General features: G+C 47.2%; 4 protein-coding genes across 5 annotated transcripts; 1 reads left to right on the plus strand and 3 right to left on the minus strand.

Moving 5' to 3' along the window:
- Positions 1–16366: 16366 nt before the first annotated feature.
- On the minus strand, positions 16367–34609 carry Srp68 (signal recognition particle 68). Its single transcript, XM_077670023.1, has 10 exons — positions 34379–34609; positions 32244–32310; positions 30855–31110; positions 28846–28962; positions 26984–27196; positions 23842–24051; positions 21820–22035; positions 19842–20057; positions 19332–19457; positions 16367–16734 (listed from the first exon to the last, which is right to left on the minus strand). Exons 1-10 carry the CDS (start codon positions 34467–34469, stop codon positions 16504–16506), a joined length of 1743 nt encoding a protein of 580 aa, XP_077526149.1. The 5' UTR covers positions 34470–34609; the 3' UTR covers positions 16367–16503.
- Positions 34610–35168: 559 nt separating this feature from the next.
- Pgs1 (Phosphatidylglycerophosphate synthase 1) lies at positions 35169–64351 on the minus strand. Of its 2 annotated transcripts, none has more exons than XM_077670025.1 (11): positions 64265–64351; positions 63619–63747; positions 61777–61854; positions 59594–59770; positions 47526–47653; positions 43799–43980; positions 42546–42694; positions 41145–41297; positions 38837–39059; positions 37467–37549; positions 35169–36444 (listed from the first exon to the last, which is right to left on the minus strand). In XM_077670025.1, the coding sequence occupies exons 1-11, from the start codon at positions 64334–64336 to the stop codon at positions 36325–36327; spliced, it is 1494 nt and encodes a 497-aa protein (XP_077526151.1). In that variant the 5' UTR covers positions 64337–64351; the 3' UTR covers positions 35169–36324. The 2 variants fall into 2 exon arrangements, with proteins under 2 accessions (XP_077526151.1, XP_077526152.1); XM_077670026.1 differs by lacking the exon at positions 64265–64351 and adding an exon at positions 64023–64121.
- A 165-nt stretch (positions 64352–64516) lies between these two features.
- On the plus strand, positions 64517–77437 carry Dnalig3 (DNA ligase 3). The gene is made up of 3 exons (XM_077670024.1): positions 64517–66077; positions 70876–71280; positions 72533–77437. Exons 1-3 carry the CDS (start codon positions 64770–64772, stop codon positions 73565–73567), a joined length of 2748 nt encoding a protein of 915 aa, XP_077526150.1. The 5' UTR covers positions 64517–64769; the 3' UTR covers positions 73568–77437.
- Positions 77438–83406: 5969 nt separating this feature from the next.
- Positions 83407–112570, minus strand: LOC144137994 (dynein axonemal assembly factor 5-like). The gene is made up of 10 exons (XM_077670027.1): positions 111901–112570; positions 108523–108715; positions 107051–107124; positions 102156–102385; positions 99982–100179; positions 95741–95884; positions 89431–89599; positions 87365–87624; positions 85998–86310; positions 83407–84036 (listed from the first exon to the last, which is right to left on the minus strand). The coding sequence occupies exons 1-10, from the start codon at positions 112538–112540 to the stop codon at positions 83972–83974; spliced, it is 2286 nt and encodes a 761-aa protein (XP_077526153.1). The 5' UTR covers positions 112541–112570; the 3' UTR covers positions 83407–83971.
- Between the last annotated feature and the right edge of the window lie 2911 nt (positions 112571–115481).

Here is a 115481-nt window from a genome sequence, read left to right on the forward strand (position 1 = left end):
AACAACACCTACCGACCACATTACACCCGTTGCACCACTCAACCTATCCGATGAAGTTTTCAAAAATAAGTTATTTATAATGCCTCTTACACAACCGAATTCGAAACTACTGGTACAGTTAACCCTACAATGACACCCACAAGTCCCCATTGCCAGCTACACTCAAAACCAACTATAACGAACCCGGATAGAGCGAATTATGCTATATATCGAAGAAAAATAAATCAGTTACGGAAATACACGCGAAACATATTCCTTATAACGAACTTCACATCTGATATATCGAACTCGGTGTGGCTAGAATGGCCGCCAAAATGCATGGTCTCGGAGCGGCGATTGAGATGTTGATTGGCCGCGACCACTGAGCAAAGGCCGCGACTGAGACATTGCGCCTCGTATGGAGTGACATGACGCCCGGCACTTTCCGTAACTGTTTCCGACGCGCGGAACTCGCGACGGAACCCGCCCAGTCAGTGAGTCCGGACCAAGACGGCAGCTCGCCAACCTTCCCGATGCTGTGCCGAAAGGAGTGTCCTTCGAAGATTTCCTGAGTGTCGACGACGACGTTTCCGTCACTGTAAGCCCCTCGTACGCGGGCACCGTCAGCGGCACCGTCGTAATGCTAATGAAAAGCACCGAGGAAGTAGAGGATGTCGCGAGTGAAAGCCGTCCGACGCTTAACAAAGGGCTTTCGGCAGCCGATGTCCTCCGCCAATATTTCTTCGATATTGAAGGACACGGACTCGAACTGGTGCAAACAATGTCTCGTGTAAAGAATGTTGTGCTAGTTTACGCTGCCAAGCGAAAAGGAAAACAAAAATCACCCCCCCCCCCCCTTTTTTTTTTTTGAAGTAGGCAGTTCAGGCGTTAAGGCGGAAACTATAGCTTTATTATTCGCAATAAATCGATTGTTTTGTATATGGTAATGACATACTTTATTTTGTTCGTTTCTGCATGCGGGGATGGTAAGGGGATTCCCGTGTATTGCGAACTCGTAACAATAAACCCGTTGTAGGCGGGTTCGGCTATATCGAACTATTGGATATATCGAACTAATCGTGGCGCATATTGCAGTTCGCTATAACCGGGTTTGACTGTATTCATACCAGCAGATGTCAAACACCTCACCTGGTACCTCCCTAAATTCACGCTGTATATAAAGTGCAGGCATCCCACCTCAACACCCCTGCCGACTCATTTCTCCACAACCTCCCGCGCATTGAAAAGTGGTCTCAAACTTTCGACGTATACATTCGCTACAGCCTACTAAGCACTCCGATCCCTACACTTCATCTGCGGCTCGCCAAACGTCTACAATGAACCCCTGCCGATAATTCAGCCCCAACAATACGAACTCAACCTACATAATCCTCTCCCGTCTTCCCCACACGGCCTCCCTATTTGTGAATAAAGGTCTCACAACAACAGCAGCAACCACAACTAAACAAAATGGAGACAAAGAAAAAGGGACTGGCTTGTGCTTTCGGATCTCGGTTTCTAGAGGCGGAATTCTGATAGTTTTGACAATTTCATTTCTGTTTCAAAGTGTCCATTTAGGGCGAGCCCCGACAGGCTGAAAGCAGACTACCGGATGCCACGCAACTCAAGCAAAAGCAGGTCGTCAGTTTCTGTGTCTATCAAGAGGCCTCACAAGTAGAACCACGCCACGATTGAAATGACCGCTATATAAACATTTTCGAAACGGACACAACCGTGCGCCACAGATCCCATTCCAATACCCGGTCTCTATTTTTTACATGGACGGGGGGGTCGTGCGAACGGCGATTTCAAGGCGACGTGACGCCACGGCAAAGCTAGGGGACACCGTTCTTCTTGTACGTGCCGTCGTTAGTCTTTATCTACGATGCTTGGCGTATCGTAGACAACCAACGTAGTGGATGGTAGTGGCTCCTCTCGCTCGATTTGGCGCGAAAATCAAACAGACGCATTCGCGCATGCGCATACGCATCCGCTCCCATTGTCCCGTTCGCACGCAGCCGCTCCGCATGCCCGAGCGCTGGGTGGTACTGGTGTAAACTTTGTTGAAAAGGACGGCCAACGGGAGTAAGTTTCCCGTTCTTCAGACGGTCATCTTGAGGTTGGGATCCCTTGGACAGCTTTCGTCCGAAGAGAGGAATGACATGGACACCTGTTTGGCAGACTCTTGGTCGCGTGCTGAATTCGTCTTGACTAGCCAAGCCAGAGAAGCTACCAAACACTCGGTCACGCCTCAGCGTATACCCATTAATGCAGAAAACTCGCTAACTTTTCACAGCGAACATTTACAGCAATATCTGCAGAAGCTTGGCCAGAGGTAGGGCTCCCTTGCTCGACAAATGTTAAACTCCTACTGACTGAAACGCAAATCTTCATTAGGTATGTTGCTCGGGAAATTAAACGTTGCTCACTAATAAGCGGTCTCTCTCAGACAATGCGAGTCGATCCTGACCAAACCCCCAAGATGGCTTCCATGAGTGAAGGCGTGTAATCCCACTATCCATTTCCTTTATTCTCTTTATCCCTACGGGGGTTACGAACCGGAAGTTCATTATTATACAAAGTCAATCATGGCATACGGGACAGTTGTCATGTGTGGGACAGGTCAATCATGGCATACGGGACAGTTGTCATGTGTGGGACAGATGAAACCTACGGGACAAGTACGGGACGAGTTTGGCCCCGAACGCAAAATCATTTCATGCGGATAAAAAACGGTACTTCGCCAAATGTCCGGCCGGGAACAGGTACGTAGACTAGTGTTCTACTGCACGTATTTCAATAAGATTAGCTGGCTGTTGTCCGCTGGCATGACTCTCTCGACATGCTGCCGCATTGCTGCGCGAATTCCTGTCGTTCCAGTGTTAAAAACCTTTTCCAAGCTCCCATTCACTCTCTTACCTTCAAAGGTAGTATGGTCTTGAAAAACGGCTGTAACTCGTAACTAGAAGGTAAAGCTTGCCTTTACCTAATTAATACCGAGCTTGACTGCTCTGGCACTTCTACTCCTGTTAGAGTTAAATCTCGTTTCCGTCACTACCAGTTATAAATTCGAAAGAAAAAAAGTTGAAATGCAAATTTTCTAAAGAAGGTTGAAGTGTACCTGTCTCTTACATATATACAGCTATAATCCCACCAAGTTTAAAGATGCTGATTAACTCATAATTGTGCTGAACCGCATTATAAGAACAACCGTAATCGAGCACCTCACGCTCGCTTGGACCGCGGTAGGTACATAACTGCTAAAGACCTCATTAAATTTGTGTCTGTCGTCTGTCTTGTCACATGCCACAATACCCACTCAAACTCAGAATTTGATAACTACGAGCAACTAAATAACGGTTTCCAGGAGTCCCGGAAGACTTCATGCGTCCTGTAAACACATGTGCGTACATGACCGCGCCAACAGTAGCAGAAAATAAACCACGGAAGACGGGACAACTTTGTGGGGCGCTCGCATGCATTTAATGCATGTAAGGGCAGTGCAATACCACAGTTCCCGACACAGGGCGCCTCAGCTTCGACCGGGGTGACATCACGCAGTCCCTTTCCCGATGCCTTCCGCGCCGCGACGTCTTTCGGGCGGCCACGTCGTCTGCGACGAAGGACCCAAGATGGCGACGGCCACCGACGCTGTCGTCTGCTACGGCGAAGACCAAGGATGGCGGGCGCCGGCACACTCCCGCGTTCTTGCCCGGGTGGATGGAGGGGGGCATCGCGGCGGCGTCCCCGGCGTGGCTAATGGCTCCTGCCGCTGGAACCAGGCTTGACCGTGGTCAGGTAGGCCGTGATGCCGACCGTGACTACCAGCGTGAGGATGAGGAAGGCGCCAAGGAAGGCGGCTGCGCGGAACATGTAGTCCCGTTCGGCGTACTCCTCGCGCGGCACCCGAACAATCGGCCTGCCCCGGAGCCCTTTGTTCCGGCCGCCCAGCATGACGTCTGCGGCTGGTCGTTGCCCGGGGGTCCACGGTCCTCACGGGTCACAAGGTGGGAAGGTTCTCGGCCGCTTACGGGGGCAAGCTTCCTTTTTCCACCCGAGCCGTGACGTCGGCGGGTGTCCAAGCGCGAGGCGAGGGCTCGCTGTGGTGCAGATGGCGATGCGTACGCTGCTGGGAGAGCAAGAAAGACGAAAGTTGAGCAGAGCGCATGACCATGCATTGTCCTGGTCAATGTTCTTTTCAACGGGTTGATGATGATGACAATGAAGAAACTTTGTTTTGCCCAAACTGAGGGAGGGAAGGGGACGAAGGGGAGACGGTCCTTTTATGTCAGGTGGTGGCCAGGAACCCGTTAGCCCTAACGGTGTCTTTGGCCAGTTGGACAAGGCTGCGTGGAGTCACCTAGTCGGAGCTGCGGCAACACGGCGCTATTTTTATTTTATTTTTATTTACACATACCTCAAAGATTCCAAAGGGTGGGGTTTTACATGAGGGGTGGTAAAGCTAAAAAAATTACAGAACAGCCGAATAACAAACATTGCCTGTAATGTGTGTTGGGGGAAAACAGGCCTAAGATATGCTGCTGGATAGCTCATTTCGGATCCCATCTACACTGTTCTTCGTAAAAATCTGGATATAGACGGCTATACGCTGAAGGGTTATTAGGAAAGGAAAGGTGTTGGGAGTGCAATGGTCGCCACGCCACAGATTCGGTTCATTTCAAAGTTAAACCCACCTTTCAAGTGCCGGAATTAACCTCCAGTAATCCATGTTTCTCTGTCCTTTTGTTTCCCTCCGGCCTCGCGCACATTATGTGGAAATACCAAACGAAAACACGGAACAAGACCCCCTACCCTGCACAGACATCAAACATCTAGAGCACTGGGAAACCCTGCCGGGCGCCTCCGATTTCCTAACGCAGCTACGTCTTAATTGTACAGATGGACGAAGAAGCCACCGGGAACCAAGATCTGGCTGAAGCGGCAGATAGAGCCCAAGGCAAAGAGAGCCCAAGCTCTCTACTTCTGGGCGAATAAAGTTATCTCTCTCTCTCTCTCTCTCTCTCTCTCTCTCTTTGTTTTTTTAACACGGAAGTGTTTTATGCCGGGATACACCAAGATTCCACTGACGTCATATCCTCCATGTAACTGACGCCAGTACACCTTTGCCGAAGCGACCCGCCAGCAGGACGTCGCTCGCCAAGCACACCCACAAGACAGCCACCGACCCGCAAATCATGCTCAGCTGCAGATTTCGCAGCACATTTCACTTTCGTGTTTTACCTATTCCTATGACAGCGGAATCAACCACAAATTTTTTTCGTGTTTTCCTCGTTGTATTGTCTTTAAAAAACAGTAGTAGTATACCAACGGTCCGAATGCGGAAAATAGATGGGTAGACATGTAGTAATGATGTGGAGTCAATCATGATGTGCGCACGCCGTCAACGCGAATTCCTCGGATTGAAAGGTGGTCCCAGTTAATAAATGAAGACGCGAAGGAAGACGGTCTACTTGAGACGAGAAGCCATGGTCAAGGGCGATCTACCACAAGAGGACAAGCATGGAGGCTCCGCTCAAACAGGACGCGTCTGACCACTCGCAATGGAATAAATTTTGTTTTTATGAAGCACGTGTTAGAGTGTATCGAGACACATCGGAGATGATGCGAAATTTAGGAGAAAGCGCGTAACAATGAGGGCATCGTGAGGGGAGAGGAGGTGAAACACTTGCGATACATTTCAGGTTTGCGTGCTGAATTTGTGACAGAAGCGATCCCACAGGAGAGGGCACGAATACATCAGAAAAAAAAATCATGATTGCACCCCTCCGTCTAACGATGACGATGGTTGAACGCAATGGTTTCTCGTGATGGATTCTTTGGTTGGCCAATCCCACACTGTATGTGCTACTCTGAAGGTACGCACCACTTTTATTTTTTTTTTGCGAGAGTTTGCCTTACGGCATAACAGTCATATATACAACATTACATTGGTTTCACGCAGAAACGTCAACAGAGACCGGTACTGAGGGCCCCATATCCACCGCTGTAGATCAGGGGGTCTCCCAGGATGGAGCCCTGTGCACCGGAGGTGTTGCAGGCGAGAGGTTTGAAGGGCAGGGCAGGTCCATAGAAGGTGGCTCTTGTCTGCTTCAGACGCAGGGACCGTACAAAAGGGACAGGTGTCCGCAAACGGTGCGTGATAGCGGGCAGGCCAAGCGTGGGTCACTGCTGGGGATAATGCCACCCCAACTCGAAGCCTCCGCAGCAGGACCTCCTCCCAGCGAGCGAGCCCACTGGGGAGGTCGGTTCCACGCGGTGGAAGTAAAGCACGCGTGGCGCGGCGGAGGTTCTCCTTTTCCACCAGCAGTTCTTCTAGGGTGCATTCCGTAGGCCTAACAGGTCAATCGGTACCTGCTGCTTGGCGATTGGTTCGACCAGGTCGAAAGGAGAAATAGAATGGACGCCGGCTTCATAAGGCGAGGGACACAGCGGTTCGATTGGTTGGTTGGTTGGTTGGAACCAAAAATCAGTGATTCCGTCCACGGGAAGCGTTTTTTTTTCTTCACCCATGATCATTCATCATCATCGTCAGAGAAAGTTGGCTTCCCTGCAGGGCGCATTGGCCTACAACTGCATCAGTGAGGACATTCACTAGTGCTTCGCTTTAAAACGCCTGAACGAAATTCTTCTAATAAAAGCGGGCCGCTCTACTCTGCAGTTTTCTGGGCAATCCCGTGCAACGTGGGCAATGTACTATTTCGAGCAATATGAAAGGGAACACAGGAACAAACAGAAAACACCCTCAGACCCAGCTGTGAGTGATACGCAGCGGCCGCCGTCGGAAACAAAGTGGAAAGGGGGATGCTGTTCTAACCCAAGCAACCACGGACGTCCATCGGACGTCCGAAATACAGCCGAACATCCAATGCCCAGCTTGGACGGCCACTGTACGTCCATGTTTGGATGTACAGTTTCTGACATACAGCGAACATCCAGACACAGATGTACAAGTCCGAATGACATCCCCCAATGAAGTTACTACGACGCATCAAATACCGGCTTAAATTGAATATAAAATCAAAACCGAAAAACCTACGTTGCTTTTCAATTAAAAAGATTTTGTACGTCAACACCCTGACTTCCATATTGCAAGTTTCATCTGCACACTTCTAAAACTAGGACTAATTTTTTTTTACTTTTTTGAAGCAGCTCACCATCTCCGACGCTTATCTGTTTGGAGAAGGATATAACAATGGAGAACCGCTAAAGAATTGTGTGAAGCAAGTTCTCTGTGTTCATGTATGCCCATCTGCCCGGTGATTTGATTTTGATTGTAGGGTTTAACGCGCCGACGCAACGCAGGCGATGAGGCGCGCCGTAGTGGAGGGCTCCGGATTAATTTTGACCACCTGGGGATCTTTAACGTGCGCCGAAATCTCGTCCACACGGGCGTTTTTGCTTTTCGCCTCCATCAGAAAAGCGGCCGCCGCGGCCGGGAATCAAACCCGCGACCTCGTGCTCAGCAGCGCAACGCCTTAGCCACTGAGCCACCGCGGCGGGTCCCATCTGCCCGGTAGTGTGTTGGCCTCGTGCACTGGAGTATTGATTGTAGGAACTTCTCGTTATGCGATTCTGGAAGTTTTTACTGAACATCCAAAATACATCCGATTTCGGACGTCCGGCTGGACGTACGGAAGTGTTAAATCCGGATGTCCCACGGACGTACACCCTTTGTCAAAATTTTGTGGGCCGATCCTAAGCCTTCTCGACCACCAAGGATGCTAGAAAGCGGCTTTACCTTTCAATGTGGCAAAAATATTATAAGGCAGCAAGAATGAAAGGTGTTTTCTCTAGCTTTCCTGCATAAAAAGTTTCAGCCTAGCTCGAGACGTAAGCTTGTACATTGCAATTTTTCCAGCGTGCTCGTTTTCGACTTGGCCCATAAAATTTTGACAAAGACTGTACATTGTACGTCCATCGGCACTAAAACGGACGTCATACGGATGTCCGCTAGAGCCGGAATGGACGTACGGTGGCCGGCCGACGGACGTCCGGTGGTTGCTTGGGAACTCGCCTCTATTAATTAGAAAAGCAACTGCCACGGCTGCGCATTGAACTCACGTTCTCGATTGGGCTTATCAGCACGGTGTCAGCCCTATAAGATACCCTGGCGTGTCTTTTACGGTGGCTACCCGACACTATGGATTTACACCAGACATATACAATTATTATTATCATTATCAACGCAAGCCAACTTTCGTTAGAGATTACTGCACTGACCGACTTCTCGTGTGGGTGTATGCATTATCTGAAGAGTCATTGTCAATTCGTCAGTACCATCAACGTACTGCTAGTACAGCCCAAGACAGTCAAAGCACTGGCGCGACCGCCCTCGATCCCTCCATGGTAAAACCCGCTAGGCTGGCGATCTTATACAAAAAAAAAAAAAAAAAACGCTATTTCTCTACAGCACATTACATGCTGCAGAGCCGTCGCGTTCAGAGGCTTGGGGTGGCGGGTGGTCGTGCCGATAAGAGATCGCGGGCTATAGAAACAGCGCGGGGCCTCCTCGGTGGCACGAACAGGCGATGGGCTTGTTCTGATCGAGGCGCCCACGGGCCGACCCGGGCGAGTGCTTAGCAGTTCCTGCCGTGCGAGAGTGCCCGGAGGCCCCCAAAGCAGCGCCAAAACTGGTGGGCCGATATACGCGGCTTGGTCGCCGCCATTGTGCACGTGGTTGATGGCACAGCGCCGTTCCGCAGATCTGTACGTGTTTCCGCTGCAAAACGAGCTTCTGGAGTTGGTTTCCCCAAGGAAGACAGCTCCTCGGAAGGGGGAAACAGAGTGACCTGTCAAGAGCGCGGCAGTGTCTCCTGTCGTCGAGGCTGCGCCATGTCCGAAATAGGGGTAGCGCAGAGTATCTACGCGTATCTTCGTGATGCGTTGTTTGAGGCCTGAATTAGCGTCTCGACTGGGGCCAGTTGGTCATTCTGATATTAAACAACAGCGCAAAAAACAAGGACTAAGAAAGAAGCACAGACAAGCGCTGACAAACAACCTGAGCTCAGGCAGATGTCGGGGTTATCGATGGTGGCAATTCGGGGGCCACACTCGGCGGTTGGCTTGCGCAGGGCTGCAGAGGCGACACTGTACCAATAGCCAAAAAGGCGGCGCCCGCCATTGCCCTTAGCTGCGGAGCCTTCTGGCGGCGAAGTAGACATTCATATGGTTGAAACCCGCCGTTGTGTTGGACATGCGGAATGTTCTGAGCGGAGTCGGTTTACCGACCTCTGCGGCGTCCGTTAGCATGCATGCGCGCCCTACAGTGCTGCCGGTGGCAGGGCTCAAGCAGAGCAGAGTAGCAGGCTGCAGGGTAGTATGCTGCTTGCAAACACTGCATCCTCCATGGCAGCCGGGCTCGGCAGTGACGGCGCACGTATGCGCGTCATCGTCAAACTGAATTCCTTGCTTGTGCTTCAGAAGTAATTAAAGAACTGTAGGTGAGTTGGTCAGGGTGCATGGTGGAACGAAGCGCGAAAAGAAAACGGCAACCGGAAGGAACAAATACAAGACGGAGCGCTACAGCAACAGGTAGCGGGATCCGTCCTGTTGAATTTGCTCTTCCCGGTCGTTGTTTTCTTTTCGCGCTGCGTTTCACCATGTGCTTCAGGGTGACGGTCTCAACGTAAGGCAGCTGGCTTGAACCGGAGGAAGCCAAAGCTTCGGCAGGGACAGGGCTATCTCAGCCTGAATGTCTTCCTCGAAGAGCAGCACACTGCCATTGGAAATCGAGCTGTCGATCTGCAAGAAGCTGCGCGTCATCTGCACCGGGACATCTCAGAGTGCTGGGATTAGATGTTCCCGCTCAAAATGATATACAGTGCAGACCATTTATTACGTATTTATAGGGCAGGACCGGATATAATGCGGGTTTTCCTGGTCATCGGTAGGCCTCCCGTGTAAGCTTACCGCTTATAATGCGGCTGCCCGAAGGGCGCAATACGGTCGGTTTTTTCTTGTGGGTCTGCTGACCGACCGGCACAACTGGAACATCGTTTTAGGGTCACGAGAAAGAATAAAAAAAGACGAAATCAGCCATCCAACGCAGTGCGCGCTCCCTCTTTAACATGGAAATTAAAATAGTTTGCGTGATCAGTTTGCACGCAGAAGATAACCACAACTGTCCTTGCTCAACGTACCTCGGAACATATGCGATCCTCTTCCCGCCCCCCCACCCTTTCCCCACTCCTCCTCGCGCGGTAAGTTGTTTCTATTATAACGTTGTGCAGATATATAAGCAACCGCCCTTTTCCTTTTCGAGCATCTCGAGACGGCGAGCCACGATGCCGAAGGATTCTAGCTCTTACCTGGGCGCTGTCCCAATAAGCAACCGCTTTCAGCATCGCGAGCTGGGGCGTTCTTATCACGTCGTCCCGCGGCATCCGTTCGTAGACGCTACGAAACGTAGACGTGCTCCCTCAAAACACAAAGGAGTTAAAGCCGCGCTCGTGGTTTGTGAGACCGTGCAGCACCTTGTAAGGCCCTTCAGCAGTGGCTGATAGGGGGAAAAAAGATGAAAAAACTACCACCTCCCCTCGCGGGAACCCCTGTGTAGATGCGACGCATAGGGGGTTCATGTTGCAGCGTTGGACAGCGGAGGAACGATGGAGCGGAGCGGCGCAGGCACCGCGTTTTATAGCGTGCATAACGGTGAGGGGACGCGCCGGCGCCAGTGCGTCTGCCACGGCTATGACGCAACACAACCCAACACAATCCACTTTAATCCAATCCAATCGAATCCAATCCAATGCCCCTCGCGAGAGAGTGTTCGCTATCGGAGAGGAGAGGGGGTGAGCGGCGGAGAGCGCAGCTGGCGCGGCGAGGAGAATGGGGGAGGAGCGGACGCCGACGACGCCGGATGGAGGGACAAGGCGGGTGAATGAGATGCGGTCGCATCTAATAAATACCGCGCCGCTTTGAGTGGTGATAAACAAAGCGTGGTCGCACAGGTGAAAATATGTTTTTTTTCTATCTGTATTATTGAACCAGAAGTTTCCTCTAGCTAGAAATATTCAAGAAATAGCACAATTTCTAGCTAGAAATTCAGTTTCTAGTTTATTTTTAGCTGGATTAAGATTTACTTCCAGCTAGCATTTGTCAGTCCAGCTAGAAGAAAAAAACATTGCAAGCTGGAAATAATCGTCTCTAGCTAGACTAAGAATTTTTCTAGTTAGAAGCTGTCGATTCCAGCTAGAATCTAATAATCAAGTCAGAAATGGAGCCGGAAATTACGATTTCTTGCTAGAAATGCTCTTTCCATTTTCACGGGGGATTGAAAGGTAGATTGTGATGTGATTGGATCCCTGCATGTTTTGTTTATAGTGCGCGGTACCGCTTATAGTGCGGATCTTTCCGGCTCCCGCGACATACGTTACAAGTGGTCTACACTGTAGTCGCGTCGAGTGCGTGCATGTACGCATCGGTAGCTTAGGTCTGCAACCTTTCCTGCTCAAATGGCCGTTCTGTGTTTTCTGCCATGGACATCTTGGGTACTTTACGATGTCCTCCAGCCATTGGTTGCACTTGTGAAGAAAACATACCGTGCAATCCATTCTCACGTGGTACAGAGGCCCGATAGCGGGGCATTTCCCTTGGACAATATGTGTCTGTTCATTGGACAATATTTTTGGAATGTTTCGGGATGCAGTTCGTTTACAGCTGACTTCTGGTCGGCTGGTACCTTTAAGGATCGGTCCCCAATATGTCCAACCCCCTGGCGTTACATCCAGTGTGTACTTGAATTCGAGGAGTAACTTTACGATGCAAATGTGCGGATCTGATTTTGCCTGCTTCAGCATTTGTAATGTAAGTGTTCATTTGGGATGTCAATAATGTAAGTGGTCATTTGTGATGTCAATTTATGCTGAGGTACCGGGGGGTCGCAGCTGACTGTCTTCCTTTTTTAGGTCATTAACAAAGCCTGATCTCGGTGTTCTGCTGCTGTGGCTTTCTTGCAATGGACGGACCGAAATCCATTCCGCCTTTAGTCTTTATTTGGCTGACTATGCATGGGGCTTAAAGCTACACTATGGGCTGCGAGGCGCGCGCCGTAGTGGAGGGCGCCGGATTAAAGGCCCGGATCATTTTGTCTGCAGCCTTTCACGTCTCACTCAAAGTGGACCGCGTTAGCACGCGCAAGAACCCGCAGCAACCGGCTTCGCGAGCTCAGCGTCTGTGCTCCCCACTTCAGGTGCGAAAGCACGTGAACTGGTGAGCAGAACAGCCTGCGAGAGATCATGCCACGAACGCTGGGAAAGTTGTTCTTGAAGGTCGAGTTGACCGACGCCGGGTGCTCCTCACGAGGCATACGCTCACGTGCGCTTGGTACTTTTCCTGATTTTTTGCGAGCTCCTCACGTGGCGCAAACCTGGACGACGGCGGGCGCTTCTCACGAGGCGCACACTCACGTGCACACGGGCTGAGTTTTTTGGTAACGCTCGACGGCGTATCTAAAAGTCGGAAAAGCTCTGTCGTTAAAAACCACAGAGCCTTTTCTGAACATCGTGGTCTTCGTCAATATACAATCATTGACAGCATCTCGTCCCCAGCATTCTAAGTGCGTGCGTGTTACTGTGCAGCCTCGGTTTCGTTCTGTCCCAACCGACCATCCTACGCTGTAGTGTAGGATGGTCGGACACCTTACATTTTAGCTTGCATGGAGAGAAAGAGAAAGAGAGAGAGAGAGAGAGAGAGAGAGATGAAACGTTTATTATTAGGAAAAAAGGAGGTGGCGCGATTGTCTTAGGGGTGGTGCCCTCCTTCCAGGGCCCCAGACTCTTCTGCTCCTCTCCGGGCTCGAAGAATTAGGTCCTTCTGAATTCCGAAGTCGGAGCTGGCCAGAGCTGCCTCCCATAGCGCGACCGTATTTGTGGGGTTGTTTCCTGAAGGCCAGATGATATGGCAGACCCATGTTGCGTAAAATAAGTTGGAAGGGTTTCCGCATTTATTGCATGCGTCTGTGTGTGTTTGAGGGAACATTTTGGATAGCCGGTATTTGTTAGGATAAGTGTTCGTCTGGATTTGCCTCAGCGTTTGAGCTTCTGCGCCAGAGAGGTTCTTGTATGTTCCGTAATTGAGGTCAAGGAGTTCAAATTGCGGATTTTCCGTAATCCTGAAACTGTCCGTTTTTGCAATTATGAAAGTGCTTGGCAATACATTACCTTCAGGTTGTTCCGTAAACTAGAGGAATTTTTTTACAGTGGGCCGTCACCCTGAACCAAGGAATTCAATTGGAGGATGCTGATGTCACTTCACCACCGAGCTCAGCTGTAATGAAGGGTGCGGTGATAGTGAATACCATGGTTCTCTGCGAACGCACGGCCCTGTGGCCTGCCACAGTGCCCGATCCCTGTACCGCTGCAGCTCTCGGAACCATGCGCCCTGTGTGAAGTATACTCGATGACTCTGAGGTCGGTGAGCAGATGCCATCCAGACACCACTCAAGGCACAATGGCATGTTTGCATCTGGGAATGGCCACTTCACCAACTGAAGACTCGGCAGCTCCGAGCTATGATACGAAGGGCAATGGTGGCCGCCGGCTTTTCGACAGCGGTACCGGGGTTAGTACCACGTCTACAGCCCTGCACCAGCAAACCGACAAGTGAAGCTCCCGCAACGCCACTCAAACCGCCAGCCGCGCACCGTGAAGACACACACCGGAAACACTCTGCGCTACCTGTTAAGTTCGGGCTCCGCATGTAATTAATGAAGGCCACCGGTGGCCCATGTATTGGCATCGCCTCCGCTGGTAGCTACGATCCTGTGTCCCTTTCATGTAGCCGCACGGACGCCAGGTTTGGAGCCACGGAGAGCGTGTGTTGTGCCCGTCCTTTTGTGTGTCAAAGGACGGGGGTGCTTAGCCTGAGTACCTCTGTCGCGCCGGAGGTGGCTGGGTCATTCGGTATGACAAGCTGACGAGAAGCTGAATGACGGTGTGTCTTATAGTGTCGAAAAGGTGTGCAGTGTAAGTTTTTGAGAATTGGCGAAGCCAGCGTCGCGCGCTCTTCGTCGACGGGTCGTTCGCCTCGACGATGGTCGCCTGGGCTGGCAGCGTCTCTTCCCGTGGTCTGTTCAGGCGGGCGGCGGCGCCCCTTTAGTCTGGGAGGGGATTAGCAACGACTCCCTCTTTGTCCCGACGCGCGCGCAGACAAGGCGCCAAGGCGAGGACGCGGGAGGAGGTTAGCCGCGCGAAGACCGCTCCAAGCCGTCGGCTTGGCTTTTGAGCAGATGCCGCCCGCTGAACGTAATGGTGTGTCCATGTTAGGCCGCAGACGTCTGTATTTGCTTGTCGGGTGTAATAGCATGTGTGGGAAACGCACTATAAGTGTATAAGAGAGAGGGTTGGGTCACGTGACCGCAGGTGGGGTCATGTGTGTGATTGGCTGGTTCCTGTGGCCAATCAATGGTTTGCATTAATTGTTTTGAAAGGTTTTTCTCTCTTTCTTGAATGCCCCTTTTTTGGAGGCGGGGTTTTCGGTATCAAAACCAGAGTGTTGGGTTTGGTCCAGGGTCGATCGAGAGGGGATCTAGTTCAGTATAGATCTCGGCCGAACGGGCTGCTGCTGTCAGAGTGACAATGTAACCGTCACTCTGACCTGATGTAAACTTGGAGTAATGTAAATAGTGTAAATAAACCTAATATCCAGCAAGGAAGGCAGTCCTCATCCCTCACCCGCTCCAAGCATCGGTCGTCGGTCATCGGAGCGAGTCGAGATCACCTTCTCGGCTCGCGCATCAAAAGAACATCACTATTTCGTCTCTATCAGTTCACCAAGAAGATGGAGAGGCGAAATCTAACTCTACCCCCCTCTCGGACATGACACAGCCTCGACACCAGGAGGCATAGCCGCGCTCCTGTCGGGCGGCACGCTGTTTCCACCATCCTAGTAGCTGTCCCCCATTTATGACGCCCTCCAGCTTCAGCAGCCCTTTCAGCCACGGAAACGAGCCCAGTTCTGTGGCACGGCGGCGTGCCCTCGACCAATGGCGGTGGCCAAGATGCGTGATGGCCCACCAATTGCTGCGCTGCTTTGAGGGCCACCGTGCCCAAGCAACCACAGACGTCCATAGGACGTCCAGATTACAGTCGTACATCCATGTTTCGATGTACATTTTTGGACGTACAGTGGACATCCAGAAACGGATGCACAAGTCTGAATGACATCCACCTGTGGACGTACAAAGTTACTACAAAGCATCAAATAGTGGCGTAAATTGAATATAAAAGCAAAACCGAAAAAGCTACTTTGTTTTTCAATTAAAAAGATTTTGTAAATCAACACCCTGGCTTGTAAATTGCAAGTTTCATTAGTACATTTCTAAAGTTAAGCCTAATTTTTTCACTTTTTTGAAGCACCTCACCAACTCTAACGATAATCTCTTTGGGGAATATATAATTGATACCGTCAACGAAACAAGTGAAGCTAGTTCGCTGTGCTCATGTCTGCCCGGTGGTGCGTTGGTACTATTCGTTGTGGCACCATAAGCTTCTCGTTATGAGATTTTGAAAATTTTTACTGAACATCAAAAATAAAGCCAATTTCTGATAAATGACTGGACGTACCTAAGTGTTAAATACGGTCGTCCCACGGATGTACATGGTATGACGCCCGATAAGCTGGAATAGACGTTTGCTGGACGGCCAACGGACATCTGGTGGTTGCTTGGGCGGGTACTCAGACAGCCGAAACTGCTAAATATACCCACCCCTGTCGCCCTAAGGACATTCCAGGACAAAGCCCTGTGCTATTTCTACTTCTCCCGCAACTGTCCAGTCGGCATAACCACTCGTTAACGATGCACCGTTTAGAGCCCCTGAGCGAGACAGCCCACGTGCCGGCTGCCGTCAGGAAGAAGCGCCTTTTGAGACAGGGGTTGCCAGCTTTGCGGATTTTGCTATGGATCCGGCCCAGGTGAAAAGAAAATATTTTCTACTTGGATTATTAAACCAGGCAACGGCGTGCTGGCCTAACCTAGTGCACCGTAGCGGACGCAGCAACAGAATAATAATATAGAAACCCGTTGCGTATGGCACAACAACCCTTGTACACGTACGGGATCGCACGCGTGTTGCATGGTCACTCATCCCGACAAGAGTACAGCGCGCAGAGCGATTAAGTTCTCCAGCAACGAAGGGTGGGCGCGGTCGCTCCGCACTCTTCAATATACTGTGGTAAAGAGTTTCCGAGTGAAAATAAGAGCTACTAGAAAGATTTGACAGATGGCAAAAACAGTCCAGGCGCGCCAGCTTTGCGATATGGCGCAAATTTTTGAACGTACAATGGAGAACCTGCCGGTTCGTCCGTGACAGCGAACGGGTTAATTAATGCTGTTATGGCAGACAGCCAAAGTCCCCGAAAGCAACGCTGGGCTGCAAACGGCCAGGCCGACATTTTATTCAGCCACATTGCGTCCACATACACAGTGCAAATTGTTACAGAGTGCGGACAAAACAAAAAAGATTTCCCATACTCTGGGCGCATACTGAAAAGGGTGGCGCGTGCCTACTTCTTCCAACCGCCCAGCCACCCTTTGACGATGCCCGTCAATCCCTGGCCCTTCTTGGTGTCCGTGACGTCGTCCAGAGATGGGAACTGGACATGGTTGAGAGCCAGGTCGAAGAAGAGCGGCTTGCACGGGATCGGCTCGAAGGGCGGTGGGAAGGCGGCAATGCGCGGCTTCGAAGTGGTCAGGCTCTTGTCTTCCAGGTAGGTGTCAAGACGATCGATGAGCAGCTGGAATTGTGAACAGGAAGAGCATGGAGCAGTGATCAGCGATTCAAATACACTGACTTCTAAGAGGCCACGAAGACAAAATACAAGTCGGGTTCGTTACAAGGGCACATGGGTCTTTAGGTGAAAAAGTTTATTTTTACAGTTGTGATGACAAAAATTGGGGGCTATGCAGTTCTCCGTCCTGATTGTTGATTTAAAATTTTTTTGTGTATAAAACGAATACAGTTGAACCTCGTTATAAGAGACACTGATATAAGAGACAAATGGGTATAAGAGACACTATTCACCTACATGGTTGGCTGCCCTATCTTTCCCATTAAATCAACCTCTTTTATAACAGACATCGGATGTAGAAGATTGGTTATAAGGGACAAGTCATCCTTGAAGTTTAATCAATAATCTCGCTTGTAACAGACATTTTAACTTCGGATGCAGTGCCACCAGTCACTAATTGCAGTTGCTTCCATTGTGGAAACACGGGTGAACAACAGACGCCTGCAGTCGCTATTTATTATAACTTCAGCAAACACAAAGTGGTTCAGTCAGCTATGAAATGACAATGAGAAGCCCTGCCAATGGAAATGCAACTGACAGAAGTGGTTGAAGCTTACTGCCATCCATTGAATGGAGCGCGATCGCACATGCAGGCTCTCCCACACTGGCGTAGCTCCCAATTAAGAAGCACTGCAGATGTTGAGTCCTGCAAGCGTAATGAATAGCCTGAGCACACAGTGGAATAAGCTGTGCGCTCTGGCTATTCATCAGGCTTGTGAACTCAACATCTACGATTCATCTTCCACAAACAAGGAAAGGAAAAAAAGCTTGTAGAATCGGTTGTAAAAAACAGTGTAAATACAGTCATGAAGCAAACAAAGTTTCATAAATTCTTGGGCCAAACATTAATTAGAGTGAATCTTTTGAAACATGCTGTAGCGTTCTTTTGAGCTTATTTTAGTCATACAGTGCCCACATTGAACTAGGGTCTGTTTAGTAAGTGAAAACATAGTTCCCTGCTTATAAGAGACATCTCGTATAAGAGACAGAAACTGCTCCCCGGTACGTGTCTCTTATAAAGGGGTTCAACTGTACGTTAAAATTTATTTGAATTTTTATGTTTGATTTTTTGACAGCCTTTGTAAAAGAACTGCAATACCAGTGAACTGTGTCAAGTCAAGGAGTGCAATAAGACTAAAATTATCCTTCTGTCTGTTCTGTAGCAGAAGTTGCGACGACCGTTTGAAGTTTGGGCCTGGAAGGCAAAACTGGTTTTTCTAGTTCCCACATTCCAGGCCCAAACTTTGAATGGTCGCAACTTCTGCTACAGACCAGACAGAAGGATAATTTTCGTCTTATTGCACTCCTTAACTTGAGCACAGTTCACTGGTACTGCAGTTCTTTCACAAAGACTGTCAAAAAATCAAATATAAAAATCCAAATAAATTTTAACGTATTCGTTTTACACAAAAACAAATTTTTAATCTACAATCAGGACGAAAAATTGCATAAGTCCCCCAATTTTTGTCATCAGAACTGTAAGAATAAACCTTTTTATCAAAGACCCATGTGCCCCCTTAAAAAAACTGTGCTGTCTTGATAACAACGGTGCAGAGTTTATCGCAAACTTCTAAAAAATAACGGAGACATCAGGGAAAACAGTTAAGCGGTGAAGGCTTTCCAGCCACTTTTCGGCGATACCTCTATGTCGTCACAGAATCTTCACTAAATGCACTCCACGGCTAAACCAGAAATGTATCATTCTTCACTGACATTCTTGACGAATGCCTTTCTGGTACACATCAGGAAGTTGTGCACACTTTCCTGCGACAGTCGAATAAAAGTGGACTTTAAAAAAAAAAAAACAAAACAAAAAGTCAAAAGATGGGACTCTTTTGCCACCCCTGCCACATGCCTCTCCTGTCTCAGTCCACCTATTGTAGGTTTGCAGCGTTCAATTTTCCCGCATTTGCACTGCTGGCACTATCCGTCGGGACTGTTGGGACTTGGTGCTCGAGCCATGTGCTTGAGGCTGGGGCACCAGCCTTGTTAGTGCTTTGTGGTTAAAATACTGTTTTCAATGAGTTTGTTTTCTCAATTAGCTCTCGCAAAAAGTGATTTAATTAAAACAACACTGAAAATACTAGTTGTGCACATATGTTTGTCCTCAAATCGAGCTTTTGGCTGAACAATGTTGGCAAGTATGGAACACGGTGCAGCAAAACCCCGTTACTGGAGACACTGTCACAAGATACACTTGAATGAAAACTTTCGTTGGCTTCCCTATATTTGCATTGTTAGAAACTTCATGTACAAGAGACCTTGGTTACAAGAGACACATTTTCTGGATCCCTTGAGGGTCTCTTGTAACGAGTTTTTACTGGACTAGATTTGGTATATTTTAACGCTCTGTCGATATACACATCTCATTCTGCAATGCCTTCAAACTTTGGCTGCAAAACTGAATGAAGGGACAGACATCCAGACCAAAATTTTTGCGTCTGGGCAGCTGAAGAAACACTGCCGTCTTAAAAAAATAAAAACAAAAATAAAAAATAAAAAACCACCGGATCAAGAAAGGAAAAGGGGAGTCGTGTGCCCACCTCGACCTCCTTGTCCTCGGCCTTGTCGGGTGCCTCGGCGGTCGAGCCAAGGATGCTCTGGGCGTGCACCGAGTACTCCTGGCCCTCCAGGAGGCTGTCCAGGTCCTTCAGCGAGGTCACCGCTTCCTGCAGTGCCGTGACAGTGTTAATAGCCGGTCACCTCTGCCACTGGGCAATGCAGCAAAACGAATGAGTCCACGTTACGAAGCCGAATGCAGGCACATGCCACGAAATCCACCCTCCAACCTTGCCACCTGTCGCCCCCCTTTCTATACACCACATTTATCGATTGCACTGGAAAAGCAAACTGCTCACCGGTGTTGATACAAGCCAAGCCAATCCAATCCAGAACGGCAACTTGCCTCCGTCGCACAAACACCAACCCGTAACCTCGCCACCTGTTCTTTCTCACACTACATCCACCGGCCCATCAGTTCTAATTCAAGAACAAACAGTTTCCCACAGGTGCCACGACAAGCCAAGCCAAGCCAATCCAGCGCAGCCACTCGCCTCCGTCAGGTGCGAAGCTGCCGCGAGGGCCTGCTGCACGTAGTGGCGGCCCCTCCGGTACAGGGCCATGGTCTCGGGGTAGCGTCCAGCCGCGGCCAGTGCCTGGCCGATGTGGTGCACCCGGTGGGCCTTGTAGAGGAGCAGCTCCGCCTGGATTTGCTCCGCAAAGTCCGAGCCCTCCTCCACGCCCGGCAGCTGCAGCATCTCGCCCAGGCACTGCACGGCAGAGCAGGGGAAGCGTTTCCGTCAGCCGTGCTACGATACAACATCGATCAGACACGTACGGACGGCAACACACTTATCTATAGCATGTATTCACTGATAAGGCACGCATGCAGGCAACCATGCGAGTGCGCCGTCACTGGTTACGTTGGGCTCCGCGGGATGACGGTACCTGTCCGTGCTAAGCACATAATTTGTTGGACGTTTCAAACTCTACCCCCACCGAACGCAAAGTAACGCCTCGAGTCCAATGTGAGTGCGATTAATAACATCTCTGTTGACATCACCGTTGAGAATCGGGTTGCAACGAGGCAGACGACGCATGCCAGTGTTTTTCTTTCTTCGGCGCGCTGGTGCAGTCGCACAAGCCGCGCGATGTCCATGGCCGTTTCCAGTGTTGCCAAGCGAAGAAATTGATAGGTAAATTTTTCAATTAATACCGCCTATAACACATCGCACTTTCAGTCTTATCCTGCCTCGTCCGAGCAGGATTTCATGAAAACTACTGCAGCAATATGAAGTCCAAGCCCACCCCCTTGGTGTCCAACACGTTTGTAAAAAGTCTGTTTCGGAAGTTTTCAGATGTAACTAGCCAAAGTTGAACTTGCAGTTGTAGACAAGCATGTTGCGCACTGCATGGTACTTTTGGTTTTCCCTATCAAAAGGTTTTTTATAAAGTGATTGACGGCACATGTCCTCATCTCTTCTTGTCCTTTGTCCCCATTACAGAGCAGGAACATATATAGGAGGCAAAACAGCCCACTGCGGCAAGAATGAAGTCCAATGTGGACAACAAAGCTTCATAGCTGCGACAGCAAAGGAGAGGGCAGTGGCACACGATGCACAAAATTATAGCAGCCACAGTTCATTCCGCGGCTGCGGAGAAAAATGCCGATTGCTGCAGCCGCGCAGTTTCTTCTCCTGCGACCGATAATGCTGCATTACCTTGTGTGAAGCACTTGTGACGGTACCTGGCCGACCTAGAAAGTGTCGTTCCCCCTCCTGTCTTGTTCTAATCTGCACTATGTCCGCGTGCATCCTTTTTGCCCTTCGTCTTCAGTTGCGCCGTTTACTCCCCAGTCTACCAGTAACACGGCTCTTCCTCTGTCTTGGATTATGCGAGTATTTGAGCACTTTGAGTATTCGAACGAATATTGCCGTATTCGAATTCGCTTTGACCCAAATTTAAAATTTCCAATATTTCAAAGTATTCGGGGTGAACGAATATCAAAACAGTGCTCAAGTACTACGAGGTGTTTTGGTTTCGTTAGGCAAGCCGCAGTGCCATTGACATCAGGCCTACATCTTGACTACATGTAGAGCCAAGACAAGCTAAGCCACATTCAGAGCATTGTCGTAGCCATCTTATGCGCGCACGTTCGTCAAGGTTGTCAAGGCTCCCATTTTATTGTTTCAAACAATGAAATGGTAATGAAGCAATTTGTTTGGTTACCGTGCGGCACATGTGCAGTGAGCAGGTGTTTATGCACTCTGCGCTTGAATTTCAGTGGGCATCACTTGCTTCAACCAGTCAAGTGACATGGCCAATGCGTCCACGGGTGCCAACCTAATATAGAACTTTTTTATGAAGGTCCCGCCAGGCCCGGAAGCTCAGTGTCTCAGTGATAGGAATCTTAGTGACAGTTGACAACTATTCGAATCCGCTTCGAAAGTATTCAACCCCTTCGAATTCGCTTTGAATTAAAATATTTCCACTCGCACAAACCCGCCTCTGTCCCGTGCCTCTTGTTCTCACCTGCACGATGATCTCGTAGGGCCGTGCCAGGTCCTGGGGCTTGCGGGGCGCGCCCGCCTGGTTCTGCTGCAGCTGCTTGATGAGCAGCAGGTTGCGCTCCACGGTGGTGCGCTGCCGCAGGTACACCAGGTACGAGTGCAGCAGCTGCAGCGCCGACACAGGCGCACCCTTGGCCGGAGGGCCCCCGCCTTCTGCACGCAGGTCCTCACGCAGCAGCTGCGCTCCCGGAGGGGAACAGAAAGTGAGCCTCTAAACACGGCGACAGAACAGTGACCCCGACCAATGAGCTTAATTAAATAGTGAGTCTAAACACTGAGCCTGAACAGGTAAAGGCCCATTCACACTTGCGACGAAAGCGAGCGAAAGCGACAGGAATTCTGTCCCTTTGCCGCGCGGCGACAAAAATTGGTTCAGACCATTCAACAAAAATGCTCGTTGCGCGACAAAGCGACGTAATTCCCTTCGCTTTCGCTCGCTTTCGTCGCAACTGTGAACGGGCCTTAAGCCTCAACAGTGAGTGTGCACAGCAGGCCCGACCAGCGAGTCTGAACAATGGGCCTCAACCATGAGTATGAGCAGCGAGTTTAAACAGTGATCTTGACCAGTGAGTCTAAATAGCGAGCCTCAATGGTTCATATGAACAGTGAGCCTGAACAGTACGCCTCAGCAGTGAGTCTGCATCTGACCAGGCAGTTTAAACAGCCACCCTTAACAGCGAGTACGAACTAACAGTGATCTTACCCAGCGAGTCTGAACAATAAACACCAACATTCTGGCCAGTGAGTCTGAGCATGACCAGTCATTCTGACCAGTGAGCCTGAACAATGCGCCTAGACAGCGAGTGTGACCTGGAAGCCTGAACAGCAAGAGAAAGCCTCTACGGTAAGCCTCAACAGTGAGTCTGACCAACGAGTCTGAGCCTGACCAGCAAGCCGAACCAGAGTCTGAACAGTGAGCCTCAACAGTGAGCATGAACAGCAAGCCTGAACACGTACATACTTAGTTTTGATAACAGCACTAGGACAAGACACAGAGAAGGCGACAGTCTCGTGTCGCCTTCTCTGTGTCCTGTCCTAGCGCTGTTATCAAAACCTAACACTGAGTCTGAGCCTAAAACGATCTTGACCAGTGAATTTGAACAGTGAGCCTGACCACTGAGTTTGAGCCTGTAATACCCGGGTGCTACACACTGGTGTTTCCAACTTGCCAATGGTGGAGAGCAGCAGTCACTTGCACCATGTAGCAGTTTGCTTCGAACATATGCACCATTCTTCACCGTCTGTCCACTAAAACCACCCAGTTAATCGGCTCCATCGTGCCTTTCTCTCCTAGCCAATCAAATCCGAGTTAGAGCAATTCAGTTTTTTTTTTTTTCATCTCTTAGACAGGATTGTTTTTGCCACAAATGTGCTTAGTGCACGGCGATTTTGCACATCACTTTTTTTGAAGCTACTGTGATTGTTGTACCCTTTCTGCTAGTTTTGGCAGAAAGCCCACACCAAGCATTTCCGACCGGTGCTCTCCACTTTTAGCAAGAATTAACTATCCATTCCTAAAGAAAGTTGAGAGAAGTGCAAAACCTCAACTTGTGTTCAACCATTGCTGAAGGTGCGTCCAATCAATTGTGAAACCTTCAAAGACTAAAATTTCAAACTAAAAACGAAACCATACGTTAATTTTCGCGCACTAAGCAAACCCATCTACGAATGATCTAAATGTATACTGATATGTGGTTTATGAGAACAAGTGATACTATTGCTCTCCTTCTTCACGACTGATGCATGTCATTTTTCATCAACCGTTCATTTTTCGCTATTTTCGCGTAACCGTTTTTGACACAGTTCCATGGAAGCCTGGTCTCACTTTCAAAAGATCTCATCAGAGAGCGTTTTGGTTGATCAACAGGTCTATGGGAAAATGCACTAGTTTTTTGACCCCATCGGTGCCACTAAGGAAGCTGTCCCCCCCCTCCCCCGATCCCGAGATGCCAGCTATCCGTGCTCCTCCATTACATCACCTCACCTGCAGGGCGTCCTTGCAGTCGAAGAGCAGGCGCTCGTGCACGGCGATCTTGGCCTCCAGGTCGGGCGCCTGGGCCAACTCCCGGGGCGCCTCCTGGGCGGCCAGCAGCAGCAGGCGCACCTTCTCGTGCCGCACGGCCACCGTGCGCCCCAGCCACGTCACCTCCGACAGCGAGCTCGCCTGCTTCTCCCGCGCCTGCTCGATCAGGTGCTGCACCAGTCGGAAGGGCAACCGACCGGTCAGCGTACCATCCCGGGCACATTGGTGCTCCTTAATTACAAAAAATGTGGTCGATCCCTCTTCCATAGGAACTGGTTTTAAAAAACGAAAGTGAAATGTGCCTTCACCGGAGCAGTTGAATGTTTATTGTGCATCGATATGAACCGTTAGATGCATCAACGTTGGACGCTGGATTGCACGCGCTGGAACATTGCGTAAATCCGACTCAAACCACAGGCGCTTGCAAACCCTCTATGCGAGCAAAACCAAACGGGTCTTCGGCGAATCATTTGGTGAACACACGGTCTGCTGCAGCAAAAGGAGCAGCAGGCCGCGCCACGAGCAATACGGCGTTGTTACAAGCTTTAAGCTGTGCGTTCCCCGTACACGTAGGTGCTGGCATCGAGGCGCCAACAGTCGGCGCTAATTATCGTCACGATGCACTACTTTGCTTCGCCTCCCCTAGACGGCAGCAACGTCTGAAGGGAAGGTTACAAAGCGCGTTCGTCGTCCTACGTACGCGTCTGTTCATAGTGCAGTAGGGAGTGCGTTTCGTACCTCCTCTGGGGCGAAAGAGTTCGTGGCTTAAATCTTGGCGCAGCCGCGTCAATTGAAGTTTTCCTGACGACGTCATTTCCGTGACAGATATGACGTCAGTCAGATCTTGGTGGACCCAGGGATACACTCTCGTGTTAAAAATTGCTCAATGAAGGGGGGGACTTTCAACCACATTTTATTGCGCCAATGTGTGAAACACATATACACTACAGTTGAACCTCGATATAACGAACCTCGATTTAACGAAATTCGCGATATAACGAATTTTTGCAAGTTTTCTAACAAAATTTTGCTAAATGCATGTATTTTTGTCTCGATTTTACGAAGTAATTTTGTGCGGCGCTTTCAATTTAACGAAGTCACGGCACGAAAGGAAGAACGAAATTCCGGTCGAGGCACATTTTATTTTGCCTCTCAGGCCCTACATTGAAAAAATTCAGTACTCATATTGACTCTTGAAGGCTAAAATGAAAGAAAAGCGGTGAAATCTACGGTTAACAACAATTAAAAGCGAAGAACGAAGCTGCACAAACCACTAGCGGTCATAGACGGTTTAATAGTGCGGCCACTATTTTGACGTCTCCATCGTTGCGTACGCCAGCGCCCTCTATGCTTAGGCTACCGAAGCCTATTTCAAGCTTTTTTTTTTACGCGTCATTGCTCACGGTGCTGCTGCTCTAGGTTGTGCTCGCTGATAACCACATTAATATTTTGTTCGTGCATCGTTAGGTGAGTCTTGTAAGCAGCATGAGCACTCCAAGAGAAAGAAAAGTGTTCCAAACAAGAGCCTGAGGAAGTTCGGTGAAACTGACAGCCACCGAAGTGTGATGGATGCCATCGATGTTCTGCGGAGGCACGCAGGTGCACACGAATGTTTAAGACCTTGTTAAGCGCTGTCAGCATACGACTGTCACGTAAAGCCCGCCCTGGTCAAGAAACGCCAAGCACTGCTTACGGACTTCTTCACTACGGCTTGAACATCGAGTGCTGGTGGCAATAAATTGCTCTCTTTGAACGTGGTCATCTTCGTTTCACCAGCGTTCATTAGACAGCTGCGGTGCGGAGAAATCAGTTTCGTAAGGGCTCAGTGGGCATAAAAGTAATTGCTTAATCGAATTTGGCCGGAAGAATTTTAATGTAAGCTTTCCGCTTTCCGGAGCAAGTAAGCGCTGCTCCACACAGTGAAGCGGTACGCGTGTACTCCGCTCAACTCGCAATCATGGCTTTATCTCGAGTGTTGTGGTTGCATCACGCGCCCATACTGCAGACCCTTTGTACATGAAAAAAGTCTTTCGAAAGTTTCATAGCAGCCTTCCGCTGTTGGCCCGCCGTGCCTAAGCCTACCACTGAATGGACGAAAAGAGGCGTAACTTCGAACGAGCACCTCGGCGGGGTGAAGTTCACGGGACATGGACGCGGGCGCGGGTTCAATTGACTAACAGCGGCATTTAGTAGTGACCGAAATGAAAAAAAGAAAAAGTGGAAACCTAGTCTGCTATCATATTTAATGAGGCGTTGCGGAAAAAGCACCGGTTTTACGATGACACATGAACTACCGTCGGCTATCCGAATTCCATTGCCCAAGTGTTGAAACTCGTAATTCACACAATTTTCGCGGCCAGTTTTAGTACAAATTTCGCTTTAATTGGAGAGGTAACTACATAGCAGTTGTTGCCTGGCGAGGGCCAAAGTGTTAAAACCCCAATAACTGGTTAAATGAACTGTAAAATCGAAACCTCGATTTTACGAAATTCTCGATTTAACGAAATTTGCGGCCCCAAGTACGACTTCGTTATATCGAGGTTTAACTGTACTAGCAACTGCCTCAGCATCCGTAATTTCACACACAAGATGTGCCCTGCCACAGGGTACAATCATGCACTAGTCAAAAGATTCACAGCCACATTTTAGACAATGCGCAGCCAAGAAGCCGCAGTGCCAGATTTAACATTGTCGTGCTCAGGTAACCAGTTGTCCTGCCCAATTTGTTGTCTCTACCTTAGGTACACTATGCAGCGTACATACACTATGCTGTACACTATGCACTGTGTTTCTGTCCTCTCTTCGCCTTCCTTGCGAATTTTTTTTGTAGCCAAAAGGCCACTTAGAACTACTACTGCCACAACATTTTGTCTAGTGAGGAACACCAGAGCCGTACCCCCACAAGGTCCCAGAGGTCACCTGCTCTCCGACGTGCTGTGCAGGTCAGGGAGAATTGGGGCCGGCAGGCGGTCCCGGGGTCACAGACTCGAGCCACCAACACATTTCGTTTAGGTAATACCCCCGAAGGTCCTAGAGGTCACTAAGAACTGGTGCGTCACGGGTGAACGGAACGAAGGGAGGAACAAGAGAGGCGGAGACTCACGTCCAGCTCGGTGGCCATGGAGACGTTGCCCTGCACCCGCATCCGCTTGAGGTCCGAGATGGCCGTCTCGTCGCCGATGTTGTAGGCGCAGTAGCGGAGGCTCGGGCTCAGCTCATCCACGCGCTGCTGGTACAGGGCCCGCTGCCCCTCACCGAGGGCCTGGGCCAGCTTCTCGTAGATGGTCTGCGCCTTGTGGAAGCTCTCCATGGCCTCCTGCCCACGTAGTGGGGGAAAGGAAAAGCACAAGGGGACATTGTTTGTCACTCATCACGCTCAGTTCTGACCATCCTAGATCAAGTGCCATAGTCCAACCCTCATTTACAGCACACCAAAGTTCTCACTCACTCACTCCTATGCCGTGAATGCGGGTGCTTTTTGTATTATATTTCTTTGTTCACTTCATAGTGGTAGCCTGAAAGCCAGGCTTTAGGCAAGAGTGGGTACACAAACATACAATCTCAAAAATGCTATAACTGCTATATACAACGAAAAAAAAAATTAAAGGAGAAAGAAAAAACTGCACAAATAATTTTCATCTAGCTGGTTTGTTGATTTGTTTGCTTAGCATCAGGTAATTCCCCGGGGCTGACTGGACACTATTAGATGCGTATCTGTGCAGTCTTTTGGAAAGGTACGGAAGTCAACATGGAGTGCTTTCCAGTCATCTTCCGAGACCACAGAAGCTAGTGGTTACAGTGCTTCAAGAAAAGCCCTGTTTGTCATGTACCTACTATTGTACAGTTTGTACACTCAATTAAGCCTACCCTTAGCTTCACGAAAAAAAAAGCAAGGGATATTAAGAGCAGCTTAGGTGCTTGATGAAGTTGGAGCCGCAAAGTGCGTGACAAATTGCAGCTTGATAAAAATACACATTCGTGTGTATGCAATCCAGTGTTCAGCTACCGTATAAAGCGGAATATAGGTCGAGATTTTTTACCGAAAAATGTGCTGAAAAGTCACCCGTCGACCATATAGCGGTCACTGGCATAATTCTAGTTGTCATTTGGCAACAGGGAAGCCTATTGAGCCCATCCAAACCGCAAAAGCACCATCGCCACCACCATCAATTGGACGCCCCACCATTTTTGGTTTGTTGCTTCTCTCGCTGTCAGTGAAGGTGTGCGTACTATTTGGTCCTTGCTCGAAACGAGTTTAGGCGCTCGGTGCCAGTTCAAAGCAGCATTTAAACGAAAATTTGGAAGTTTTTGCGACGTGTCTGCCTTGCACCAGTTCGGGGCGCCCAAAAGAAGTGTACGCTACTGGCATTAGATGAAGTGGCAGCTCTTGGCATGCAACGCTCCGAAGACCTCGTTTCATGAGCACTGCTCTGTGCACCTGTGCTGCTGTACAGAGGGGCGACTTTTGTCCGCGTGCGTCATGTGACGTCTGTACGAATGGATACCCCAAGATGCTTGCTGGCTGCCTGCACAGACTGGCTTTCAGTACGGTTTGCAGACGAGTGCCCCATGCTTTGAGCTCGCTTCACGATGACATAGTCTCGTGAGTGTTTAAGAAGTGCTGCATAAGCAATCGTCGGGACTGCACCAAAGGCGACTTGCCGTGTGGGCGACAGCCAGGGAGAAGCAGTCGTCCGATGACATTTCAGACAACCCTAACGAGTGTCTGAAAGAAGGGACGAAAGAAGGTATAGCCTCAATAAACGATGTGTGCCAATTTTTTTTTGTTTGCATTTTTGGCTGCATTTTACGGTAATGTGCAAAGGTAATGCACACCCTTTTAAAGAGTGTGCAATCTTGTATTTCATATCAATTGTCTGTCCTGCCTACTATAATGCCCAACGGGCGAAGTAGATAAGTCAATAAATAAACAAATAAAGAGAGAGAGAATGAGGGGCCCCGTGCCTTCCATTGCTGCATCTCAGTGGAGAGCGTCCCCTCCAGGTAGGCGCAGTAGGCTTGGGCCTCCAGCTTGCAACGGGCGTCGCACCACACCGAAGAGGTGCACAGGGCTGCCAGGGCCTGCGTGGGAGGAAATGGCGAACGGAGGGATGAGGACACAGTACAAGGGCCATGCTGGACAGATAAACTAGGGCAGAGGTCTCTAAGCTCGCATCGGTCAGCAGGCCACAGTCAGGAAATTTAGCCCCGCAGGGGTTGGCACAGCAAAGAAGGTTAGAACAAAGTGGAGGATTATTTGATTGTAGGGTTTAACGCACCGAGATAATGCAGGCGATGAGGTGCGCCGTAGTGGAGGGCTACGGATTAATTTTGACCACCTGGGGATCTTTAACGTGCGCCGAAATGTCGCACACACGGGCCATCGCCTCCTGTATTTTTACAATGCCAGACCCCTCAGCCCGGACTGGCGAACCAAGCCCTCTCCTTCTACTCCGGCCACTCTCCCCCGATCTGTAGCCTTCCCAGCGCTTTATTCATGTGACCGGTTCATCCCGGTGCGACGCGTGGTGGAAAGCGGCAACGTTGGCAAAACGTGCTCCGCCGCAAGCCTGAGTTTTCTGACGCTGGCGGGGGCGCCCCCTCCTTCGGTGATCTCAAACATAGGTTGCCTTGGCAACCAGGCACAAGCCACTCTCGAAATTAGTTACAGTTGCGTGATCCCGGTTCAGCTCAGGGCCCCACCTTGCGAAATCTAGGCACTGCAGGTATAGGTACCAGTCACTCCCATTGGGAAGCGCGCGATGCGTTTGTCATTGTAAAAATACAGGAGGCGATGCACGGGCGTTTGTGCTTTTTGCCTTCATCAGAAAAGCGGCCGCCGCGGCTGGGAATCGAACCCGCGACCTCGTGCTCAGCAGCACAATGCCTTAAAACCACTAAGCCACCGTGGCGGGTAAAACAAACTGCAGGAGGAGGAGGGGAATAACACAATATCAGCTAACACTGCCATTTGAAAGAAACAAGTCCTTTCACACATTTTGTAAGTATGCCGGGTCATTTCTGAATGAAATTTGGTGTCAGGATTCAAGAAATATATCGCTATCAGGATGACTAAAATTTGAATGCTAATTTTGAAATGTGAGATATTTGTTCCACGGTGATGCTTCAACACACACACACACACACACAGAGAGAGAGAGAGAGAGAGAGAGAGAGAGAGAGAGAGAGAGAGAGAGAGAGAGAGAGAGAGAGAGAGAGAGAGAGAGAGAGAGAGAGAGAGAGAGAGAGAGAGAGAGAGAGAGAGAGAGAGAGAGACTCACGAGTAAGCTGGGTTTCAATCAAAAGGTCCTTGGGCCGCGTGTTTGAGGGGCCTGAACTAAAGGACTTCCCCTACTTAATGTTCAGCAAGAGCCACACTAGAAAGGTTTGTGCAGCGATTGTTGCCCACTTCACACTAGGAACTCGAGGCAAGTTAAAAAAAAAAAAAGCTGAACAGCAAATGTTCACAAAGCAATGCGGGGCAGTTGGAACGGCCTTCGGAGATTCGGAATCACAAGGTGTAAATATGACCACAAAGGCTTAGAGGGGTCCTGAAGACAAAATACGAGTTCGGTTCATTTTGAAGACTGACTTTTCCTGATAACAGTGATAGAAAATTTATGCAAACAAATAATCGAGACATTTAGAAAAGAACCAATGAAGCAGTGGCCACTTCCCAGCCTCTTCCTGGCGACTTTTCCATGACATTACAGAACCTTATTAGCGCGACTGGCTGCCGCCAGCCCAAGCCAGTGCCAAGAAACATGACTAAGCAGTTGAATTCTAACTTGCATTCTAACGTGCAGTTCACATACTCATTCTTTCAAATCAAACATTCTATTTTGTCTTCATGGCCCTTCTAAAGTACCAAGAGTACGATGTCCGACTCTGCAAATCACCAAGCAGAAGCTTGACCTGAAAGACTCAATGCGCCGCCAGTGAGCGAGTCGCCCCCCACCCGCCCACCCCCTCACCTGCGCGTGCTTGACGGCCTTGCGGAGTCGTCCGAAGAGGTGGAAGCGCTTGCGGGGCTCCGTGTTGGCCTCCTGGCGCAGCTGCATGGCGTGGGCCCAGGCGCGCTCGCACTGCACCAGCCCCAGCAGCAGGTAGCGCGGGTCCCCGCTGGCCAGCTGCTCCTCCGTCACCTCCCGCCCCTGGTACCGGTGCTTGGAGCCCTGCAGGAAGTGCAGCGACTTGCGCAGGCGGCGCAGGCGCCGGCTGCAGTAGCCCCTGCGGTGTGCAGAGGGGGACAGGCCAAAAAATGGTTTGAGAACCTGGCAGGGAGGGGAACGGCATGGTACCAAGGTTTGGATGGAGTGAAATTACTGGGTGGCTGTGCAAGAAAGTTTGGCCTACCTTCTCCTGAGAGGGGGGATAGGCCAAAACACTTTTGAACATGGCTGGGGGAGGAGCGGCACAGTACAAAGGTTTTGATGAAGTAGTCATCTGGGAGGCTCTACAAAATATTTGGCCTATTTGTGAGGAATAATTTGGCCTACCCTACCTGTAATAAGGAGGGGGATAGGCCATAAACCATCTGAACACAACAAGGTTCTCAAAAAATCATTTGAGGATATGGCAGGGAGGGGAACGGCACGGCCCCAAGGTTTGGATGAAGTGAAATGACTGGCTGGCTGCACAAAAAGTTTGGCAGACTTTTTCTTGAGAGTGGGATATGCCAAAACACTTTTGGACATGGTAGGGGGGAGTGGCATAGTACAAAGGTTTTAATGAAGTACAGTAAACTTGGAGGCTCTACAAAAAATGTGGCCTACCCTATCCCTGGCACGCAGTGGGACAGGCCACAAATCACCTCAAACTGGTAGAGGGGAGTGGCATAGTAAAAAGTTTAGATAACGTAAACCGACCCGGCGGCTACACAAAAAGTTTGGCCTATTAGTATGGAATTGTTTGGCTGAACTGCATGACGGAGAGGAGGATAGGCCAAAAACCATTTGAACATGACAGGGTTGGGAACATTATAATAAAGAAGGTTCATGTATTCACACAATCATTCAGCCTATCTCTCACTGCACCGCAGACAGGGATAGGCCAAACCACTCAAACATGCTGGGGTGATGGCAATAGTAAATGAAATGCGCAACTGGTTCAGCTACCAGCTGAAGTAGTCTGTGATAAAGGGGGTAGGCCAAATACCTACGGTGGTGAGGCAGCACAGCAAATGGATCAAAAAATGGAAATTGTCAAAAAGGAAAAGTAGAAAGAAAAGATCGTGCCACACTGTCAAAACTCAGTAGCTTACAATCCTGCCCTTAGCATTCACTAAAGATGCAAGGTAATATCAGAAACACAGAACACCAAGGACAAATATGGAGGGAAAAGGACGGTGGTGATGATGTTACCTGTAGCGCTGGTAGTCACCGTGCCTCAGCCCATGCTTCTGCTGGGCATCCTTAATGACCTGCAGGACTGGCAAGAAATGTTAAGGACAACTGAAACAAATTCTAGAAACGTCTCCACATCCTGCCCAAAGGCCACTCTGGGTTCCAAAAGCAGCACGTTAGGAATGTAACGATAATCCATGAAGGATCAAAGGTGAGTATGCAGATGGAGTGTTTTGTGGCAACAAACAGCTATATACCTGAAAAATGACATTAAGTGCTTAATGCATCAAGTGTTAATGCCATCAATTCGCTGCTACACGCAAAAATCTCATGCGATTCGCTCTAATGTCATTTTTTGTTTAAGGAATTCCGCACAACTCATTCGCCTTCACTAACGCCTTAATCTGCCTACTCTTGAACGCGATGAGCACCAAATGAAACCAACAAAACTCTCAGCACCAGAGTGTTGTCGTGGAAACGTAGCTGAACTTCGAAATAAGACGATTTTTTGTGCACTCTTGGTGGTGAAGTTTCGAAGAAGACGAAGTTCACTAAACAGCGGCAAAACGCAAAACATGTGTAATGCGTCGTGTTAAATTTGTCGGATTTGGCTACCCATGGCAGGCAACGGCAGCTGCTGAAGCCACTTTTAGAAACGGCTCACAACCTTTTTAAAAGAAAACACTATTTCCCATAAAGTTTTCTTTCACAAAGAACATTTATAACCCTTGTAAGACATCTTTCTCTACGTTGAAGACTTCCAAATAATTAGTGAATTTCTCTTTTGGGTGATGATCACCATCATGCCTAACACATTTTACGCCTTTGCGTTTTCGCATGTAGCACGGCCCACCTAATTAAACTCATTCGGTATCTTGAGGGCTTAAACACTTAATTTCATTTTTCGTGTACGTGTGACACGGGTATAACAAAAGCAGGTTAAACAAAGATATCTTCTGACATGCAACCAGTGGCTTTCAGAGCTGTTTCTAGCTTTCTTTCCAGCAATCCAGTGGCTTCTCGTCAATAGCATTTCATTACGCAGCTTTTCGTACAAACACCGTGTCACAGGTGCACGCAACTTTTGATGTTGGGAACCTCAACCGCAGGAACATTTGATATCCCAGCTGGCTGCATGTTCCATAGGTACGGCTGTCGTCCTTTCAACCAGGGTTTCAAAGCTACTTTGAAAGCAGCTGGGTACAAGCAGCGCAACTCCAGTAAAAAAAGAAACATTACAAGCAGCTGACTTGCGGGACAGAATTTGGCAAATCATAACGAAAAAAAAAAACGTATATCAGTGGTTTCTGAACCCTTCCTAATGAAAAAACCACACTATCAACACACCCGTAAAACTGCATGATATTAACACTTGAAAGCTTGAAAGGAAGGAGCGCCATTGACTGAGCAGTCAAGACTCCCGAAATAAGCTTCTTTAAACAAACCTGCTTACAGTGGCTTGTGCATTTTCCCTTCATTAAAATAAGGACCTGCCCGTAATTTGTCTACGCACTAAAATATTCCCTACTTTTTCAGGGAAGGAAGAAACCGGTTAACGAATAAAACATGCGACGAAGTAGTGACCAAAATGTGTCACTGCCACATTGTGGCATCGGGTGGGCTAACCACGCTAATTGGCAGACGCTCATTGCACCTAATACTGGTACGATGAGCTTTATAACAATATTTGACGTCTGTTTTTTTTTACAGTGATCCCAGAGCTGGAGCACCGTAACTAATACCCGTACCTTACGCGCAACGCACGAGACGAGTTTGTCAGGTTGGTTAACAGCTAGAACAGTTGAAAACCACCGGAGACGTTTCCGACTGCAGGCTTTAAGCTAGTCATGTCCATCACTGACAGTGCTTTAAGAACAACGCTTTCGAATAGCGGCCTTCACGAATCCGAAGCAATGCACCGGTAATTAATTACCTCGTCAACATATGGCGACCCAGCGTCCACCGAGAAAAGACCGGTTTGTCGGGTAAGTTTGTTATCCCACTTCCTACAACGCTTCGAAGTGAAACCATCCACCCTCGAGGTCCAACGAAGAAGCATTGTAGGCAGAAGCTTTTAATTTCGATCTGATAAGCGAACTTTTGCCACGTTGGGGTTTCTCCCGTCAGACCGGCAGCGCGACTTTCAAGGATACTTTCGAGGGTGAGGACCGTCTTTTGTGGTTCTTCTGTCGGCTTGGCGTCGCCGGCTTGGTCCCCCGTTGCTTTTTCCACTTCGGCGGGCATGATTTCGGATGTTTCAAAAACTTACAGCCTTTTGTATGTGTTGACAAAGTTCGGCGTTTGTAAGCACACGGCGATGAAGTAGCAGAAGTAGCACAACGTAGAGAGAGGGAGAGAGCGGAAGACAGCATGAGCACTTGCATCAACTACAGGAACGATGACGATAGGGCAGCAAGCAGGCTTGTGTTAGAGTAGTGGCAGTCGCCATCTGGCGTCTTAAAACAGGGCGACAGCTTTGCGCGTTCTGCGAATGACAAATGCGCTTAGAATTGTAATTTGACAATAATTTATTACAAGCGCCTTAACCGGAGCCACTAAATAAGCTACGCTTTAACCGGGGCCAGTCACAACGTGCGCCAAAAGAAACAAAAACAGATTGCTTCTGGTTAGCGATTTAAGCATTCTGCTGAAACATGCGACTGTTTATTACGCGGCGGCTTCATGTTAGCTGAATTTTGGTACAAAATATTTTGCCGCCGATACTCGTACTCCACTGACAATTTTTTTAGTCAAGAATTCCCAAGGTGTGGTTGCACAGGGCTTATGAAATTTTCACATCAGTACTCACGGTATTTTTCACTCGACCTTCCCAAACATGAATTGCTGGTTTCAAATCTTAATGCCACGGAAAAGGAGAACCACGTACCAATCCAACAGGTAGTCTGAGTCGTGAAGAGAATGAAGTCAACACAAAGACAAACATGCATATGCAGTATGTTTATTTCACTGTAGTTGTATTTGTATGTGCATACACATAAGAGGCACTATGGTTTTACATGTAGTTATGCTAGGCTGTACAATCTATGCTCATAGTCACGTTGCATAGTGGGAATATTGCTCAAATGTTCACGTAAGGCAGGCTTCAATTACAACTGCTGAAGACCCCCAACTGCATGCGGTGAGTTTGGAGAATAACAATTTTGGGAGGGAAGGGAAGTGGGGTAAAGAAGAAACATAACTTATGTTAAAACAGTTGTCGAAAGATGTACTAAAGGAAAATGCACGAAAAGTATATAAGTAATTTTTGAAGTCTATGCAACGCGACGTTCCGTAGGGGACAAACCAATTCGGACTGCTCAACACATCGACACTTTCACTCACAATCAAATATGTGATGTCTGCTGCGATGGACAGCTTTAAATGCTAACCTTTCTTGCATAAAACAATGGTAGCAGAAATCTTGAAACCCATTGCATACCATTAAGGGAGCGTTCTAGCCTTTATCAATGACTACATTGTGTTTTGAACTCGCTGTCAAAAACATTTGTCAGTAATTTTTTCATCACCCCCCAATGATTTCCAAACGCCTGTCTGTAACTTTCCTTGTCTTCAAATGAATTCAAACTGGTACATTTTTTCATCATCTCCTAATGACTTCAAACTGGTATACTGTTCCATCGTCCTCTTGATTGATTGGTTGATTTTAGGGTTTAACACGCCAACGCAACACAGGGGATGAGGCGCACCGTAGTGGAGGGCTCCGGATTAATTTTGACCACCTGGGGATCTTTCATGTGCACTGGAATCTCGTACACACGGGCGTTTCTGCTTTTCGTCTCCACCAGAAAAGCAGCTGCTGCGGCCGGGAATCGAACCCGTGTCCTCGTGCTCAGCAGCACAACGCCTTAGCCACTGAGCCACCGCGGCGGGTTTCCATCATCTTCTAATGATTTCCAATGGGTACGCTGCGGATTGAAAAATCAGAACCACCGCCTACTCTCAACTTCACTGAAGAATGAAATGGCACGTGGTATGTTGCTCCATGTGCAAAATGGTGGCGGCATATCCCACAGTTACATTAATACAACGCTGTCTAGAAAGTTGATGCCCTAGTGGTGCACTGGTGGTCCACTGGAATTCAGAAGAGTGGTCGCAACAGTGGTGTCAGGAGTCGCACCCAGAAGGGCACATGACGGCTTGGGTTCTGAAAAGTGGCCAGCGAGACAGGCGCTGCGAGCTCGTACAACCTCTGCTGCTCCTGTGGGGTAGGGAAAAATAAAATATAGTAAGGAATACAAATAACCCAGGAAAACGCTAAAAACAATTAATACAGTAAAATTTGTTCAAAACAAACTCCTGTGAAAGAAATATAACTGCACGTAATACAGCATTTAGAGCACCATTAGGTGGCCATGAGAGGTTTTACATTGTTACAAAGAAGTAAGCAATAAAGATGAATGCAACAGCATTGCAATGACTTTAGTGAAAAACTTAGTATTTCTCGCGGCACTCAAGTCAGGTTATGTGACTCGAAGGTAAAAGAAAGCCTGGCTAATCTATCTTAAACCATCTTAATCCCCATTATTCATCTTAATTTGCCTAAACCCATATTTATTCACCTCAATCCTGTCTTACCAATCATTAATAATTTCATTGTTAGTTAACTTTGGTATTAATCATCTCTTATATATGGCTGACATGCTTTGGTTCGCTTCCGGCCTTCTTGGGCCCCGGGGTATTTTTTGTACCAGGCTTTGTACCGTTGGTCTTGATGCCAAGGTCGTTCAAGGTCACCTTCAAATGATACACGAGCTTCTGCCTTAACAAAATGGACCTGTGAACGTTGCCTCGTGAAGAAGCGGTTGTCAGGTTTGTTGGAGGTTCTGACAGATGGTGTCACCTGTCTGAAAAAGTATTGTAATACCCCTGTCACACGGCAGATCTAATGACACTTAGAGCAAATGTCACTCGCTCTAAATGTCATTAATTTGGCGCTACATGAGAATACCGAGACACTTTTGAGGTGAATGACATTTAACTGAGGTTCGGGAGCTCATTCAGCAGCCAAACGAGTAGTCTCCACAGCAGTGGCGCGTCACACGACAAGATTTGCTGTGTGACAGGGGTATAACATTTACTTGCCTCTCAATCACATTGCATGACATCAGCCGTAAACCCAGTTAGCCCAGAGTATACCCAAGTCCAACCAGAAACTCTCAACGAAACATAGCGTAGTTGAATAAAAAGAAAAAAAAAAAACGCCGCAAGCATCTCTCTTACGTGGTTCAGCTGTCTCTGCAGTTTCTCGTTTGTCGTCACGATTGCCACCTGTGCCTCGAGGTCTTGGTGGACTGACCGGAAGCCTGCGCATTTGTGAGAGAGGCGACGGAGACCGTGTAGTGCAAAACGCACCCAAGAGAAAATTGTAGCTGGTCCCAGCCAGATTATGGTTAAAGTGCCAGTTAAAACTAACTGGTCCCAGCTGGGTCCAGCTAGAACCAACTAGACCCAACTGGGGATTTAACCATAAACACCCAGCGGGATTAGTGCGGAAAGTTGGGCAAGTCGGTACTGGGGTAACTGGGACATGTTTTCTAGTGCAAAAAAGACGGGAACTAAGAGAAGAATACAAATGGGACAAACGCTACCGTTTGTCCTGTCCGTATTCTTCTCTTAGTTCCCGTCCTTTCTGCACTAGAAAATATGTCCCAGTTAATCCAGTGGGACGTACCCAACTGGGGCATAAATAGACGTTCGGCAAAACTTGGCATAGCCTAGAATCATTTGGGTGGGATATACCCAACTTGGCTATGCACCGTGATGCTCTGCTAAACTTGGCGTGGCCTATAAACTTTTTTACAAATACTGTGCACATGCAGTGGGACGTACCAAACTGGGCCACAGATAGGCATCCCACAAAACTTCGTGTGGCCCACATACTTTTGGCAAAGACTGCACACCCAGGGGTACATTACCAACTGGACCACAAATGAACATCCTGCAAAACTTGGCGTGGCCTAAAAACTTTTGGCAGAGACTGCACACCCCGTGGAATGTACCCAACTAGGCCATAGATCTAGACAAACTTTCGGCAGAGACTGCACACCCAGTGCAGCGGGGCGTACCCAACTGGACCACAAATGAACATCCTGCAAAACTTGCCGTGGGCTAGAAACTTTTGGCAGAGACTGCACACCCAGTGGAATGTACCCAACTAGGCCGTTGATAGACAAATTTTTGGCAGAGACTGCGCACCCAGTGAAACGTACCCAGCTGGGCCACAAATAAACGTTCTGCACAAAACTTGGCGTGGCCTAGAAACTTTTGGCAGAGACTGCACACTGATTGGAACGTAGTCAACTGGGCCACAAATAAACATTCTGCACAAAACTTGCTGTGGCCTAGAAACTTTTGGCAGAAACTGCACACCCAGTGGAATGTACCCAACTAGGCCATAGGCAAACTTCTGGCGGAGACTGCACACCTAGTGGGACGTACCTAACTGGGCCACAAATAAGCATTCTGCACAAAACTTGGTGTGGCCTAGAAACTTTTGGCAAAGATTGTACACCCGGCTGGACGTGCTTAACTTGGCCACACGCATATGCGCACGCAGCAATCCTTCTAGAGACCTTAGAGAAAACCCTCACCGAAGTTGGGCGACCCCACGAGGGAGAGGCAGGGGAGCGGCTGGCCGTGTCTCCACAGCCAGAGGCCCTTGCCGTGGAAGGTCCAGTGGGGCCGCTCGTACTCCCCCACCTGCACGTGCTCTTGCTGCTTCGGCCCCACCCGCAGGAAGAACTGCCTCAGCAGGAGTGTGTACACTGTCGGGATGACCCCGCTGATGCCCTCCGCCCCGTAGAAGCCGTTCACCTGTTAAGGGGGATCACGGGAAATACACGACGACACAGCTGAGTCTGACAAGCTCTGACGAGCTCCTTCCCGTGCCCACAGTTTGTAAAAGTAGAAAACAGAATGAATTGAACTGAGTATGTGGCAAGACCAAAGACACTGAATTACATACCTGCTTTTCTAAATGCTCAAAGGGACACTGAAAGCAAAACTGAAGTTGGTTTAAAGGGGGATCACTGCTCTTAAAACAGCTTCCTTTTCATTTTTAAGTAAACTCTGTGAAACTTGTTAGCCTTGCTGCTTTTTTCCCCACTGATTTCAAATATGGCATTATTTTTTGAGTAAGTCAATCAGTTACCAAGATAGATTTGATTGATTGACTGATTGATTGATTGTAGGGTATAACGCGTCGACGCAGCACAGGCCATGAGGCGCGCCGTAGTGGGGGACTCCGGATTAATTTTGACCACCTGGGGATCTTTAACGTGCGCTGAAATCTCGTACACACGGGCGTTTTTGCTTTTTGCCTCCATCATAAAAGGGGCTGCTGCGGCTGGGAATCGAACCCGCATCCTTGTGCTCAGCAGCGCAATGCCTTAGCCACTGAGCCACTGTGGTGGGTGTTACCAAGGTAGAGATAATTAGCCATTTTTGGAGGAACAACAGACAAAACAGTGCTGGTCATTGAGCTGTAATCTTTATATTTTCCAATACTATGATCCCCGGTGAATACAATAAACGGAGCAGTTTTCTGATGCGTTGCTTGGAACTAATTTTACAGCTCATAAAACTTTGGTGCTTGAAATGGGCATCCGAAATGGTTCCTTGTCACTGGTGCCACCAAAGTTTAATAAGCTTACCACTTCCTCTGCCTCACCACCTATCTCAAAGCGCTCCCTCGATATCCTCCTCGACATATGATATCTCTCCTGAAAGGATGTCTTCCAAGCAATACAGCAGTGTTTAGCAGTGAAGTCGACGTTAAAGAAACTTTATGCACAGTGTTTCGTAGGGACGCATGTGGTCTTGAGGAGGTGTTTAATAAAATGACCTCATGCACTCATACTTTGACACTAGACTACTTATTATTGCCTCATAAAAAAAAATGTCTTCCCAACAAAGCATATGTGCCTCGCAGTGAAGCTAACTTTAACTAAAGCGACTTGATATAGATGGGGGTTTTTTGGTGGTGTGTAATAAAATCCCCTTCAGCCTTTTGACTCTGATATCAGGCTGCTTATGTAGCTCCTTAAAAAAGGTCATACAGTCGTGGGTGGTATAAGCTGGAACACTCTGCAGACAGTCGAAAGATACTGGTACAACGCTCATGCTGCAATGACGAGTTAATATGGTTACGATTGGTGTCCACTCCTCACTGTCTGGTTACCCTCCCTCACCTAGCTATTCTGCACCGTAATCTTGGGCAGGTCATACTGCGCAAACCTTTTGGTCGCACATCAATCACGCCCAGCTTTGACTGCTAAACAGTTAAAAAAAAAATTGGTGCAAGGCTGGAGAAGCAGCCGAACTGGGGCTACACGTAGCTTCTTGTGGTTTTGGTTCTGCTAGGACTTGCTAGGCTTCGCTACGTTTTGTCAAGTTTTATGATGTTCTTGCTAGGCTAGGCTAAGTGATGAGGGGTGAGGCCGAGTTAAGCCGGATTTCACACGGCCGTTCCGGTCAGTCGCTGTCAGCAGATCCCAGGGGAGGCTAGCTCATTCTGCGCCATTTTTTTTTTTGCGTTTTAGTAGCCCAAACAAAACTATCACCTTTAAAATGGTATTGTAAGGGATGCACATATGCACATGCTCCTTGTGCTCACTCAAGCAGGCGCGAAAGCTGGCTTCACTGCTACAACACCCTACGTGTGGTGGTGCACCCTTTACAGGTGGTGCAGTTCTTTCCTTGGTATTTTTTTCTGCTAACGCCACTGGATTAATCTCCAGCTTTTAAAGAGCTCCGCTGTTAAAGAGAAACCAAACACGACAAAACAGTCATTGGTTCCCACCAACTCCTTTACAGCTATTGTCAGCAACAGCCAACGTGGCACCCCAAATGTCTCGTCGCAACGACATACTAGCAAGACATGAGGCCATCCCACTTCACCTTGGGAGATGCGACGAGCAGGTCGAAACGTGACTTATGGTTGTTGAGGATGACGTTTGAGTACTGTTCAGTGAGGTTGAAGTAGCCCGTTGCGAGTCTCAGCGTCGATTCTGCCGGGGCTTGAGCGAGAAGCCGCTCCGTGACCTCTTGGTCCTGGGAAAGGAAGGCGGATGATGAAACAAGCATCCCCATTCATCATCATCATCACCACCAGCCTCTCTACACCCACTGCAAGGCAAGGGCCTCTCCCCTAAATCTCCACTTATCCCGGTCCTGTGCCAACTGCAACCAATTTACCCCCGCAAACTTGTTAATTTCACCTGCCCACCTAACTTTCTGCCGCCCCCTGCAACGTTTGCCTTCTCTATGGATCCCCTCTGTTTCCCTTAATGACCGACGGTTATCCTGCCTTCGCATTGCATGTCCTGCCCACGTCCATTTCTTCTTCTTAATTTCTACTCATATGTCCTGAATACACGTTTGTTCCCTCACCCACTCTGCTCTCTCGTCTCTTAACGTTACAACCATCTTCCGTTCCATTGCTCGCTGAGTCGTCCTCAGTTAAGTTGAACCATCTTAATGAGCCTCCAAGTTTCTGCTTCATAGGTGAATACGAGTAAGATGCAGCTGTCGTACATTTTCTTCTTCAGAGGCAATGGTAGGCTGCCATTCATTATCTGAGAATGCCCGTTGAATGCACTCCACCAAAATCCACATTCGACACAATCTACATCCAACATTACATGATCAAATAAGTTTTATACAGTTCACAAATGGAAGGCTTTGAAGGATTAAGATACAATCATAAAAGCCACGCATGACGAGCTGCCTAAAACCGCCCAAAACTGCTTTTCTTCCAATCTTTTTGAGGTGTGAAAATGCACCTAAATAAAAACCAAATTCCGCAGCTATATGTGCCCATTACAAATGTGGGTTACAAAAGATAAAATGAATATGGAATGAGCCAACTATAATGCTACAGAAGGGAAGACCTTCCTTCTCAGTTGACACATTCAAATCACATTCATACCTTGGAAACCAGCAGAAAGATTACCTGTATTCCCGTAATATAACTGCCGCTCAGGAAAAATTAAAGTAGAGCAACTCAAGCACATCCAACGTCTTATGATGAGAAGGATTTGTTCCGGCCATCAATATACATCGGCTCCTACCTTTGCAAAAAAAAAAAAAAAAAAAATTCCTTCTCTCAAGTGTCTAAGATTGCAGTTAGCTTCACACAAAATTATTTTTCGGTGGGGATTTCGTTAACTAATTAGCGAAATGCTTCCTCGACAAAATTTCGGGGACAAACATTTATTTGTTTCTATGACTGTGTGTCTCGTCGTTTTTAATTGTTGTGTACTGCGTCATCCGTTCTCCATTTGCGATGCACACACATACCTGGGTGATGCCCAGTGGAGCCATCTGGAGCAGAGGGAAGACCCAGGTGTCGGTGGCATTCTGCTTCGACGTGGGCGGTGCCTCCCCGCTAGGCCTGATGAGATCCGATAGTCGCTTGTTTGCCGCTGCCACAAACGCCTTCCTGTCCCCTGTGTGCAGACATTCGAAACATGGCCAGGGTGCTCACCCGGCAAAGAATGGAGAGCTGACAAAGACCGAGACTATCTGGGGCACAATGATGACTACAGGATAAATCACCACCACCATCGTCATCATCATCCCATCTACATCCACTGCAGGGCAAAGGCCTCTCCCACAGATTTCCAATTATCCCGGTCCTGTGCTAACTGCGACCAATTTATTCCAGCAAACTTCTTGATCTCATCTGCCCACCTAACTTTCTGCCGCCCCCTGCCAAGCTTGCCTTCTCTAGGGATCCACTCTGTTACCCTTAACGACCAACGGTTATGTTGCCTTCGCATTACATGTGCTGCCCACACCCATTTCTTCTCACTAATATGTCCTTCTACTAATGCCCTAATATGAGATAATAGGACAAAAATACAAATTCGTTATTTCCGTGTGCTCATTAGATTTGTGCCCTACACAATGTCAATACATTGCTCCGTAACCAACTAGCTCAACAGCACGTGTGAAATGCCCTTGAATATGGAGATGTCACTGACATCTGCGAAAGTGTAAGTTTGGTGTCGCCAAAGAGGTATTGAGCACATTAAAAAAAATTATGAATTTTTCTTCTGATGTGGTAGCCAGCTATAAAACTAGCAAAGCATAAACACGTTTCCCAATCTGTCAAAAAAATGTGTGTACACACTATTTTTGTGTGTGTGTGTGTGTGGCTATCGGAGCTTAAAAAAAAAAAAGAAGCATCCATTGCCTCTTTCACAAATACAGTAAAATTAAGAAATGAAGAAATTCGTGATCTAATTATGGCATCAATACGGCTAGACTCATATTCCTTACAGTGCACACAATATTAAACACACCCACTGACTAATATCTGCTTTCACTTTGCAGTAATTAACAGGATTTCATTTGGTGCGCAAAGAGCATGAGCTGTTTCAACGACCGCTTTCCCCCTCAATGACGTGTTTTCCCAAGTGGGTTCTTCAAAAATTTCACCAGAGAACAGTGCCAGCATTGCAGTCATCAAGCTGTGCTTGGAACAGCTGATGGTCACAGAATTTCTGAGTTGCCGACCGCTGCATACGATATGTACGATATGCACGTACCTCTGAAAGGATGGATGTTGAACCCTGGGTGGACGGTGACCGAGTTGTCACCTTGAAGTTGCAGTGAGAAAGAGGAAACCGTCTGGACGACGCGTTCGAAGTAGTTGGCCAATTGTGGGCAGTTCCGGAATACCACGTACCGGTCTTGCCGGTTCCTGAAGTACTGATCGCTAAGGTTAGCCCTGGTTGAGAGAAAAAGAAAATGCAAATCACTGTCAATGAAGGGTGTAACAAAATCCTAACTTTCACGCCTTGCACAATATAGCAGATACCATAGTACAGTTGAACCTGGTTATAAAAAACACATCATGATACAGTGAATTATCGACTATATAGCGGACTGAATACAAACTTTGGTTGGTCACACTTTATTTCAATGACACTACCTAATTCCTTTACAATGAAACTGAAACCATGAGAGCCACATGCGATATTGGATATAACGAAGAAATACTTCACCAAGAGTCTGACAAGCTACTTGGAAAAAAAAAACCCTGTCCAAAACTGCAGAACTGTAAAGGTCCTTTGTTCACAGACACTGTTGAAAACTTCATGCTGCTCAGTGCTGCGAGTAGCCACCAGATGAACATCACATCCTTCATCAAATAAATAAGGACGCAGGCCTGTTTTGTGAAGTGAACTTTGTTCTGTTGTGATTTCACGTACTCATGTTCCGGTTGATGTAGGTTGAAATACAACAAGGAAAAGGTAAGGGTTACCTTGCTTTTGGTGATTCGAGGCCTAAAAAATGCATTTCTGTATCCAGGATTTTTGCGCGAGCCAGATTGCCGATTCGTTATAGCCAATGTTCACCTCTACTGTTACAACGAATATTGGATATAACGAACTAATTTGCTGTCCCAATACTACTTCTTTATACGCCTCGAGATTCGCGATCGCTGCGCCGCCTGCCGCCGCTTGTCCGCGGCGTTTGCGGGATTAGCGCTGCGTGGCTGATAGGTGGTCATGCAGTGTTTTGGTTCTCTTTCGCTTCTCTTTGCCTTTCCGCGCACTAAACAACTTGTTATGGGGACGTATGTAAGCTAACTGCACGTTTAGCGCACTTAAAAAAAACAGCTGCGTCTTGGTATCGCTCTAACGCCACCAAAAGCTGCCCGGGGAGGCGGTTCTGCGCGCTTCTTGGCTGCTCTTGCGGGCGTCGGCGACGGCAGCAGCATATCACCGCGGTCACCTTCGAACACGTCAGCACAAGTGAATTCTATTTATTGTCGCCTCGTTTAGACCTGATATTGGCACTGTAAGAGCTTGGTTCGTTTTGCAGCGCAGATAACAAATGCGGCTTTGCTTCGAATATGCACGTCGTAGAAAAATATGTTTCGGGGATGTGATAACCCAATAGCTGACAAAAACTTGGGCCTTTTATGGGAGTATAAGCCACGCGAAAATGTTAAGTACACTCAAAGGCTGTGCATTGTCAGATATGTGCCCACTCATGCCTTATAGTAAGAACCAAGGTATATGTTAATGAAACACGGGAAAATGAATGGTCTGCAAGTCAGGAATGAATAGAATAGTCGTACGGGAATGAAAAAAAAACAAAAAACAAGTGCAGCCTCTGAAATCCTAAAGACGTTTGTTTGAGCAAGGTAGTATTCACCAGACCAACTACATGCGAAATGCACTATTTCGCTAGAAATGGGGGGGGGGGGGGGGGGTGAGGAGGAGGACGCTCAACTATCGTTGTTTACAAATGCGGAGCGAAATCAACGAATTAACGTTTTACTAATCACACGAACACACAAGCTGCGTGTTCACTTTTCGTTTGTCTTTCGCCTTCAACGAACGGCTGATCACTCGGCGCACGCATTTTTTGAAGAATACAGGGTAGGCAGTTCACAAGCGATACGAGGTGTCGTTGGAAGAGTTGATTGATTGATTTCAGGGTTCAACGCGCCGACGAAACGGAGACGATGAGGCACGCCGTAGTAGAGGGCTCCGGATTAATTTTGACCACCTGGAGATCCTTAACGTGCGCCGAAATCTCGTACACACGGCCTCGTTGGAAGAGTGTCGTATCTGATAAGAGTCTCTGATTTCGGTTTATGCTAGATGCTGCAGTCTCCCTGTATCATATGACGATGTTTCGAAAAAGAGTTTGGACACGGACGCGGATTACTCTATAAGCCCATCTTCGCGCTTCTGTGGAGGATAAATGTAACAGATGAATCTTTGCGAGCGCTCACCTCGGGACAAGACGACACATCATTAAATTTGTCGTCGTGTGCTGACTCCGGAGTGTAATGTTGCATTATCCATCGTACTTCTTTGGTACAATGTTTGTGAAATTTATGCCGCATTGGCTTGTTCATTGTACTGATCAATATCTGATATGTGATATTGGCAGGCGTAACTTGCGTGCTGTCAGGTATGAGTGCTCCGCTGGATTTTGTAAGTGCACAAAGTCGATTTACATCATAGTGTGTATGGCCGCTACATGACCATCGGAGGAAACACTGCTTACGGAGACACTGCCACTAAATTTCAGGGCAGCGGAATTGAAATCAGCTGCATGCAAATGCTGGCTTCGGGACGCCGGCCTGTGACACACGCCCGGCGCTCATATACATCTCACTAAGATCGCGTCATAAACGTTTATACTGTCGTGAACACACCACGCTTGCAAACAGAGTGCCTGCTCCACGTTATTCGGTATTTCGAACGCGGACAAACGGTAAATCGCTGTCTTGAAGGAGCCCCAAAAGCAACGGCGACAGAGGGGAGCGGGCCGGGGACTCCCGCGCTCGCTTTCGAAACGGGCCGCTAGGGGGATTTCAGTGGCGCCCCTACAGGCCGCGCTCGAGGCGTATAACCAGCTTCAACTGTATCCACTAGTGGACACTACTGCATAGTAGTTGATCTTTCCAACACAACTGTTTCAATCACCAATCATGCATTGTTCCTCAAACATCATCTGTCTTTGTACATGTGCATATATATATGTACTGCAGCCTTCTTGCTTTTTTTTACCCCGAGAATTGCTGCCATGTGTAGTGCGCATGCTTTTTGCACCACTTGTTTGCACAACTCTTGCATTTCTACACCTTTGCACCAGACACTATTTTTGTAACTACAGCAATTGTTTCTTCCATGCTGATTTCATTGACTGATTATGAGGTTTAGCGTGCCAACGCAACGCAGGCGATGATGCACACTGTAGTGGAGGGCTCCGGATTAATTTTGACCGCCTGGGGATTCTTTAACGTGCGCCGAAATCTCGAACACGCGCGCATTTCTGCTTTTACCCTCCATCAGAAAAGCAGCCACCGCGGTTGGGAATTGAACCCACGTTCCAGCCGAACAACAACAACAACAACAACAACAACAAAAAACAACTGGAGGTCTATTTGGACCTGCTGTAAACACAACTGGTTCATTTAAAACCAATTTCAAATGCAAATGGTTCCAATTGTCCGATTGGGCCTCAATTTTTTTTTTCTTCAGCTGGTGAACTTAGCAGCATAACAATACAGTAACTTTTGTTCCACACTACCTCTTCTGTTATTTTGTATTTACATTACGTTACGACATTGTATAGTTTTATACCACGTTGCTTCTGTTAAATTTGCGTTATTGCTTTTCTCAGTCCCCTTACTCAACGTCTCTATGGTAACCTGTAAAGTAATGTGAATAAATCAATAAAATAAATAGCGGCTGCCATAGTCTACGCTTATAATAATAGGTTAGCGGCAAGCCAGAGCAAACTCACCCACTCAAGATGAGCGTATCGTCGAAGAGGTACACTTTGAGGTGACTCAGTCCAAGGGTTTCGTTCCACCGTTCTGGAAGCAGCCACCGTACAAGGCCACGTAGTCGAGGACTGTGATACAGCGCCACCTGTAAATCAAATTCAAATAACGCTTTTTCAGTTTTGTTGCGCTAGAGCTACACCTGTGAGGTCCGTCGCAGCAGAGGGCCACACGTTAATTGCAGACCAGACTGTCAGCACGTGTGCAAAGTCTCAGGAGCATGAGCATTTTCACATTTTGCCTCCGGAAAAATAAAATAAAAATAAATAAAAAACGGTGACCTTGTGCTTAGTGGTCTTAAAGTGGTCATGCAGACAAAACACAAGTTTGGTTCATTCGAAAGATTGCCTCGTTAGAATTGTACTGACACCCCTTATAACGCAGACTTCGCCCAAATAAGCTATATAATCAGGAAAAAAAGGGAACGGCCATGTGACCCACCAGTCCAATCCCCGCAACAGAACCTATGATGTCATATGTGCTCAGTTGTGTGATTGGCTGAGGCCGGCAAAAGCAGACGCAAATTATTCAGGGCTTACGAGCTTTCTGAATGAGCCATTTGGGCCTAAATGTAATGCATACTCGTTTTACAGCAATAAGACTGGTGGGGTAAACAATGAAAGTTATGAAAATACCGTAAGCATATAGGTAAGTACCGGTGCACACTGCTATTGGTACTGGGCGCACTATGCTTGTTTTAGCTGCACAGTAGTCCACCATTTCGGAGTTGTAACAGAACGACACTGGCCTATTGGCGTAAACGACGTTGTCTTACGTGATCCCGTTTGTCAACCCCATACCCCATGTTTCACGAAACAATTAGTACTACTTTCTACCTGAACAAAAATACTTCAGGTGCAAATACGATCAAAAACAAAGCAACGGCGGACAACGGTCCCCGGCTCCGTACGGTAGCGCCATCTCGGAGGACTGATAAGCAAGGCTGCAGAGCCTAATGATGCACTGGAAGTTCGTTTGAATACCCGCCCCTGTGACCTCATCGCAGACGTCACGAAAACACACAATTTGGCGGGAGAATCAAAATTGTAACCTCAATTGATTAATTTCACAGTGAATACAGCATCGTTTGCTGCTGGACAAGCGCTGGGGGCACTATATAAAACAAACTTGTATTTTGCCTGCATGGGCCTTTTAAAGAGGTTGTGAAGACAAAATACAAGTTTTGGTTCATTGGAAACACTGCTTTATTGTCCTGATAACCTTGACACCAATTTTATCGCAAACTTCCGACAAACAACCGAGATATTGAGAGAAACAGATAAAGTAGTGACCACTCCAACACCACTCTCCATTTATTTTTTAATGACGTCACAGACTGTTGTTTGTGCCAGGGTGTCGAACCGGTATTTTTTCTGGTTCGGTTCGGGTTCGGGTTCAGGCCTTTCGGGTTCGGTTCGGGTTCAGTTCCGGCGCACCATTCTGTTCCGGTTCGAACCGGTTCGAACCGGTTCAAACGGGTTCGAACGGGTTCGGAGAAAAAAAAAAAGCAAGCGTGTTTTGTTCTGTTCATTTTTTGTGCTAGTGTTTTGTTTCCTTGTCAGGTTTCCTTGTCAAAAACGAAGCCATAATGTAGGTTTTTTTGTGCAAGTGTTTTGTTTTGGCCAAAAATAAGTAACCCTGCAACACTTTTTTCAACTTTGTTCGAAATCTTGAATGCTTGCAGAAAGTAGTCAACCAACACATCAGGGAGTCGGAAAGTCCCTCTTAGGAGTCGGAAAGTACTTAGATCAGGGAGTCGGAAAGTCCCTCAGACAAAAAGTACTGCTCTGTCCCCGTCAGATAACTTACAAACTTGCTTGAAATACTTTTCTTTCTTCCCCAGTCTTGGCGTTCTTCTACCGCTGGAATGACGTCATTACAGCGATGTAGCGGCTAATTGCCGGCTTTCCTTAAGTTGCGACATTAAAATGAAACCACAACAGCGAAGCAGAAACGGAAGGCGTATCTGCTGGGACGAGCAAATCCCGCACTGCTCCTCTGTGCTGGCAATAGCTATAACTTTTGCAGTGTTTCCAGATGCGAAGATAAGAGTGAGAGCGTTGATCTAAAGTGTTGAAGAGTTCCTTTAACTGTAAAATGTACTGCAAAATGTTTTCTATAGTAGGTCTACGATTACAACATTAACTGAAGCGAAATGAAAAATTCGCTCGGACACATAAGACTGCGTATTTGTATGAATTTGAAAGCCCCGCTTTTTATGGACGCAAGTTTATTTTTATTGATTTAGTTTCTTTCATTTTTATAATTTAATTTAATTTATTCTTGGATCATAACACTGCAGTTTTATACCCCGCAGTTGTTTTCTTGAGGAAGAAAATGACGGACGATTACGACACTCGCTAATGCGAAATTTGAGTGAAGCGCGAACTGTAGTCTTCTCGACGACGGCGCATAGATGCTGTGCCTCAGGAAGTGGTCGCGTCATCAGCTAATGCACGACGGCGCGCGGCATACTCTGTCGTTATCTCGTAAGGGGTCGCCACTGGGAAGCACGTCTCGCACGGTCACGGAATTACGCCTACCCCTTACACTTTCGTCATACTTGCAACCTCCGTTTTCCTGCCAGCTCTATCTTCGGTGGCGTCTTCCTTCTCTCGGTTACAACGAGTCCAACGCTGAGGGACTACGCGAAACCACAGGAGCGGGTGCTTAAGGGCTGCGCTTTAACGCATGGCTCTATGTAGCCGCTGTGCAGCCATGTGATCCACTCCCTTCGCCGACAAGTGACGGGCCGCACATCGTCTCCAAATAATGCGTTCTCGCCACAGTCTTCTGGAAGGCAAACAGGTAGCCTCCTGACCAGTGGGCAGCACACTGGTGCCTCCGACGCCTCCCCCTCAATGCATCTTCGCCAGAATCTTCTGGTAATGGGCAGCCTCCCTGCAGACTGCCTAATGCCCCGTCCTACTAAGCAGACGACCCGTCCGTCCACAATCGTTTTAACGCGTACCATTCTTTGCCCACAGCAAGGACCGTGTAACCCCCTTCATTTCCGCAAAAATACCGATTTCGCGGGAGTTCCACCTGTAATCGCTATAATAGACCCTATGTGAAATTGCTTGGTGATCTAGCAACACTGATGTAAACAAGACCGTCCGCCATATTGGTACGGGCGATGATAGCGAAGTCTCTTATTGTTTACTGTGGAAGAGTAGGTTACGGTGACGCGGTATGGCTCAAACTGGACTCCGTTTTCCGGGTCCCGACCACGGATTGTGGGCGAAGGACTCGTCTGCGCTGCCGACTGTGACTGAGGACTCATACCACTCGTGGTGCCGTGCCAAAGACCCATCCGAGCGGCAGCGGAGCAGGGCATGCCGCCTAGCCACCGAGCCGCATTGCTCGCCTTCATCGGTGCGGACAAACACGTGCGACTCGCAGTAAGTAAATCTTTGTTTTTTCCTTGACCCGAGTTAACCGGTATGAGCATTTGTATAGCACTTTGTTCACCGTTGTTTACCATGCAAATGTGTAGCGGGGACCCTGTTGCAGTAACCCTGAAAGAGGAAAGCGACAATCGCCAGACCGTGCCGCTAGTGGGTGGATTGAAACGGCGTACATAGAATTTACGGGATTATTTTTGGCGAAGATGTTTACGGAAAGGTTGCGGCCGTTTTCCGTGACGGTCGTCCGCCCGCGCGTTTGCCGCAAAGCATTCGTGCTTTGCGGCGAAGTCAACTACAAAAGTGCACATGCGCGTTGAATTTTCTGTTTTGTGTGTGTTTTCATTATTTATTGCGCATGTCCTGCCGCAAAAATCTGTTTGTGCGTCTGGCTTGTCCTTTTTTGGCAGTGGGGTGGTTGTGGTAGTTTCTAAAGCGCATGTTTTGAGTGTGCCCGAACAGATAATACCGTAAAACCTCGTTAGCTCGAACTCACTGAACTAAAATTTTTTTTTTAAATTCGATGGGTCATCGGTATAGCCCGAATGTTTACCTGTTTATCTAGAAAGTTTTTGAAAGTAATTTCCACATAATCATAATATTGCTTGCTTAAGTTATGACGAACACGAATATGCGGGTACTGGTATCATTACCCGCGGTGAGGTTTATAAATGTTAAACTTCCTTCTCTTGAAAGTACATTAACAAAGCATGCAGCGATACTTGCACGCTTGAACTTGAAAAACAATTTTGACATCATTGCTGTCATCATTGCTGACTTTCTGCTCTGTCCCTTTAGCATAAACTGTAGCGGACTAGTCCTGTTCTTCCCTGAGTGCTATTTACTGTTACTCTGTCTGTTCTTGCAGGTTGAGCCTTATCCATGTGGTCAGCAGCTGCTTTCGCTCCCAAAGAAAAATTGGCCGGCCCTATGTTGTGTGTCTCACCTCTGAGACGGACAGTAGGGAGATTGTGGAGGCAGCGTGCGAGTGCCCGGCGGGTTGCAGTAGAGCATGCAGTCACATCCTGGCGGCTGTGCACCTACTCTTCCTCTTGCAAGCCCAAGGTTTTAAAGAGGCGCCACCGGAGCTTGCGTGCACAGCTGCCACAACAGTGGGGACGTCTGAGACAGCAGGGCATCAAGCCAGCGAGTGTCCAAGACATTGACTGGAGAAGCCCGCAAGAAAATGGCCCCTCCCTTCCCTTGCCATTGCGTCTGTTCGGCGCACGTCGAGTGCAGGAGCAATGCGAGCAGCAATAAAGTGCCGTGCAAGCGCTTGGGAGAAAACTTGGTAGCCTTTGGAATGGGTTTTTTGCCTCAGTTTTGCTGGCCTCACCCCCCACGGTAACAGAAACAAGGACAAGGACTGGCATGGCACCTGGAGGGTCACCTATGAGCTACCAGCAAGCATTCAAGCCACATCACGCCGTGGTCATCTCACGAGCACGCAGAGGCTGGGCAACGTCGTGTTTACTAGACCGCTGCATGCAGGGGTGCGCGAATGCTTCCCTTTGTTCCATTTATATCCACAGTTTGCTATACTGCACGCGTTATAAATCAGCGAAGTATTTTAATCTACTGGGATTTTCACTGTGGATACAAAAAAAGCAAAAGCACTCAAGCTGATGCGCGGCAGACTGATGCAACCCTGGCCGTCTTTTTTTTATGTATACTTGAAAATTGCCTCAGCTACCTACATCAATGGCCACTATCATTACGTCGGAGGTAAGCATGCCGTATGTGATAAACTAGAGGAGTGAGTGTGTATTTTAGTCGCAAAATATTAGGCAGTAAATACATCGTGGCTGAAATGACAATGGGCAACAAGTTAACTTGACGTAAACAAACCTGTCAGCCCGGAAAATCGGGAACCAAGTGCAGAAACTCGAATTTTTCAACGTCAGATCATCATAAAACAGTGTACGCCACTTCCGCAACGACACGCGGCTAAATGCACCGAAAAGAAACTAACAACATACTCTAATACCGTGCGCGCCCGCCACAGAGGAAATTTTCAACCGCGCCGTGACGGCGTAGTGCGGCAAGAAAAGTTTACAGCCCTAGGTAAGATAAAGGCTCGTGTAGGGGCTAAGCGGTACCATTTAACAATGAAATGAAGCGGGCGTAGAGCCACAGGGACGAGTGAAGAAATAAAGTCTAATTTTGACAACGTGTGGTACTGTTTCCCCGCTCGAGCGCCTCTGTCAGTCATAAATAGGTGACTGACAGCGGACGCTCAGGCTTCATTTAGAATACAAAGGCTGAACCACGGAACTCCAACGCAGCTGTATTTTTCATCCGTACAGCGACTACGAAATCCCGCGCTTAGCGAACCAATGACAAATATTCGCTCCCAGCGCACCGCGCCCAGCGTGTCACAAAGGTTGCTCGCGCCGGCATAGTTCGCGTCAGAAAGTTCGTTCAAGAGCGTGGAACTTTACGTGCCTTTTCTCCATCTGGACCGGTATTTCCTCGTTGCGTGCACTGCCGCACGCAGCAATGCTCCGGCATTGTAGTCCATCACCAAGAGCGGTCAATGCCCGCCTTCCATGTTTTGCTACTTGGTTTCGGTTTCAAACGACCGTACCAAAATGGCGGATCTAGTTACCGGAGTCGACGTGAGATGGCGGGGCGCATTTTGCATAGGGTCTATAGCGTAAATGGAGATAACTGGTCGCACAAAATTTCTGAAAAACTAAAAAATAAAAAAAGTAATAACCGAAACTGGCAAACTGTGTGACACCCTGCATTTACACAATAATGACGATTATTAGAAATTTACACCTGTAATCGTTATATAGGGCAAATGGAGATAATTAGTCGAACAAAATTTATAAATGTAAAAAATAAAAAAATGTAAAATAATTGCGGAAACTGGCGAACCGTGTAACACCCTGCATTTCCGCAATAAGGCAGATTTCGCGAGTTACAAATGTAATCGTTATAATGGCGCAAATAGAAATAATTGGTCGAACAAAATTTTGAACAACTATAAAATAAGAAAAATATTAAGCAATTAAGGAAAATTGGAAACCGTATAACTGCCTGCATTTCTACAATAATGGATATTTCGCGAATATTATATTTGTAATTATAGCAGCGTCACTTGAGAGAATTGGTCGGACAGGATTTATAAAAACCAAAAAATTGGCTGTAGAAACTAACACTGAGGACAAGCGGCGTAGGAATGCTACGCATTAGTAGATAATTGTTTGAATTTCTGCAGAAATTTTTTTGTACCCTGGAGTGTCGCCATGGTACAGTATTTTGCGTCTCCGCCGCCTCCCCCCTCCGCCCGGGCGTCTCGTGGCGGGCCGCCCCTCGTCCCGAAATCACGCATCCTCGCAGAAATCGCCTGCCTGGCAGGCAGCCAGGCAGGCAGGTAGTTTACTGGCGAGCGGGAAGCCTTTTTGGCGCGCAGGAGAGCCTGAGCGCCCAACATCTTTTTTGGTTCTACCAAATGTCTAGGCACGCACGCGCGCATGCACCCCTGTTTCCGCACAATGAGGCAAATAATTTTGCCTTTAAATAAATTGATTGGTCTGCTACGCTTTTCATGTACCCCTTGTTTCAACGGCGCTTTAGCTTTAACACGAAATCATTAGCACTGCTAGAAGTCGAAAACAGTCCCGCGTCGGCGTCAACCTTCGACTGTCCAGCGTGGCTGGTGGCGTTTAAAGCGATTTCCTTCTGCTCATCTTTCGTATGCTAACGTACCAGTTAGAAAGAAAGAACTGCTTTAATGACTCATTGGACGCCGTGTACAGGATGGCATTAGATAGGGAATCACCGGAGATAGGAACTTACTACATGGCACTTCAGCGACAGGTGAGAGCGGTTGGGCTCTACGAAAGATAATAGCTGAGTGAAGTCACAAGCAGCAGTAAATATCCCTCGGAGAGAGAGGGAAAATGAACTTTAAATAAATCGAGGAAAAGTTTCAGATTTCAGAGAGGTGTCCTCATTCGAGGGGTAGAGTCGACAGTCGTTTTCATCAAGAGAAACTGATCTTCCAGGCCGGAGCTGGCCAAGGCTTTCTCCCAAATCTTTATGGAAACGTGTAGGTTGGATGGATCTAGGGTGGACTTGCCGCAGCCGCCTACTGTGTGTGTGAGGTTCCCAGGCTCCCCACGGAAGCGACGAAATGGAGAGAATTGTGTCCCGTCAAAGAGGTGAAGACTGGTGATGTGTGGGAAGGTGTTAATCCGCAGTGCACGAAATAATCTTTCCTGGTTATTCGCTAGTGATTTGTGCGGGAAGGAATACGTTCTACGGGAGAGCCTATAGTGCTAATTAATTTCCTGGTGGATACATGCGCTCGGGCTCGGCTACATCAGCGCTGGCTAAGCGGGTCAAATGTCCAGCCACGAGGTTGGTGATCTTGTCTGCCGGCGATGCCAGTATGAGCTGGTGCCCATACAATCCTGGCTGGTCTCGTTGGTGGTCTCTGCTTGTTCATTCGAAGTGTTGTAACATGCAATATGCAATAGACTGTTGGCAAAGTTGCGCCACGCCTGATAAGACTCTGTTATAAGACTTTTGGTGGCCCTTTGGCTAAGCGCACGTGCTATCGCCTCTTCCTCAGCTTGGAAGGAGCTGTGTTCGTGGGTTGAGATGCTACACCTGCGGAAGGCTGCAGAACGGTAGCACGAAGAAAGAGAAGGTATCGGAGTATGCTATCGGGCGTCTTTCGCATCAAACCAGTTGATCGTTCCATTTTTTTTTCTTTCAGTTTAGTTGCTTCTTAGTCTTACCTCCTATATATACACATTTTGAGAACCTTTTGGTGAATATAAGACATGCATTAGGCAATTAGTTTTTAACTTCATTGCGAGATGTAAATCTTACGCGAGAAATAACATAAGAGCGTAATACGTGCATAAAAAGGCCTTTTATAGCATTCAGGTGGTCGACACATAACTTTCCGGCTATTTTGTGCGTAACTAAATTTCCTGATTGGGCGAGAAAGAGAACGCTGCAAAATTTGCAAATGCCAAGGACCCCAAATCTATCATGTTAGGTCCAACCCTCTAATCCGCCTAACTGACCCGCTAATTCCTCTAATCCATATTAATCAACACCGCAGTCCCACTAATTCACATTAGTTCATTCACTCATCTCACTAAACCACCCTAGTCTACCCGCTAATCCGCGTTAATCGACTTAAATCCATGCATCGAAATGCTATCGCATTTACTTTAAAAGTGAAAATGAGAAGGCCCCAATTTTTTTTCAATTCTCATGTTCTCCTAGGGCAGTAACCAAAGGACACAACGGCACTGTACAAGAAAAAGTGATGGTGACGTAGAGAACTGTGAGTGTTTGTGTCTCAGTGCTGTTTTTATATAAGTGCCCACTCAAACTAAAATAAGTGGAAGATACGGATTTATTGTTGATGGTGTCCCTGAAGGCCTTCACAAGCGGACACGGATGCATTCGAATTAACAACATGAAAACGTCACACGATTTTAAACACACTGCACATAGAAACCATAAAGAATACCCCATGATATGTTGCCACGGAATATGCGTCCTAACTTAAGTTATTGTAAATGCAAAAAGATAATTTGGGGAGATGGGCAATACCTAAAGCAAACTAATAGTGCATACGGACTTTACATTAAATTTAGGGTAATAAGATGAGAACCTTATGGGCCTTGGGAACTGCAGACTATGAAAAATAGTGCGTGGTGCCGTCTGGCGAATGGTAAAAGTATCTTCGGATGCAAGGTAAGGTACCGGGATGGAAAACTATAAATCACAGCTTTGAGGCCCCGGAACCGGTTCGGAACGGTTCCTTCCATTCGTTCCGGTTCGGGTTCAGTTCCAAAATGGCGGAAAAAATACGGTTCCGGTTCAGTTCCGGTTCCGGGCAAAAATTCGGGTTCGGTTCCGGTTTTCGGTTCGGTTCCGGTTCCGGTTCGACACCCTGGTTTGTGCCACTGGCAACCACCGACCTAATATGCCACCATGAAACATGACCTGGTGACGTAGTGGGGCCCTTAGTTTCATTTCATTGTATCCCTTGAAGGCGAACATGCAGTGAACACATTGATACACATCATATTTTCGTGCGTATAACCCGCACGAAAAATGCGAAAATTTCCGCGGCAAAGTAGGGGTGCGGATAATACGCGGGGTTTTTCCTTTAGTGCAGCTTCACGGCAATGCGCGTTCTGCCGTGAAGCTCTTACGCAGTAACACTGACTAAGCCTTCCATGGCACCAATTGCACAAAACATACAAGGAAGAAAAAACAAGGACAAGCGCACTCTAACAACTGAATTTCTTTAGTGAATTGCGACTTTCGCCTTCCAGGCAGTGTATTCTACTTGCTAAATATAAGCGATATATATATATCGATAATATAAAGCGATATGAGCGATAATATATATAAATATATATATAAATAATATATATAAATAATATATATAAATATAAGCGATAATATATATACTTGCTAAATATAAGCAATAAGCGAGAATTTCTTTTTCTTTTCCGGCAGGCTCAAAGTGGGGGTGCGGATTACCTATATGCAGGGGCAGGTTATACGCGCGAAAATATGGCATGTTTTTTGTACTGGCCCAATTTACGTCCCTCCTGCCTATAACATGGCACTGTAGCGCAAAATTTGAAAGTTTTTTAAGACTTTGTGCATTTTTTCGGTTAAGGGGCAGACTGGTTTTAGAAACTGTATTTTCTTTCCAACCAACTTTGACGAAACTTGATGGGCTTGTTGTTTTTTTAGCTGATTTCAAATATCCAATTAGTTTTGATGTGAGGTGCTATACTCGGTTACAACTCAAGAACGGCACCACCTCATGTAGTGCATCACTTCGCCAAAGCGCCGGACCCGTGACGTCAGTGCGCGCGCGTTTTGAAAGGGGTTTGCTATGAATGCGTGATATCGTCCGCCTTGTCTCACGCAGTTTGTTTGTCGTCACTGGAGTCGTTTATAAGCATATTAAGTCCAAAAAAATCACGGGAACGGCTCACGTCATGTTCAAAATATTCCCAGTAACGCCCTACTTGCGCCGCGCGGAGAAACATCCAACTACAGTGATAAGGCACAGCGGCAACTTGATTGATTGACTGTAGGGTTTAACGCGTCGACGCAACGCAGGCGATGAGGCGTGCTGTAGTGGAGGGCTCCGGATTAATTTTGACCACCTGGGGATCTTTAACGTGCGCCGAAATCTCGTACACACGGCGTTTTTGCTTTTCGCCTCCATAAGAAAAGCGGCCGCCGCGGCCGGGAATCGAACCCGCGACCTCGTGCTCAGCAGCGCAACGCCTTAGCCACTGAGCCACCGCGGCGGGTCGGCGGCAACTTCCGGTGCCGTTCTTAAGTTGTCACCGAGTATAGTTTCTGACTTATTTAAAAATTTTCCCGGATTGTTTTTGAGAACAATAGGAAAAAAACTATTCAACAAAAGATAACCAGCAAGACATGAATTGATACCAGAAGTTTTGGAGAATGAAATATGGGAAGCAGTTTTTTTGTTTTGCAATCGCATACATGTTAACATCAATTCCAACTTCTAGGTTTGAACTACTCCAGCTAAGCAATTAAAAATAACGCTAATTAAACAACTAGTGAAACATAAAATGCAAAATCTGCTTTCCTTATTGCATGGTTTAAACATTCAGCTTCACAGTGCAAAAGAAATGATCTTCGTAGCTGCACTACATGCTGGTATGTACCTCTGGAGAATTTTGTATCACTGCGATACCGCTTGCAGCGGAAAAGTGGGGAATTATGGGAAAATAATTATTTCTTTGTTAAAATCGGGCATCTATGGCTTTTATCAGTACATGGTACTGTTCCACATACGGAATTTTTGGAGGAAAAACTGTGCAAATCAAGAGTAAAGTGATACCCTAAAAAATGTGTTTTTGGGCAATTTTTTGGTCCCACAGACCCATGTGCCCCTTCAACTATCTTTTCTGGCTGAAATGGAGCTGAATGAGCTACTGAAACATATTTTTTTTTTTAAAATTAAACAAGGTTGTATTCCGTCCTCATGTGCCCTAAAGTCACTAAGCATTACTCCCCCCCTCTCCCTTTTTCTATCTCTCTCTCACCACACTCTGAATCCATGATGAAAGTGCTACAAGTTGGCCCTAGCATGTCAAGCTTCTAAAATCTTTCTAAAAAATAGCTACAGTGTAAATAGAAACAAGGGCACAGAAAAAAATTGAGAGGCATGGCAGTAAATGTGCAAGCCGGGCGTCAATCGCGTTGTCCAAAAGAGATACATTTCCTTTCGAACACGTGCTGTACTTCGGGCATGACAATGTGGTGTCTGTGTAGATTGTGCCAAGTGCGTGAGCACATGTTGATATTGTGGTGTGATACCAGAGATTATACGTCTTTTTTCTGTTGTTTTTTAAAATATTTTACTGGTGCTAACATGAAGAGTACGTATAAAAGGAGCAAGGTTTCTCGTATTACATTCAGTTGGAAGTCAGCGCTCATCCAATCGTCTTTCTGTGTCCTTGTTTCTACTCGCACTGTAGCTACTTTTTAAAATGAACTACCACCTCGCCCAACAGTACACTTTGTTAAGCTTCTGAAATCCTTGCAAGGGTCGGGGGCATGATGTCACAGCCGGTTACACCCACCTGGACCTGCCCCAGTGCAGGTTCGTCGCCACTGGCTCTGCCCCGGTGCGCCCCAAACTCGCGCAGCATGGGCATGAGAAGAGTGCGGGAGTTGACCTCGCCCCGCGATCCACGAGTGTAGTCCAGGAGAACGCACACCTCCACGTTGCGCTTGGCCGCCGCGTGCAATTCCGACACCTGCAAATATTTTCACCTGAGATGGCACTCTTCGTAGAGGTGTGCGAGTATTCGGAGCTCGGCGGACACTCTGCGCACAGCGTTTGCAATGCAACTCCATTTGCTGTGCACTTATTAAAGTTTGAAGCTATCAAGTTTGGCTTTGCCGCGAGGCTTGCTCCCTCGTACGATTGTCTGTTCCGTTCGTTGTTACACCTGTGCAAAGAATGTGAACACTGATCAGCCGCTAACGAAACGTGTAAGCCAACTTTGGAGAGCAAACAATAGATTAAGAGGAATCTTTTGTCGGACTGCTTCACCCATCAGTTAATTAATTGCCTCGACTGTTTGCCTCAATCAGTTAATTGCCTCAACTGCTTCCTACTTTCTGTTAGACACAGCATGATCCGCTTTCTGTAACTTCATTGGGGTGCAAATAGATATGTAAAGATGCGCTGCATAGAAGTCGACCTGTCCTTCTCCTGGAAAGTTAATTCTGAGTGACGACAACCGAACTTAAAAGAAAAACAACAGCAGTGTACAAACAGAATCGTTTATGGTTTGCTTGTTCCCTTTCCCCTTAGCAACTACTTCAACCTACACAGTTCTGTTATAGTTCTACCACAATTAATGTGACCCATAGCACAAATAAACTGCCTTCCTGTTTGTGTTTGTGACCACATGCACATTGTTCTACTGTGAAATGCACCAATGTTGTGCAGGGAAGCCCGCAGTTAGTGCACATATTCGACTGCAGAACAACAGAAAAAGTGCAGAGAAAGGAAACACAGTTCAAAGAGTGTCCTATACAGGCAAGAACAGGTAAATTAACAGGTGCAGTATGTGCGCAGCAGAATTAAAAGAAAACAAACAGCTTCATCAATGAATAACCTCACTGAAAAGGCAGAGAATAATTAGCATGTGGCATTAGCGCTTCAATGTCTAAACCAAAAAGCCAGATACCACGGCCACAACAATGCAAGATTAATGATGAAATCTAGAGGAACGTATTCACTAAACAGTTGCTAAAAAAGGCCCACAGGCTTCATTAATTTCGGCTAAAATTACGTTTTGAAATGAGGTCCACGTTTTCACGGCTGTGAGTACGAGTTATTTTGGTCAAATATTATGAACTGTCAATATATCTACTTAGGCCAAGTGGTGACCCCAGATCCCAACCATGAGGCAGAGATAATTAGAAGGATCAGAATGGGGTGGAGTGCATACGGCAGGCATTCCCAGATAATGAATGGCAGCCTCCCATTGTCCCTGAAGAAGAAAGTGTATGACAGCTGCATCTTACCTGTACTCATCTACGGGGCAGAAACTTGGAGGCTCACCAAGAGGGTTCAACTTAAATTGAGAACGACTCAGCGGGCAATGGAGCGGAAAATGATAGGTGTAACATTAAGGGACAAGAAGAGATCGGAGTGGGTCAGTGCGCAAACTGGTGTTAAAGACATATTAGTAGAAATTAAGAAGAAGAAATGGACGTGGGCAGGGCATGTAATGCGAAGGCAAGATAACCGCTGGTCATTAAGGGTAACAGAGTGGATCCCTAGAGAAGGCAAGCGCAGCAGGGGGCGACAGAAAGTTAGACGGGCAGATGAGATCAAGAGGTTTGCAGGGATAAATTGGCCACAGTTGGCACAGGACCGCGGTAATTGGAGAAATATGGGAGAGGCCTTTGCCCTGCAGTGGGTGTAGACAGGCTGGTGATGATGATGATTATGAACTGTAGAGTGGCTCTAATCTGAGCAACTCATGCACAACTGCTGAAAAGCAGCGAGAATATATGCAAGCAAAGCAGGTCTGATCTGCCAATTTTCGTCTGCATTCAAGCCGCTATTAACCAAATGTCGTATAATCTTGCAATTAGCTTTGACTTCAGTTTGCATTTCCCGATATTTTTATTTACACACAAGTCACCATGTATTTGTATGGTTTCAAATAGCGATTGTACCACAGGCCGGGCCGTACTGTGTGGGTGGGTATAGATTGTAAGAGAAACGCTGTGATGCACTCACAAGGTCTTTCTCGAGCTTGCCATTGCCAAGGTAGAGGGAAGCCAGCACAATCCGCTTGTTAGCCGAAGCTGACAGTTTCTGCAGAATTGGACAAAGAAAAAGCCAGTGAGCCGGTAACACACAGGTTTTGTGGTGCAACTAACGCAACAGGGGTAGTGTTTCGACACTGTAGTTCATTACTAAAATGCTCCACTTCATGAAGACCTATATTTACTGCAATTGGCCCTAATCGACTTTATGAGTATTGAGAAATTGTTCGTATGAAATAAAAATTGCCTAAACCACTACTTTTTTGCACGGTAACTTCTTTGAAAAGGTATTACATCCCTTTTATTTATTTATTTTCTTTACATTCCGGGTACAGAGCATTATAGAAGAGAGTGGCTTCTAGGTGAGGAGTAATAAATACAACTATAATAAACCATGATTTAGTGCATACATACTGAACGCAGAAAAATAGCATACAAACAACGCTCTTACAAAAGCATTATGAACTACAAAATCGTTGCAAGTTCCTTCGAAACATACCTAATCTACTGCAAAACGGTGCATGATTTTCTTTTCTCGTGGCGAAACATACCGTAAAGTTCCCAAAGAATGCCACCCAAAGAGACATCAAGTGAAAAATACGGGATGGGCGATCTTTCGGGTCAGGTGGGGAAAACTAGAAAAAACTGTGGCGATATCAAGAAAAAATACGATGGCCGAACTTTCGGCTCAAATGTGGAAAGGACAAATAAGTGACGGCATTAACAGATACACAGATGACTCGCATTTATTTTGTTCTCTCATCAGAGCTAGAGCCATCGATTTTAGGGGGTGGGCTATCTTTGGGGTATTTGAGTAAATTGAATATTTCCCCCCTGAAAGGGGAATGGGCAATGTTTTGGGGGTGGGCATTCGCTCGGAACTTAATGGTATATCTAACAGAGAATAAAACATGGCCACTGCTTATTCACAAAGGCAAATTGGAAAATAAGCAAATATTTTCACTGCGTATAAATAAGCAAGTATTGAACTAAAAGCTTAATCTGGTTTCAAATTTACCTTAGTACGAGATTTAAGAGAGGGGAAATTACCGTCTGGTTAACACAATTTTGCTTTGTAGCAAATAAAGCTCACACGTGTAGGATTAGGAGTTTGGATATCGTGAGTCTGAACTTCGACCAGAAGATTTAAGATTTTTTTAGGACTGCGAATTAAGGACTCGAAAGGGCAGAGAGCCTTGTTTGTCACATCTCAAGACGCGTTTGGACAGTCACCTCGAAATATATTATTTTGTGGAAAGTTTCAAAAAAGATGCAACTTGCTATCTATCATTCCTCAAGGCAGAATTTTTTAAAGCAACAACTGTGATCATTTAGAATTATAAGAGCTCACACAACAAAAAAGATGAAAACATATATGGAGCGCTACGTATGTTTCTATGCGTATAAGCTTCTCTAACATTCTGATGGCTTTTTGCTGGAATTGTACATGTTACATTACTGCAGTGGTATTCTCAAGAATGCTTGTACGTTCATTTGGCCTCTTGTTGACGGTCTACGGTAAATTGCAAAGGAGTGCTTTCTCACTGCGAGCGAGCAGGCACATTTAAGCAACAAAATTTTCAACAAAAATATTTTTTTGTTAGTGCACTTGTTCGAAACCTTCAATTTTGTGAATGCATGCTGAACTTTCATGAGATTACAACTCACACTGTACTTTTTGTTTTGTCATGGATTTTGCAATCGGATTATGTGTGGCGGTTAATATATATTTATTCGAATATATTTGTTTGCAGCTTGTGAAAGCACGTGCCGGTGGCAGATATGGTTATGATCTAAAGCATTATATCATCACCTTGAGTTGCTCGTAGAACTGGCTCGGCTCATGAAGTACCGTAACGTTGTCGCCCGCAATGACGAACCCGGGACCGAACTTCCATAGCCATTGGAAATCCTCCATGGTCCCGGAGGCCGCGTCCATCGGCTGCGTAGGTAAATCGATGCGTACATGATCACATACACGATCACTTCCTCAACAACATAAAAACACCAAAGCCATAACTAACAACTTATCACGACCGGACATTGCGGTCAAACACACACACGGTTAACGTAGGCATTACTTTCGCTTCATTCAGACTCCCAAAATAAGTACACGCTTTATTACTACCCGCACCACGTTACCAGAGCTGTAAAAAACGATTTCAATCATAGTACAAGTCCCGATTAATATAGTGTAATAAGGTTAGGTTGGGCTACCGTAAAATGAGGAACAGTTGCGAGCTCAAAGGAGTTCTGAACTGCTGCAACAGCATTCGCACGTTGCAGTTTTTGGGTGCTGTGCGCAGCATTTCCATAGCGCTGACACGTGAAAAAGTACAACGAAAATCCGTCTATTGGTGATATCTACTGTCAGGAAGAGCCACAAAGCTTACGGAAGTTTCATAATTCAGCGGCGTAATCATCTTAAAGTTTCAAAAACGCAGAAAATTGTAACTCACGCGATGCGACGCTACAGCGAGCACGCGTGCTCCCAGCAGATGACACAGTCGTTGGCCAAAAAAGCGCAGCATGTCGCCACCATCGTTAGCATCAAAATAACCGCCAATGTACAGTGAATTTAATTATTATAGTAAAGTGCTGTTTTCAACAAAACTACAGATGTAGTAGTCACAAAGCATTGTTATTTATATATTTTTGTCTAAAATTGCAGAATAAATTAGACGTAAAGCCGCGAACGAGGTGGCACAATCCACAGCGCAATCCGCTGATCAAGTCGCAACGCGTCGCGTCCCATCGCGCGCAAGTTGTGTTTACCGTGTTGTGTTCGCTTTTCTGGTCGCCAAAGCCGCGAAAAATCGCGCTTCTCTCGAACGACGGCATCATCAAACTCTTCCGCCATGACATGCACAGTTGTAGAACGCTGTACTTCGTCCAAGTGTCGGTGTTTAGCTGTCGTTTCGCCTTAATCGCGCAACCCCGCGACAACGGCGCGTACGAGTGATAATGTCGGATTCACGATTCTGCATCGAATACGCCAAGCGTGGCACAGCGGGTTGTAAGAAATGCAAGCAGAAGATCGACAAGGAAGTGCTCCGCATCGGAAAAATTGTGCCGAACCCTTTCACCGAAAGCGGAGGCGAAATGAAGCAGTGGTTTCACGTGGACTGCATTTTCGAGCAGCTCTCCCGCGGTCGCGCCACAACCAGAAGGATCGAAGACGCCGGGGACCTCGAGGGCTGGAGCGAAATCAAGCAGGACGACCGGAAGACCATCCTGAAGCACATCGACGAGCTGTCCGAGAAGTTCGCCTCCAGCGCTTCGAGTCCCAATAAGCGCAAGGGCAACGTTACTAAGGCAACAACCCCTTCGAAGAAGCAGAAGCTCCAAACAACGCTGTCATCGCAGGACTCGGCGGGAGACGACACCACTCCCGAAGAACTCGACCTGAAGGAGCTCGAGTCTTCCTTCGACAGCCCAGCGAGCAAAGACGACGCGTTCAAGGAGTTCCGCAAGCTCTGCGCCGCCATCTCGGAAGAGTCGACGTACACTGGCAAGACGGCGATTGTCGCAAAGTTTTTCAAGGAAGGCACCACGCGCAAGGGTTTCACGGGCGACCTCTACCTCTGGGTGAAGTTCCTCCTCCCCATGGTCAACAAGCGGGTGTACAACCTCCAAAGCAAGCAGCTCGTCAAAGTCTTCAGCCGAATCTTCGGCAACGGCTGTCACGAGGAGATGGTCGAAGACCTCGAGCAAGGCGACGTCGCCCGCACCGTGGGCGACTTCTTCGAGCGGTACGGGTCTCCGGCCAAGAAGAGCACGCTAACCTTACAGGACGTGGACGCCTACCTGGACCGGCTGTCGCGCCTTACGCGCGAAGACGACCAGACTCAGCTTCTGAGACACCTGAGCGCCCGCTGCACCTCCAACGACCTCGTGATGATCGTCCGGCTGATCAAGCACGACATCCGCATCAACTCCGGGCCCAAGCACATCCTGGAGGCGCTCCACCCGGACGCCTACCAGGCGTTCCAGGCGTCGCGCAACCTGGAGGACGTCGTGAGGACGTCCAAGCAGGGCAACGTGAGCGTGTCGGCGACGCTGATGACGCCCATGATCCCGATGCTGGCGGAGGCGTGCGGGTCCGTGGACGACGCGTTCGCCAAGTGCCCCAACGGCATGTACGCGGAGATCAAGTACGACGGCGAGCGGGTTCAGCTCCACAAGAAGGGCTCGGACTTCCTCTTCTTCAGCCGCAGCCTCAAGCCGGTGTCCGCGCACAAGGTCCAGCACCTCAAGGATTTCATTCCGCAGGTGAGAATATAGCAGTAAGTTAGGCTAGCTGTTCATTTGAAATCGAGGACATTGTGTTGGCATGGTAAGACTGGAGACGAGAACTGCACGGTACGAATGCTCGACATCAGCTCTAGGTATCTCTAGAGTTGAGTGCTAGAAGTGGATGTCTAGTTGATGTCTAGCGTTTGTCCCGTGTAGTTCTTGTCTCCGGTCTTACAGTGCCAATACAATGACCCCAGGAATGATATCGCACATTCCTGCTGGCCTTAGTGATAAAAAGTGAAAATTGTCTTTGTTATACCTCGTTGAAACAAAGTTATTTGTACGTTAATAGAATTCATTATACACACTACTTTGATAAAAGTGGCATGACGGAAGCGCATATAACTTTTTTAGGACCGTGGGTAACTTCTTGCAAAGTAATTTTGTTACAGTAAGTGTTTGCTGTGCCTGCTAAGCTCAGTCAGGGGAAAAACGTTTTCATCGCGCCTTTTTGTTGAGGGAGCTGTTTGTGTTCACATTCAGTGTTTTTCATTCTGAACCACACTCGCATTACGGATTCTTGGTCGCGACAGATTTATTGGGTTTTCCTTTCGCGAAAATTGCTTTTTAAGCTTCTCCGATGGAATTGGGGCATTTCTGGTGAGCTTAGTGTTTGGTTTTCACTCAAATCCTACAAACATTTAACCTCAGATCCTTGGCAATCGTGGAACAGTGTGAAGGCAAACGGGGGCATAAAAAGAGCGTGCCATGCTATACACTATTCGTTGTGAGGTGGTGATAAATACTCAGAAGCAGGAAGCAAGTGTTTTAAATTGGCAAACAAACTTGTGTAGAAGTCATGCTGATTTATTTCAACAAGAAAAATGTAGTCGAGCTTTTTATGCGAGATTGAAGTACTGACAACAGGTTGACTACACGCACAGAGTAAGACCCGATCATTTATTTATTTATTTATTTATTCATTTATTTATTAAAAGTACCTTACAGGCCCAGCCCATTGGCTGAGGGGGGCTAGTAGAGCAAATGATCACGAAATAACAACAAGAGTTGAACAATAACTAGACATATAATACGGATACATCAACAAATCAGTGCAAGAAGAAAAAAAAAGAACATCGTCACAGTGAGCGTGGCAAGACAGAAGCGTGCTGCCAACAAGTTATACACTTGACAAGTTGTATTGCCGACGATACAAAATTCTACGTTGAAGTACACAAACCTGCCACGCAGAGAGGGGAAACATGTGACACAACAACATTCACCGGACTTACAGTTCTTTATTGGAAAAACACCCTTGAATAGTTTTTCACCGAGACGGCAAAGGACACCTTCCTCCCCCATCGTGCTCAAAAGGCAAGATGGCAGACGATGTTTCTCCTCCTTGCGTGGCATTCTTCCACTGCTTTGTTTGTTAGGTAACCATGAGCCAACAGGCCCAGGCTTCCACGTTAGTCAACTAGGCTCACCCGCCGTAGTGGCTCAGTCGCTAAGGCGTTGTGCTTCTGAGCATGAGGTCGCGGGTTCGATTCCCTACCGTGGCGGCGGCTTTTTTAATGGAGGCGAAAAGCAAAAACGCCTGTGTGTTCGAGATTTTGGCACACGTTAAAGGAGCCATGAAGAGAAAATGCCAGTTGGTTTTATTCGAAAGATTTCGTGTTTTATAGTGCCCCCGGCGCTTGTCCGGATACAAACGGTGCTTTATTCACTGAGAAATTAAACAATTTAGGTTAAAATTTTGATTTTCCCGCTCAATCGTGCGTTTTCGTGGTCCCAAGTGACATCACGGGAACCGACCGCTCTGCAGGCTAGAATACCTTCATTCACGCATCCGCCGTACAGGGTAGAGACACGTAACGCTGGCGCCGCCATGTTCGGTTGCTCGCTCGCCGCCGAAGCAAATCATTGTGTCAAAACCGCGCTAAAATTATCGCCGCAACGCGGTTTACTGAAGAAGTTTGAATCATATTGTCTGTTTCGCGTTGCTAGGTCTTGTGGGAAACGAAAAGAATAACGCGTTGAGCCCGTTGGCTCAATTGCGGCGGCACGGGACCGTTCAAAGGTTGTCTCCACCCTGTACAGCGGTGTTGGTTTGTTCCCGCGTTTCTTTACGTTCCGTAACCTAGATGGCGCCACCATACCGTGGCAAGCGTTTGGTTTGTTTTTGCCCGCATTTAAACCTGGCTTGTTCTTGTTCTGGGAGAAAATATTCGTTCCCTGAAACAGTACTCGCTCGACAAATGGGGTCACGTAAGACACCGTTGCTTGCGTCAATCGGCCAGTGTCGTCTGAGACAACCCCAAGCCCCGTAGTGCTGTGCAGCTAAACCAAAGCATGCTGTGCGCAGTACGAACAGCAGAACGCATCAGTACTTCTATGTTTACATGTGCTTTCGTAACTTCCACTGTTTGTCCCATCATTATTATTGCTTTGTAAAGAATGTGCCCTAAATTTAAGCGCAAATCGCTCGTTCGTCTAGTTTGTAAGCTCTACCTAATTTGCGTCTGCTTCTGCCAGCCTCCGCCAATCGCAGAGCTTAGCCCATGTGACATCACAGGTTCTGTTGCGGGAAATGAGCTGGTGGGTCGCATGACCATTCCCGTTTTTCCTAATTATGTAGCTTATTTGAGCGAAGTTTACGTTAAACGTGGTGTCAGTATGATTCTAACGACACAATCTTTTGAATGAACCAAACTTGTGTTTTCTCTTCATGGCTCCTTTAAAGATCTCCTGGTGGTCAAAATTAATCCGGAGCCCTCCACTACGGCCCACCTCATCATCAGCATTGCATCGGCGCGTTAAACCCTACAATCAGTCAATCAATCTACCGTATTTTCCATTGTATAAGTCGCGTTTTTTTTTCTGAAATTTTCGTTGGTGCGTCTTATCCACCGATGCGACATAAATCTGGTTCGCGGCGGCTCCGCGTGGCCAGCGCACGTTAAGAGAGACCGCTGTATGGTTTAAATGAATCCGAAGCCCACCGCTATGGTGTTTCTCATAGCCCATATGTCGCTTCGGGACGTTAAACCAAAGAATTTGCAGCTTTTTCTAGTGAAAAACAATGATAATGGCCTTCGACATATTATCTCTATGCCTTCGACAACTGTGCGCCACTCTCTGCCATGGGCAGTCACTACAGTTCAGAATAAATTCAAAGTAATATCTAACTGGGTTGCAAAAATAAAATGCAGCTTATAAGTTATTACAGAGAGTTACTCATAAGGAGGTAAACGTTCTGCTAATTTTTAAAATGACAGCGATGACAGCTTGCTGATAAGTTTTGATTTTCGGGCCGCTTCTGGTCGCGTCACTTCCGTCCTCCATGACACCTTTATTGCGCTGATTTACGACAGCACGCAAGAGACGCGCGACATTTGGAGAGGTGGCCAAATGGATCTGCGACTCTTTGGACCCCATTTCTGCAAAAACTGTTGTAGCCGGGTTCATAAAAGCCGGAGTAATCCGGTCCGCGAGTGGTGATGATGTTGGCGAAGAAGACATCAGAGTCGGAGGACGACAGTGATGTGCCGGTGGAACTCCCACTGAAGATACTGAATTATTTGTTAGTGAGTCTGAGGAAAAAGACTTGGATGGTTTTGCCTAAACGCCGTCTGCAAGTACCTGCCATCTGTGTGTATTAATAAACCATTTTTGAGAAGTTAGTTCTGTCTAGACTTTGGATGTTATATGCCCGTGTCTAGCCCTGCTTACAGGGGGATGCGTTACTAGGTGGCGGCCACCACAACCATGTACTTTCGCCGCACTTTCTAATGATCTGATTCACTATGAGTTTACCTAATTAACAAGTGCGTCTTATATACCGGTGCGTCTTATACACTGGTGCGACTTATATACGTTTTTTTTTTCGAAAAAACTGTCATTTTGAGGGGGGGGGGGGTGTGACTTATGGACCGGATAAAACGGTAGTCAACTAGGCTCAAAGCGACGGGGATTGCAGTCTTTCAGAGAGGTCACTGCCCTCCCAAGCAACCATGGACGTCCGTCCGAAATACAGCCGAACATCCAATGCCCAGTTTGGACGGCCACTGTACGTCCACTGTATGTCCATGTTTGGATGTACATGTTTGGATGTTTGGAGGTATCCAAAAACGGATGTACAAGTCCGAATGACACCTGCCAATGGATGAAAAATTTACTACGAAGCATCAAATAATGGCTTGAATTGAGTATAAAAGCAAAAACGAAAGAGCTACTTTGTTTTTCAATTAAAAATATTTTGTACACCAACACCCTGACTTGTAGGTTGCAAGTTTCATCTGGATATTTCCAAAATTGAGCCTAATTTCTTTCGCTTTTTTGAAGCACCTCACAAGGTCCAATGATGGTCTCTGGGGAAGGATATATAAGAATTGAGAACCGCTAATGAAACTTTTGAAGCAGGTTCACTGTATTCATGTATGCCTGCCTGCCTGGTAGTGTGTTGGTCTTGTGCAGTGTGGTATTTGTTGTAGGATTCTCGTTATGTAATTGTGTAAATTTTTACTGAACATCCAAAATACACCCAATTTCGTATATCTGATCGGATGTATGGAAGTGTTAAATCCGGACGTCCCAGGACGTACATGGCATGTCCACTGGCCCTGAAAGGAACATCCGCTAGAGCCGGAATGGACGTTCGGTGCACGGCCAACAGACATTAGGTGGTTGCTTGGGCTGTGGAGCGCAACAAAAGGCTGATTATGATTTTTCTCCCCCTTGCTATCCTTCTAGCATCATTCTGCCAGCCTGTTGCCTTCTCCTCCTTCGCTGTTCAGTCCCCCCATTCACTTGCTCGACCCGTCGTTCTGTGCAGGCCTTCAAGCACGGCCACGACATCGTGCTGGACAGCGAGATCCTGATGGTGGACACGCAGACGCAGAAGCCGCTGCCCTTCGGCACCCTGGGCATCCACAAGCGGGCCGCCTTCAAGGACGCCTCCGTCTGCCTGTTCGTCTTCGACTGCCTGCACTACAACGGCCGCAGCCTGCTGGACCGGACGCTGCGCGAGCGCCGCGAGATCCTCCAGGCCAACATGACGCCCATCAAGAACCACGTAGTGTTCAGCGAGCAGCACGTCATCACGACGCGCGAGAAGCTCAAGGACCTCATCCACGACGTCCTCTCCCAGGGGCTCGAAGGGCTGGTGCTGAAGAACCCGGACGGCATCTACGAGCCGGGAAAGCGCCACTGGCTCAAGGTCAAGAAGGACTACCTGCAGGTGAGGGACACTGCGTCTTGTTCTGCAAGGTTTCTGCCTGCTGGATTCTTGTTGTACAACGTTTGATGAGTACCGGCGCGAAATCTTTGAGTTGCGTGTTTTTCGCTGCTGTGGGGGCCTACCAGCCCTAGAATAGCACATTACATGGTTGATCGCAGCATAAATAATTATTTACAGCCTTGTTTATTCGCATCAGCTTTAGGTTCTTGTCGCACACGCCCCGGCACCATGATGTTTAAAAAATTGGCCGCGTATCTGCTCTTTTCGTAGCAAATACAACATTTGCGAAGTAAATGCCTCCCTTCTCTTTCCCGCTCACCTCTTATGCTGTTCCTCTCCCATCGCACTCTTCCCAAGATAAACACGCTAGAGGTTTGCTCAAGTCAGTTTAAATTTACTGTGTTCCACTGCTCCAGGCCGGGGGCCTCGATGCCAGTGCTGCCGTATGGCGGCGACGCGTGTGAATCGAGGCGCCCTACTTCAGCGTTTATAAGACCACGTTGCCGTACTCCACATGGGTTCGATGCGGAACGTGGATCCTATCTGGTGGAACCTTTCGTAACTGCTGCCGTTTGATTTCTTAAAATGCCGCCGGAAGCTGTAGTGGCGTGAACGACAGTGATGTTTTTTCTGCAGTGGATGTATTTTATTTGCTATCGCAAAAATCAAGCATCCATGAATTTTTTATAAAGAAACACTGCGAATATTGCTTATGCATTCATTTTATGCCTCATATTTGCATAATGTTTTGTTTTCGGTTCAACAGTGTTGACAAGTATGAACATTGCCACCGGGCTTAGACGTTTAGATTTGGCTGTGGGTATATAAATCTATTGTGCAGCTTCAGTTTCACTTTGGCCGGCTGGCTGAATCGGGTTGCAGAGAGACAGACATACCAATATTTTCCCATTGAAGTAGCCCAAGAAAGACTGTCACAGGAGCCCTGACACAGGCAGTTCAGGGCAAAGTGCTCAACAAGCCGTGCTGATATCGATGTTGAAAGGGTATCCATTCTGAGCTTCCTTGTGTGTGCAAAGTTAAATTGAAAGAAAATATGTTGTACGGAACAGTTGTTGTTGAAATCTCCTGGGAGGTATCTCGATATACAAAAGGAAGCTGTTTACATAGTTATCTCTGTGTCAGTACTCCTTTAATAAGGGCGGAGGGGGAATGTGGGATTTGTCTTGGAAGTGACAGTGCAAGAATTAATTTTACATGTAACTGTATTTTTTTTTTTTTAATTTACCCGCAGGGAGGAAGTATGGCCGACTCTGCTGACTTGGCCGTCCTCGGAGCCTACTTCGGCACCGGCAGCAATGGCGGCATCATGTCCATCTTCCTCATGGGCTGCTGGAACCCCGCCACGGGGCGCTGGTGCACCGTCACCAAGGTCCACGGCGGCCACGATGACAAGACCCTGGAGCGCCTCCAGACGGAGCTGGAAATGACCAAGATATCCAAGCAGATGGAACGCGTGCCTCGCTGGCTCGATGTCGAGAAGGTCCTAGTGCCGGACTTTGTGGCCAAGGACCCTGAGAAGACGCAGGTCTGGGAAATCGTCGGCGCCGAGTTCACGAGAGCCGAGGTGCACACGGCAGACGGAATCTCGATCCGCTTCCCACGCGTCGCGCGGATCCGTGCGGACAAGACGCCGAAGGAAGCGACGACGCTTCCGGAGCTCCGGAAGATCTTCGAGAACTCGAAGGCGAAGCCGTTCGACATCGACAAGGTCGTCGACGAGGCGAGTGCCGATGGCAGTGCTGCGTCGCCTTCGAAGACTCGAAGAAACAAGAAGCCGGATTCTCCGAAGAAACCCTCGCCAAAGCAGCAACCTTCTTCGAGGAAACGCAGAGCTTCTTCAGAGTCTACAGAAGAGGACGTCGGAAATGCTGAAGTTGATGACAGTCCTCCAACAAGAAACAACGAATCAAAATCCTTGAAGAAGCCCGCAACGCCCGTGCCTTCGCCGAGCAAAAAACAGAGAGCAGACGATGGAGCCACGAAGTCCGAGGTGCCGGCGCAGGCCGCGAAAAAGAAACTGTGCGATTTTCCGGACGTCTTCACCGGCGTTCGAATGTCTCTCCCGCAGAACAGGCTCCTCAGGAGGTACTTCATTGCGTACGACGGCATATTGGCCAAAAGTGATGGCAGCGATGCGACCCACGTGTTGGCGTCGTCGGCTGCTGCGGGCAAGTCGTCGCGTTCGGTGAAAATCGTGACCGTCAACTGGCTCTGGGACAGCATCAGGCAACAGAGGAGGCTGGATGAGGCAAAGTACTCCGTGTGAATGTATTGCGTTGCTTGCTCTGGCTTGTAGTTTTGCAGGTATAGATTTTGTAGAGGCAGGAAAGAGCTGAACGTTAGTTTTAATGCGCTTACACAGAGATATATGTCGCTATTGTAAATCTGAGGGTTAAATAGCTTTTTCGAATTTGCAGAATGCTAATATAGTGGTGATATAGTCTCAATTGTGCAGCACTAGTGGATACCCAGCAGACTGATATATTTACAAGTGAACGGGTATTTTTGTTGAGCCGTAGATAGGTGCTTTGCTAATGGTGAACATGAATTCGATGACTTTTAATACACTGGCTTTCAGGGCTAACAACTCTGTGTCAGTGTGGCTACATAACCTTAGGTTGCAGAATGATCTAGCTGCGTAGGAAACTGTTGTTAAGATAAACAAAGTACTGTGTTTACTAGCATAATGATCGCACTCGCTTAATGATCGCACCCCTGAAGTTCGTCATCAAAATACGACTTTTATTTAATTTCCCGCGCAATGTTTGCTCCCTGAACTTGACGCAGCCATATGTCGTATGTGTGCCAAGTATGATGACGATGGTCGCGCTTACCTTAGTTTCCTCCTCTTTCAAAGCGGACATGGCCACGTTATTGCCGCGGACTTGATGATATTAGCGATATCGGCAAGCATGAGTTCATTATTGGTGCAGAAGAAACTCTAACTAAATGCACATAATGTACTCACAAGACACATCAAAAAAATGCGCTCGGCTTGCTGCGTCGGCAGCCGTGTCTTGATGGCCCACACTGTGAGAGCCGCAGCCACTTATTGGTCGACCTGTTCTCACCTCGCAGCAAACTCGTTCCGGCGCGTTCCGTAATTTCGGCGTGTTGCGTAATGAAAACACTGAATTTTGCGTCACTCGGTGGTCAGTCGGGGTTCGGTGGAGTTTTTATGTTTTTATTTATGTTTATTATGTTTATGAGACTTATCCTAAACATTCGGACCTGCTACTTGTGTTTTCTGCGCTCAAACTTCTTTCGCGAAAAATTTACCTTGCGTAATAATCGCACCCCTAAATTTGAATCATATTTTTGAGAAAAAAAAGTGCGATCATTATGCGAGTAAATACGGTAACCCTGAACCGTGTTTCTTCAGAATGAGGAAATGTATTGGCGTTCGGAGTGCTATGTTCAGATGTTTAGACAGCTAAGCATTGAGCGGTTAAGTGTCACTATAACAGCAAATGACATGTTAATGTTTTTTACGTGTTAATAATCTCGCTGCACCAGAAACTGTTGTTAGTGTAAGCAGTCTAACCTTGAAGCATGTTTCTTCAGAATGACAAAATGTACAGGCTGTTAAACATTGAATGGTAACTGTGAATGAGTTTTTTTACGCATGTTGTATAATTTAATACTGTGCCTGCTCTTGTGCTGACCATTAAGTGGCTTTGAGATTATATATTAACGTTTCCGAGCATATTGTTGTTATGTAAGGTATTACTAGCTGCGTAAGTCATGATGTCATCGTGTACGACTGATTCAAGTAGTTAAAATCTCCGGGGACACTTAAGCCTGCCTATGTGGCTTGAAGGTGCAGGGATTCTGACTTCTGCTGGCATTGTAAGTCTGTTGCGTTGTGACATTGTTGGCGCATTTGTGTGTTTACTGCGCTTAGCCGATGCAGTTAACTGTCTCCCTTGGTGCGCATTGTAGCCACGAGTCATGTCCGGTTGTGGAGATAGCAGGTGTTTCCGCACATTTTGTGTTTCTGTGTTTTATTCCTTCTTTTTGGCAACCTTTTCATTGCAAAGCCATTTTCTTGAATGCCATCCACTGAATTTTGGAGGCCATGAGTGGATGGGCCCCACTGCAGGGACATGAATTTTGGGGGCCATCCGCTGCTTACAATGCTGTTTTTCACTTCAGGATACATGTAAGGCTCTCGCTTTAAGAAAAAACACCTTTTTGTTTTTCACCGCAAATTTCGTGTGTGGGTTTCATATCCGAAGTTGTAACGACAGGTGTGCGGGCAGTGTGTTACCAAAGGAGCTTTTCATTGCTGTGTTCACGTTACTTTTTCTTTCACAATGTCGACGCTTGGGAGGCTTTCATCTTGGAAAAAAAAGAAATTTTTTTTTTTTCCTTGTCACAGCAAATGTAGTGTGCAAGTTTCTGAATTTGTAAAGACTGATGTGCACAGGGCCCATGCAGACAAAATACAAGTTTGTTTTATTCAAAAGATTTCGTGTTTTGTAGTGCCCCCAGCACTTGACCGGACGCAAACGATGTTTTATTCACTGAGAAATGAATCAATTTAAGTTAAAATTCTGATTTTCCCGCTAAACCGTGTGCTTTCGTGGTCTGCAATGGCATCACACGAACTGACCGCTCTGCAGCCAATTGCGAAGCCTTGTTTACCGTTAGTGAACCTAGATGGCGCCACCATACCACAAGTTGTTTTCTGCCTTTGGTTTGTTCTTGACCGTACATAAACCTGGCTTATTTTTGTTCCGGGAGAAAATAATCGTTTTGTGAAACGCAGTGCTCGGTCGACAAATACGGTCACGCAAGACACCTTTGCTTGCGTCAGTCGGCAAGTGTTGTCTGATACAACCCCAATGCCCCGCAGTCCTGTGCAGCTAAACCAAGAATAGTGCACGCAGTACCAACAGCGGTAGGCATCGGTACTTCTATCAGGGTTCGCACAGGTCCTTGAAAACCTTGAAAACCCTTGAATTTAGAAGTGTCAATTTCAAGGCCTGGAAAGTCCTGGAATTTTTAAATGGTCCTTGAATACCCTTGATTTTTCCGGAGAGAATCAATGGCCCTGCCTTTTCAAAAGAATTTAAAGTGTTTTCCATGGATTTTAGGTGTTAACAAATGTAAAGAAACATTGTAACAATCAAGCTTCAGTGTTTTGCGTGAAATTACAAGTTTGGTGAATTTTCATTATTACAAGGCAACATTGGGAGCAGGCACTTGTCAATCCAATCCATATCACGATACAATCCAGGGAAAGCCAGCTTCTGTTCTCTATCTTGCATCTTCCATCTATTCTGTGCCTCATACGCTCCATTTACGTTTGCTTTTACGTGCAAATGGTGGACGTGCACATAGTTCATCCTGCCTTGAAGCAACACTTGCTCCAGCTGATGCTCTTGCTGACAAAACAGGAAATCCAGGCAACATGAACTAAGTTTTGAAATCAAACAGCCTCAGAAAAACACAAAGAAAAAAGAAAAACCTGTAAATACCAGCCATGAAATAAAAAAATAAAGCTGGGGGAGCATTCACGAACCCGTAAGCGCCTATCTAAATGTGCACTAATGTGCTTAGGAATTGGGCAATAACAAAATTTTGCATTGTGTTGAAAACGTAAATAATCCCAGATAAAACATTAGATGGGGGACTTGGAAATGTGTTTTCTGGTCCTTGAAAGTCCTTCAAAACCCTTGAATTTTTGCTTTTGAAGCCTGTACGAACCCTGTTCTATGTTTACGTGTGCTTTCGTAACTTCCACTGTTTGTGTCACCATTCTTATTGCTTTAAAAAGAATGTGCCCTAAATTTAAGTGCAAATAGCTCGTTTGGCAAGCTTATAAGCTCTGCCTAATTTGTGTTTGCTTTTGCTGGCCTCCGCCAATTGCAGAGCAGGGTGGTATGTCATAGGTTCTGTTGCGGAAATGAGCGAGTGGGTGGCATGGCCATTCCCTTTTTTCCCAATTATATATGGCTTATTTGAGCGAAGTTTACGTTAAAAGTGGTGTCAGTACAACTCTAACGAGGCAACCTTTTGAATGAACCGAACTTGTGTTTTGTCTTCATGGCCTCTTAAGAAGGATCCTGTATGGAGATTGTTACAAAGGATGCGTTTTCATTTGCCGTGCTCATGTTTTTTTTTTTTTTTTTCACAACTTTCGTGTCGTCACTATTGTCTTCAACCATGGTCTCACTAGCCTTTTGAGCCTGCATATGAATACCAGCACTTTGAGTCTCTGAAATTGACTCTTGTAAAAGCAAAGAAATCTTTGTTAACTTGTCATCGGGCATGTAATAAATGCGATCCACATGCTTACCTGACAGTTGTAAACTTGTGGTGATAGCTGAAATAAGACAGCTTGTTGCTTGTTTTTTTTGTCATTGAATACTTAGCGAGCATAAAACCCATAGCCACCTGTGACTGTCGAATGAGACATATTTTGGAAACATTTGTAGAAGTCAGCACAATTAAATTGTTCAAATTTTCAAATTGTTCAAATTTTCACTGGTCCTAGCAACGCATACAATGCACTAGGAATGACATTCAATTCCAGGCCATGGCGGGCAAATTTCTGACGGAGGCGAAAAGTGAAAACAGCCACGTATTTGAGATTTCAGCGCACGTTAAGGATCCCCAGGAGTTGAAAATTAATCTAGAGCCCTCCACTACGGTACGCTTCATTGCCTGTATAGCGTCAGCACATTAAACCTCATAATCAATCAAAAAGTGTCACTTTAATTACTATTCAAGATGCCCATTGCAATTGCGGTTTGATTCTTTTTTTCTTTTATGCAACGTATTTTTCTGTGTGCCCAAGATAATTTTTTATGTCTCGGAAGAGAACAGTAGTACTGTATCTGCACGATTGCAACACACCTCCGATTGTAACGTGCACGTAAGTTCTCTTACGAAAACGAGAAAAAAATAACTTCTTCTGAAAAAAGTAATTTAGAAATACATATGTGCAACAGCTTCCCACAGTATGCCCGAATAATCTAGTAACGTTGGTATGCCCATTGAGGAAAGGGAAGGGTTTACAAAGTTTACTCTCGTGATGTTGATGGATTGTTTTGGATTGGACTGACTTGGATTTCGGGAGGAGTTCGTGTTGGCGATGTTGATGGTGATGTTGTTCATGGCGATGTTGCTGTACGCTTTGAAGCTGATTTCAGTTTCGCGCCCAGCTGTAATGTGCACAAAAATTTGGGGGCTACTTTTAGCGAAGAAAGGTGCACGTTAGAATCGTGCAAATACGGTACTTTATTTGCTTTCGGGCTTCAGTTTGCTCTCTAACTGGCTTAGCTAGCGCCTGGCAGCACCTAGAGGAGGCAATTGCAATCGCAAACCTGTCATGACTAGGTGTTCCTTTTGTGCTGGAACAAGAAGCTGATGATACCAATTACGCAACTCCCAATTAGCTAGCGTGACTAAGCTGAATCATTAAGTTTGCACTAAAAACTGCCTACTTATTGCACTGTGAATCATCTTCACACATGAATTGCACATTTCACTAATTATAGTAAAGCTATGGCTGGAATGTGTGCTCGTTTTGTGCCTTTCAAGGGCTTCCCTCAGAATTCATTGCAAGCGTCATTTTGATGGCTGTAATTTTGGGGACCGCACAAAAAAGAAAACGAGAATTTGGCAGCAAAGAAACCAAGATACGCCTTATGGTATTATAATGTTGAAATAAATATCCACTTTTGCTCTGAACACCAGTGATTGTATGCATTTTTCAAAGTTTTGCAATACTCAAGTTAATATGAAAGCGTAATCCCTAGTCGATTTATAACCAAACATCGTGCGGTAGGCACCACCTATAGCGCAAAATGGATGCTTCAAGATAGCAGACGATAAACCAAAAGGCCCAAGATTAGGTAAAATTATAAGCAGGGTGTCGAACCGGAACCGAACTGAAAACCGGAACCGAACCGGTATTTTTTCCGGAACTGAACCCGAACCGTTATTTTTTGAGCACGCTGAACCTGAACTGAACCGGAAAAAGAAATAACGGTTACCGGTTCATGCCGAAACGGTTCGACCCTCTGTTGTTGATATTGCAGTCAATGCAATTCAGGCCTTTTTTTCTTTCACGTACCATCAACTTCGTACTTGCTCGCGCACTGTCCCCTCCAGACAATTGAACACTATCACGCTCTATGTAACAACAGGGGAAATGAATGAGCACCAATGTAGCATTGGTCTGTTGCTGCTGGAGACGCGAGCGTAGTGCAAGCTGACCAAACGAAATGTCATTCTCGGCAGCTTGCAGGGGATATAAAACGACTTTACCATTCCCTAGCTGCGACTTCATTGGAGCAGTCAGGCTGCAGGAGTGCTCCACTGCGCAACAGCGAAAGCTCACACCTGATGTGTGCAAACTTTTTGCATTTCATAATTTGTTTAAAAGGTCAGACACCTGCAAATTATTAATACTTGACAAGTGTGACCGACCGCAGGAGCTGCTCAGTGGCTAAGCCGTTTGCCCAACTCGCTACATTGCTTCTACTGCTACTTGTTCCGGAGGGGAGTACCGCTGTGGACGAATTAAAGGAGCCATGAAGAGAAAATACAACTTCGTGTAATTTGAAAGAACTATGATTCAGTATCTCACTCAGCTCAATTACAGCCCCAAAAGATGTTTCTTAACGAAGAAAAAGCAAGAAGTATTTAAAAACTTTCAAATTTTGCGCCACAGTGACGTGTTATGAGCTAGAATGACGTCATACGGGCCAACAATAAAACATAATTTTCAGTGCGTTAACTGCACGTTAGCTTTCAAGTGATGCGGTCAAATGGAACTAGAGGCCCCATTAGAGACGTCCAGTCATTTGTCATCCCGACAGGGCAGTTAGGCGGCCGCTAATCGCGCAAACAAGGTTCCGTGACGTCATAGAAAAGTTGCGGGAAATTGGCTAGGGGGTCGCGACTGCTTTACACGTTTTCTTTAATATCTCCGTTATTTGTTCGAAGATTGCGATGATATTCGTATCATTGTTATCGGGACTAAGCAGTCTTTTTAATAAACCCAACTTGTATTTTGTCTTCATGGCTCCTTTAAAGAGCGTCTACCCAAAAAGTCCCATCTCATGCTCCACGTGTCAAATTTCCCTTTCATTTTGTAACCGCATTATCTGTTATAAGATTCCACAATGTAGCACACGGAATGATGGGAGGGGTTCAGGTGGTACGATGACATACTGATTGTAATGCACACTTTCGGTATCGCACAAGGAATTGCAGTGGTCAGAGCAATAATGCAGTGACTGAGCGTTAACTATAGCTTACTTTTAACAAAAGTGTGGCTAACACATTCGATAAGGTGACAGCTAACAAATTATTCAGGGTGACCAAATATTCTAATTCATTGGTAGTATTTATGTGCCTGTTGTAGGATTTTTCTGTTTTGTTACAAATATAAAAAATGTGCGTCATTGGTATTAAGCGCTGGTATTTGAACACGCCAGTACGCAGGACTAAATTTAAGGCTTCAAGGTTAGCGTGATGGGCGATTGCATAGCAACAATTGCGATTTAAACAAAAAAGGAAAGGACAGAAAATATATCCCACCATCATATCTCTTGGCGTTGGCTTTATGAATAGTTGCTAGGACAACATAAAGTCTGAGCAATAAAGAAGGTGGTAAATCGTCGCCACTTCATGTGTTTTTCTAATATCTCCTAATTGTTTAAAGTTTCCTTTGCAATTGCGCCACTGCCCTTGGGGAGCAGCAGCATTTTGAATGTTAGTTTGTGTTTTGATTTGACGGTCGTTTTAAACTAGTAAATGTTTTTTTTTCTAATTTCAGTGATAATTCAACTCATCGAACCGGTTTGCGAACCGGTTCAAGCTCCCGAACCAGTTCGCTAAACCGGTTCGATACGTGATTTTGTCGAACCGGAACGAAATTTTCACCCGAACCGTAACCGAACCGGTATTTTTTTCGGTTCGACACCCTGATTATGAGGTAATCAATTTCAGAGGAAAATGCTGAATTCAGACAACAGGATGGAAGTGGTTGCGATTCGCAGGGCCAATTCTTGCTGTGGGTGCAATAAATCTATACACCAAAACGAGTGCAGTTTCAGTGCAAAACCAGTGCAGTTTTTTGAGCCTGTTGGCACTTGCTCAACACTGGTGGCACGAGAAAGGACAGGCGTCGATAGCCGTTTACCACTTGTCTTTTATTGCCGGCATTTTATTGCACGCTGTCCTGGTACAGCGCACTTGATCAACACTGCAGTAAATGACTGGACAAAGAGACTCAATTGCTAGAGAAGGGTGGGGGGGGGGACTAAATGTTTGCAACAAACACGCATTGAACACGTACAACGGTGTCATTGCACTTAAAGGAGCCATGAAGAGAAAACAAAAGTTTGTTTTATTCGAAAGATTAGGTGTTTCATAGTACCCCAAGCGCTTTCCCGGAAGCAAATGATGCTTTATTCACTGAGAAATAAGGCAATTTAAGCCAAAATTTTAAATCTCCCGCTAAAATTGAACATTCTGTGACGTGTACAATGGCGTCATAGAGCCGGTCCATGAAACAGATACTTAGTATGTCGACTCCATATAGCACCCACACGCGGGAGTCGATCGAGACGGCGGCCATTTTAAAAATACTAGTAAAACCTAGTGCACCCGCAGCCCTAGTCATGGAATCGCCTGATCCGGAGAACAAAACTCTCGCCGAGGAGCTCGGGCTTGCATTTAACAACCTCACACCACAAAAACGCTCAATGCTTCTAAGTGCACGAGCGGCAAGAATTGTGGGATACGCGGTGGACGAGAAAGCGACCATTCCGCGATAGCCACGACAGACGAACGCCCAGCCGTCGGCACCGCTGCCTCGTCAGCCCTGTCGCGACAGACGAATATAGACTGGTACGTATGTGCCGTATTTTGATTACAATTAATAATAGTTCAATTTCAGTAGCAGTATCACTTATGCCAGTTGGCCGGTGTCGTGTATGGAAAGCCGTTTGAAAGTACTCGAACAAACTGAAGTTTTCAGTGGTTGTAAACTGGAAACGAGCTCGTAACGACAGCAGCAAGCCAACACCATTCGAAATTTACGCGACGACTGGCACTCTCTCGTCGCTTCTTGCTGTTCCTTACTCCCCTCGTTTCTATTTTTACCTTTGCTGGTTGGCGATATGACGGCCAACCACCTGTGAAGGGATTACGATACGAAGCAAGGTCGCGGCTGTGCGTGCTGGAACGGTTCGTTGACCCCGAAGAGCCTCGAACCCGAAAATTCGTCTGCGCGACGGCGAGATGTCGAGATCGGCCGGCGCTAGTTTCGTATGCATTGGCGCACACGCTTGCGAGTTCGTTCGGACCTTCAACCGTTTACTCCACCGTTCTTTGTCATAAAAAGAATGTGCAGTATGTTTCACGGGCATTTACCTCGCTATGCAAACTGTAAGCCCTGCCTAACATGCGTTTGCTTTTGCCGGCCTCCGCCAATCGCAGAGCATTCCCAAGTGACATCACAGGTTCTGTTGCGGAAAATGAGCTGGTGGGTCGCATGGTCATTTCCTTTTTTCCTAATTATGTAGCTTATTTGAGCGAAGTTTGCGTTATAAGTGGTGTCGTTATGGTTCTAATGAGGCAATCTTTCGAATGAATCAAACTTGTGTTTTCTCTTCATGGCTCCTTTAAAACAATTGCTGTATTTCCGAAGGAACATCCCAGCATAAACCTTTCACACAAATTTACCCTCATAAGGGAGGCTGATAAACTCTTTAAACGCTGCCACAAAACGACAGTTAATAGAATGAGAATTGAGTGAATGAGAATTAACGTTCAATTTAACCTTTGTTAATTCCCATCTACTTGATTCACTCCCACTTCAACTTTCCACACAATGTAGCTCTCGTCACCTCCGTCTTTGTACATTACGTCAAAATCTCAACGTTTTGCGCTAGAGCTAAATAAATAGAAGTAGGGACGTTTATTTCTTGTAGCATACTAAAGCATAAAACCAGTGTTTCCTCCAACTGTCAAATAAGATTGCGGAAACATTTCTAAAAGTTCACACAGTTAAATTGTTCAAATGGAGTTTGGTTTGCACTGGTTCTAGCAATGCGCACAACACATTGCGATTGCAAAAAAAAAAAAAAAAGTTGGTCGAGTTAGTCCTGCCCCAGAAACCACGGACGTCCGTGGGACATCCGAAAAACAGCCGAACATCCAATGCCAAGTTTGGGCGGCCAATGTACGTCCATGTTAAGATGTATACATTTGTGTACATACACTGAACATCCAGCAACGAATGTACAAAGGATATACATTTTTCGCATGTCCGCAGGACATCCACCCATGGACATCCATTTCTTTTTATTTCTCGTAGCATACTATCTCTAGAATCGAACACACACTGCGGAGAAAGGTTCGAGAGTTGATTTCCACACTACACAAAGCGCTAGACAAGATACGACAAAGCGAAGAAGCACCAATCTGTGTTGCTCGCACACCACAGCATGTACATTTGCTCGGTTGAGTACGAGGGTAGGAAAATAAAAGCGGGTTTCTGTTGGCACGTCTCAGGATGACTTAGTAAGTACATTGAGTGGACTCATTTCCTCCCCGACATTTTGATGCTAGTGGGTGGATGGGTGAACGATGGAGGAACGCAAGATAATATGAGCTGGGATGGCGAGCGGACTAGGTCAGGGGCTCAGCCAAGGACACCATCTTCCAGTTCCAGCTGTGAGCTTGTGTCCGAGAAATGGCTGAACGCCTCTGCAAAAAAGAAAAAAATTGGCAGAAATAAATACCAACCACCATAGTGCACAGGACTTACAACAAAGTAAGCCATTATGGTTGGTCTAGGTAGCAGTGAATATTGGTCTACAAACATTGACTTAGTTTATAAAAAAATTGGTCGCCATCCTGCCCTGCGAAAGTGATGACCAGCATAGCTGTTGTGAACCACTACAAACGGTGATGGAGGAGGGTATGAAATGTTTCTCATCGTCTGGGCGGGCTTGTTGGTAGCACTCGGCTCGCGTCGCTAGATAAGGGTACAGAGTAACACCACTCTTTTCTCCCACTGTTCCATGCTGCCGCCATGATCACTGATCAGTTTGCATTACGTGACATTAGTTTACACTGCGACGGTTCATGGATGCCGCCATTTTGTTGTTTGTGCGTTTTAGTCGGCCAACTCTGGTCGGCTTAGCTTTTAATCCCTGCTCCGCGGCTGCACGCGACTGATGTTGTTCCAAATGAGACTCAGATAATGCGTGTAATAGCATTTCAGCAGCAGAAGTATGTCCGAAGATGTCGTTTTGCTCCACCTTTGGTAGTGTAGTTAATAAACGAACCGGTCGACATGAGCGGCGAGGCCATAGATGTGGCCCTTTCACAACGCTGATAAACGCCAAAATGGCCGCCGCTGCTGACTGGCGTGCCTCTGTGGCGGCACTCTGATACCTTATCTACTGACACTGCGATCGGCTTCTCTGGCGACGGGTCCTGCCTAGCCTGACGAATGCGCTCGTCGTCTTGGGCAAGAACTGCTTTATTTATTTACACTAGTCCTGCCTAGCCTTCAAAGATAATCTGCAAACATTATCTTTACCAGGAACACATGGTGGGGGGGGTTTCACTGTTCAGAGGCACATTATCATCCATAACGCGGTTTCGATGCTTGTTTCGTGGTTTCCTTTTAAGCGAATTCTGAGCTCTATGCTGTATTCCTCATTAGCCTGACGCATGCGCTTGGTGTCTTAGGCCTTGGCGTTATTGCCCACAGAGATGAAAAGGTTGGGGGGTACAAGTATACAGCTTTGCTGTAATACTGTTGCAGTTTTTGCCCAGACTTGCAGCTTGTATGAACATCACGTTCCAATGGAATGCCATCTTTTCCACACCTTGTAATGATATCACCATACACTTGTGCAGTTAGTGGTGCAACTTGCACATGTGATAGAGACAAGCTGAAGGTCATTTAAGGCTAGTTCCTTTCATATTATTTCCACAGCAGTGGCTTAAATCCAGAAAAATTGCAAGGGGAGGTCAAATCTTGCCATGGCACTCATTTTGTCTTTATTTTTTTTTCCATTACATAAAAATTACTACAGTTGAATCCCGGTACAACAAAACTCACTTCAACGAAATTTCCGCTTCAATTTCGTTGTAGCGGGGTTCGACTGTATCATGCTTTGAAATAAAAAGAAGAAATCACATGATGTGAAATTTGTGTGCAGCACAAAGTGCAGCCTTCTCAGTCACGGCGCACATCTGCAGCGTCTCAAGAAGTGATTGCGTGATCAGTGAATGCATGGTGGCATGCGCTACTCTGCCGTTATCTCGCAGCGTGTTTGCCGCTGCTGGTGAGCAGGTTGCTGCAAATCGTGTTTGAACCACCTGCGCAAATGTCGTTCGGATGAGCCACAAATGGAGGAGGCGGTGGTGCATGCCGAAAGTGTAAGGGGAGGCAGTCTGACTTATCGAGCTGTGGCGATGCACTGGGAGATGACGCCCTCCCCCTCACACTTTCGCCAGACGCCACTCCACTTTTTTCTTTCTGCTGGGGTGGCTGGGGTTACGTTGTGACGACGGAACGCCGTGTGGATCTACTTGGGTACATCGAACGAGTTACGACGACAATGCGAGCCCCTACAGTGCTCTGCACTTCAAATGCCCGCCCCGCGACGAACACAGCACAGTCCCGTTCTAGTCGCACTCTTCCTCCTCACCGGGGCAGTTGGAGGCAGCGCTGTTCCTGCCTCCGGCCGCGGCGTCCTCCTCGTCGCCCCCGTTGGCCGAGGTTGTGGCGTGCAGGGCCAGCGCGTCCAGGGCCGCCTCCAAGCCGTCCAGGGCGAGGTTCTCGAGAGCGCGGGCGGCGGCCACGCGCACCTGCCGCGAGTCGTCCTCCAGCCGCTGGGCCAGCCCCCGCACGGCCAGCTGCTCTGGCACGCAGCCGGCCACCGCGCGGCAGGCGAGCACCCGCACCTGCGGCTGGCGGTCCTCCAGCAGCGAGAGCACGGCCGTCACCACCTCCCCGCTCACCTGAAGGAGGAGGGGAAGAGAGACATTTGCTTATCAACCCTTTTGGAGCTTATTAAACCTTTCTGACATGGTGTGTACAATTGTGGGCGTCTTCGATTATCAGTCCCGGATCGTCCGCGGACTGCCCGAGACGCGATCCGGCGCTCGATCTTTCTATGTATTCTTATGGGACCTTCGGTCTGAAGGCAGTCCTCAGACTGCCTGCGGACCGTCCAGGACTGGTAAATCGAGGATCCCCTGTGCACGCGACTTTTAAGAGCATTTTTGTGAGCTACAATGGTAGTCATCCCCACTTGAACCGCTCAGCCCGCATTCCGCTCTACGGAACGGTGCTGCCATCTCATGAATGCCGTGCCTTTAGCATCCACCAATGCTTTACCAAAACAAGACAGCAAGATGAACCCCTCGGCGTTCTACGGCGCATCAAGGAGGAGTTCTTCGTGCTACGTTGTCTGTCAAGTTTAAACGTTTGTCAAAGCAAAACTGAAGCTGTTACCTTAATATATAAGGGCTACAGATCGCAATAATGTGTGTGTGTTTTCTATTGTGGCAATGGTTAAGAAACGGCGGTAACGTTTACGATGGCGTGTTTACGATTAGGACATAACCTGATTTACTAACTACGTGTCGAAACCTTCAAAAAGCACAACACTGGAAAAACGCAACACAAACGAAAGTAACACAGGACGAGCGCTTACTCACAACTGAAGTTTAATTACGAAACACGAAGAACATGTAACCTCCCAGTCACCAGACCACGCATGCGTCACCAAAAACCAGATGGGAACAACCCCAAAAACAAAAAACAAAAAAACCCACAAAAACAAATACCACAAGGTGTGCTACGCACTAGCTGCCGAGATATGCAGTCGTTCGCATGTAAGGAACTACTTATGAGATCGAGTTGTTTATGGTTTGTTTTTAAGTAAAATTTGTTATCAAAAGCATACACAGGTAGTTACAAATTTTTCTGACGGCTGCATCCTAATGCAGCCATCAGAAATGCAATGTAAGGGTTAAATGTGAAATTTGCGAGAAAAGAAAAAGGCCTTACCTGCAGGGAGGGTATGCACTCAATGAGCTGCAGGAGGCAGCGCAGCCCCGCGGTGCGCGTGGGCACGCAGGGGCGCCCTGCGGCCGTCAGCAGCGGAAGCAGCGCCTGCAGGGTGGCCCCAGTGCACTGCGGGGGCATCTTGCGGCCCTCGGACAGGGCCTGGTGCAGCACTGTGGCCGCCTGGGGCTGCCACTCGGGCCGACGCTGCACCGCGTTGAGCAGCGCCACCAGCGAGGGCACCAGGTCGCCGCTCTGCGCACCTGCGACAGGTTGGGTTTGCTTTTGTTTTTAAAGCGATCGCTTTCGTAGTGGGGCCGGTGGCGTCCTGTCGAAAAAGTACGACACATTTCCCTATAGACCGGTGTAGGACCAAAAAAACTTGATAAGATCTTTGGATGCACGGTGTGTGTGTGAAACCAGGCTTCCATTGCACCAAAACAGTTACTTGAAAATCGCGAATAAGGAACACTTCTAGATAAGACAATACACGCATCAATCAAGAAGGAGAACAATAGTACACCCTCATCTCGTAAGCCGTGTATCAGTATACATTCAAATCGTTCGTAGGTGTGTTTAATTAATGCACAAAAAATTATCGAATGGCTTCATTCTTTGTTTGCAATTTCGGCCTTCGAAGGTTTGATGATCAATTGGTAGCACTTTCAGTGAAGGCTGAACGCACTTTTGATGTGAGGAAGCTTTTGCACTTCTCTGAACTTTCATTATAGAGGGATGGTGATTTTTTTTTACTGCTCATTTCGCTCTATAGGAAATTATGTCTAGCTACAAAAACGAAAAAAAAGAAGAAAAGAAAAGAAAGAAAGAATGAGAGGAGCACCGAGTGAGCCCTGGCAAATCTAACCAGTCTGGAAGTAGCAATGTTTCCAAAAGCTGTATGGTCGTCAATGGTGTCGCAGTCTGTAAGCGATCAGACGACCCTTGGGTTTTAGACTTTAGTACCTCAATACAGCATCTTGAGGGCAATGTAAGGAATGAAGGTCTCACAATACCAATACACACACATTCTGTGTAGCGCACACTAGATAAAGTATGTGAGCTAGATTGTTACAATCCCACTCTAGTCTGCATTCTTCACTTCACTGTTACATAAACTTAGTGCATTTGGGCCATGCAAAAAGTATTTTTCACCCGTCTGTCAAACGTTCCAGTTCAAACTGCTTGAGACTGCGTGTACCAGACCAGGTACACACAACCTAACAAGAAGTTGGCACTTCATGGCGGGCTGAAACTGCACAATCTGTGGTTACATACCAGCCCAGGTACTACCACCACCACTACCACTGCACTTACCTGTTACCATCTGCAGGGCGTCGCAGGTATACCGGTAGCAGTGCACCGACCAAGGCCGAGTTATCGGCGAGCGTACCAGACCAGTTGAATACAACCCAACAAGCAGTCAGTTCTTCATCGTACCACGCAGTGGTACCATGAAAAACTAAACGTTCTCCATGGTACTATGAAGGTACCATAAAGTGGTAGGTACCACCCAGTGGTACCATGAAGAACTTAAGGTTCTTCATGGTATTACTGGGTGGAACCACGAAGAGTTCTTCATGGTATCTTCCTGGTACCATGAAGAACTGAAGGCTCTTTATGGTGCCAGGAAGGTACAATGAAGTGGTACAATGAAGAAGTGGTACCATGAAGAAGTTGTAGCGGCCACTTCGTCATCGAGAGCAAGAGCCACCATCATCATCATTGGCCGCTGCCGCCAGCATCAGCAGCGCGTGGCCACGACACGCAGGACGAGCCACGCGCCACAGAACATCATGGCCTCTGCGCTGCTCGGCCGCACTCCACAGGTTGCTCTCCCTGATTCTCGGCCCATGTTGTCTTCCCCACGCAACTCTAAATAAATGTAGGCCCTGCCGCACCGCCTCATCGGCCGCCTACAAAGTATTACCATGAAGGTGGTACCATAAAGAAGTGGTACCATGAAGAAGAATACCATCATGGGTGACGGTGGCACCACCCAGGTGGTACCACCGCCTGCGGAGCCTTGTGGGCATTTCACTGGTAACAATGAGGAAGGCCAAGCGGCTTACCGGCGAGGGTGACCAGCTCCCGGAGGGCGTCCCACTGTGCGGCGGCCTTGGTGTGTGGGCGGTTCTTCTCGCACAGGTCCTGGATGAGGTCCTTGCCGTAGCCGAGGCACAGGTCCTCGACGCACGGAAGGCTCAGCATATCTGCAAGCTGACGCAGCAGCAGGGACACCTGCACCACCACAAGGGGGAAGGGCATCAGAGCACGTGGCCTTCGGTGGGAGCAGAGGCTGAGCTAGCAAACCTTTTTTACCTTTCCTGCATCTGGTTAGATGGAGGAGGATGAGGAGGAGGAAGATGAAGAAGCAGAAGAAGAAGTAGAAAAAGAAAAGTAAGAGGTTTGCTTTGCCCTCCTATGATTCATTGAAAAATCAAATAAGTTTACAACGTAATTCGACCTTTTTCCTGTGGCACCTTATGGAATTTCTTTAAAATATTTATTTCTGCGTCCTTTCCTTTCCTCACTTCCCCACTTAAGGCAGAAAAACACCTTTCAAATCCCCCTAAATAATTTTCCTCAAGTACCGTAATTGAGGACAACTCGGCGAGCAATGGAATAAAGACTTTCTTTCTAACCGAACCCAGTACGTAACCGCTAGTGACTGTTTATCCCCCTCCTGTGCTGTAACGTCTGGCGTACCTCAAGGGTCAGTGCTGGGGCCATTGCTCTTTCTTATTTACATTAACGATCTTCCCGACTGCATCACTTTTTCAACCATTAAACTCTTCGCTGATGATTGTGTAATTTCTACCCCAGCTGACATCTTGAAACTTCAAACCGATCTTAACAACCTATTCGATTGGTGCAATAAATGGCTCATGCAACTTAAAGGGACACTGAAGTGAATTTGTCAAGCTCCCGTTTTTGCTTGCACTGTGTAGACTGGCTCAAATTAGCACACTTTTCATCGTTTTTACGATTGACATATCGGTAATTATTTTACAAAGCGCCAAAGAAGAAAAACTACCATGCGCGGTTTGCGGCGGCCGCACCAACTAAAGCTGTGACGTTAGGAGGAGCGGGCACCGTGATTGGACGATGCCCAAGGTGAGCAACCAAACAAGTTTCGGTTTCGGTTCTGTAAAACACAACCGGTGGCGTTGTTGGATTGGCATTCTCAATAACTCAGTAATCATCGTACCGCGCTTCTGCCATGTTGTCAGCTGTAAAAATGCATAAAGATAAGCCTCCTAGGACGGCTTGGAATCGTAGCATTCACTAGCCGAAACCTACGCAGTGCATGAACGCCCTCCGCGTACCCGCAGACGCCCAAATGTCATGCGCTTTTCCCCCATATTTGGAGCTTGCCTCCCTCATGCCTGTATCGTAAAAAGCGTGTTCGCGCCAGGCCAAGGGTCTGTTCATTCTGGCCTGTGCCCACTGCCTGCAAGCAGTCGGTGCTTATGGCAACAGCACGCCAACGAGAACTCGCTAGCGCGCCAGTGCCAGCCTGAGCGCGTTTTGTGAACTCGTTCGTGTAGCCATGAACGTTGCGGCCCACAAAAAAGGTGAACTCAATATAGAAAACATCGGCGGAAAACAAAAAAGTTAACTTACAGAAAAAAAAAAGAACGTACCCGCGGGGATTCGAACTCCTGACTTGCAAAATACTTCCGGTGGCATATCTGGCGCCCCAAACAACTCGGCCACGAAGCGAGCTCGGCTGGCCTTGGTAAAATAGGGTATATATTGTACAACCAGTTTACACTTTTATTTAGTTTTGGCATTTCAAGCAGCTTAGGTGACTATTTGTTGTATTGCGCTCGTGCAGTAAGCGTCGCCCGAGTTTCCACAATAGCTCACGTCTAGCAATTGCATTTCGTAGACGGAAAAGCGTTCGCAGATGCGTAGTCGTGCTGCTGACCGCTGTGCTTGTTCGCCCAGCGCAAAAAAGTGCTTCCCGCACCCTAGTTTTACGCTGTACGGTAAAAATATCAGTTGATTTTATTTCCTTAGTACCTATATTGACTTCGCTGACTCTTCTCCCGCCTTCAAGAGGCCTTATATTTTCCTACTGGCGTACCAGTCAGCGAAGCGTCGCGTGTGCGCTTGTACAGCGCTTGAGTGAAGCGACCTTGACTTGGAGCTAGATACAGTGTACAAACTAACAAAGTAAAGAAAGGCACATTCTACCATTCACAAACGTGTCCTGGCTTCGTTTCAACTGAGCGAACGAATTGCGACGACCCGTCGGCGGCCGGCGGACGAAACGCTGGGCCGACTGACTGTCTGAAGGCCGGGGAGCCGTGCAGTCGCGCAGCCAATTGCGCTCGGCTCCTCTCGACGTCACACGAAAACGCCGCAAAAAATGGGCGAGCGTAAAGAGAGGAGGACAGCATTTTCGAATTAATTTTTCTACTAAATAAAATCGCGTAAACGCGCCCAGGGTGGTCGAAACATGGTCTGGGGACTCCGGACTACAATTTGCGCAAGTAATCCCGCAATGTTTACATATCACTTCAGTGTCCCTTTAACGTGACGAAATGCAAATACATGCGAATTTAGCGTCGTGATAATACTGCTAACACGTGCACGTATAGTTTTCATGGTGCTTCTTTCTCACACGTCGATTCATACAAATACCTCGGTCTTCATATCACAAATAATCTGTCTTGGCAGGTGCATGTTGACTATATAACTAACAATTCTAATCGCATGCTCGGATATTTACGTCATAATTTTTCATCTGCACCTTCATCATTGAAACTAACTCTTTACAAAACACTAGTACGTCCGAAATTAGAATATGCATGCGCCATCTGGGATCCTTCCAAACATACTCTCATCCTCGCCCTCGAATCGATTCAAAACCGCACAGCTCATTTCGTATTTTCTAACTATTCTAGCCATTCTAGCGTAACTGCAATGAAGAAGTCACTAAACTTGCCTGATCTGTCATTGCGTCGTAAGTGTTCACGGCTTTCACTCTTTCACAAAATCTTTCATCACAACCCCATTTTTAAAGAACAGCTTTTCACAAACCCGTCCTATATTTCGTCCCGTTTGGATCATGGTTTAAAAGTTGGTGTGCCATCTAGTCGAACTAACCTTTATCATGACTCTTTCATTCTACGAACTAGCAGGGACTGGAACCACCTTCTCGCTGCCATCGCCTCCATCACGGACGTAAATAACTTCAAAGTCATCACCCAACAACAAGTGCTTTCAATGTGTTGTTTGCACATTTTTTGTTCTCAAACCCCACTCCTTTCTGTAATACCCTCGGGCCCTGAAAGTAAATAAATGAAATGAAATGAAATGATAGGTGTAACATTGTGGAGTGGGTCAGGGAACAAACGCTAAGTGTTAAGGACATATTAGTAGAGATTAAGAAGAAGAAATGGACATGAGCAGGGCATGTAATGCAAAGGCAAGATAACCCTTGGTCATTGAGGGTAACAGAGTGGATCCCTATAGAGAAGACAAGTGTTGCAGGGGGCGGCAGAAAGTTAGGTGGGCAGATGAGATCGAGAAGTTGGCTGGAATAAATTGGTCGCAGTTAGCATAGGACCAGAATAATTGGAGAATAATGGGAGAGGCCTTTGCCCTGCAGTGTGCGTAGACAGGCTGATGATGATGCTAATGATGACCGTAATTAGATAAGAATTCTTTTTTCTATAACAACCGATGCTTGGCCAATCACCTGACTTGCCAATAGCAGACGAACAACACCAACAACAGAAAGGAGGATGAGGAGGGGCTCAAATGCTACCTTTGCTGAAGCCCCCTCAAGTTTCTTCTTTCGCTGCTTTGACGAGGAAAACAAGCCCCAGTGGTTCTACTACATAGGCTTATACAGCTTTCCGGCCCTAAAATTGTATTGCCAGGCACAGCACAAAGCTGGTTCACTCTGTGATCAATGTAGCTACGCTGGTACTTCAATGTAGCAGTAGTTGGGTGGCTTGAATGAGAATTTAACAACCTAGATCTCCATTCACATGGAATAAACAGTGTGGAGCGGTGAGTTATTTGGTCACCAGCAGTTAGAACAGTAATCTTGTGACTCCTGCAGTCCCAACAAATATTTTGTACAATTTACAAGTCAATTAAATGAGCAGCAAGCAGCAACTCGAGGTTCGACTACATGCTCTGCTAATTGACAACACAATGCCGTGTACAACAAAGGTGAGTTTCTGTGAAATTTGTGACGTAACAAATTTTTCATTTCATTCCCCAATCTCACTTCTTTGACAAATCTGGATTTCATAAAATTTTCAGGTTACACATACTTCTTGCTAGCAAGCACGATACTGTTACACCGGGGATGCAACCGTACACTTCAACAACTGTCACCGCAACCATAGAGTTTCATACAAAATAACTAGAGTGGAAATTGGCGCTAGTGTCAACGCGAACTCTGAGGCGGCGCTCACGCTTTGATGGGAATGACGGGTAGTTCTGGAACCGGATTTTGTGGGATCGAAACGGGCCTATGGCTGCGCAAATTGAGTTTAAAAAAAAAAAAAAAAAAAACTCTTAAGGCACATTTCCACTGGCGATTTGTCTCGTCGCGCGACGGCGCGCGTCGCGCGATGAGGCCTTGAGGTGGTGTTCGCACTTGCGATGAGCGATGATGCGACTGAACGCAGCTGCTTCCCGACTTGTACGACCTCGTTGGTGCGTCAACCATTCGCAGTTAAAGAAAATGATGTTACGCGACAAAAGCAGGTAGAAATCAAACTAAAACACATGCTACTAACCTGGAGCAATGCCGAAAACATTTGCGGGTTGCGGGAGGAGCAGAAAATAACAAACTCAAGAAGGCTCTTTTCAACATATTATTGCACGAAGAAATGCACACGCTTGCTTTCACGCCACAACACCCGCATCACGGCCCACAAATGTCGCTTCTTTTCACAGGCGCAAAGTTCTGACGCCACCGAACTTTACGCGTGTTTACCAGTCGCCGATAGAGCGATGAGGCTGCAAGTCAACCTACCGTCTCGCTGTCCACCTAGCTCTATACGATGATTACTTGCTTTTACAATCCATACACGCTTCTCCACACTGATGAGTTCCACGCTATTCGTTGATTAGTGCACGCGTACGCTGAAGCCACTGACCAAAGAACCGATGCACACGGGAAGTTGCTTGCCGGCCCGACTCGGCGGGTACAGCGATAGCGGGCCAAGCGCCTGGCGGCCTGGCCGAGCGAGCCAGCGGCCGTGGAGGCGGCGGCTCGTCCTCGCCCGCCCGCCTGCAGCGTTTGCATACCGGATGTAAAGAAACGTTTCGTTTCCGGCTACGTCAGCCTACTCCGCGGCCATGATTGGCTTACCGGTTTTGCGGGGCCGTCGCGCGACGAGGGAATTCGGACCGAGAGCGATCGGCTCCGCCGTCGCAAAACGCCGAAAAGCGACGGCCGGCTCGTCGCTTTGCGACGTCGCTTTTCGTCGCGCGACGAGGCGCATCGCCAGTGGGAATGTGCCTTTACTGTCTGAATCGCCGTTTACAAATTACATGGTGAACACGAAAATTAGTGACCAAAAACTGGTTTTGTACGAAATAAAACGGTGCGTTTAAATAAAAAGCAGACGTAGAGTCGAGGAGGTTTGTGGAGTAGGTTTGCCATTTGCTGCCAACTACAGCAGGATGCGAACTTCTTTAAACACTATTTGTAAAAGTTTCGGCGCTTGTAGTTTTTAATATCAAGAAAAGTTCTGTGCTCCTAAAGAAAGATACTGATTACCTTTCGAGAAGTTACTCTGGCCTGAATTTGTGACATTCATCAAGCTGCGTTCCTATCAGCCGCCGGTACTGCTGGTCTACGCCATAGGAGCCAGCGTTCGCACGAAAAGTGTGGCTGTTCCAAGCAGTTTGCAACTGCCGTCAGCTTTGAAAATACATTGCTCTGCCGAATGAGCAGCGCTGCAACTCCTAATTCGCAGGCAACTTTGCCGCATACAGTGCTGTCATTTGTATTTTCGTGCTCGCTGTACCGGCAATGAATTGACAACCCACCTGATTCAAAATTTTGGTTATAAAACATTTCCACTCAGGGTGGCGCCAGTGCGCGTGCGGTATTCAGTTCAAGGAGAACTGTATTTTTGAATGCTTCTTGTAACATAGGGAAATGCGTTCATGCAATCCAAAACGAAAACGAAACTGGCTGCACGATTCAATCCACAATAACTTCTGCAAGCCATTGAATGCCAATCCGAAACCAGAACTACCCATCACGCCCATCGCAGCGGACGATTGCAGTGCCAGATTCCTCTCTAGTTGTTATTGCATGAAACTCTATGACTGCAACAACTAGATACACACTTCTGGTGAAATTAGTGACGTGATTGTGAGACGGACTGCGCGCACCTTTTCGGCGACGCACTCGTCACGTGACGAAGAGGCCCGGATGCTGAGGCAGCAGGAGAGGAGCTCCTTGACCGACAGGTCCATGGGGTCCGACACCGACGAGAGCAGGGCGTCCATGATGCCCAGCACTTCCAGCTGGCTCCTCTGCAAGGCACACCACAAGGGTGGCGCAACACATGCGACGACACCAGACACAGAGGTGACGCAGCTCCTTCTGAAGGTGAATTGCTCTACTAACACCTCAAGATGAAGTGGCAAGTGGCCGCCCATGGAAGGAGAAAAATTTAATCCCTTCCTAAGATACTTGAGAGAAGGGCGAAAGCTTTCTCACTTTAAAACTCCGTCAAAACCTTTGCCAAAAATGCGCCCAACCTTTACTAAACGTGCGAAGGTTGGTCATCATGCTCATTCATGGTCATCAAACCTTTAAAGTCCCAAATCACTAGAGAAGAACTCGTGTGACGATTTTTCGCGCACCAAGTAAACAAATCTACTTCTGATGGAGGCGAAAAGCAATAACGCCCGTGTGTTTGAGATTTCGGTGCCCGTTTAAGATCCCCAGGTGGCCAAAATTGATCCAGAGCCCTCATAACCTGCGTGCGTCGGCGCGTTACTCTTCAATCAATCAATCAATCAATCAATCAATCAATCAATCAATCAATCAATCAAATGTATCTACGAATTGCCTTATCTAGAAGCAATCATTTTTTTGCCATTTTCAAGTAACCGTTATGACACAATGGAAGCCCTGTTTCATATGCACGCCGTTTCCAGTCCAGAGCTTATCAGATCTTCTCGGTCGATCAACTGGTCTGTGGGGAAATGCATTAGTTTTTTGACAGGATACCATTGGTCCCACTAAGAAAGCTTTCACTTAAAAAAAAAAGAAGAGAAACAGCTAGGAAGGCCAGCGAACAATTCCCGTGCATTGCCAAAACATGACAAAAATCCCTTGATTTCTGACAGCTGGCGAACGGCCATAGCAACAGCATCATAGAAACATTCTCATAGCATTAGTGGTGTCATAGGATCATAGCAACAACCTTGAAGTTTGCTTCAAGACTTCTTTTAAAGACGATTCTTTCTTGGGCTACTTAAACCCAGAAATTTTGGTCTGTCTGTCTGTCTGTGACTCGATTCTGCCACCCGGCCAAAGTAAAATTGATATTGCGCAATAGCCTTATATACCATACTTACCCGATTCTAACGCGACTTTTTTTCCAGAAAAATAGGTCGAAAAATCGCATGCGGGTTAGAATCGGATACGAAACCGAAACTGCCGAAACAGCGGAAATTTCGTCTCACCCATCGCCATCTCAAGATGGCGCCAAAGCTTTTAGCAACAATTTTTCGGACGCAGGAAGCATAGGCGTCTAGGCTTTTCTATCGGCGTTCACACAAATCGTCAAATCATTCCACTTGCGCGCTTGATAACAGCAATGGGAGCAGCGGCTCTCACGCGTTCAAAACGAGAGGTCAGCTGAAGCGTGCGCCTCTGGAGAAGCTCTCGGGATGGGCGTGCGAGGTGTGGGCCACAATCCCATCAACCATGGTTGAACGTTCGTTCAGAAGTGTGGCATCGCGAACGCGCTTGACAGCACCAAGGATGAGATGTTGTGGTCAGCGGAGAGCGACGAGGAGTGAGATTACTTCGAGAAATAAATCGCCGGTTTCTCTCGCATTCGTTTTTCTTGCTCACAAAGTTCCGTGCGCGTTACAATCGGAGGTGCAAGTTTTTTAGTTTTTTTGTGCCAGAAAAATCGGGTGCGCATTAGAATCGGGTAATTACGGTACTCACAGCCAAATGTAAACGTCTAAGCCCGGTTTATATGTTCATACTTGTCAACTTTGTTGAACAAGAACAAGACATTACGCAAATATAAGACAGGAAATTAGTGCACACAGGATATTTACAGTGTTCCTTTATCGAAAAATTCATGGATGCTTGGTTTTTCGATAGCAAAAGATATTCTACATCTACTACAGAAAACTGCCGCCTCCTGGCGGCATATGAAAAATCACGCGGCAACAGCAACGAAAGGTTCCACAAGCTAGGTTCCTCGTTCTGCTTGGAACGCACGTGGAGCACGGCAACGCGGTTCTATAAACTGTTGAAGTCGGCCTCCCCAATTCACGCGCGTCTCCGTTGTACTCCAGTGCTGGCATCGAGGAACCTGGCCTGTAGCAGTGGAACGCGGTAAATTTTAAGCAAACCTTTAGTGTGTTTACCTTGGGATGAGCGCGACGGTACAGGAACAGCATGAGAGGTGAGCGGGAAAGCAAAGGGGGCATTTCCATGGCAAATGTCCACAAAGACTATCGTCTTCTGATGACATTTGCAACGAAAGGAGCAGATACATGGCCAATTTTTTGGCCTGGTCAGTGTGACTGCTGTTACTATAGTTTTGCTAAACTGGTTAATATAAAAAACGGCCATAGCAACAGCTTCATAGAGACCTTGTCATAGCACTCTGTAGTGCGATAGTAAGTGTCATAGCAGCACCGTCACAGCAGAGGTATCATAGTACTAATACAGATTAGGCACAGGACAAGCTTTTTTGCCCTGGTTGTTGTAACTGCTGTTTTGCTGGCTTCACTCAACCAGTTAATGTTCGAAATATGTGGGCTCTACACAGCTATAGCCACAGGTGCATTGTAAGGCCGCTGCAAAGCCACTGCACCAGTTCTACTGTTCATATGACAGGACCTAGTATCAAACAGAAGTGGATATCTGATAGCTGATGGCAGCAGGCGACAGAAAAAAAAGCAAGGAACGTTCAGGAGGTCCCGCACACCTCCAAAGGAAAAAGGGAGGCCTGAAGTGGGGTCGAAAAGAATGCAAACGGATTCCATGGGCCTTGGCGTTTTCAAAAATTCAGAGCCCTTCTCCTCTGCGAAGACGTAAGCCAATGACACTGTACCTATGATGGGTATTGCTATGGTGGCGTTTTTCTATAGTGAATCTATATATTATCGTAGATGTGTAAAGCGAAAAAAATTCCCCGCATTTCCCCGAGGGGAAGAATGTGAAAGTGCGAATGCAGGAGTTGAATTTGCGCGGTTCGGTAATGTTCGCGAAAGAGAGATCACACACACACACACAACTACAAAGAAAGAAAGATGCATTTATTCACAGACACCTATTTGTGTTGTCGTTGTACTTGATTGCTAGAGCGGATCTCAGCTTTGAAATTTCGTGTCAGTACTCCTTTAAGCGGGTGCATTAGCCCTTCTCACGCCCGATTCTTGGCCAATCCCCCACGTGGGTATGTGCCATGTCAGCGGCCAGGCAGAGCGCGCCCATCTCCCCCCGTTGCCAAGGTAGACGAGGAGATTCCTGACCAATCCCCCACGTGGGTATGTGCCATGTCAGCGGCCAGGCTGCGCGCGCCCATCTCCACGTGCGCGGACATCGCCGGTGGACGCAGGTTCAGGGTCGCTTAAGAAGTGCATTGCACTTAAAAAATTAGGCCAAGGATGAAGGGGGACTTCTCCTTGTCATCCTCCTCCGTCCTTGGGCTCATCTTTTGCGCTTTACACGTCTACGATGCAATACCAACTTGCCCAGAAGTCCGCGCAATCATATATCATTGTTATTAGCTCCCATGAGTGTTCCACGCAAGCAAGTTGCTCTTCATCGGGGGGGGGGGAGGGGGAGGGATTCGCAGCTACTTGACGACTTGGCATCGATGAAGCGTAACGAGTGGTTTGGTATCTCCCGCTATCGTGAAATTGTTCTGCTTTTCTTGTGTTTTTTTGACTATTGGCATATATATGTCAAAAACCAAGGAACAAAAGTCAGTTCAAAGTCAGCGCTCGTGTTTGTCACCTTCTTCTTCTTCTTGTGTTTTGTCTGAGTTTGCGCTGTTCCCCCTTTTGTGACTTGAGGTGGCCACGGCGGCAACTCCACATTCTGCGGCAGCAGCCTCCCGTTGTTCCCACGCCTCTGTGCACGCCGACGCTCCTTCGATTCCCGCTCTTCTTCCTCCGAGCGAACAACACGCGTCTGTCCCATAGCAAGTCAAATTGTGTGACTGCACCGTTATCAGCCGATTGCGGAACTTGTGAAAGGGGCATCAGTGGTGGGGTATAAAACTTGTCAAAGAGGTGTCAGCAATGGCAAGGAGGAGCGTACGAGTGAATCCACGTAAAGTGGTTCCACTGGGATGAGAACTGAGGAGGGGAGGTGAGCCATCCACGGCTTTGCTGTAAACATGTTAATTCCCCCCCCCTAAACCTACCGTGTCCGCAGCAGCACCGGAGTATTCAAAGAGCACGGGGAACAGCTGCTGTGCGTATGGCCGTAGACGGTCGGGGGGGCATGGCCGCACGAGCGCCGCGAGCGCGTGCAGTGCGCCCGTCGAGAAGGGCACCGACACCGCGTCCAGCCAGCTCTCAGGGTCCACCCAGCGGGCACAGGTCTCCAGGCCCTGAGTGAGCTGTGGGGAACGCGTACAGTGGAGGACTATGAGCACTGCTTACAGTGGTACAGTCCAACCCACTTATAACAATACATTGGATATAACAATGAACAGTAGTGGCACCATCAACTTTGCTATGCGTTACACGGTAAAATAAACCGCTTATAAAAATGGTCATTTTCCTTATTATTGGTTATAACAATTGAGCCCGACAGTATGAGCCTATGTAAGCTATAGTATTTGGAGACCTGTGGGAGATGTTGGGTACATTGTGTTTGACTAAGCATGACTCTTTAAGCATGAAATAAGTTGCGGCCTCTCCTATGTTTCCAACACCCAAAAAAGTTGGTGCCTTTTATGTAGCCACGCTAATCCCTGGAGGAAGACAACTCCTGACTGCCGCCCCCTTATCTCCTGCTGTCAGCTGGACCAGGCAATGAGAGAGGCAGGGGTCAGCTCTTTAACACTGTCCAGATTAACGAAATACCGATGTTAACAAAGTAAGGAAACAACGTCACTTCAGCAAAATGCAATCTGTCAATCGTTAAAAAAGAAATAAACAGTCAAAGATTTGCTGCAGAGACCTCCTCCTATGTGAAAGATGGTGGTCTTTCCTAGGGGCCCTGTGGAGTCAGTTGGCACACGCATGGGTGGTCGGCTCTGCAGTTAATTTCTGTTTTGTACATACTGGGTGAAAACCCCGAAATGCTCACAAAAGTAACTTTTTATGCCCAACCCTGTTAATCATCATCATCATCATTTATTATATCCTAAAGGGCCTCTTGCGGGGTATTACATAAGGGGGGAGCAAGTAGAAAAATTCCACAGCAGGTGATGGTCGACGGTACAGGCATAGAAGTGAGGCAGATTCATAATGAAACAATTACTGGTTATAACAATGGCGTTTTTTGTGACACTTCAATATTAGACCGTAGCAAGAAATTAGGAACCGGTTGACAGCTCCCTCCGGGTTGGAAATTTCGAAGGATTACCAGCTCTGTGTGAGCTGCGGGGAATGCATACACTAGGCAACAACAAACGTCACTCATTGTGGTCGCCAGAAATATGTGGGCGCAGTTGCCAGCCTCACTTCTCACTCTGAGATAGAAATTTGGCAGGATTACCGGTGACACCAGGCTTAAACCAAAAAAGTTTATTTTTACACTTACGATGCTTGAAATTGGGGGACCTACGTAGTTTTTCATTCTGATTGCAGATATAACATTTGCATTTGTGTAAAACAACTACATTAAAATTTATTCGGATTTAGATTTTTGATTTTTTAAAGCTTTTGTAAGAGTACTGCTGGAGTGTTGCAGCTGAACAAGGTACCAGTGAATGTGCACAATGCAGGGAGTACAATAAGACTAACATCATCATTCTACAACCGTTTGAAGTTTAGGCTTGAAAGGTGGGAACCACAATAAACGGTTTTGCCTTCCGGGCCCAAGCTTCAAACGGTCGTTAACTTCTGCTACAGACCAGGTAGAATGATGATGTTAGTCTTATTGCAATCCCTGCTTCGTACACATTTCACTGGTACCTTGTTCAGCTGCAACACTCCAGCAGGTTATCACAAAAGCTGTCAAAAAATCACAAATACAAATCCCAATAAATTCGAATGCAGTTGGTTTACACAAATACAAATTTTATATCTGCAATCCGAATGAGAGCAATACAGAGAGAGAGAGAGAAGAGCGATTTGCTGGAAGAGAGGAAAGGAAAGTGCACTGGGGATATTATTGAGCTCAGCAGGGAGCTCACCTGCATACAACTCAGTGCGGGGGGAGGGGGGAAGAGGGGATGAAAGAGGCGGTTTCAGCATAATAACTATAAAAACAAACTTTCTCACTTTAAACAAGTGAAAAATAATTTAAACAAGTTTAAAAATAAACTGGTGCCACCTTAAATGCCGGGATTTCTGCTCTCTGCTGTCTCCCTGACGGTCGACACTGAAAGACCTCTACGGGCGTCTTCTGTCAACGCACACGCACCCAGTGCCGCAGGTCCTGCTCGTCCCGGCAGAGGACGGTGGTGAGCGTCGGGAGCAGCGCGCACACGTGGGAGGCCGCGTGGGGGCCCGCGTAGCGGAAGGCCTCGCACAGCAGCTTGGCTGCGCGCAGCTGCTCCTCGAGGCGCCAGCCCTGCAGCGAGTCGTGCGCCACACCCACCAGGTAGGAGAGGTGCTTCTGCACCAGCAGGCGGCAGCCCTCGCCCTCCACCGCTGCAAGGGGGGGGGGGGGGGGGGGGGGGGGGGAAGAAAGAGAAGGCACTGAAGAGCCAGCCCGCTGAATGAAAAGGCGCTTCAGGAGTTGGTGTTAATGTAACGTGAAATTTTACTCCACAATAAGTACAAGCCTGGGACTTTTGGTGCGATTCTGAACGCTTATTCAACTTGTTCTTACGCTGCGCCATGCTTCTAAACCTACCTAAAACCCATCCTTACACCCGTATATGAAGAGAATGCTTGGTGGGGCTTTGTCAAGCTGCATGTGCGCAGCTTTCTCCTCATTTTCCACACCACATTGCGCTGTTGGCATTTCTGTTTGTAATTTCCTTTGTATGAGCACGCGCTGCTTTGTGGTCAAATAAAGAAACTCTTCAGAATTGGGCTGGGTGAGCGTTTCAGTCATCACCATCAGCCTACTCAGGTCCCCTGCAGGACGAGGGCCTGTCCCAATGACCTCCGACAGCTCCTGCCCTGTGCTGATCGAGTCCATTCTTTGCCCCCCAAATTCCTTATTTCATCCCTCGATCGGGTTAATGGCCTTCCCACTCTTGTAGATCCATCGCTTGGTATCCTCTCTGTTAGCCTAATTGTCGACCAGTTGTCCGTTTGTCTGACTACACAGCCAGCCCCAAGTACATTTCTTTTTTTCTTTATTTGAACTATGATATCTTCTATTTGAGTTTGTTCCGTGATCCAGGAAGCTCGTTTTCTGCCCCCAAGCGTTACTCCTAAGATTATATTCGCTTTATGGCCCATTGAGCTGACGTAAGCTTGCTTTCCAGCTGCTTAGAAAGGCACCAAGTTTCCCCTCCATATCTCATCACCGACAAGAGCCATTGGTTGTACTTTAAAAAAAAAAAGGCTTTCCAAAAAAAATAAATAAAACAAACAAGGAAAGAAATTGCAATGCTGGGCACGAACCCAGGCTGTTTGCCAAAGCCCCACATTCTACCCCTAAGCTATTGAACAGAAACAGCAAAGTTTGAGCAGTTGTCCGAACAAATAGAAGGAGTGCTCCAAGCAAACCAGTAGATGGCACCGCGTCCCCACAGAAAGTGCCTCGTTTGTACTCACAGGGGAACGTAATGTCGTGTCTGTAACGGCAAAGCAGCTCCTTGACCACACGTTACTGAAAAGCATTCCATAGCGCGAGGCGTTCCATAGCATGTGCTGAAACTCGGCAGTAGCGAAAGGTGGCTATCCCTGCCAGTACACCACAAATGAAGTCAGAGAGTGGACGAACGCAGCCGAGCGAGTGAACAGACAGGCGATGAAATCCAACATCCCCGTCACCCAGAAGTGAGGAGTGGCGCAATGCGCAGGAGGCCGACAGAAGCCACTAGAAAGCGTAAGGCGGAAGCGGATCACGAAGCAAATTATTCCAAGTGGCAAGAGGAGGAAACTATTTGAGAACAAAAAGTGGAAGCAAGACGTCATGGGCGTTCAGTGGAGCCCGAATGCACTCAGATGCCTTCAACGTAAACTGCACCGAAAATTCTGACCTCTTGAAAACCCTATTCCGTTTCAATCTGCCTAACCCTTTCAACCCTGGTGGTGTCAATTGATGCCATCACATAAAAGTGCCTCTAGCGCATACAGATTGAAATCAGAACTGCTAGTTTTTTGGCCAATTATTCTTGATGCTATTGCGATCGATCTCACTGTTGTTTCACTTTAGTGAAGCTGCACGCTATAAAAAAAAAAGAAGCCCCGGTGAAAACAAAATTACGACATTAAGGCTGAAAAAAATGGCGGGCAATACGAGTTTTATTCCTGAGCTTGTAAATCTATAAATACGTGCATTAAGAAGCTCATTTTTTGTTCGTAGGTTCATGTAGTGATAATGTTTAGGAAGATATGCAAAAGCGATGTCTGTGCTCGACACAAATTTTTTAATTACCAGATGTCCCAATTGATTTCCTCATTAATAAATCTGTTATAACTTATAATTCAAGCTCTATTTTTTTTTAAGGGGGGGGGGGGGGGGCTTATGGGACCCTAAAATTTAAGAAAACACGCAGACAACATTGTTTTGCTTCAAATAAAAAAATCAGCGCTGAAAGGGCTAAGAAGACCGCTAGATACAAAATGTGACAGCTGGAATACGCTCGTGCACGGCGCGTAAAACCAGCAAAAATCGGCAATTTTGAAACCAAAATTGAAGAGAGTGTGGCCACTACGGCCAAAAGAAGTGACGTTGCAGTCGGCGGGCGAGCGGCCGGTTGGCAGCCAATCGGCGGCCGGTCGGCGGCCGGTTGGCTGGTGCAAGCCTGCGTGCAACAGCTTTGCGTGCGCTACAGCACTTGAACAGTTCTCCTGTCAAGCAGGAGGAACAAGCACAAGGCCGGCCGGCACGTCACTTCCACTTCACGGCTGTTTGCGTGATCCGCCAGCAGGCGCAGAGTTGTCGGTGATGGAGCTATTTGAAACATCTCTAACTGATCAACAACACACTTCATGGGGCTACCAGTCATGTTGGCAAGATGGTTTGGTGGTGTGTACTGTACGCTCAAAATAAATGTGGCCGTGGCGAAATTTGAGTGCAGTTGGCCTCTGAGAAGCGCCTAGGTGTCTTAAGGCTTTTTTGTTATGGTGACGGCATTTACGATGTCATCAGTTTACAGTTAAACAAGCCTACAGAAGTGCTTCCAAATGCCTAGAAGTGAGGAGAAAAAAGTGATGTGCAAACAATTAAAAAAAGTGCGTACAGAAAAACTTCGAGACTCTTCAGCGACTCGGAATGCAGTATTAGATATCGCACCACCTAGTATCCCTGTGGGACTGCCACTTCTTCCGCACACATGTATTACACGGTGCCAGTGTGAGTTTTACTTTGATTCCAACGAAGTGCACTGTAGTGTCTGCACTATAAGCGGTACCACACTAAAGACGAAACATGCACAAACACAGCCACATGTACAACCTACTTTTTGAGCACTGTTTTTTTACCGTCACTCAAATGAACGGCATTGAAAAAATGTGTGCCAATCCACCCTGTGAAGGCGGTTGCAAAGCGAAGCTGCGAACGACACCCACAATGATTACCCATGCGACGTCACTTGAATTCAGACACGTGGCTCTTCAAAGATTGGTTCTAGAGACAAGTGAAATGCACTTAACCACACCATTTTTTTATTGCTTCAAAGAGATATTATTTGCAAAGGTCAAATCAACGCATGATTCACGAATGGTGGTTGGTTGAGTTGTGTTGGCAAAGCGCATGAGCGGAAACTCTCTTTTTGTAAAATGAAAGGAAGCTCAAACCCGGTGTTAGCCGATCTCACTTCTCCGCTGCCGCTGACGGAGGCGACGAGATCGGCAGCAGAGACGGAGGAACGGAGGAGAAGTGCGATGTTATGCGTTGGTGTGAGCTTCCTTTACTTTCACCAACTCCAAGCGCATGTGCAACGCACGGACACGGCCGCTACACATGCCATGGGCGCAGCACACAATGGCGCAAGAGGTCGCGTGAAGCTGTCACGTCATTCAGCGAGAATGCAGGGGGTAAACCTGCAGATGTGCTCAGCGAGTGCACTGTTAAGGCCCAACCACATGCACGCGTAAAATCGACGTACTCGCGCAAGGCGAAGCGTTACGCGCTAGGCGAAGCGTTACGCGCTCCAGAAAGGACTGCTTTGTGACGTGGGGGTTCAAAAAAAGCAGAAAAAATCACGGATTTGTTCACGCGAAAGTAAGAAAAGAAATAAACGAAAACTTTTTTCAGCGCTCAATTTTTTGGTCTGTGTTGGTTCATACGAATTTCGGATGATACGAATATTTTTCGCGGTCCCGCGAGATTCGTATCATCAAGATTCTACTGTAAAACAGTTCTTGGGACATTAAAAAACGTTAAGGATTGGTATGCATTTAAGGATTGGTATGCATACTTGGCAGGCACAAACCCTCTGCCACATTTGGCATAAACTGCCTTGCTCCCATAGTTTCTCGTTGCTTCGCGTGTTTTGTCCCATTGTTTGGTCTCCGTATTTTATAAATTACATGGTTTTATTGCATAATTCATAGTGAAGTTAGCTTATTTATCAATTGGCTGACTTGTTATGCGACCTGACCGCCGATAACATCACCGCCAGAGGTCTACGTCAACACCATGCACCCGAAAGTTTGCGTCGATGTCTGGCGGGGTCTGACTTGGGCGTAACAAGCGCGTAGCAATGCATTCGGCGTACGCCGGAGTACGCCGGTTCCTTACGCGCTTACGCCGGTTTACGTCGTTGTGCGAGTACGTCGGTTTTACGCGTGCATGTGGTTGGGCCTTTGTCGTTTCCCGTCACCCCTTGGGCTTGTAGGTCGATCGGTGAGAAAACGGGCTCTCACTCAGTTTCTCTACTTTTTCCAGGTTCGATTCCTGGTGGTGCCAGTCAGTTCTTTTATTTGTTTGCGGGAGTTTTCTGTTGACACAAACGGTCACGAAAGAACCCTTGGTGGGGTACTGGTACAAAGCTTCGCTTTAAAACTCGCGCCCAGTGTTTACTTCAACTATTTTTCACAAAAGGTGCTTGTGGAAAGTTGTTCAGAATTGCGAGGTGTAGCTTTAACCTCAATCGTTTACTTGAGAGCATTTCCTGACATTCAAAAGAACAGGTACAAAGGCAGCAAAAGCCTGGCTTTGACAGGGCTACATGCAAGAAGACCACTCACCAGGCCTCATCGACTGATCAGTTGCATACAGCTTCCCTACAGCACTCCACAGATCACTTGCCTTGGCACGAACACTGGAAGATAAAAAAAGTGACAAAACTACTTCTGCATATGAACTACAAGGCACAGTGTTAAAGGATCATTTGTCTTGGAAAAAAAAAAAAATATTTTTTTTGCATAAATTATTCATTTTTTTTTTACTGGAGCCTCTAAACTATCTCGAATTTCTAACACCACTGCTGTCGGCAATTTGAACTCGCATAATAACCACATGATGACTTAGAGGAAAAGTGCAATGGTGCAGTGACCGTGCAATATGGACTGAAGTGTGCTTTTGCAACTATAACAAACCGTGCGTGTAATAACCACCAAACTAATCGACCAGATTCAGGGGAAATCCCCAAGCTGGTAAAAGTTTCTACGAAGGAAGGTTTGACAAACCGTCAAACCTTCCTTCATAGAAACATAGTCCACCTTGGGGATTTCCCCTGAATCTGGTCGATTAACACCTGTCCATCCCTTTGAGTTGTTGATCAATTCGCTCTCGCGCTACAAACTGCTAGCCTCCTGGTTAGCCCAGTTGATAGAGCGACTGCTCCGGTTAAGCCGTGGTCCTGGGTTCGAATCCCGGACCAGGACAAATTTTTCTTCGACTGCAAAGTTTCTGACAAAGCTGTACAGCTTTCCTTTGTAGCCGTACAGCTGCATTGAGGTGGATGTCAAACCTTCCTTCGTAACCACCAGACTGCGCTTTCGGAACAACCACGCAGCCGGTTTTTTTTATAACAATCCGCATGTAATGCATAATATCCGCTGCACTTGAGCTATACATGGCCAATTCAGATCACAAGCCCCATAGGGCTCTTTGTACACTCATGGACAGCTCCCGTTTCCCTGCTTTTACACACATTATAGTCTCCCACTACCTACAGGTGAACTTGGAGGTTGCTGCAAGTGCAGACAGCTGTTGGAATTGTCTTTTCTGTTTGGGCATCTTGCATGCAATATTTTATAAATAAAATAGCTAAGCACTAAGCCCAGTACCAATGAGCAAAGGTACATCAAACACAATTACTACAATTGTACGAACTATTACAATTACTACAAACTACAGCACATTATTAACACTATTACTAGTCACTACAACCACTACAATGTAACCACAAAGTTACATCAAACAAACAGACGTTACACCAAACACTGCACAGAAGTAATAGGAGTCAACTGAACGTGCAAGGCGAGAGCCTTTTTCAGCTTCAGTATTTGCTGTGAAGCCCTCTCGACAACACTGACTAACTGCACAAAGAATGCAAAGAACGCGAAAACCCAGGCCTCACTATTGCCTTTTCTTTGTCTCATATGACATGAAGCCTTTGCTAACTTGCCCTACTTCAAATTCTTGTTAATGCTATTAATGCGACCTCAACATCAACCAACCAATCAATCAACATCAACCAGTAGCATCAACCAACCTTTCAACAGGATCACTCAGTGCTATCAGCACGATCGGCAGAGCCACCGAACTGAACGTCTTGGCCACCCATCTAGCCGCTGCCGTAGCCAGAGCCATCCGGACGGCTGGAGAACGGTCGTCCAATAGCTCAGCCACCGAAGAAATGACTGTCGGCGTGAGGGAGCTGCAGTCATTCTGTTCGAGTATAGGACCTGCGAGGAATTAAAATTTTACATTCACTTCTTCTTCACAGCCCAGCATGTACCCAAAGGCAACGAACATGTATACGTAAATGTGACAATCCCTACGCAATAATAATATTAAAATAAATTACCATGCCAAAGTGCCACCTCACTTATGAGGCACGTGACTTTCGGGGGCTGAAGGTCATTTTTGATATTTGAGGTATTTTAACACAACGATCTATGCTAGCGTTGTGTGCAAGTAAACATGCACATGTGTGATGGCCGTCAGAGCGGAGAAAAACAGGGTGAGAAAGTTGAATCGACCCATAGACATGAATATGGCATCTCAATGCTTAAGTAAATGGTACAACATTGGCACAAAGTAACATCCATTACAAGCCAATGCCATGAGAGCTTCAAAATCTCTACCGTTAAGAGCCCATGCAGACAAAATATAAGATTGGTTTATTAAAAAGACTGCTTTGTCCCAATATGATATTTTTATAGCAAATTGCAGACATAATCGAGATATTAAAGGAAGCGTAGGCAGCAGTGGTCAGTAAAAATTTTTCTACAATGTCACAGAATATTGCTGCTGAGATTGGCGGCTGCCGACCAGAAACAAGACTGAACGATTTCACCGGGACCTGTAGTACAGTTTGAACACATCATCGTCGCCATCATCATCATCAGCCTGTCTACGCCCACTGCAGGGCAAAGGCCTCTCCCATTAATCTCCAATTACCCCGGTCCTGTGCTAACTGTGATTAATTTATCCCCGCAAACTTCTTGATCTCATCTGCCCACCCAACTTTCTGCCGCCCCCTGCTACGCTTGCCTTCTCTAGGGATCCACTCTGTTACCCTTAATGACCAACGGTTATCTTGCCTTCGCATTACGTGTCCTGCCCACGTCCATTTCTTCTTAATTTCTACTAATATGTCCTTAACACGCGTTTGTTCCCTGACTCACTCCGCTCTCTTCTTGTCCCTTAACATTACACCTATCATCTCCCGTTCCATTGCTCACTGAATCACTTGAATGCTAATGTCGAGTTAATACACTGATAGCTATGTTTTTAATGCTGGACCATATTACGGCACTACTGCCCACAATATGCATGAAATTTGTAAGTTCTTGAAAATTTCGTGCATTTTTTTTTTTTTTTCGTTTAAGAAAAGGTTCTTTTGTGGCTAGAAAGGAGCAGAATGAGTCGCCAAGGGTTAGTTCTTTCAAAGCGAACACAGTTGCATTTTGTCTTCATGGCACGCCCCAGTTCAGCAGCAAACTATCGGTATCCCAAAGCCACCGCCTCCTCTAACAAGATGCCTGGCAGCTCGCCCGGTCGCCCACTGAAGAGAGACGGCCGTCATGGTGCGCTCTTCTGCCACGCGGCGGCGCTGGCGCCTGACACTACCTTCGGGTGTTCTCCCATGCGTGTAGCATGAATCGGTGCTGTACAGCCGGCCCAGGTTCGCACTTTCAATAGTTTTTCTTGGGCTAGGTGACCACGAAAATTTTGATTTGCCCATCAACCACTCGAGCAGCCACTAGCATTAATGCTGCATCTGCAGATTAGTGTGCACCGAGTTTCCGATTTACGGCGTTTGGCTCGAGCCCGCTGGCTGCCAGGCCACTCGATCTCCCGTTATCGAGTGGCCGTGGCCAGGCAAACAACTTTCTGGAGGTTCTGGCAGCTCACGTGGTGCCAGAGGGGCCCATGTAGAGAAAATCAACGACGATCTGGCATCCCTCATGAAATTAAGTGACGTGTCGATGCTACGTGAGAAAAACGAACTCCGGGCTCTCGCTCGTTCACAGCAGCCAACCCGGAGAATAAATTGAAAAATTCAAGGCCCCTTCTGAACGGACGTGGGATAACCAGAAAATATAGAGAGGGCGCGGGCAGTGGAAGAGGGGGGAGGTGGGCAACTCTTTGATTTTCGTCTCAGACTCACCACGGATAGCCCGAAGATTTCACACGGCATAGAAATATAACGAATGCCGGATTGCTTGCGCGGGTTGTCCGCGGTGAATCCGAGAGCGTAAATCGACCAGCCCCAGTGAAAAAGAGTGGAGCAGAGGAGGATGAATGCATCTTCGCGGTGAGCAAAAATAAAACAGATGCACGCAACATATTTGATTGTGTTGTGAATACAAGAGGGTGATAAGTTCCTTTGCTCAGGGAATTTTTTGTCCAACTGTCATCTTTGAAGTCCACTATAAGGACGTACACAAGTTCAAGCCATTCCAGTCTCTCATCATCTACTGTCGTCAACTGGCGAGCGTGAACATATTGTTCGGGGGGATGTGCTTTCGGTCACTGCTGACATCCATGAGAGGAAACCACTGTCATCTTTAGTGTGTGTCAGTGTCAGCGGGAATGTCGTAAAAGAAGACACCTGGCTCCTTTAACAGCAGATCTGTTTAGGCCGACACAAATCCGTCTGGCGGAGACCGAAAACCGCGAGCGCACGTGTGCGCGTGCGTCGCGGCGTCCGCCTGGCGTGCCGTCCGAAGCGGCTTTGCACTGCTAAGGTCCCGCTGCTCCCTCTCCTACGGTCGTAGCAGTCGCTACGGCCACAAACTGAACACAACGTAAATAAGACGAACTAAAACAAAGCAAAAGAAGAACTTTAAAAGACCGACAACACTGCGGCCCCTATGCCCAGGCGTGGACTGGATAGTGTCAGACGCCAGCGCCTCTGGCGGCAGTTTCCCCCAAAAAGAGAGAGAAAGAGGAGAGGGTTTGGCAGGGCGGCAGCGGTCGTTGTGACAGGCATCTTTTTAGAGGAGGCGATGCCAAAGCTAACAGCCCTCACAAACAGGTGCTAGGGCTCCGCAGCCCGACACCCAACGCAAAAAATCTGGCATTACGCAAAATATGCAAATTTACAGCCACGCACATTTCTGAACCAAGACGTGTTTCCCCTGCATCGTACATCATCGCTGCCGTACATCCGTCAATCTTAACCCTAAAACGTAAAACTGCGCACATGGTCGGGTCAGTGAAAAAGATGCGACAGGACGAGAGCAAAAATAATAATAATAAAAAAACGACAGGACTGAGTTCGTCTTGTCGCTTCTGCTTCACTGATAAGTCCTTGAGCGCACTTTTAGGTGTAAATATGCAAAACCAACTAGCCCAACAAAATAGCTTTCGTGAGCTTAACCCTAAACTTTCGTTTTTGCCTCGCACGTGGACCTCTTACCGAGCGCTTGCACAGCGAGCGTTCGAAGCGCCGAATGCTGGTGCCTCAGCGCTTGCACGAGCGCGGGCAGCATGGAGTCGCACTGCAGGTGAAAGTGGTTGGGGACGGCCTTCTCCAGCTGCACGACGCACCGGCACCCTTCCTTCTTCACCTCCACGAACGGGTCCTCCAAGCACGCGCACAGAGTAATCACGACATCGTTCAAATGGCTCGCGCACCGCGCGCCGGCGCTCATAACAGTCCGCGTGAGCGCCTGCGCCTCGAGTAGCCGCACCTCTTCGGCGACTTCGCCCTTAACCGCCGCAGCGGTGGCGACCGGTTCGCTGCCAGCGATGAGTAGCCGCCTCTTCAACGCCGGCACGATGAGTGCGACGATGTCGTCCGACAGCGGCAGGACGGAGGCGATGTCGAGTAGCAACTGCGCGGCGAGCTCGCGACATCGCTCGGTCGGGTCGGTCAGCGCGCCGAGCACGGGGCGTATGACGACGGAAACGAGCACTTTGCGTTTGTTCTCCGGCAGGTCGCCGTGCGTTGCGTTCAAGGCGGAGCATATGTTCTCCAGCGCCCGCTTTCGTATGTGTTTGTCGCCCGATTCAAGTCGCTCGAGCTCGAGCAGCACGTCCCGAAAGTCGTCCGCCATTTTAAAACGCTTCGCCGCTGTTGCCCCTGACAACGTGACTTCTTAGTGTCGAACAATTTACACTAAAAATAAAATTTCTGTGCCAACTATTTTGGCGCTTTTCAATAAAAAATTGAATTCTTTTGTAAAGCTTAACGCTTCAAAAGCTTTCGAGCAAAACAAAAATAAGGTAGGGTAGCTAGCGCCTTAAACGAGGAGGAGCTGCTTCCTTAAATTTTTTTACGTCAACTTATCTCATTGAATGCTTCCAACAGTAGCGCCTCTTTACTAAAAAAAGGAGAATTAAAGTAGTCCACCTATGGAGAACGTTTACAAGCTTTCAGCTCTTTAGCTAGAGTGTACTAGAAGTTTTAGAGTGGCCCGACCGGCGTCCCGGAGCGGTGCTCCTTTCGCGCAGAAAATAGCGGCGGCGCTGTAGTCAACGACAACTGAAAGCGGCGGCTGGCCGCGGTCACGGCCGCGCGCCCGGCCGTATTGTCGGCGGCCAGGAAACGCTCCTGCTGCACGCGCGGAGCGCTTGAAGCTTGTTCCGAGGGATGTCCGACTGTTTAAATATACTGTAGATGCAGTGGAGTGTGGGTAGGGAAATGAGAAATAAAGGCTGCGGCGCATTTTCCGTTAATTTTGCCCTTTCCGATCGACAACAACAAAATTACGGTTTTATCGATCCTTTGGTGCCGTATTCGTAGCGGATTGTAAATTAAGTAATTGCAGCGACATTTTCGCTATTACAAATTCCCCAATAAAACTTTTTTGCGTCAAACGACCTAATATGAACGAGTTCATGATTGCTTTATGATCCTGTCGTTGTTATGCTGCTGGATGGACATAATTCGTTCACACACAAAAAAAATGAAAAAAATATGAGGCCTCGAATGAGGCTTTTCAAATTTTTTTATTGTGGTGTAATTTACGTGAGCTGCTGTTATAGCCGTGAGCAGTGGTCCACTTGTAATAATTAAGGATGAGCGTGGTGTTAATGCATGCTGTCGCCTGACCCAGCAGAAAATGACACACGCAAGCGAAAAATTGTTTTAACTTAAGGATTATCTTAGCTGTTAGCCCAGTTGTCTCCAAAACCTTGTTTTTTGCAACTATTCTCCCAACATTCTATTTTTCGTACCACCTTTACCTTGGTTCAGTGATTGATTGATTGATTGATTGATTGATTGATTGATTGATTGATTGATTGATTGATTGGTTATGAGGTTTAACGCGCCGACGCTGCAGAGAATATGAGCCGCGCTGTAGTAGAGGGCTCCAGATTAATTTTTTCGACCACCTGAAGATCTTTACTTGCACCGAAATCTCGACCAAAAGGGGGCTCCGCTTTTTTCCTCCATCAGAAAAGCGGCTGCCGGAGCCGGTAATCGAAGCCGTGTCCTTGAGTTCAACAGCGTAATTCAGCTAAGAAAAGTCGAATCAAAGAAACAGAAATTTTATTCACAAGTATACTGAGAGAACAACTACAGGCACATAAAACCAAAGCAAGGCACAGATAAGACCATTAACAAATATATTCATCGCGACAAAAATAAAATATAACGCGGGAAACTATACACAGTCTATTATAAAAGAAAGGTCAAAGTTCAAATAAACGGAACTGGTACGAAATACACATTTCTATTGCAGTTTCGATGGCAACGAAAATGAAATGTAACGCAAATATTCATACACAAAATCTATTCAACAAAGAAAAGTACAACAACGCTAGCATAGAGATTTACCTGGGGCAAAAATACTTTGCTTACATTTTGGGGCAAACGCATTTTCAGAACTTCGCATGTACACAGGATTTGTTTAGACTTTTTATATAGAAATGCATCCGTGCCACGACGTAGAACCCAACCAAGTTTGCAGTGAAGGTCCCACTGTGCTGGCCGCAACTAATATACCGGTGAAGGGGAAAACTTTCCGGATACCGAACGTGAAAGATGAACTGCATTTTGGAATCTCGAAATATCTGTCAAATCGTAACTTTTTTCTCTCCATGCATAATTACCTCCCATAGGCGGTACGCAATTGCCCCCATTTCTCTCGAAACGTTTTTTTCCTAGGACCACGGATATCTCGAAATCTTGACAGAGAGGACACAAGGCAAAGTTAGCACAGGCAGCTGATAATGTCCCTGTTCGAACGCTTAGCTCCCACTACTACGCGCCAAACGCGGTCGTGCATGGCAAATTTACGCGAAGTACGCGCTGTGCAAAACCGACCTCCCCGTTACCGTAATGCTGTCTGTCGCTTACATCGTTTTGAGATAGCTACATGTGGACAACGGAGCTGATCATGCGGACGACGAGGAGCCTCCAGAAGTGTCTACAACAGAAGAAACACCAAACATGCAACGTCTGCTTCACAACAAGATAGAAAGCAGCGTTGGCGACCAACAACCGATGTGATGCATTGAACAGCTTGAGAACGCTTCTTTTTTGGATGCAGATGCGAACGCAAAAAAGGCGAGGATCATATAAGTTGAAATATTAAAAATTGTTTTCCCCGCGAATTATTTTCCCTAATTAGGAAAGCACCTATTTGCAGTGAAGCTATATAGAGCACCAGCTGCTATTTCAGTGACCTGGCCACAAATTTTTGGCATTCCACATATCTTAAAATTTTCACACAATTTTACGGCTTTGAGTTAACGGGAGCTGTATATCAAGAGCGTTTTCAGAATACGCATCAGGAAATGTGAAAGTATCGTTAGGTGGAAGGCGTCGGTAACTTGATGTTGGGTCGTACTAGTTTAAAATTTTCACAAGCGGAATTACAACGTACGGCGTTTACTCTCTAAATTAGCTGCCCAAAGGCGTGGATTCGATTTCCTGCCACGGTGTCCGCTTTTCTGATGGAAAAGAAAAGCTAGAAACGGCCGTGTGTTCAAGATTTCGGCGCAGGCTAGAGATTCTCAGGTGGTCAAAATTAATCATTAACCCTCCAC

This window comes from Haemaphysalis longicornis, unplaced genomic scaffold (genome assembly GCF_048455015.1).
Source record: "Haemaphysalis longicornis isolate Haplotype H1 unplaced genomic scaffold, Haemaphysalis longicornis Haplotype H1 scaffold_5, whole genome shotgun sequence".
In the NCBI taxonomy this organism is placed as follows: Eukaryota; Metazoa; Arthropoda; class Arachnida; order Ixodida; family Ixodidae; genus Haemaphysalis; species Haemaphysalis longicornis.

Coding starts and splice junctions, on each gene's coding strand:
- Srp68 (XM_077670023.1), bottom strand. CDS start 34,469: ATGCCCGCCGAAGTGGAAAAAGCAACGGGGGACCAAGCCGGCGACGCC. Junction 31,111..32,243: donor GGTGACTACCAGCGCTACAG/GTAACATCATCA, acceptor TGCACACCGCAG/GGGCTACTGCAGCCGGCGCC. Junction 27,197..28,845: donor CTGAGATGCAGCAATGGAAG/GCACGGGGCCCC, acceptor CTACGTGGGCAG/GAGGCCATGGAGAGCTTCCA.
- Pgs1 (XM_077670025.1), bottom strand. CDS start 64,336: ATGCTGCGCTTTTTTGGCCAACGACTGTGTCATCTGCTGGGAGCACGC. Junction 42,695..43,798: donor CAACATCCATCCTTTCAGAG/GTACGTGCATAT, acceptor GTCTGCACACAG/GGGACAGGAAGGCGTTTGTG. Junction 41,298..42,545: donor CTCCACTGGGCATCACCCAG/GTATGTGTGTGC, acceptor TTCCTTTCCCAG/GACCAAGAGGTCACGGAGCG.
- Dnalig3 (XM_077670024.1), top strand. CDS start 64,770: ATGTCGGATTCACGATTCTGCATCGAATACGCCAAGCGTGGCACAGCG. Junction 66,078..70,875: donor TCAAGGATTTCATTCCGCAG/GTGAGAATATAG, acceptor CGTTCTGTGCAG/GCCTTCAAGCACGGCCACGA. Junction 71,281..72,532: donor TCAAGAAGGACTACCTGCAG/GTGAGGGACACT, acceptor ATTTACCCGCAG/GGAGGAAGTATGGCCGACTC.
- LOC144137994 (XM_077670027.1), bottom strand. CDS start 112,540: ATGGCGGACGACTTTCGGGACGTGCTGCTCGAGCTCGAGCGACTTGAA. Junction 102,386..107,050: donor TGATCAGTCGATGAGGCCTG/GTGAGTGGTCTT, acceptor CCCCCCTTGCAG/CGGTGGAGGGCGAGGGCTGC. Junction 87,625..89,430: donor GGAGCTGGTCACCCTCGCCG/GTAAGCCGCTTG, acceptor AACCTGTCGCAG/GTGCGCAGAGCGGCGACCTG.